We start from the raw sequence: 120,971 nt of genomic DNA, 5'->3' as shown, positions 1-120,971 counted from the left end.
CACAGTCCTTTGGTCAATATATTTTCGTAATTGATTCAGCATTAATGTCAAACTCCTTCCTATAAATCCAAAGTGAAGCATGTTATAGGAGAGATTCCCCTCCTTAAGCGGGTCTGCCATGCCTACAGCAGATCTCTCTACTTTTCTTTACCCTTTGAAAATTTATTTATTTATTTATTTTTTTGTTTACCCCAGTAATAAAATTCTCCTTGAAAATTATCAATTTTTTTTTTTTTAAATTTTATGTAATCACTTTTTTAAGGTACTACCACACCAAAACTATCGAAACGTTGAAATTACCATTCAAGCAAGGAATCAAATACACAGGTTTAATGCAACCCACAATTACCATAATACCTTATTGAAATCATGATTGAAGCAGTCAGATTTAAATAAATAATATGAAAGAAAGTGATGTGACATAATTTTAAGAGTCAGATTTAAATAAATGGAACACAGATGAATGTGTCGAGACAAAGTGTTACATTGTTACAGACGGGGAAACGAGAAACAGGTGCAAATACTGCAAACAATCTACATCTCTCATTATTTATGGCATCCAGAAGATGCAAAGGACATGGGCAGTTTGTGATATTCATGAACACCTCACTCAAAAGTCATATTTTCTGCCTTCTGCCTGATGGAATCAAAGAGCTCAGAAGACAGATAACGCTCTCCACAGCTGGGAAAAACCACCTGCATTACAAACAAAATGGATTAATGGGATTGGAATCAGCACATGCAGACAAGTAAAATTCTACGTCTTTAGTGAACTCAACATAACCTTTTGTCTAGACATGGCACTGGCAAAGCAGAAAACCAACGCGTGAAGGAAAAAAAAAATCAGGTTCGTTCCTGGCAAACAGATGACATACAGCTTTTTCTAGAGTCCACACTCATGCTGGACCTTGTTGAGTAATGTGGAGTCTGGTCCACACCGCTCGAGCGAAATCAGGCAGAGTCGAACGCTCGATGTCAGCTCGACAGTGAGCTCGAGCAGGAGGAGTTCGCTCGAGCAGAGGCATTGGCCGCTCGAGCGAAATCAGGCAGAGTTGAACGCTCGACGTCAGCTCGACAGTGAGCTCGAGCGGGATGCGGAAGGGAAGTTCGCTCGACGCGCGCTCGACACGCCGCTCGAGCGAATATGCGTTTTAGGGATTCCGCCGTTTGAACTATATATATGATTTTTGCCTCTTTTGTCTGTAACAGAGCAGCTACGAAAACACTGTGGATGAATAGTGTTGTGACCCATCTTGTAGTGTGATTCCTCAATAATAAAATCCTCTGCAGCTCCCGTGGACGTAGGCAATTTGCCGAACTACGTACATCTTGTGTCGTGTGTGATTGCGTGTGTGATCGTTTTTTCTCATTCGGTGTTATTTCAATTCATTGTCATCGTTTTTCACAACAATTGGTATCAAGAGCCAAGGTTCGGGTCTGAGGAGAAACGATGGCTGGAGATGAATTGAAGGTATCGGGGATCGAGAAGTTTGATGGCACGGATTTTGGATACTGGAGGATGCAGATAGAGGACTACCTCTATGGGAAGAAACTCCATCTTCCACTATTGGGGCAGCAACCGGAAAAGATGGATGATGCTAGTTGGAACCTGTTGGATCGACAGGTTCTGGGGGTTATTCGACTAACCCTGTCGAGATCCGTTGCACACAACGTCATCAAGGAGAAGACGACGGCGGATCTCATGGCGGCTTTGTCAGGTATGTATGAAAAGCCGTCAGCGAATAACAAGGTACATCTGATGAAAAAGTTATTCAATTTGAAAATGGCAGATAGTACGTCTGTTGCACAACATCTGAATGATTTTAATATTATCACAAATCAATTGTCGTATGTTGAAATTGAATTTGATGATGAGATACGTGCACTGATACTATTGGCTTCATTGCCAAATAGTTGGGAAGCCATGAGAATGGCTGTTAGTAATTCTGCTGGTAAAAATAAACTGAAATATGATGATATTCGTGATTTGATTTTGGCTAAGGAGGTGCGCAGGAAAGATTCAGGCGAGACCTCGGGTTTGAGTTCAGCCCTAAATGTTGACTCTCGAGGGAGATCACATGACAGGAATTCAAACAGAGGAAGATCAAAATCAAAGTATAGGGGCAAGAGCAAGTCGAGGCCTGGTCAGCAGGCAACTTGCTGGAACTGTGGCAAAGCTGGCCACATAAAGAAAAACTGCAAAAACCCCAAGAAGATGGAGAATGATAGTGCTAATGTGGTAACTGAAGAAGTACAGGATGCACTATTGCTTGCAGTTCATAGTCCAGTTGATGACTGGATACTGGATTCAGGGGCTTCCTTCCATACATCTTCCCACCGGGAACTAATGAGGAATTATGTTTCAGGTGATTTTGGGAAGGTATATTTGGCTGATGGTGAGGCTCTGAACGTAGTGGGGATGAGAGACATTGACATTGCACTCCCTGGCAAGAACAAATGGACCTTGCAAAAGGTCAGGCACATTCCTGAGTTGAAGAAGAACCTCATTTCTGTTGGGCAGCTTGATGAGTGTGGTCATTCAGTGGTGTTCTCAGATAGCACCTGGAAGGTCACAAAAGGGGCATTGGTACTAGCTCGGGGTAAGAAAACTGGTACACTTTATATGACTACTGGTTTAATTGACACTATTGCTACTACCGTTGCAGAGAGCACAGCAGATTTGTGGCATTGTAGGCTTGGCCATATGAGTCAGAAGGGCATGACGGAACTTCTGTCTAGAGGCAAGCTACCAGAACTGAAGACAGTTGATCTCGGTATGTGTGAGAGTTGCGTTATGGGGAAGCAAAAGAAGGTCAGCTTCTTGAAAAGTGGCAGGACGCCAAAGACAGGAAGACTTGATCTTGTGCACACAGATGTGTGGGGTCCTTCTCCAGTTGCATCTCTTGGAGGTTCTCGCTACTATGTTACGTTCATTGATGACCATAATAGAAAGGTATGGATTTATTTTTTGAAACATAAATCTGAAGTATTTAATGTTTTCAAAATTTGGAAAGCCATGGTTGAGACAGAGACAGGCTTGAAACTGAAGTGTTTGAGGTCTGACAATGGTGGTGAGTATGTTGATGGCGGGTTCAAGGAGTACTGTGCAACTCTGGGTATCAGAATGGAGAAGACCATTCCTGGGACACCACAGCAAAATGGAGTTGCTGAGCGTATGAACAGGACCATTAATGAGCGTGCTAGAAGCATGAGGTTGCACGCTGGACTACCACCCACTTTCTGGGCAGATGCAGTCAGCACTGCCGTTTATTTGATAAACAGAGGGCCATCAGTTCCACTGGATTGTGGATTGCCTGAGGAGGTTTGGAGCGGGAAAGAGGTTAAGTTTTCTCACCTTAAAACCTTTGGTTGTCTTTCTTATGTGCTTGTTGATTCTGATGCTCGCAGTAAGCTTGAGGCTAAGTCAAAGAAATGCTATTTCATTGGCTATGGAGACGAGGCATTTGGCTATCGTTTCTGGGATGATCAGGGTCGAAAAATCATAAGAAGCAGGAATGTGATTTTCAATGAGAAAATGATGTACAAGGATAAGTCGAGTACAGTTCCTGCAGTAGCTCCTCAGGAGTCCGAGTTTGTAGGATTGGATGACCTGTCAGAGGTCACAGTGCAGTGTAGAGATGAGAGTGACGGGGAGAGTGGGTCCAGTACACCCATTCCTATTATTCTGCAGGCAGTTTCAGAACCGTCTACTCCTACAGTTGCAGTTCGCAGGTCAGTTAGGACTATACGTCCCCCACAGCGCTTCTCACCTACTTTGAATTACATTCTGTTGACAGATGGTGGAGAACCGCAGAGTTATGAAGAAACCTTGCAAGATGAGAATTCTAGCAAGTGGGAGCTGGCCATGAAAGACGAGATGGATTCCTTGCTAGGGAATCAGACATGGGAGTTGACAGAACTTCCATCAGGGAAGAAGGCATTACACAACAAGTGGGTGTACCGGGTGAAAACTGAGCATGATGGCAGTAAGAGGTACAAGGCTAGACTTGTTGTAAAAGGCTTTCAGCAAAAACAGGGTATTGACTACTCTAAGATCTTTTCTCCTGTGGTAAAGATCACAACTATCAGGATGGTACTGGCTATGGTTGCCACTGAAGATCTATTTCTTGAGCAGTTAGATGTGAAGACAGCTTTTCTTCATGGAGACCTTGAAGAAGACATCTACATGCACCAGCCTGAGGGGTTTGTGGTACAGGGAAAGGAAGGTTCAGTTTGCAGACTGAAGAAGAGCTTGTATGGCCTGAAGCAAGCTCCTAGACAGTGGTACAAGAAATTTGACAACTTTATGCACAGTGCAGGGTATATTAGATGTCAGGCAGATCACTGTTGCTATGTCAGGCATTTTGGCAATTCTTACATTATTTTGCTGTTGTATGTGGATGACATGCTTATTGCAGGGGCTAGTATTGATGAGATCAATAATCTGAAGAAGCAGATGTCAGAGCACTTTGCAATGAAGGATTTGGGAGCTGCAAAGCAAATCCTTGGCATGAGAATTGTCAGAGACAGAGTCAGAGGTACGTTGAGACTCTCACAGGCTAAGTATGTGAAAAAGGTACTCAGCAGGTTCAACATGGACAAGGCCAAACCAGTTGGCACACCCTTGGGAAGTCACTTCAGACTCAGCAAGAATCAGTCACCAGAGTCAGAGGAGGAACGAGATTACATGAGTAAGGTTCCTTATGCCTCAGCCATTGGTTCACTTATGTATGCTATGGTTTGCACAAGACCGGACATTGCCCATGCAGTGGGAGTTGTGAGTAGATACATGAGTAACCCAGGAAAGCAACATTGGGAAGCAGTGAAGTGGATTTTGAGGTACCTAAAGGGTTCCTCAGAAACCTGTCTATGTTTCTCTGGAGAGAGCTTGGAGGTGCAGGGCTATGTTGATGCTGATTTAGCTGGAGATATTGACAGCAGAAAGAGTACCATGGGCTTTGTTTATACACTTGGTGGTACTGCAGTGTCATGGGGCTCTAATTTACAGAAAACAGTTTCTTTGTCTACAACAGAAGCTGAGTATATTGCAGTGTCAGAGGCTGCAAAGGAGATGGTATGGCTACAAGGCTTCTTGGAAGAATTGGATAAGAAGAATCAGAAAGGCACTCTCTACAGTGACAGTCAGAGTGCCATATTCCTTGCCAAGAATCCAGCATTCCATTCCAGGACCAAGCACATTCAGATCAGGTATCACTTCATACGGTCATTGTTAGATGACGGACAGTTGTTACTTGAGAAGATATGTGGAAGCAAGAACCCTGCTGATATGTTGACAAAGGGTGTTACGCTTGAGAAACTGAAGTTGTGCGCAACTTCAGTTGGTCTTCTAGAATGAAGACAGGAGCAGTGAGTTGCAGAGGTGGAGGATATCATGTTTGAGGAAGACGGTAATACAGCGAGTGTACCAGTCTCCAAGTGGGAGAATTGTTGAGTAATGTGGAGTCTGGTCCACACCGCTCGAGCGGAGGCATTGGCCGCTCGAGCGAAATCAGGCAGAGTCGAACGCTCGATGTCAGCTCGACAGTGAGCTCGAGCAGGAGGAGTTCGCTCGAGCGGAGGCATTGGCCGCTCGAGCGAAATCAGGCAGAGTCGAACGCTCGACGTCAGCTCGACAGTGAGCTCGAGCGGGATACGGAAGGGAAGTTCGCTCGACGCGCGCTCGACACGCCGCTCGAGCGAATATGCGTTTTAGGGATTCCGCCGTTTGAACTATATATATGATTTTTGCCTCTTTTGTCTGTAACAGAGCAGCTACGAAAACACTGTGGATGAACAGTGTTGTGACCCATCTTGCAGTGTGATTTCTCAATAATAAAATCCTCTGCAGCTCCCGTGGACGTAAGCAATTTGCCGAACCACGTACATCTTGTGTCGTGTGTGATTGCGTGTGTGATCGTTTTTTCTAATTCGGTGTTATTTCAATTCATTGTCATCGTTTTTCACAACAGACCTCACTCCATGCACGTTCAATAGAATTAAGTGCACCACACCATGGGCAGGAACTAAGTACAAAACCAAGTTGGCTAAAGAAGTCTGACTATTTATGCTACTCCTAGGAACACCACTGAAGTATAAGGAGTCAGTCAGCCAAATTCTTCTAAATTTTGTTAGAGATTATTCTGGTTATATTTAATATTGGACTTGAAGCTTTGGAATCCGTAGTTTTTTCTTATATTTCATTCAGATATTAATGACAAAAATGGAACTTCATTCCAAGACGAAACAACTTTGAGCTAGAGATCCATTTAGCACCGCCAATTCGGCACACAAGGCCATATCAAACATGACCCACTGAACCATTCATCAGAACTCATCACATTATCATAATGCATCAGTTATATGCCATACTGACTGCACTTAGCTCGAGGACACAACGAGAGAATTTATGTATCTCAAATGTTCAATCCATATGGAGTCCAAGTCATGTCTGAAAGATCTTCGGAGGGGTGCTGATATGAAGTCTGAATTAAATCAGCTTCGGCACACTATCATAATACAGACAAAATAGAGCAGCAGAGGTTCTATAGCAATTTGGACTAGGCAACTAGACTTACAACAAAGAGTTTTCCAGCATTTTCTGGCCTCCTTGCCAACTTTATTGCAGCAGCCGCTGCAGCACCAGATGAAATCCCCACCTGCAGAAAACATGCCCCCCACATTAAGCACAGAAGTGCAGTATTATAAGAATCTGCGCCTAATGACATCACATAAAATAGGAGTTTCTAACGGTGAGGGCCAGCGTTTCATAGCCCCTGACGAGACCATACAAAGTTTCTTTATCGTTGGATCAACAATGCAATCCTAACAATAGGAGTTTTCTTCTTTTTCTAATTTTTTATTAACTACTAAGATCTTTCGGCTTACTGCAAAATCTTACATTCCTAAATCTAGATGTACTTGAACTTCAGCTAAGTATTATCCATTTTTGCCAATTAAAATTGCTAAGCTTTCCATGTGATTTGTTTAAAATGAATGAATATTCACATCAATGGATAAATGCAACAAAACTACGTGCTTCATATGTTCTTTAAAAAGTCAAAAGCTCCAACAATATAAAGGCTTTGATCCCCAATTTCAATGGGTTGGATATTTTGAAAATTGAAGCGATCAAAACAATTTCTAAACTTCAATTAATTAAACTTTATTATTCACTGGATGCAATCATAAGAATATGGTTATATCAAGTGCAAAAAATCCGATTCCATTGACCATTATGCTCGATTTTGTTCAGCATGCAAATATTATGGTCAGTAGCCTTGGCATGGGCCTTCCTGATCACCTATTGACACCATCCAGGTGAGTAATAATAAAAACAACTAACTTACCAGCAATCCTTCTTTCAAGGCAAGTAGCTTGGCAGTTTCGATAGCTTCCTCACTTGATACCTGAAAAAAGTTACCAAAAACATCATGAGCCATTGAAAGGAAATCCCTGCCTGAATTTGTAACTAAAAGAGATAAGAAATATTGCACGCAAACAGTACCACGCACTTGTCACTATGCTCCAACAAGATTCACGAAGAAAATACTACACCTGAAAATATTATTAGAAAAGGTCTCCATTCATGAAAAAGTACACAGCACACATCATCAGTGACTATCACAAGGATTTGCAACTTTTTTCCACGCCTAGCATGGCATTTTGTCCAAGAAAATAGAACATCCTATTGTCTTCAAGATTCAGATAAAAATACACTCAAATGCAATTATGTTCATGGATACCAAAAATGCAAATAATGGATTTGGCGGTGAGAAAACAAAAATAACAATAACAAAAAAAAAACAACAATAGCAAAGATAAACAAGGCGTCACAAAGAATTTTCTGAACCTGAACCCAGCATGCTTGGATGTTTATTCAGATTTAAAATGTACCAGAAACTAGCAAGAAAGAACCAGTTCTTTAGAAAGAACTGTGATCTTGATTACATAAAGAAATAAGAATATTGCAAGCCCCTAAAACCGACTCAAATCTAGATAATATCCCTTGGACTAAGTACAAACTGAAATGAACTTCCCTAATATATAATGTTAAAAAAAATCTAATGTTAAAACAAACAAGTGCGAAAAATTCTACTTATCATCCCCACACACCACACACCATACATAATTTTTTATTATTTTATTTTTTTTCTCTTACCAAATATGTGGTGTATGGATGATGAGTAGAAGAACTCAATTAGTTTAGGAAGAATAAAACCAAAAATTAAAATTAAAAAATAATAATAATAATAATAATAATAAAAAGTGTGGTGTGTGGTGTGTGGGGATGATGAGTAGCAAAGCTCAACAAGTGCATAATAGACAATTGAACCAAACTGAAATGAACATTTGCCTATCCCCTTATTATGATGCAATCTGGCCATGCTTATTCTGGATTTTTCACTCAAGAAGTGACAAGTATAACCATATCACAAGCAAATTAGTTCACAGGAGAATCGAAGTGGAGGCCAATAAAATAATTTCCAGACTCACTTGAATAACTTCATCAAGCAGGTTGAGGTCCAGAACAACAGGCACAATACCAGCACCAATTCCTTGGATAAGATGCTTGCCTATAAGTTGTGCATGCATGTAATATGTATAGTTAGAGAACTTACTTTTGGAAATGAAAGAAGATGAAAGCAGACATCTATATAGAACTAAATATAACACATAATTAGACAATGAAGGTAACATCTATGCAACCCAAATTTGGCGGCATATTTGACTGTCCAAGCATGGGCGACTTCTATCTCCATTAAAGGAAAAGAATCTCATATTAAAAGTGATTTATATTGAAACATACCAGAGAAATTGTCAAATTATTTTCAAAGCACAGGTAAATTCTGACTTTACTAGGATTTGTACTTAAATGGATCTGATTTACAAAAGCATGACTTATGATTTTGTTTTCTTTTGATAAGTAAAACAAGCTTTGTTAATTAGCAAAATGGCACCATCAAAGTATACATCAGAAACACCCAAGTAGAACAAGCTTTACTGACCAGGCTTTCCTCCATTCAAGACTGCGCTTTCAACTGGTTCTACCCCATAAACCTATCACATAAACAAAAGAAACATAAAAAGTCACACCAAATAGAGACATGAGCTATTTCTCTTCCCCTCACATACACATACACAAGAGAACCTTGATCTTGGTGTTTTTCTCCTTGAGGAAACTCCCTGCACCAGCTACCGTACCCCCAGTCCCTATCCCTGCAACCAGGGCATCAACTTTCCCTCCCGAATCCCTCCATATCTCCGGGCCAGTGGTTTCATAATGGATCTAAAAAAGATTGACAGAACCATCGATTAAGGGTTTCAACAAGCTATCCGCATGACAATAAATCTAACAAAAAAGTACCTTTGGGTTAGCAGGATTTTCAAATTGCTGAAGCAGATAACTATTGGGTATTTGACTGAGTAGCTCATTGGCCTTCTCAAAAAGCCCATTAACACCCTTGGCAGGATCTGTAAGGTACAACTCTGCTCCAAAAGCTAGGGGCACAATTCTTCTCTCAAGACTCATTGAAGCCGGCATGGCAAGTATAAGTTTGTAACCCCTGACGGCGGCGATGAATGCCAACCCAATGCCAGTGTTACCACTAGTAGCCTCAATGAGGACGGTCTTTTGCCGTCATCCAAACATATCAACAATCATAGTATGTTAATCCCACCATTGCATAATAAGGCCAACATATGTAGCAAAATGACTATATCCTCATACAGTCAAATATGTTTTGGTTAAAGAAAAATGAAAGATGGGAAAAAAAATTTTACTCCAATATGAGCATCACCAAACTATCAAACACATCCCTGAAAAATACTCATGGTCTAACTTGTTGAGTCATAATAGAGGGTTAACGTAAGCACAAGTGTAACCAGATTGTATATGGGATAATTAGTGGAACTTGCATGGCAGGAAAAAGCCACATTGCTGCCCTTGTAAATAAATTTGACGTGGGAAATGGGTTTGGATTCAATTTTTTTCTAGAACAAGGCAGTCAAAAAGTGAAATCTGTATGACCAGTCTAAAAACACTCCAGATTTGGGGGATTTTCAATACTAACCTTTCCCGGAGTAATCAAACCCTTATCCTCTGCATCTGTAATCATGCTATACGCAATCCTACAAGCCAACATACAAAAATGAGTTAGTATCATTTAGTTGCTAGATCACTCTAGTATCATGCAAAAGACAATCAACACAAAGTAATAACATGATATGCCTGTCTTTAACACTAGAACAGGGTTCCATCAACTCAAGTTTGGCGGCAATACGAGCTACACAGCCATCTACAATATGGTTGAGATATACCATTGGGGTATTTCCAATCAACTGCACAAGAAAAATAATAACATTAGCAAGATTGAATTTGAGAAGAAGAGGAGTGAAAGAAAAAATAGTTCTATGACAAGGTAATACTTCAGTAACATCCTTTTTGATTACACACTTGTCCTCCATGTTGTCTTTTGAATGAAACTGCAAACTGATTAAATAAAATTGTAAAAGAGTCAGAAAAACTTTCAAGATACAAAGTTACGGTCCTAAAAAAATTACTGAGATGTCTAGGGCATATTTTAACAAAATCAAGACAAACTAAACTAGAGACAGATCACAAAACATAATCATAGCAAAGAATATTTAACCAGCCAACATATACTCTTCAGAAATCTCCATCTAGTCCTGGAAACAGTCCAGTTATGTCAGATTCTTTACACAGATTGTTTAAAGCTCCACTCAAAGAGCACAATTTTTATTTTTATTTTTTGAAGTCGGGGAACCTCTTCAAGGCAGGGCCCTTCGGACCCACCTCTGCAAAGTAAATTCCGGTCCCGTGCACCTCATCCTCAGAAGTTTCCATCCAGTCCTGGAAACAGTCCAGTTATCTGCAGATTCTTTACACAGATTGTTTAAAGCTCTACTCAAAGAGCACAATTTTTTTTTTTTTGGAAGTCGGGGAACCTCTTCAAGGCAGGACCGTTCAAACCCACCCCTGCAAAATAAACCCCAGTGCCATGCACCTCACCCTCGAAAGTTTCCATCTAGTCCTGCAAACAGTCCAGTTATCTGTAGATTCTTCACACAGATAGTTCCACTCAAAGAGCACAATTTTTTTTTTTTTTTTTTGAAGTCGGGGAACCCTCTTCAAGGTAGGGTCTTTTGGACCCACTCTTGCAAAGTAAACTCCAGTCCAATACACTTTACTTTCGGAAGTTTTCCTATACAAAACTCATTAAATCGCTGGCTTTTCATCATGGATGTGGCACTGTAGCCCCAAAAGATTGTTTGCACTCAAGAGATATTGAACCTTAGACGTTAAAGGGAGTGATACCCAAGACCAAGACCTTCACCACTTGGGTCAATCCCTTGGGGTTCAAAGAGCACAAATTAATAACCAAAAAGGTTCACAAAACAGAAAAAAGGAAAGAAGACTGACAATATTAATGTCAAAGTACTCTATATTCGAAATCCCCCAATAATGTGGATCTTCAAATGAATAGCCTAAAACTAAAAAGCCTTAACTTTAAATAAGAATAGTCTAAGAAGCAGTCCACAAAACAAGGCAGAAAACAGGGAAATAGCTAACACATTTTCAGTACTCAAACTTCTTCGTATAAGAAGTACAAGTACTAGTGCAGAAGTGTGTACTTAGGTAGCGCCGTTTTGTTCTGGAATGTAATAAGCTTGCTTATCAATGAGTATTGAGTAATGAGTAATGGTGCAGAACTTAGCGAAAGAATCGCCAGAACCTCAAAAGTTTAATATGACTTTCAATCACGAGCAAGTGTACACTCAATATAAATAGAGCACAGATGGGAGTCATAACCGAGAAATGTCGAAGAATCCAATTTCGGAAAGATTCCAATAATGCAGAACTTGAAGAAAAAACAAACCAAACCAAGATTCCAATATACGTCGTCGATATTCAACAACCAACAGATAAAAACAGAGCAACTGCCGAAAAGATGTAACACTGTATTAAACAATACGGAAAAAACAGCCTCGTAACTCATAAGGGGGAGAAAAACCAAAGCCAAAGCCTCAAATATACAATACAGCTCACTATCAACTGCCGGAGAGACAAACTGATCAATCCAAGACTGAAGATTTATATCGAAAGGAATCGCCAGCTGCCCAATAAGATTACAGTTAATGCCTAAAATTCGTATAAGAGATGGGTAGGCAGAAAAGAATAATCCGGAATAGCAAGTAAACAAATAAAAACGGAGATAGGGACATTTATGATTTGACATAAAAGTCTATGCATAGGGATTGCTCCGGAGGCGAAATCCATAATATTCGGTAAATTTATAATCTTTGATGTCTAGTTCAATACAATTAAAAAATTTAATAGAAATGAGTCATTATGTATAGTAGAGTTTAGCGCAAGGATCTTTTGTAAAAAACTGAAGTTTCTTTCTTATATAAATCTATTTCTTTAAAGTAATTAAATCTAATTTATCTTATAAAATCTTTTCCTTTCAAATATCTTCATCTCTCTTTAAAAATCTGAGTCTCTATTGCCGAGGAAAAAATAAATAAAAAATTTGAATCTCCTATCTTTTAATAATATCAATAAATTTATCTCTTCTTCCTTGATTTTCGTTGGCCAAGTTCGGGAGAGACGACATACGTAAACCCCACAAAATGGGCATTGATAAAAAGTTCAGAGATTTTTGATATATACAAGCATAGTCGCATACTAATCTATATATCAATACTGATTCATTTATACTTAAAATTTAAATTAATACTGTTTTCAATAAAATCTATTTTTTGACCAATCACATCATATTAATGTACAGATTAATATACAATTATGCTTACAACTATATTTTTCTAAATCCAGATGCTCCAGATAATATATATATATATATATCTTTCACCATTAATGATATATCTTTGATTATATATATATGAAATTAAGGTTGCGTGTCATGCCACTCTAACTCAGCTCCATTTCCGGTTTCCTCCATCCATTTCCATCCATATTTTAGCTCTCTCTTCCTTATCCATATATTTCCATCCATAATATATAATTTGTTGAATTATTGGGGCCAAAAACTAAGGATACAGTTGCTTGCTGCTTGCAACTCTTTAAACTTTCGTATGTTGCTACGTAATTCTTGCTGTTAGCGTGCACGTCTTTCAAGTACTACTTCGTATGGGATGACGTTTGGGTGGTCCACTACACCTCCTGCCAAAATAGAGCTTCACGCTTACACTCAATACTCAACACGGTTGATTACAACTCCCATTAAAAAGGAGGCTGGAGCTCCGTGCTCGCAACCAACGAGGTTGAGTATTTCTCTCGCCTATCTCTACAAGTTAAGCTCTTCGTCGTTTATCATAAAATAAACAGAAAACTAGAAACTAAACGGAAAATCAAAAACCAATTTTTCAAATTTATTTTACAGATTATTGACTTGAAGACTCTTAAGACCTTATTGTTCAGCAAATCGTCCTAAATAATAATGGGTATTTGTAGGGGTCAAATTAGCAGCCTATAATTTAGCTTTGTGATAATGTTGAAAATTAAGTTAAGAGATAAAATTAAAAAGAGATAAGACAAGTTAACTTAGACTCATAAAAGAAAAGAGATTTAGATTTTTAAAAAGAAATAGACTCAGATTCCTAAAAGGAAAATGTTTTGCAAAGTAAGTTGAACTCAATAAAAATAAATAAAAAATTAGATTCAATCACTCTAAAAAAATAAACCTCTATATAAGGAATAGACTCTCCAAAGGCTCTTCACAAAAGCTTTATAGGCCAAACTCCATCATACATAACAACTCTAAAGGATCTCCACGAAATTCCTCCATTGTATTGAACGATATATAAACCATGAAAAATTTTTGAAATCACTCATTATAGTGAATTTCACCTCAGCAACCCGTAGACATAGGCTTTTGTGCCAAACCACATAAATCCCATGTCTCCATTTTTATTTATATATTTGCTATTTATTTTATGGATAAATGCAAAGAGAATCATATCTCCGTTCGAACCGTTATCATGAGCCAGGGATGATTTTTTTCTCCATTCTGGTCTATTATGTGAATTTTAGATATTAAAGTAGGCACCGTTTGTGAAATCAATTTTTAATTCTTAGTTCTTAAGAATTAAAAATTATTAAAAAAATATATAATATTAACTTTATAGAAATACAAAAGTATGGATAATTTTGATAACGGAAAATAATTTGTAAAAACCTTAAATAGACAAATTTTTTTCTCGTAAAAAAGTTGATCCAATCATAAAAAGTGAAAAAAAAAAAAAAAATTCTATTTACTAGATCCATATTTTTACAAAAGACTTACGCTAGATTTATCCATTTATAACTTATACCACCTAGTGGATATGGTATCGGTAACATCTCAGTCATAAGTCATGTTTTCTACCTCACGCCTGATGGAGTCAAATAGCGGGGAAGACAGATAACGCTCACCGCAGCTAGGAAAAACCACCTGCATCGCAAACAAAATGGACTCAGATCAGTATATGCAGACGGGAAAAGTTCTAAGCCATCTAAGCACACTCAAAAATCTCAGTCTAGGCATAGCAACAGCAAAGCATAAATGAACCGAATGTGAACAATGGATCAGTTTTAGTCCTGACAGATAGAAAACATATAGCTTTTTCCCCATTTATAGTTCTCTCTTGTAACTAGGAGTTCTCATTGTATAACTTCTATGCCCTTTTCTTTTCAATAAAATTTTATTTTACCTATAAAAAAAACATATAGCCTTTTCCTAGGGTCCAAACTGAGGTACTGACCTGAACACCATGCACATTCTCAACCGTAGGCATGAATTAAGTACGATCCAGGTTGGCTAAACAAGTCTCAGATATTGATCCTCCTAGGAATGACATTGAAGGAATAGGACAATGCAGTTACCAAATTGTTGTGAATTCTTTTTTAAGTTCCTTTTTCAAAAGATTATGTTATTACTTCAGATTGGACTTGAGTCATTTGAAAGTCTCATTTTAAAGTACACCCCATTCAAGCACCAAATCAATATAGGCACACTATCATAATATGGAGAACGAAGGACAGAAGGGGTTGTAATTGTATAGCAATTTGAAGAAGGAAATTAGACCTACAACAATGAGCTTTCCAGCATTTTCTGGCCTCTTTGCCAACTTTATTGCAGCAGCTGCCGCCGCACCAGATGAAATCCCCACCTGCAAAAAAACAGTTCCCCCACGTTCAGCACAGAAGTGGATGCTCATAGGATAACTTTTTTGATAAGTTGGATGCTCATAGGATAACTGCAGCAAAAGGACTCACAATAGTTCTTGTTAACAAAATTGGACTCTAATAAATTCTTGGAGAACCATTAAAGCTGATCGTTATTAATTACCATACCAGCAAGCCTTCTTTCAACGCAAGCTGCTTAGCAGTTTCAATAGCTTCCTCACTTGATACCTGAAAAGTCACCCAAATATCAGGAGTCAGATAGGAGATTCACATCTGCATTTATACCTGACAAGAACTTACAATGTTTCACTTTTGAATCTTCTAAAACCGTAATAATGCAGGTGTCTGCTATTTTGTTTGGATGGCAATATCAGTTATCTGATATATCCTGTCCAAGTCTTGTTTAACAGAGACACTTAATAAAAAGAAGAAAAAAAGGTCTTGTTTAATAGAGACAGAATAACAAATATAAACAAGGTCTTCCAGATGTTTTTCTATTTTTGATAATTTCAAGATTGGCAGATAAACATTTTTTGGACCTGAAAAAAATACAAATCTCGATTTGCTCTCTTGTGGAATAGAGCTGATTCACACCCAAATGATATGCCTCTTCAACTTTTTTATCTAAACATTACCAAATCATTACAACTTTCCCAATCTTCCAAATAAAACACAAAAAACAATACAACTTTTTTAAATTTCAAAATAAAAATAATATTAAAAAATTATATTCAAATAATTTTTTAACTTTATAATATTTTTCTTCAACTTTTTTTCTCTCATTTTTCAAAACCCAATAAAACATCTTAACTCAAATCATTTCACTATTATTCACAAACCATTTCACTACTATTCATAAAATTCTCATCTCATCCCATTACCCAAACATGTCCTAAAGCACCAAAAAGATCATATTACACGTCAAATCAAATCGGATGCTAATAAAATGGTTTCCAGACTCACTTGAATAACTTCATCAAGCACATTGACATCCAGAACAGTAGGGATAATACCAGCACCGATTCCTTGGATCAAATGCATGCCTTTAACATGAATATGCATGCGGAGCATAGACTATAGTTAGAGAACTGTCATTTGAGAATAAATCCAAACCAAATAAGTTATATAGCATTACTAAATTCCAGATATGAAGCTGCAACTAATGACCAAATTAATGGCAGCCAAGTTCTACAAGAGATTTGACTGCTCATAAATGCACAACTTCTATCCCAATAAAAGAACTCTCAAAATAAAAACTTATATTAATTTAACTATAAATGGAAAATCTTCATTCTGGTTTTAAAAATTGGATAAATTTTGAGTTTACGAGAATTTTTTTATTGAAGTGCTCCCTGAAAGCATGACTTAATAGTCTTATCCATGATTGAGCTTAGTGGTGCTGGCTCTCAGAAAACAGGTACACTTATTAAATTCCCAAAATACACTATTCTGAACTGATTTCTGCAATATGTGCTACCGACACCCTGATCCTCAGTCATCCAAAAATAAGAAGTGGAATTTGTACCAGTGAATCTCAGAAATCTGGCACATCTTCCATGTGATAATGGACTGCTATTATGCTATATATATATATACACTAATAGACAAGAAACAACAGTAGCAAGAAAATAAGGAATACAGGGCATGCACACAATATAAACTGACCAGGCTGTCCTCCACTCAACACAGCACTTTCAACTGGTTCAACCCCATATACCTAAACATAAGCAAGATAAAACATACAATTAGCTTACAATAGTAGCAGGTGTGTTCTCTCTTTCAAACACAAACTCACACACACAAGTCAACCTTGATCTTTGGGTTTTTCTCCTTGAGAAAGTTTCCTGCACCAGTTGCCGTTCCACCAGTCCCTATCCCTGCAACCAGGGCGTCAACTTTGCCTCCTGAATTTCTCCATATCTCTGGGCCAGTAGTTTCGTAATGGATCTAAATGAAGAATAACAAAAAGATTTGTTAACTGTGTCAATCATGACATATTCCAAGATATTTGATGCAAAGAATACCTTTGGGTTGGCAGCATTTTCAAATTGCTGAAGCATATAACTATTGGGTATTTCACCAAGTAGCTCAATAGCCTTCCCCAGATTCCCGCTGAGTCCCTTAACAGGATCTGTTATATACAACTCAGATCCAAAAGCTAGGGGCACAATTCTTCTCTCAATACTCATTGAAGCTGGCATGGTAAGGATAAGTTTGTAACCCTTGATCGCTGCAATGAATGCCAACCCAATGCCAGTGTTACCACTGGTAGGCTCAATGAGGATGGTCTTTTCTCGTCATGGAAATAGATCCAGAATCAATGGAAAATATGGTATTTCCGTGTTACATAATATGATTACATATTACAGGTATCAATTCCATAATCAAACATGATAGATAACAGAAAAAGATAAATTGGAAAACATAATGATGTGAGCATCACTGATTGTGAACGAAAACCCCGAGCTGAGTCTAGCATGAACTAATAATGAGGTTAATATCAGCATATATTGTGACTATGTCAGATGCCTAACAGAACTTGTGAAACTGTCAAAAACCAAACAACCACCATCAAGGGCAGTGTTGAGGGTAGGCAACACTGGAGTCTAATTCTTATAACATCCAGAAGGGCAAAGTTGAAAGGTGCAGAATTTATGCGACCAACAGTAAAATAAATAGATAGTCATGAGACACTAACCTTCCCTTTTGTAATTAGACCCTTATCCTCTGCATCTTTAATCATACTATATGCAATCCTGCTTGTCAATAATCAATTCTATATATTAGAATAAATGCTAGAAAAATATGATCAATACCAACAAAATGAAAAAGATAAGTGAAAAGATTAAATGCCTGTCTTTAACACTAGAGCAGGGCTCCATCATCTCAAGCTTGGCAGCAATACGTGCTACACAGCCATCCACAATACGATTGAGATATACCATTGGAGTATTGCCTATCAACTACACGAGCCAAAAATAAAAAAAAAACATCGGCAAAATCGAAAAATGACCAAAAGCATCATGAAAAATGAAAAGCAGTAGTTATAATTAAAACATTATACTTCAGTAACATCTTTCTTGATCCCGCACTTCTCTTCCATATTTTTTTTTTCTGTAAAACTGCACACCGAGAAAGAAAATTGTGAAAGAGTGAAAGAAGACTCTGGAGACAAGAGTTGCTGCTGAGAAAGCTGGAGAAAATATTAAGAGCACATTTGGATTTGCCTGTAGATAATATCTTGCATTTCGAGATTCACAGAAGAACTTATCTCTTCTTATTGACAAGTAGACTTGAAATAACGAGAACTAAGAAAGAATACACATACACACACAATGCCATACAAATCAATCAGAGCACAAAACTATGTAATGGCCAAGATATTTAAAGTAGAATGCATGCTTAAAGGGGAAAAAGAGGAATGAGAAAAAGATAAACGTAAATAGCTGAGAAATCTCAAGCACGAATGCACTAATGGAAACAGTCCAATGAATAATCAAACGAGCGAAGGCCTTTATCTCATACTTAACAACCAATCTGTGCAGAAAAGACAGCCACAGCTGGGAAATTTGTGAGTGCTCAAAATTTCTTCGTATAAGAACTTCAAATGCCAGCCAAAAAAGCAGCCCAGTACCACAGAATTTTGAGAAAGAATCACAAACCCCCAAAATTATGTCTTAATCTCAACAACCAACTACAAGCAGAGCGAAAAAAGATAAAAGTAAATAGCTGAGAAATCTCAGGCACGAATGCACTAATGGAAACATTCCAATGAATAATCAAACGAGAGAGGGCCTTTATCGAACCAATCTGTGCAGAAAAGACAGTCACAGCTGTGAAATTTATGAGTGCTCAAAATTTCTTCGTACAAGAACTTCAGCTGCCAGCCAAAAAGGCATCCCAGTACCTCAGAATTTTGAGAGAGAATCACAAAGCCCCAAAATTATGCCTTAATCTCAACAACCAACAATAAGCAGAGCAGCAGCAGCATCATTAGAGAAACTCTAATCCATTTAACATGGCAAAGACTCCAATATTTCAAAATATGGATAGGCAACCGTGGAACTTTCCTACTGTTGAGATAGGCATCAGCCACCATGTCCGTAAAACAATAGCACGTGTTAAAAAAGTCTCCGATCAAGTTTTTTTTTTCTTTTTTTCTTTTTCTCTTTTTTTTTTTTTTTTTTTTGGCCTTTTTTAATCTTCCTGAGCAGATTACTTGTGCAGTTGTGCTATGGTAAGATGGAAATATTGGCTCCATAATACCACGTGTTGGGAGAGCAGCCTTCCTAAGTCCCACATGGATAAACTACAAACGAAAAGACCGGAGCAAGAAATATAAATAAGAAGCAAGGCAGACCGTTCAACATACTTACCTGGACGGGGTCGATGGGTGATCAAGAAGGCCCATGGCCTAGGCTAGTGACCTCCATTGCACACAGGAGGGGTGCTCGCCTAAGGTCTCCCCAAGTGGGAGAGCCTACGTCATAATTTGTGGTAGCGGGGGCCTGCGTTCGCGCGGCCCCTACCAATTTTAGACCCAAAATTTCCAAGGCGTGAGCTCTGTAGAGAAGAAATTTCAAGATTTCTAATTTCATACAATAATAACGCTTCAAGTGGTGTCATGCAGCACGATCTTTCTTGCGAGTTTCTATGGATGCCCTAACGAGATGACTTTCTAGAACGCCCTTAATTTTATTAATTTTTTATATTTGAAATAATTTATGCCCGGTTCGATCTGGTGCCGATCGAGTATGGAAGGTCATTTCCGGTTTTATAAGTTGTACTTCTGGACACTGTTTAAAAAATCTCGAAAGCCGAAACCCAAATTTCTTTTATTTGTAGTGTTCTATAATTCTATTGTTCGGGTCAGTCGGTCGTGAATTTTCAAACAAAAAATCGTAGGGATGGACGAGAGGTTTTGGGGACTTGGTTTGACATTTGGTGCCCATGCAGATTGCAGAAGATGACCATGTGGAAGTCATAGATTAAGCTTGGTGGTAGCTAACGATAAAAAAATGGAGAGTGAAGCGGTGCCCAGAAACGTGATTTTTGCACTATGTAAAAGTGGTACCATTTACTGAATTAACGCGAGGAAAAGCCAGTCCAGATCTTGATTTCGGCTTCTGTTTTTGTCGGGTTTCAAAACTATGCAAATGTCCCACATGGACTAAATGGAAAAGGAGGGAGGTGGGGGGATTGTATAAGAGAAAAACGATGAGGGCCTTAAAGACTTACATACCTGGACGGGGTCAATGGGTGATCAAGAAGGCCCATGGCCTAGGTGGGTGGCTTTCATTGCACTTGGGAGGTGCACCCGCCTAACATCTCCCTTTTGTGGAGAGTGTACGTCATAATTTGTGGTAGCGGGGGCTGTGTTCGCGCGGCCCCTGTTAACTCTAATTTCTAAACGTTTTTTAATTTTCTGGTAATTATTTATACTTTTATATTTATAAATATATTAGAATATAAATTTTCCTATTTATCTTATATATTAATATTCTTTTTCAACTAAATTAAAGATTTTTGTAAAATTATTAAAAAATAATTTTATTATTTATTTTATATCTTGATTTATATTAAAAAATATATAGTGATAAATTATTATTATTCGAAAACTTTTGTCTCCAACGTTAATAACTTAATATATGCTTGGGCTTAGAAAATTATGTACTGTAGGGATTCTATCCTATAGTTTCAGTAGCTTCACGTTTATCCTAATGTTTCGGTGTGCAGATACTACTCTGCGTAGATCAAATTAACATGCATTTTAATGATTGAAAAGGAAAATGAAGGCAAACCAAACCAAAAAAATAATAACCCAGAAAAAGATATGAGATGGTCCATAAAGGATTATAGGATACAAAGTTTGATGGGATGGTAGCCCTACAATCCTTCCCAAATTTAAAATTTTGGCTCTCACTATGCAAGCCATTTGAAGTGGTTTTTATATAGTTTGATAAATAAATTATAAAACTAGTGGTTTTTATATAGTTTGATAAATAAATTATAAAACTACGGCTAGAAGCTGCAGTGAAGATTTGTGTGCTGCATTTTGTTGGTCTGGATTGACTGAATGAGATTGTTATGATTACTTTAACTTGATCTTTAGTTAAAAAAAACCGAAACATAAGATAATAGCAACCGAAAACTGTGTTGAATTATTGGCAAAGGACCTTCACTAGTTATAGTGGTGCGTGCAGCTCACATGCCCACACTAGGAATGAGAGTATAGGTCAGATCTAGAAGATTAGGAGACGCTGGTCCCAAGGGAGCTGCGCATGGCGACATCAGGCTCTTCAAAGCGTGATGGTGCGTGAGTCTCATGTGCAGCATAACGCACCATACTTTCAAACTGTGTTCTTCTATCTTTTGATAGATTGACGGCTGAAGAATCTGATGGTGGGGTGCGTGTTGGTCGAAGGAGGCCGAAAGATTGCAGATTGACATATTTCGCTGCTATGGACGGAAAATTAAAGAAAAACAAAAAAATCAACCGTGGAACAAATCCGACAAAAAGCAGAGGAGGAGGGTGAGTGCTTGGGCCAGTGGACGGAAAAAAAAATACTTTACGGGTGGTGGGAGGCTTTAACGCCTGGGGGTAGCCCAAAGACTTTTACTTGAGCTGTGCCTTTAGGAAATCCAACCTAATTTACTATCAGCCCAATTATGGATGCCTTGAATTTAACACATCAATGAAGAGAGCATTAAAAAAAATTATTTACACAATTATGTTTTAAATTAAGAATATTTTTGTAAAATAATTTATAAGAATAACACCACTTTATAAAAATATTCTCATTTTAAAATATTATTGTTAAATATGTTATAAAATGTGATGTGTATCATTAATAATAATAATAATAAAGAGTAATGCTAGATATAAATCTTAAATAAATAATTATTATACAAATCTTTTGTAAAAAAAATAGATTTTACTGATAAATAATTTTTTTTAAACTTTTTTTAAGTAGAGTTTACTTTTTTATTAAAATTTATATGAAATTTGTCTATGAATTTTGTATAGATTATTATGTTATAGAATGCGACGCGTGGCATCCAAAAATTGCCACAGAAACGAACTCAATTTGCATAAAAAATTGAAAATTGCGCCGTCTGAAATATTGACAAACAGAGGCCTTGCATTGCAAAAGGCCGTATTCTATTTCTTGCAAGACGCATGGTGGCGGGCCCTCACGGCAAACTTAAGAAGTCCCATATCGAGAAGATATGAGAAGAAGAGAAGCTAAAACGGGTATAAAATAGAAGGTAGGTGCATCCTTCCAACATACTTACCTGGACGGGGTCGATGGGTGATCAAGAAGGCCCATGGCCTAGGCTAGTGACCTCCATTGCACACAGGAGGGGTGCTCGCCTAAGGTCTGTCCAAGTGGCAGAGCCTACGTCATAATTTGTGGCAGTGGGGGCCTGCGTTCGCGCGGCCCCTACCTAATCTTGAGTTCCTAAACTCGTTTTATCATTACGTCTCGGTTGGTCTCCTTCTATAAAGAACATTGTTGTAAAGTCGTTGGGTTGGATGAGAATTTTGTAAGGTGGTACGCAATACGTGTGCAATTAAGGTCTCTCCTAACGGAGTGAAAAACAAATGCGAAGAAACGTATGTTAGCGGAAAGGTGAAGTTGGGAAAAACTGAAAACGGGACATGGACAAGAACATTTAGGTCTCCTTAAGTGATAAGTCTTCACTTCATAATTTGTGCAATTGCTCCCAGAAAATCTCAGTAAAATCGTGTCCGGTTTACTGCACTATACCCCTCCCAGAATAGAAATTATCCAAAAGACAAAAAACCGTGGATAACTCAAGCCTTCACTTTGACAAGGCATTAATTACACTAGCTTAATCAGTACTATGAAGTCATTCTCCTTCAGATTACAACATTTTGGCATAGAATACTGATTTTGTTAAGGTCTAAACGCCAAATAAAACGATGGTCGAACAAACATTCATTCACCAAAGAAGAAAAACTTGGTGGTTCTAACAGAAAATGAATTTACCAAAACATCTCTTCTGCTTTAAATTCCATGAGTATTTAAATTCCACGTCTAGTTAATACACAAGCATTTAAAAGCTTCCATATATTTTCTTCCAAAGCAGAAAGCTCCCATATTATTCACAGCATTTATTCCCATCCAAACCAAAGTTAAAAATTGCAACTTGAAAACCATGTTCTCTGCCTCATACTTCAGATGCCACCGGCCTGAAAGTTGACTCCTTTTGAAACTAGGGTATTCAGGGCTCAAAAACCATGCTATCTGCCTCCCGCTTCACAGATTCGAACAGAACAGATGACAGATAACGCTCTCCAAAGCTTGGGAAGATCACCTGTTCATAACAAGGCTAGTAAGGACTTTTTACACTAGTCATTTCAAGAACGACTTTAGACTACGATTGAGTAAAAAATATACAACAAGAAGCAAACCATTCGTGTCATATCCTATCAATTGATAATCCGTATGGAGTTGTCAATATATAAAAAAATAAAAATTACAAATTAAAAAATAAATAAAATTACAAATTAAAAAAAAGAAAAAAAAAAAAACTGACCATATGTATCCTATACAGGCACCAGTTGAGAGTTGACAGCAGTAATTAATTACCGTGTTACAGCAAAACATTCATTCTTGTGCAGCCATACACACAAACGCATTGAAATTGGTTCTAAGCAGGATTTATGGTTTAACACAAAAATGAAATCGCTTGCTAGCAATAACAAGATCAAACTCACAACAATGAGTTTCCCAGCATTTTCTGGCCTCTTTGCTATCTTAATTGCAGCAGCAGCAGCACCACCAGATGATATCCCTACCTGCAATAAATGTTTGAACAGATGTCATAGAAGATCAAAAGAATAAAAGGCATCCCAGAACAGATATAATAATAATATAAAAGGCATCCCAGATCTCAGGTAGTACAGCAGTGGCGGTTTGCAGAGATTATACTGGGACCATTATAGGGTGTGTTGCAGAGTTTTCTAGTAATCGCAACCCAAATTGTGGAGAAGCGTTAGCAGCTTTTATTGGGATCAGATTAGACAACAACAATGGGTGGAAGAATATCAAAATTGAAGGGGACTCTCAAGTGGTAATATCAGCTTTGAACAACCCCCTTAATACTTCTGACTGGACAATAGACAATTTGATCAGTGATTCAAGAGTTCCCCTGAACAACTTTGAAAGCTGGGAAGCAGTTAAGATACACCGGGCTCAAAATCGGTACGTGCACTCTGTGCCGCAATGGGCGTCTTCAAATGCTGAATTTGGAGAAATACCCAGAATAAAGATTCCACAATGCTTGCTGAATTTTCACAATGGAAAAGATCTGCCCACTTCTGGTTTCTTTAATTTATAATGTCTAAGTTTGCTTGTTTTATAATAATAGGAGTAACTGAATGTTATGTATGAATTTCTTTTTAAGTAATGAAAGTGATCTATCGTTGGAAGAAAAAAATAATAATAATAATAATAACAATAACAATAACAACAACAACAATCACATGCTTTAAGATGGGCAGAGTAGTGAAAGATTTTGCAGGAAAAGAAAATGGAGAATGCATTGACGAAACATATTTTTTTACAGATGTAAGCATACCAGCAAACCTTCTTTCAATGCAAGAAGCTTAGCAGTTTCAATAGCTTCTTCACTTGATATCTGCAAGATTAGCATGAGGTCTGAGGGGCACAGGGAGAAAGGCAATAACAATTTAAAAATAAAAAAGAAAGAAAGAAAATCTATTGACTTTCTGGAACTTCTAAAGAAAAAGGAAAAGATATACAAAACATCATCATAAGAAAAGTCATATAACCGTCACAGTGATTAAAAACAATGAGATCAAGAAAAACGTTGAGGGTAGAAAGTCCCTTGTAATTGACAGGTTTAAGATTGTCTAAAACTTGCTTGCAAAATAGTTTGGAATCCCCACACATGCAAGCAAAAGAGTGAACCATGCGGTTCCCACATGGTAAGATTTCAAGATACTAGCCTTGAAAAAAAGTTCAAGAAACACTTTCATGCTTTGAATGTAACAATGTAACTTGATGGAACACATAAAAGGATGCACTCTGAATTATATACTTATACAGAGCGTTCAGAAATCATTATCAATCAAATAAGAAAATCTGAAGTTTGTCCGGACAAATGTATTTCCTCAGAAAAAGGTCAAGAGAATTATGATGTTGGAAACTACAAGTTCTCTTGGTTTACATGTCCACTTTTGTTTTTCCTTTTTTTTACCCCTTTTTTAGGTCAGTGTTTCTTCATTGTATGCCATCTTTCACATTTTTCTTTGGAGGCAGGATTTCGCAATTAACTTAACAGATAACTCCATAAGCTAATTATAAGATATACCAATTAGGAGTTTTGAGGCTTACTTGAATAACTTCATCAAGTAGATTGACATCCAAAACTCCAGGGATGAAGCCAGCACCAATTCCTTGGATCTTATGTGGGCCTTGAGATTGACAAGCATGCAGTTAATCATGTTACGCAAAAGACTAAGATATTGTTTGCTTCAAATAGGATAGATATGCAAAAAATATTGGTACAGTATACAAAGATTTAGGAAATGTTATCAAACACAAGAACATAGAGAAATGGTAGTGGCCATGACAAGTAACACAGAATTATCCTAGACAGTTTTAGGCATCACATGGAAAAACACTATAAAAAATCTGTTTTATTATCAATGGAATTGTATGAAAGAAGGGCAGGGAATTGAGGTGAATATAGGTACCTTACAAAGCATTCAACCTTTTAGCAAGTTTATTACCCAAAATACAATTATCTAGCTAATAACTTGCATGGATCAAATGATATTGATGCCAATATATCACTACACCAGCTAAATTGATTGATGAACTACATAAACATGTTAAGAGGCAAAGAAATTTGATACCAGTTTACTATGTAACCAATTAAAGGGTCATTGAACTACATAAGCACGTTCCAAAATAAAACTTCAGTTTGTTTCTCTTGATAAATTTCTTTTTCTTTTTAATGCCTCAATAACAGAAGGAATCATTTTGTGTTAAGGGACCCAACACAAAAACAGAAAGAAAATTATGCAACAACTAGGTTGTTGAGGGACCCATTTTGTGTTCCACAATAGGTAAAATACATGCGTGCATGTCCAGACAAGTTGAACAAAAAACTGAAACTCCTAGTGACGAAAGGGAAAAAAAAAAGCTTGACTGGATCGGTATCAGTAAAAAAGATAGCAAATAGCTAACCCATGAATAAATCAGTGTTGTTCTGACATTCATGCACCTGATGGGTTGACTATGATAGGACCCATTTTCACAGAGCAGTTCAACTACTAAGCATATGTATTACCAGGGCCAACAGAGTTTTCAGGCAGGATATCCACCCAGGCAGCCCAAGGTCCATGGTTTATCCGCATTAGCTTAGTCCTACATACAGATTGATTTCTTACCCAAAGGCTTAAAATCCCTTCCATGGAAATGCCTCTAGGAAAAAAAGTTTAAGCAGGAGCCATACACTTAAAATAGTAAAAAATTAAGATGCAAAGGAAAAAACAAATGGATATTCCTTTCTGTGGTGTGGAAAATGGTCCTGATTTGTATCATGTGGTGCCTATGGAAGGAGCGAAGTAACCGGACATTTGAAGACAAGGAGCGCTCACTAGAAGAACTTAGATTATTTTTTGTTAGCACTCTTTCTTTGGGACACAGCTGTAGATTAGATTTTCATGATTTTCTTGTTTCTATTAATTCTCTCTAACTAGGTGTGACCTTTTGTATACCATCTTGTGTACTTGGGCTATGCCTATTCATATCAATATAATTGTTTACTTATCAAAATAAATAAATTCCTTCCTGTCAGCAACGATACAAGTAAAAGCATGAGAATGTAAAGCGTTTAGGAAAGAAGAAGTGTAGGTGAAATCAACACCACTTTCTATAAAATATTAAGAATGCAAGTAAACCAGTCAAAAAGAAATTTTTTAATGGTACACCCTCCAAGTACCAAGAACAAATCATAAACATTTCATCCATGATGCTAAGCCAATAAAGTTAAAACAAAAAAAGCAAGCGAAATAGCAACTAAGGAATGATGAATACAAGGAAGAACACATGAATGAAGCATGCAAAACAGCATTGCTCACCAGGTTTCCCTCCAGACAGTATGGCACTTTCAACTGGTTCAACCCCATAAAGCTAAACACAAAACAGAGGTGTAAGAACATTATTAAGACAGAAAGCATCAATAGGCTCATGTCATCTTTTCTCTAAGCAAGCGAACCTTAACATCGGGGTTTTGCTCTTTGAGATACCTCCCTGCACCTGTTACTGTACCTCCAGTTCCTATCCCAGACACAAATGCATCAACTTTCCCACCAGAGCCTTTCCAGATCTCTGGTCCAGTGGTCTCATAATGGATCTAAACACAAAAGAATGTGATTGTAAATCTCTCCAGCCAGCTACTCAAGCATGCAGAAAACATTGATGCAAATTATACCTTTGGGTTTGCAGGGTTTTCAAATTGCTGAAGAATATAAGCATTGGGAGTCTTTGCGAGTATCTCTTCAGCCTTCTGAACAGCACCTTTCATGCCCCTGGCTGGATCTGTTAGAACCAGCTCAGCTCCAAAAGCTTTAAGAATGATTCTTCTTTCAAGAGACATTGAAGCAGGCATGGTAATTATGAGTTTGTACCGCTTGGCAGCTGCCATGAATGCCAACCCTATGCCAGTGTTGCCACTGGTAGGCTCAATCAAGACACTCTAGAGCATGAATAACAAAGAAATTTTGTCACTTCAAAAGTTCCCTAATTCACCTCATTGCCCACAGTTACAAAAACACTAATGGAGTATTGAGCAGCAATTAACTTATGACCATTCAATTATGTTCTTCTTGAGAAACTATATTCTTCCATCCTACTGTGAGGATATGTGTGTGTATGAGACAGAGAGAGTTGACATTTGAGTAGAACTTTAAAGTTAAAGATTCCCATGATGGAAAATCAAAATATGGGTGAACTTGGGACCTGAAGATTTAGCACTAGGCATAAGAAAATGCTTATAAGAGCGAGTCCAATTATGGCTTTCCTTCTCTAATTTAGCTATTTCTTCTCTATGCTTGGTTGGATTCTCACACAAGCTGCCAAGTCTCCATTCTTTTAGAGTTTAAGGAATTCTGCTCATTTTCTTCTTCTAGCTAGATGGGAGCATCCTTTTGTATACTTTCTATGTATTTGGGCTGGGTCCCTTAGCACTTTTTAATAAAATCTTTGCATTACTTATAAAGAGTTTTTAGCTATTTACAAAAAATCAATAATGATTTATATAACCTTCACAAGTTGGTACCTACATGTGTTCACAATGTGATGGGAGTCCAATTTGCAAAGCATCACATCATACTCAAACACAATTTGTGGCATTGAAGCAAACATAGCAGGGGCATTAACAGGAGAGCACAAACATGCATGATGTTTATAGGCCTTAAATCATGAGCTTGCAGTGCAATTAGTAAAAAGTGAAGGTCCAGAGTGATTTCAAGGTCCGAATCCCACTGGGTGCAAACAATCTCTAGGGCCATCGGGTCGGGGGGATTTTTCCCTTGAATTTCCCGGTGTGCACTTATGGGAAACTCCTTGCCGAGGGCATGCGCACCCTTGGGATTAGTCAGGACACCATTCCCAAACACCAGGTGCCAATAAATTTAAAAACAAAAAATAAAAAGAGTGATTTCAAGTGAAGGTATCCAACAATGGATTTAAGCATCTCTGCATGAGAACAATTTGATTACTAACCACACCCGGAGTAATGAGACCTTTCTCCTCTGCATCGGCAATCATGCTATATCCGATTCTGCAATGCAACAGAATTGGCATATTATTTATTTTTTTATAACTAATAAGAGATTTTATTACCATGAATAGGCACAGCCCAAGTACACAGGAAGTATACAAAGGAAATACCTACTACACTCTGGTAAGCAGAAAAAAAACTAGTATAGATTCAGTACATTATAGAATTGGCATATTATATAAGTGTAAAAAAAAAAAACAAATCAGTACAAATAATTTTAAGACTGCATCCAGCTGCATGGATTGGTACAAGAGAGTTCTCCAAGAGACCCTAACTAAAGCTATTAATGTCAAGTTCCTTGATTAAACGATGATCGGGAGTTTGCCAGTAAATTTCATAGAAAGGCCACTCCAAAAAAGCAATTGGCTAGAAAGCAAGATATTGAACACATGAAATTAAGATTCTAATCAAATCCAATTTCGTGCAAGCAAATGCAGCATAAGAAAAGCGAATATAACCAAGAAAATTAGACAGCTTTTAAGTAATTAGTAATTCCACTAAAATATCAAAAGAAACGTAGTTAATCACCTGTCCTTGACACTTGAGCAGGGTTCCATCATCTCTAGCTTAGCGGCAATTCGTGCTACACAACCATCTACAACATGGTTGAGAAATACCAGCGGTGTGTTACCAATCAACTGTGCATGTCCAAAATGAAAAGATTCGCAGAGTGAGCCAGTATCTTTAATATGATAACTGTATTGGTATTAAGATAGAGATGAACATGGCTTACTTCGGTAACATCTTTTGCTATCACAGACTTCTCCTCCACCATTTTATCAAACCTCTGCAGCACTGACAAAGGGATTAAGTGATCGGCAAAAACAACAAATATATATAATCAACATTAACTAGTATGGCACGTATAGTAATAGAAAAAGAAAAAGTATGCAACATGACCTTTTCATCATTGACAAAAAGATTTGATGGGGGTGGGAGTCTGTAGTTTTGAATCTCAGATTTTCATCGTTGAAAGTTTTAATGCAAGCAAATTTGCCGGGGTGGGGAGTATTATTCTTGTTAGAGAAAATCTATTTATAAACCTTATTTTTTACACACCCAGCACACCGCTGATGTGAAAGCTTTCTACATCAACTATGTTGTAAAATTATTGGCGTTTTGGTTTTTTAAAAGTTGCAGTAAGTCTTGTCACTCAAAGATCTATTATCTTTTCAACTCTTCTAATTTCTCAGTAACCAAACAAAGTGCGAGACTTTCATATCACCAACCACCGAGATCACCAACTCCATGTCCACAAAAAGGAACTAAAACTATGTAATAAGCGATACCAAAGAGAAAAATAAACAAAAAGGGTCAAAATTTCAGAAACAGAAGCAGTTTTTTCACTCCTGTACCATGAGAAGCCATCATATTCCCACACAACATCTGAAATTGACCCAGAGTATCACATACCACAAAGAGTTGGTTCGTATAAGAAGACTACAAAATAAGGGCTTCAAAAGTGTTCAGATTCCACTCAATTAATTAACAAAAAAAATACTAAACAAAATCATTAGCCTGCTTTTAGGAGGAGCATAACTTTGAGAAAATTTTCATGAACCTGGGAATTTATCAAACAATGCAGAGCTTTCCGGAGAAATCTTTGAAACAAAACAAGAAAATGATGTATATGAATGAAAGTGTACTCGGCTTGAAACTCTCACCAGGGAAAGCTTATCCGAGCAAGAACGAGACAAACTCGGACCAGAGATAGGCTTGAGAGACAGAGAGGCAGATAGACAATAGAGGAAATAGAAGGAAACCCCCGTTGTAATATAAAAAAAAGAATCTGTCAACGGCCGGCCAAGCTATGATTTGAGTTGCATTTGGTATTAGACGAAGAGTTTTGTTATATAAAAGGAAAATCGTATATTAATTTACATATTAATATTATTTTTTTATATTTAAAATTTAAATTAATATTATTTTTAATAAAATTTATTTTTTGATCAATAATATTTTAAATTTAAATTGACATTATTTTTAATAAAACTTACTTTTTGATCAATCACATTAAATTAGTGTACAGATTAATACATAATTATACTTATAACTAGATTTTTCTTTAGATTAATGCTATACTGAATACTTTCATTTTACTTTTATCTTATTAAGTAAAATATAGTACATTTATCAACATTAGATAATAAAAAAATATACAATAAATAATCATCTAACGTTAATAAATATGTCACATCTTACTTAATAAAATAAAAGTAAAATGGTAATATAATGTATATAATTTTTCTTTATATTAATAACTAATAACCACATTACCAAAATTATAAATAATAATTTATAATGATAGCTTTGTTATTGGTGAATTAAAAATTTTATATATAGTCATTTTTATTTATTTTTTATGCATTCTATTGATGTAATTAGTTGAATATTACAAAAAAAATTAACGCAGTCAATCACGTCAATAAAATGAGTAAAAAATACGTAAAAATAACTGTATATAGTATTATACAAAGAGCTTGAGGGTTTCGAATCTACATTTTATATTTAGAAAACCGGATCATATTATATTATGTCATCATACTATTGATCTTAATAATTTATTATTGGAATGCGTATCAATGCAATTAGTTCTAAATGCAAAATATGGTTTTTTAAATTATATAGTCAATTTTGCACAGAATGTCGATGGATTAAAGAATTATATCCAACTTTGTACTCAACGTGATCAGGTGATTTGTACTCTACTTTATTCATTCTGAGTTTCCTTAAAACTAAAATATGAATACAACTGACGTGGCAACTTTTTATTTTGTTATTTAAAACATAAATTTCGATACTATATAAGACTATATTATTGTAAATAATCAATCGTGCTAGAGAGGGTAGAAACGATGAAATCAAATAGCATGTGACTAAATACGATTTTGAAATTCGCTTAAATTATTAATTTTTATTTTAAAATATAAATAGAAAAAAATGTAATAATATAAGAGAGGAGCGGGGCATTCACGTATAATTATTTACTATTTTATTAAAATATTAAAAGAAGAAACTACAAATAATTAATTATTACTTTAGCCTTATTGGGATCAACTATTGATAACATGTGATATGATTGTTTGGTACACTAAAAACACTTGCTATGATTGTACAAGCTTTAAAAGCGAATGTTCAAGAAAAAGGGATAAGGTTCTCTTTTTATTATATAGATAAAATGAAATGAGATGAGATGAGATAAAAATTGAAAGTTTAATAAAATGTTTTTAGAATATTATTTTTATTTTAAGATATGAAAAAATTGAAATTTTTATTTTATTTTATATAAAAATTTAAAAAAATTATAATGAATGGAATAAAATGAAATAATTTGTATAATTAAACGAGATCTTACCCATTTGAATTTGAGGAAGACAAATCACTTAAAATTTCTTTATACAATTTTTTCAAAATAAAGAGTATTTTTATAAAATAATAGAGTAATGATTAATATAATTATGCAAATGTCGCATGTTTTTAATAAAATAATGATATTTAGTATTAAAATTTTAATTTTTTTTTATAGATATAATTTTTTTTTTTTTTTAATGAATACGCATCCTATACATTTATGATAACTAGGCATAGTCGAGGGCCGGTCCAAAGAGGAAGCAGCCGATCTCCAAACGGCTGTTCGGAGATGATTGGGTCATGGCAAGTGGGCCATAGGATAGTTGTTCTGGTCAACAAATCAATATGTCACCCATATTTGTTAGAGGGTCACGTCCCCTCTAAACTTCGAAAAGACATCATCCAATTAGCAAAGAAATTACCTGCGACTTTCCGTTTTCGAATGAGGATGGGAAAGGGAGTCTATATAGTGCAGAGATTATCGAGAAAATGCACAAATGAATTTGTGACGCCTCCTCTCCACTTGATTTGGTGGAGAGTCGAAACCTCGGGATGTGTACTTACAGAACATACTCATTGCATTGTCTGAAATTTTGTGGAGGATAATGTTTAGGTCTTGTTTGTTTAGTCAAAACTAAAAATCTCATTTCATTTCATCTCAATTCATCATTACACTTTTTTTAAATTTCAATACAAAATATAATAAACAATCTAACTTTTTCAAATCCCAATACAAAATTAATATTCAAAAATTATATTATAACAATATTTTATTTATTACTATTTAAAACATCTCATCTCATCTCATCTCATCTGTGTAACCAAGCGGGACCTTAGTCTATCAAGGATTCCTTTAGAGAAAAGTTCTATTTTTAATTTATTTTTTATTTTTATTTAATAATTAAACTGTTTATCCATTTGCCTAAATAAATTATTGTAAATGACCGTACATATGATTTCGTTATAAACATTGCTCGGCTTCGCACCCCGTTCTGCATCATAATGGGTTTTGCTATAAATAGGTAGACAATGGACACTAAGGCCCGGTTCAGATACCAAATGTCAAATAATTTTATCTTTTTTTATCTTATCTAATTATTATAATTTTATCAAATTTTTATACAAAATATAATAAACAATTCAATTTTTTTAAATTTTAAAATAAAATTAATATTAAAAAATTATATTATAACAATATTTTATTTAAATTTTAACAAAATATATCATCTCATATAAATTGTATAATCAAATCAAACCTAAGGAACCATTAAATTCTTAACATCGAGGAGCAATGGCATTCTAAAGAGAGATGTTCGCGCGTCTATAGCACCAAGTAACCTAGAAGGTACATGATGTTTTCTTCCTCCTCAATGGGGATAAATGTTGCAACTTGTAACGAAAGACTTGATTGGTAGATACACATATGTAATCTTCTACTAGGTAGGAGTAACGTACAAATCACGTTTACCTAGTTTTATCAAATGGTTATTTGTAAAAAATAATATATATATATTTTATAAAAAAAATTGATTTCACTTAATAATTTAAGGCATAGTGGATAAGATAAAAATATTAGTTCAAAATATTATATAATCCAATATATGTTTATAACATCCATAATTTTAGCAAAACTGCATGCGATAAGTTTAATACAAGTCTAACAAAAATGTTAGATCAAAATATGTGTCATTTGATTTTTGTACTATAATTCATTATTTTGTGTCATCTTGTACAAGATCAATAAAGACGATGTTGAAATTCTCGTGCTGCTATTGGTTAAGTTGGTTAGGGTCAACATAAAGTTGAATCATCCACTCTTTTTGTGAAGCTTATGCTACAATATTTTCTATATCTGGTAAATGTTCTTGTAAAATAACACAAATCTTGTAATGCAATGTTTTTAATGAAATTAGTATTCGTGATGTAAATAAAACTCAATTTTAATATAAAACTCAATTTACTTATAGATAATGTAGTAAATATGTCAAAAATTCTAAAATAGACTTTTTTACTCACATCAATAAAACAATGGAAAATAAGAAAACATACATCGCCAGTATAATCCATGAGCTCAACTACCAAACAACCGAATACTTATTCTACAACTTCACCAAACATAACATCAGACAATCTTCCTGTACCATCGTCGAGTTCGACATATGCTCAAGAACTATAAATTCGATTGAAATATAATTTTAAGTTAGAGTTAATAAAGATTATATATTAAATCTTTTACATAAATTATAAAAAAAAAATTATAAGATACATACCGCGGTTGGGAAATACTTTGGTTTTTGCAATGGTAACAAAGGAAGCTATCATTGTAATCATGCCCAATTCAGTTTTTACAGCCAATACATGACATGTCAAAAAATAACTGGCGCAACTCAACCACCATTATATATGCATTTTATCCAAAATTTTGTTTAATAGTTATGAATATATTAATAAAAACTAATATTTATGAGTAATTTAAAAAATGTATAAATAAATTTAAATCCCAAAATATATTTTAAAGTTGTTGGCCGAATTTTCTCTATAATCTTAAAAAAATAAAATATTTCTCTTAAAATATATTATTCTAATTAAGATTTATTTATTTTTCAATATATAGGAAATTTGGGATTTTTTATTCTAATTATAAATTAGAATATGATTCTATAACATATTTATTTTTCTATATTATTCTATATTTATTCTAATAATAACATATAATATTATTGTAATTATGATGTTTCAGGAGCAGTAATGATAAAGGGGATTAAAAAATAAAAAGGACGTTGACGCTACATCAGTTTTTCATGCTTTTTATTATTTATTGTTGATATGTCAAAGGCATTATTGGTGTTTGGTTAGCCGCTTAATTTCCTTTGTACAATTTAGATTAAATAATTTTTTTTTGAACTGACTAACCAAACTGTGTATTAATTAGTTTTTGAGTTTTTAAAATTTTAGATCATTTCGAAGAGACTGTTAGAAATAACATGCTTTTTATAGGAAAATTAATTTCAATCAATTATTTAATACACATACTGAAATTGATTGAAATATTTTATACATAATTTATCTTAAATTTATTTAAAGTAAAAAGTTTCGTATGTTAAAAGTCTATTTTTCCTTCTATTTATTTATTTTCTATCGGTTTCAAGACGTTATTTTAATTTTTACAAGTTGCGTGATCGTGATGTTGTGCCAGGGATATTTTTTTCAAATCAGTTTTACGCCACACAAATCCCTCTCTTATCCTCCCGAGCTTCCTCTCTGAACACAACTCAATTTCTCCTCTTCTCTTTGATGCTCCTTTCATTCTCCTTCCTCTCCCTCTCGAGCTTTCTCTCTCGATCTCTCTCTTTGAAAATCAACTCCATCTTTTATTTCAATTTCTTTCTTTCTTCCTCTATTTCAATCGTCTTGACGACAGACTCAATTTCTCTTCTCTTTATCCATTTTCAACCCTTTGTTTTTCATCCTGAGGAGGAGCTAAGACGCAATATAAAAAACTTAACTTGACTCCGTTGAAAGCTTTGTTGATATGGTTTAAAAAAAAAAAAAAAAAAAAAATTGTTTACGTCTCTTTCTTTCTCTTCAACTTGAAAGCTCTATTTTTTTTTCTTGTTGTTCACAAACAACACCAGATCTAGAAGTTTTAGTATAGAACCGAGAAAATCCAACACCTATGTTTTTTGTGTAATAACATATCTATATCTATTCATTTAGATCTTTTAGTTTTCACTTTATTTTTTAGATTTGTTCTTTGGACCATCAGGTCGATATGGGAGTTTGCTTCCGCACTTAATTTCTTGCATGTGAGCTTCGGAAGCCATGATTTTTGTTCTTTTTATTTTGTAAGTCTTTTTGTGCTTTATGTTTTATGTTTGATTTTGTGTTTTTGCTCGTTTAGGGCTCTTTTGAATATCTTCATGAAGTTCTCTGCCAAGGAGAAGCGCTGAAAGCCTGGTACAATGCAACTATTTCTAATTTTTACCTTCCTCGCCTTTACATTATCGTAGAGTTTTTTAATAAAAATTACAACTAGTCAAGTCTCATAATGACATTTCAATACCCTGTTGCTTAAGCGAATACCCTAAAAAGTTGATTTTTGGCCAAACAAATATGAAATGTAAATTTAATTTAAATTTTGTGCCTGAGTTTTGTGATAATGATTTAAGCACCTTGGAAGGAAGTATATATATATATTTTATAAGAGTAGAAATATAGTCTATATGCGTGGATGTATAATTTAGCTGATTAATATTAATGTGATCAATATATCATAAGCTATTTGTAACACTTCTCATAACCTATCATCCTTAAAAATTTATGGGTTTTATTTTTTTGATTTGTATGTCATTGTTGTATTCTCACTACAAGGAATATAGCCTTTTTCAGCACTTGATAATTGACGCAATAAGCAATTAAATCGTTGGAAATGATTTTTCCCGTCATTTTCCTGATCGCTGCAGAATGGTTGCCAAACATTGGATGGAAGCTCTTATTTCCAACGACTTGTCCATAACGTTGAAAATACTATTTTTCAACGATGTAGTTGTCAACGCAAATAAGGAAATCTGCTGTTACAAAAAAGGCTCCACCAGGCCACACAAACTGATGTAAATACTCTAATGCGGCTTTATTTCCTCCTTGCAAATACTCATATGCGGCTTTTATTTTCACCTTGCAAATACTCTTATGCAGCTTTATTTACTCCTTGCAAATACTTATATGCAGCTTTTATTTCCACCTTGCAAATACTCTTATGCGACTTTATTTCCTCCTTGCAAATAATGTTGGAGCCCTGGGATTTATAGGTTGTGATCAAGCAGGCAAAATAATTCCTCTTGCTCATTGAATAATCCCGACATTTTATATTCAACGCAATAGTCTATATAAGCGCTGCTAAAAGACTTTTCTGTCACAAGTTTGACCGCGCGCCCAGAACATCAATACACAAGATGCATCTATTAATGGCTGAATTTTTGCAACCAGGTTCCAAATTGCGTGGAATAAAAATGGTGAATAAGCACTTGTTGACCAAACTGATCATACACATTTATTTTTTTAGTTCAAAAATTCATATATATATACATTACTTTGGAATCATATATATGTATCGTCTAATATTGGATCTGAACATAATTGTTCATTAAGAAACCTTATATATATATATATATTCATCTCCATAACAAAAGTACAGAATTTATGCAATATTAGACCACTATATATCATGAATATATACATTCCTATATTATTGATGAACTGTTGTTAATGGTCAACAGAACTAAAATATCCTAAATGACATCCAGAATTCCCAAACAAACCCAAGTATATTCAGAAAGTTCATATGAAACCATGTGAACATTCATTCATAAACTGCTAAAAATCCTTGATCAGTTTTCCAGGAATTGATCAAGAATTTTAAACTATTACATACGAAATATTAGATTTACAAACTTCAAGTGGCAGGTCAATACATTCTGGAAATGTAATACAACTTTAACATTTACAACTGAATCCAAAATGATGCATAACACTTATAGGCAGCAACGAGACATGGCTTGGCAGGGCTAGGTGAGACAGGATCGAATGACTTTCCACACGCACAGCTAACTCAGGCTTCACAGTAAATCAGCAATACCACAAAACAGTTCATGTTGATTTGTATCCCAACAAAAAACTTCCAAGTGTGATCAAACAGAGTTAGGTCTAACATGCATCCAGCAGGTTCACTATCCCGGCCTGAACCTTCATCCAGTACTAGAAGACATCCTCACACATACATTTTGGTCCAGCCATGCATCAACCAAAACAAGCAACCAATGTACACTTAACAACCTATAATAATCATCCACCTAGTAGGAAGTGTGTTCATGAGTTAGTGCAATAAACCTGAAACATTAGCTTCCAACAGTTTAATGGCCCCTTGTGAATCCTTTAAATGCCATTCCAGAGAAAATTACAGCTACCATGAATGCCTTAACATACTGCAACTTAATTATAACTAAAATGCAAAAAGAAATGCCAAACTATGACATGCATTGCAAAATAGTCATGTACTAGAGAGCAAGAGGGAAACCAACCCCCCCAACTGCATCTGGTTAAAACCTTCAGAACTATCAGCAGCTGCAACCCATAATGATGGATTGCCAACTAAGTAAACCTTATCTCAACGTACATATGTGTTTCCTCAATTAATTAGGCTCGTACATATATAATATTCAAAGACCAAATCTCCCAACTTTAACTCATACTAGCTTCTCCCAATATAACCTTGCAAGTGTTAGTACAAATAGAAGAGGCTAATGATAATGCAGTATATATCATTGCAAAAATAAGCAAACATCCCCAAGAATTTTAAGAAACAACATTGGATGCAGGAAAATAGCATGTTAAATGGCCATACCAAGTGCATTTTCCTGTGTCCAGTATATGCCTATTCTGGAGCCCTTCCACATCAACACTATTTGGCTGCTTCAACCTATAATAAAGATACCAAACATGGACACAATGACCTTGAGAAGTAAGAGGTGCAGATTTTTATAATCAAAAGACAAGGATTAGATCAAGGTTATACAAGAGAAGTAATAAAGAGAATAGGGGGCATTTCTAAAAAACACGTTAGTGTTATCAAGGTAAGACAAATATAATAACTTTCCCATCTCCAACAAATAGAGAAATAATAAAGAGAATAGGCAGCAAGAAATACTTACAACAAAATCGGGATCTGAGTGTTCAGAAGAGGAATATCTTCACTTCCTGGGAAGCCAATGGACCGCGTACATAGTTGAGAGGGAAATCGAGGTCAACATACCCTGTCATCGCAAGAGAATACAGAGCCCATTGAAAAACTCTACCAAAAATCAACTAAAACAAATTAAATGCTTTTAAAGACTACACTCAGGCTACGAGACCTTAATCCCCAACATTCAAGTCCATATGATAGTTGAAGAAAACCTAAACCGCGCAGTGGAGGAAATGAAATTACCTACACCTAATCGGCAGTTTCAACGCAGCGAGATGGTGGTCCTTGCCTTCGGAGCTTCCCCTCACCGGCGTATTGTTTCAGACGAAAAGAAATCATCAATATACAAACTGTGAAATTCAGAAAGGGGAAAGGGGAAAGGGGAAATGGGATTCCTTGTAAGTGAACTATCACAATCACAGGAAGGGGGGTTTCGGGACGGGTTAGGCACAGAATCAGGACTTATTACAACGATTATTATAATATCGCTATAATAAGTATCTATTCCCGACGTAATAAAACGATGTAAAGGGAATATACATTTTTGCGGCGGCATTTTTCGACGTATTACAACAAAATTCCGCCACATTAGTTCACAGTCCTATTCCCCCCCGCGCCCATAAGAATTCCGCGCTGAGAACCAACGTCGATTTTGATGTCGCTGTAAATAAATGACATTAGCAGCGTATTTTGTTGCGGCGCACACAATAGTGCTGGTAAAGGCTATATTCCTTGTAGTGTCTCTTTTTCATTTTTTATTTCATCGATTTGATTTGTTGGTTTGTTTTTTGTAGGGACTTTGGACTAGGGTTTAATATTTTGTGCATGTTCTAACAGTTTAAATGATATGATTTGGTGTTTTTTTTTCAATGACTTTGGATTGTGGTTTGGTTTTTGTGCTTATTTTAATGTGATCGTTACTTCTCTACACGTCATAAACTATTTGTAATATTTCTCATGACTTTTCATCATTAAAGAATTTATTGTTTTTTTTTAGGTTTGCATGTCATTATTTTATTCTCTTTTTCCTTTTTTATTTAATTGATTTGATTTTGTGGTTTTTTTTTTTTTTCAGGGGCTTTGGACTATGGTTTGATTTTTGTGCATGGTCTAACAGTTTAATTGATCTAATTTGGTGCCTTGTTTTTTTTTTCAAGGACTTTGGATTATGGTTTGCTTTTTGTGCATTTTTTTATGTAATTGTTACTTATCTACAATTATTTTCATGGTTCTTACGTCTCTTTTTCATTTTTTTGAATCAATTGATATGATTTGGTGGTTATTTTCTTTTGCGGGGACTTTGGACAATGGTTTCATTTTTATGCATGTTTTAACAGTTTAATTGATCTGATTTGGTGCCTTGTTTTTTTTGCCAAAACAAAAGGTAAAAGTTTTAAATGAGGTGATTGTTACTCTACAATTGTTTTCATGGTTTTGACTTCTTTTATTTCTAAGTTCTAAATGTTTAGCTTGAGATCATATTATACCAAAAATTTAAAGGTTCTTATAATCGACAAATCTCTATAGATCTTTTTTTTTTATTAAAAAAATGTATTAAAGTTATGAAATTATTGAATACATAAATTTATTTATGTTCATTTATTTATATATGGTTTCTAAACAAAATCTATACAATTTGATTTACTTAAATTTCTATGTTCCTCTTCTTCTTCTCTTTTTTGAAACTTGTTGCTTTGTTTGGATACAGTCTATCACTATACAGTGGCCCTCTTTTCCAGGTACTTTCTGCCTTTTTTTTCTCTGTTTTTGAGATTGATTTTCTAATTATTTCTACTATATTTTTCTTCTTCTTATTATTGTTTGGCTATAGGGATTATGTTTTATTTGTTTTTGACTTTTCTTATAAGTTTTTTAATAAAATTTATGAATCTCTAAGTTTTATGGTATTAGTGGCTTCATTTATTAGAAATATGAACAAACATGTGTGATGCATAGATAGACTATGTATACTATAAACACATAAAAGGTAGTTAGACTCACATTTTCAATCTTCCTTCAAATTTTAGCACCACTCCACTGCTTGGCCACACCTAATTTGAGAGAAATAGAGCGTAAAAGAAACTAAAAGAAATAGAAGATAAAATGAATATACGCTTGGATGAATAAGTTTTTTGATAAGTTTTATGAATTTATAGGTTTTATGGCATCAGTTACTTCATTTCTTAGAAATATGAACAAACATATATAATGCATAAATAGACTATATATGTTATAAACATAAAAAATGCAGTTAGGCTCACATTTTCAATCTTCCTTGAAACCTTAGCACCACTATATTGCTTGGTCACACTTGATTTGAGAGATATAGAGGCACTTGATTTGAGAGATATAGAGCGTAATAGAAATTGAAATTAATAGAATGGTTTTCTTAAACATAGTTCAATGCCTCTTGGATTCCTATGAAATATGTATCTTGATATTTAAACTTTAAAACTGACTACTGCATGCTGGGCTATTCCCGTCTTCATGTTTTTGTTTTGGTTGCAACATTTTTCTAATTAATGGTTAGACTTTTATAAATATTAATCATGTTGTAATTTTAGGAGTAAAAAGGAGGCCCCATGCAGTAGTACCAATCTCCGTATATAGCTTTTTATAATCGATGGTTAGACTTTAAGGTCCACACGTAAAAGACTGTAGCATGGACAATATTCAGATTTTCAGTTCCTAATATATAATAGAATTTCTAATTTCTAATATAATATATTGTCTTTACGCTAGCATGCAATATAATATATTATCTAATTTCTAATATATTTTCTCTTTCTGTTTGCAGCTTCCATTCTAATGCATGAACAATATTCACATATTCAGTTGCTGGCACATAGATAAAAGGGAAAAAATGAGAGCACATGAAACTAACAGACAAAAGGGAAAAAAGGAGAGCAAATGGACCCGTATTTTTTTCCAAATTGTAACTTATTATAATGTTTTCCTATTGTAATGTATAAAAAAAACAATTGTATCCCTAGTCTGGACTTATTATAATGTGGCATTGTTTTTCTTGCAAATTTGAACTTATTATAATAGAATACAAACGGACACAAAAGGGGGCTTAATTGGGATTTAACGGGAAACAAGAAAACTAACAGAAAAACAAGAAAAAATCACTATTTACAATTAAATAGACATTTATTATAATATAATAGATATGAGAAGTCTTATCCGTGTTAAGTTTTTGGGATGTTTGGAGATTGGGATAAGATGAAAAATTTGTGAATAATAGTGAAATATTCTAAGTTAAAATGTTTTATTGTATTTTGAAAAAAGATAGAGAACAAGTTGAATAAAAATATTATAAAGTGAAAATATTATTAGAATATAATTTTTATTTTAGGATTTAAAAAATTTGAATTATTTTTTATATTTTATTTAAAAATCTGAAAAAGTTATAATGATTAGATGAAAAAGTTAAAAATTTGAAATTAAAAAATGTTTTGTGTCTATAGCGTTTGGATGATGAGTGAGATGGGATGAAATCAAAACGAAAAAATTTATTCATCATCCGCTCATTATCTCATGATGTAGTATTGTATGATAAGTTTACAAGTAAAATATAATAAATAGTCTCAAATTATCTAATGTCATATCATGAGATGATGAGTAACATTACTTAATAAAAATATCTTACAACCCAAATGGGGTCGTCTCTCGTGAATACAGCTTAACGACAACGATTCCAATTTTAAACTCTTTTGTATCAAGTGGGGTTTGATCTTGAAACCAATTGATTTGACCTAGCCCATATGCATTCTTGATGGAGAGATCACCACCGTTATATTGAGTCCATTTAATTGGTTTGAGATATGTGGAGTGGATTTTGAGAATATTATTAGTTAGAGTAATAATAGGTACAAGTTTTAAATAGACAAGTCCACAATCTCATTTTAATCCTAAACACTAAACATCAGACTTCATGGTTGATCGATAATTGGAATGAAGTTATCCAAACAATAGACTCCCACTCGTATGGACCACACTTAATTGCCCATAAGAACGAGAAGCACGTGCCACTCTTATGGATGCTAGAGAAGCAAACATCTAGGTTTATGTTTAAAAATAATTTCTATCTCATCTCATCTCAATTTATCTTATTTTTTTTCAAATATCATTTAAATAAAAATACTTTTAAACTAATCATTATAACTTTTTCATAATATTCATTACAATTTTTCCAAAGTTTCAAATAAAAAACAATTCAACTTTTTTAAATTCAAAAATAAAAATAATATTATAATAATATTTTAAATTTGTAATATTTTTTATTTAACTTTTTCTCAATAAATACTTAACTGAAACTATCTCATTAATATTCACAAACCATTTTACAACTATGTACAAAACTCTCATCTCATTCTCCAAACATCCCATTAGATAAACTAATTCTAGAAGTCATCACGCTATTTAAAACAAATTTTAACTTTGGATTGTATTTTCTCATCGATGATCAAGGATATTGTATGATTGCTTAAGCTTAAGGATAAGAATACTTGAAAACAATTATCTTGCCAAACAAATCCTAAAAGTGTTTATATTTTTGTAATGTTTGAGTAAAAAATAATAAGAAATTTTGAGTCTCAAACACGCCCTTTATTGGACATATAATCACTACATGAGCTACCTCCAATACCATCATTAAAGCATTCCCATAAAAACTATTAGATCCGAACTTCATTTTCAATTCGCCTTTTATCGCTTGTAACTTTGCCTAAGAAAAAAAATCGAAAAGCATTTATACTACATAATTCATACAGTATAATTTAATTTATAAGATTTAAATTTTAAAAATTTATTTTTTAAATTAAATTAGGTATGTAAATAGTCTTGATTATTATTTTTTTTTGGAAGAAAAAAAAAAGGTCTTGATATAATAACTTTTAAATACAATTAATTTTTTATTTAATTTATTTTTTAAGTGATTCTGCATATCAATATATACATCATTTAATGTGATTAATTAAAAAAATTAAATTTTAATAAAAATAATATTAATTTAAATTTTAAATATAAAATAAACAAAATGAGCAGATCGATACGCCAGTAGCAAAACTCGTACGGGTCGCTACCACCTACCATCCCAAGTTGATACCTAACTAGTCTACGCGCGTTACCGCAAAATTTCCATCCGTCCCCCACCAGTTCATGTAAATTCCCGCCTCCAAGCCAAAGCTATAATTCCCTTCGCACCCAAACACCACCCAAAGTTCCGTACACACTGGCGGATTCTGTTCGATCGCCAGCCCTCTCTCTCTCTCTCTCTCTAACTTCGGATCTTAGTAGAAATCGATCCGACCCGGACAACGATCCATGGGTGTTCCTGCTTTTTATCGGTGGCTGGCTGACCGGTACCCGCAGTCTATTGTTGAAGTGGTGGAGGAAGAGCCGGCCGGAAAGAATGGGGTCGATGTGTCGAAACCGAATCCTAATGGCATAGAGTTTGATAACTTGTATCTGGACATGAACGGGATCATTCACCCTTGCTTTCACCCCGAGGGCAAGGTATGCGACTATGCGTTTCAAAATCTCCATTTCAAATTTCTTGGACTTTTATTGCCTTTCGAATCTACTTATACAGATAAGCGAAGAGACGTGTAGAATTTGACTGAGTTTTTTTTCCGCTTCATTTTTTTTTAAGTTCAGTTAGAAATATTTCGATTGAATTTTTGTTTCAATTTCATACTTTGGGAAGTCCTTTATTCTGGTTTTATACATTAGTTTTTTTGTTTTATTGGCACCTGGTTTTATACTCTGTGCACCTCCGGGTAATTCAAGGGAAAGTACTCCAAGTCCGGGTCCCTAGAGATTGTTTGGACCTATAATGATTCGAACGTTAGACCTGGAGCGAGCATACCACCAAGACCAAGGCCTTACCACTTAGCCAGTCCAAGGGGTTTTATACATTAGTTTCTTAAATATATCTGTTAATTCAGAGAAAGAATGAAACTGACGTGATTCTGCAAATTTCAGCTATATGTATGTGTGTGGGGGTAGGAGTTCGGATGACACGAGGTGAAGGTTCCGTAATCCTGTTATCATATACGTGATAAATGCAGCTTAATCCCTAATCCTCAAATTTTGGCAAATAACATAACAGCTTGCCTAATGAAAATTGAACAACGTTAGCTTGGGTTAAACCCTTCAACGCTGGTTTCAGTTGAAACTGGTTAAAAACATTTATCATGAGGCTCAACTAAGCCTTAATGGAAACCATGTTGGATTTGGTGCATGAAACTTTTAATGCAGTAATAATGAAATTCCATATATGAGCGTCTGAAAATGAAAAATAATGGGCTGTAAGTTGCTTCATATATATGCTTTTGTTAAAACAATTACTGCTCGTGTTTTCTATTTGGAAAGATTTTTATTTTTTATTTTTTGGGGAGGTTGGGGGGTTGGGGTTGTTTTCGGAATTTTATTTTGGGCAGTACGTTAGATCATCCTGTGGTTGGAAATGAGAACATCAGTAAATAACTCACCTCCATGCACCAAAGGAATGTTCTGAGTTGTTGAAGTGTATCTCTTTATCATTGTTGTTCTACCAACTGTGGTTGTCCATGCAAGCAAATACTTAGATATAGGTACGTACATGTTTAAAACAGGCATGAAGAGCATTATTCTTGTGTGGAACTTTAAACATATTTTACAACACCACCGCGTTGAAAAATCAGTTGAGGATTATAACTTCTGAACATAGTTATACTCTGTTCATGCAGCCTTCACCTACCACCTACAATGATGTATTCAAATCAATATTTAATTACATTGATCATCTCTTCTCATTAGTTCGTCCAAGGAGGCTTCTTTATTTGGCAATTGGTGAGCTCTATTAACTATACATTATCTGTGTTCACTCGTTGCACTTTTCGTAAGTATATCCTCTTTCACTGCACTAAATTCAGATTTGGTAAATATGACTATTGTAGATGGGGTTGCACCAAGGGCTAAAATGAATCAACAACGTTCTCGGCGCTTCCGAGCTGCAAAAGATGCGGCTGAGGCAGTAAGATATTTCTCATGTTATATGAATGGCTCCTAGTAAATAAGTCATGAATTTCAAATTTTTTTTTTTAAAAGAAAAGTAAATGAGTCATGAATTTATTGTTTTAAATCTGAAATGCTAGGAAGCTGAGGAGGAAAGGCTAAGGAAAGAATATGAAGCTGAGGGGAGAAGTTTGACCGCTAAAGAAACGCCTGAAACTTCTGACTCAAATGTTATTACTCCTGGAACTCAATTCATGGCAGTGCTCTCAGTAGCACTTCAGTACTATATACAATCTAGATTGAATCACAACCCAGGGTGGCGATATACAAAGGTGTGATTGATCTTGTCCCACATGGTTCTAAATCTTCCTTGTCACCTCGAGATCGGATGATTCCTTGTCTGTGGAGTAATCCCTTCTGGATCTTGTTCTGCAAAAACTTCTGGGTTTCAGGATACTTTGTCTCTCTAAATTTATTTATGCGGCTGCATTGGATGATTATTTGAAGGTTATTCTTTCTGACTCAAATGTACCGGGTGAGGGGGAGCACAAAATCATGTCATACATCCGATTGCAACGTGACCTTCCTGGTTTCAATCCAAACACTCGCCATTGTCTATATGGTCTGGTGAGTATTTGGTCAATTCGTACCTTTCATCACTCTTAATCCTGCTGTATTTTTCATCTTTTCTAATTTTTACACTATTTTTGGTTCTTTAATCAGGATGCAGATCTGATTATGATATCATTAGCTACACATGAGGTTCATTTTTCTATTTTAAGAGAGGTCAGCTGCTTATGTCTTAGAACACTATTGAATCTCTTGATAACAATAACTAGTTTATTGATAATGGTTTATCTCGTATTTTCCTGAGTTTGCAGGTGGTTACGCTGCCTGGGCACCAGGAAAGATGTTTTCTCTGTGGTCAGGTTGGTCATCTGGCAGCTGAATGTCGTGGTAGGCCAGGTAATGAAGCTGAAAATCTGAATGCAGTGGATGATACTCCAATTCACAAGAAGAAATATCAGGTTACAGAGTTGACTGCCTGCCTTCAAATTTATACAATTTTAAGTTCTTCATATATGATTTATCTTTACATCTAAAGACTAAAACTCTGTACAGCCTTTATAAACTTTAATGGGATAGCTCTTCATGATTTTCTTGTTTTTTTCTTTTCTAGATAGGTGACTCTTGTATACATCTTGTGTAGTTGGATGTGTTTTTAACTAAGCTTATCAGAATTTATATCTAAAACCATTCTCTGTGTTGGCAGTTTCTCAATCTGTGGGTGTTACGAGAGTATTTGCAATATGATATGGAGATTCCCAACCCTCCATTTGAGATCAACTTTGAACGGGTTGTAGATGATTTTGTTTTTCTGTGCTTTTTTGTTGGCAATGACTTTCTTCCACATATGCCAACATTGGAGATCCGGGAGGTAAGTTGGTGTGAGGCAGTCTGATGTGATAATTTGTTGCATGCTAACAATTTTCTTAAGTTTGCAGATTTCTTCTTCTTAGTTTCTAAGGCTGTGTCTGTTTTGACGTAAAATGAGGAAAATAGGAAAATGTGTTCAGATGAAAATATTTTCTGGAAGAATTGCTGTTTTTCATATGTTTGGTTGACACCTTGAAAATGATACAAAAAAAACTGCTGGTGTTTGGTTGCATTGAAAACCTTGACTATATTTATATGAGATTATATATTAACAATTTTAATTTATAATATTAATATACCATAGAAAAAAAGAAACTCAATCTAATAATTTTTAAGCCTACTTATAAAAAAAATAATTTGTAAGACTATTTGTTCCCAACATTAAATTTTTTTAGATTTGCTTTAAATGCAGAGTGAAGGAACGTAGAGAGAGAGCATGCAAGGGGAAGAAAACAACAAATCTAATAATCTTTAAAATTATTTGCAACAATGAAATTTATCCAACAAAAGATTCTCTCTTTTATTTGAGTGAAAAACGTCTATTTATTGCCTGGATGAAGAAAAATGCGTAAAGCAGGGGTGGAAAATGGTTTACCCCTCTAGGAAAGTCATTTTCATGTACATGATTTTTCCATTGAACCACTATTTGTTTTCCGCTAAATGCTCTTTTCCGCCTTTTCAATCAAGCCAAGAGATGACAATATTTTCAGCTGAAACAAACACAGCCTAAGCTATAGATGTTTTCATCCATCAAGCAATGACCTTTCTTTGAGCATCTTAAATTTTTTTAACTAACACTCTTCCCCCACAACACAACAAAAAAAGAACCAGCTTCCCACCTTTTTTTTTTTTTTTGGCTTTCCAGTTTCCACCTTTTTATGTTCATGATTTTGTTTCTTTCCTTCAGGGTGCCATAAATTTACTGATGCATGTTTATAGAAGTGAGTTTGCTGCTATGGGTGGTTATCTTACTGATGCGGGTGAGGTAATTTATTTTCTTAAAATGATATATTTGTCTGTTGTTCACTTTGCCATGTGATTCCTGTTTTCTGTTGGGGCACGTGTGCTCATGAGAATCTTTTTATTCTTTATGTAATGACAACTGGATGTGTGTTTTGACCAATCTGAATAGCTTCAAGGACTGGCTGTTCATAGTTGCTATTGTCATTATTATTGTTAGCATTGTTGTTGTTGTTATTATTATTATGACTCTTGTAATTTATTATTAAATACCTTAGACACAAAGGGATCACATAAAAGTAAACCCATATAGTGACATGTCTTGATGTAGTATATTAGATTGTAAAGTAGATCTAACGGATCACATGAAACCACGTCACTTTGTATGTTTACTTTTGTGTAATCCTTTTGTGTCTGTTGCACTTATTTATTATTACCCATTAGGGTGCAACCTAGTAGTTGAATAGAGGGCTTGGGATGATTCCGCACTAAGAGTTTTATTGGATTACCTCATACACAGTTCTGGCAAGTGGGGTTGTGCCTTTGGGATTTACTTTTTTGTATAAGTAAAATATAAATTTTATTGATACGAATGAAGTAGGCGAAGCCCATATACACATGAAGTATACAAAAGAACACCTAAATACATTCTAGGAACCAGAAATTAAAAACAGAAAGTCATGAACACTAGTTCCATTAAGCACAATGGCTGAAAACCATAGTAATAAGGCGTGCATAAAAAAGTTCCGAAGTTCGTCCATTGTGCGCTCCCTATTGGGAGTGGGATCTCCACACCAAACGTCATTCCAAAATCTAATTCTAGAGCCCTCATCAACTACAAAACAAATATGAAGTGCAAAACTCTTCCAACCCATCCTAATAAATTTCCAGAAGCCCACACCAAACGCCCTCCTCACTTCATTAGAACACCAATGCCCCGAAGCACTTCTGTATCTATGATCAATAACCTCCTTCCAAAGCGAACCCCTCCTCCAATTGATACCTCCATAACCATTTCTCCAATAGGGCTTTATTGAATATCCTCAAGTTACGAACCCCCAAGCCTCCATTGGAAATTGGAGAACAAACTTTATTCCAATTAACAAGATGGAACTTTGTTTCCTCCCCCATTTCACCCCCACAAGAAAGCCCGAAATAACTTCTCAATCCTATTAGCCACACTTGTAGGCAAAGGGAATAAGAATAAAAAATTAGTGGGGAGGTTGGATAGAGTACTCTTAGGTTGTGTTTGGGTAATGAGGTGATCTCAAATATTCTGTGAATAGTATTAAAAAAGTAATGATAAAATATTGAATAGTAGTGAATAATAGTAAAAAGTAGGTGAAAAGTAATGATAAAATAATGAATAGTATTGAAGTATTCACACTTTACTGAACACTTGAGAACACTCCACTACCCAAACGAAACCTTAATTAAAGTGAGAGTAGCCCCTTTCAATAAACACATACATTTCCACCCAACTGACCTTTTCTCAACTTTCTCAACAACCCCATTGTGATGCCTCATATGATAAGGATAATGGTAGGTGGTGTTTGAGATCCTATATTGTTTGGGAAGAAGAAGTTCTTGCTCTTTATAAGGTTTCAATGGGGCTCCAATTGTACCATTGACTAGTTTTTTTGGAATATAGGTCATGTGGTTTGGGCCTTCCATTGGGGCGCTACACTCATCCCAAATGGCTTTAGCCTTAAAAGTTGCCCCCAACAGAAGACCCAGATATTTCATAGGCAAAGAAGCCACCTTACAACCCAAAAAATTCGGCAAGCTATTAATACTAGGCACCACACCCACTGGAACCATCTCGGACTTGCCAAAATTCACCTTGAGACTCAACACAGCTTCAAAGCATAACAAAAGTGCCCTTAGCTTGAATCTGGCCACGATCTGCCTCACAAAAAAGAAGAGTATCATCTGCAAAAAGAAGATGGGAAATTATGATAGAACCATTAATACCATTTCCCATTGAGAATCCGGATAAAAAACCTCCCCCAATGGTGGCCTTCACCATCCAACCAAGTGCCTCCGTAATAATAACAAAGAGAAAGGGAGACAACGGATCCTCTTGCCTCAGGCCATGAGAACGATTTTGTGCCATTGCCTATTAAAAAATCCTGCAGTGATAGAGACACAATGCCGAATCCACAAAATCCACCTTCCGCCAAAGCCACACCTCCGAAGCATATGAAAGAGGAATTTCCAATTCACATGGAGTTGGAAGAGCCTGCCTTAGTGAGGTCTCACACCATAAGACAAATATTGTTTGTGATATGTTTGTGTGTCATGATGCTACTCTTTTGTTTATGGAATTTGGAAAAATTCGTTTGAGGCATATGCTGTCAGGTTGGCAGCTACTGTATTTTTAGTTAACATGCTACTGTCAACCATTTATATCTCCAGGTTTTGTTAGATAAGGTAGAACATTTTATCCAGTCTGTTGCTGTTTATGAAGATCAAATCTTTCAGAAGCGGGCTAGAATTCAGCAGGTATTCTGCTTTCTCCACGTTTCAACTTTTATTACCAATAATAGAGATAATTAGAATTGGCTAAGACTTGATGTTGGTGATTTATTCCAGGCTTTTGAGAATAATGAAGAAATGAAACATAAATCAAGAAGAGTGACTTCTGAAGAGCTACAGGCTCCAGCGGTAGACAAGGTCTGTGATCTAACACGTTTAACAGAACCTTTGTATTTTTGTGAATCTGGATTCTCAATAACTGGACTCTTGAGTTTTCTGATACATTTAATAAAATCTCTTATTAATTATATTAAAAAAAAAAATTCTGGCACATTCAGTTGCTGAGGCTGTATTCGAACAAGTATCAGGTGCACGGTTATGTATGTCTATGTCAGCAATGGAACTTCCATCTAGATGTGTCTTCCAGTAATAGAAGGCTCCTTGAAAAAGGAAATTGATGCAGGAAGAATTTTGTCTAATTCACATAAGGAAACTGATTGAAAGTCCTTGGATCATAAGGGGCCTTGTCTTTTATATAAAACAATAATGTTGATGTTGTACATCTAATGATGATGTTGTTGCTTAGAAACTTTTGAAGATTACTCCTACAATTTTTCATTATTAATTTCAAGTCCTTTCATACCATTTGATTAATAAAATCTTATTTTACCTATAAAAATATCATCGATAATACTTAAACAAATTGAAGTGAACTTGTCCAGGTTAGTGGCTTTACCTTTCTCTGGAATGCATTTAAACTAAACATTTATCTGATTATTACTTGAAAAAAAAAGTGAACTGGTCAATTATTGATTTAATTTTTTATATGTAAATGTGAAATTAGTAAAAATCTCTTATCAATCTACTTGATTCAAAATTAATAAAATTCTCTATCAATCTACTAGCTTATGAGGTTATGAATAGATCCAGACATTGCCCTGTTGGCTGTTGAATACTCTGATATTGTCGATGATGAGCTACTTAAAGTTTGATCTTTTGACTAAATAATAGAATACATATGAAAACTATCAGTACAAGTAAGCCCTCGATCATCCTTTGCAAGCACTTCTTGAATTCTGAGGCCTATTTGTGTTGTTTTATCTCTCTACCATTGTCAATTCTGTGGAAAATTTTTGTGCTGTTCCTTATCTTGGATGATCTGGCTAATTTGAATGTTTTAACACTGTACTTTGTGAATCCAAGTTACCGTTAATGATAGTACAATGCCGGTTTCCTTCATTCAGTAGCATTTTATTTCCTTCCGTTGACTGTTGCAATTCCTTTAAATGTTGTTAGGTGTCCATATATGGTAAAGAATGGACTAAATAGTTTATATTTCTCCTTTGCTGTGCATTGGGTTTTGTTCTGTACATGGCCAGTTAACCAATTTTATTAATGGATCCCACTTTGACCATGGGTCTGCAAGGGAAAATAGCCAAGCAAAACTCAGAATACAGTGATTAAGAAAGTTCTTGCTGTGTCATTTGTTAAGTACTTTATTTATCCTCTGCTCTTTACTCAGATCAAGCTTGGGGAGCCCGGATACAAAGAAAGGTATTATGCTGAGAAGTTTAATGTATCAGATTTGGAGGAAATTGACAAAGTTAAAAAAGATTTAGTAAGTTCTATATTTTCTTATGATTAGCCATTACAATTAGATTTTCTTTGGTGGTGAATACAGGTTATTTTCCTTATTCAATATCCATGGTCCTTTAATTTTATTGCCTATGTTAAATAATCAACTGTTCCACCCCTTTACACTTTTTACTCTGATTTTGCCTTAAACAAAACTGCTGGTTCATTTAATGCTGAAAACTTGGACACAATGTGAAATGTGAATATTTGGTCCACTAACTGCACTGCCCCTATCATTTTCTGACCCAACCACACTTAATAATCATTAAAAAAATTACTACTGGAATAAGAACTGTTGTCAATTTAAAAAGCGATGCATAAGAGGAGCAGATGAACGTAACCATAATTCTGTAGGTCATTGAAAACATGTCAAATCTTGAAGGAAGGCCAAAAAGAAGAAAATCTTTGGTACCATGTGATCATGCTGAAAGCGAGGGCCTTGACTTATGATATTGTTTTTTTAAAGAAAGTATGGGGGTGGAGAGACACCAAACCCTACTCCAACAGTGTTATTTATATTGAATTAAATCATTCAGTTCTAAGGCATGTTCAATCTTATCGAAGTTGGGATTGCATATATTATTAGTAGTAATCTAGTTAAGCCTTTTCAATCAGGTTCCTATGTTAATGCTTTATAAATTGTTAATTAATTTGCTGATGGTTTTGGTAGAAAATATCTGGTCCAAAATGGCATTCCAAAGTTAATACTTCGTAATTTATCTCATAGTATTTGTAGTAGCTTATCCACTGTGGAGGGGTTTTTAAGTTTTATCTCATACCAATTTCTTTTCAGGTATTAAAGTATGTGGAAGGTTTATGTTGGGTCTGCCGGTATTACTACCAAGGCGTTTGCTCCTGGCAATGGTCAGTTCAGTTTTTCCCTGTTTCCTCTGATTGCTGAGTTATATACGCATTTATTAAGTTATTAATTTTGGGCCATAACTCTTTTCCAATTCTTATGGGAAGGGATGTGCAATTTGAGCTATAACTCATTGGCAGTTCAGTTTCTGTTGATGTGGAAATTTATGTTTCCTTTCACTATTATTTCTATGCTCAATAAAATAAAATAAATTTAGAATGAACAAACATAAATAAATACATTCCTGAAATCTGCCTATAGGTCATAAGGTTTCGGAATGAAAGCAATGTGATGTCATGATAGGAAGAAGAGAAAGTGGTCGACTTTGTTTAAGAAACTGATTTCTTTTTGTAAGAAAGAAAATTTATTGATCCACATAATTAGGCATAGCCCAAATACACGGGTAGTATACAAGAGAGAAACACCAAATTACAATCTAAGAGCTAGAAAAAGTAGCATAAAAATCATTCAAGTTAACCCCCTCCAATACAAAATCATAAAAATCATTTATAGGTAGTATATACACTCCCTAGGATTCTATTATGATGAAGGTTTTGGCCCAGATTAAAAAAAAAGGATCTGGTAAGGTGTGAAGCTATGTTAACTTTACAACATCTAAAGGGTCTCTCTCTCTCTCTCTCTCTCTCTCTCTCTCTCTCTCTCTCAGCCTCAGCCACTCTGTGAGAAAAAGGATGTTATCTCACCCCCTCCACTTTGTTATAGTTCTTCGTTATAGTTCTTTGTGACCATAACTTGCATTTATCTACTGCCTCTCTCAGGTTTTATCCCTACCATTATGCTCCTTTTGCTTCTGATCTCAAAGATCTTGTTGATTTGGAAATTACTTTTTTCTTGGGAGAGCCTTTTAAACCTTTTGATCAGCTCATGGGGACACTGCCAGCAGCAAGGTTTTTTTTTTTTTTTTTCCCCTCTTCTTTTGGGGGATTAATTTATTGAGTTATTTTTCTTTCTGCTGCCTGTGGTGGTGGGTAAGCCTGTTAGTTTCATGTTACAGTTCAAGTGCTCTGCCAGAAAAATACAGAAAATTGATGACTGACCCTACATCACCTATCCTTCAATTCTATCCATCTGGTAAGATTGACCGTTACACAGTTTAATGGGTTAATTCTATATCTCTTTCAATATTAATCAGGCTTCTTTTGGGACAGATTTTGAGGTTGACATGAATGGCAAGCGCTTTGCATGGCAGGTAGTTTCTTGCCTTTTACGATATGGAATTGATATTTTTTCTTTGTTCGACGAAGTGATGGAAGTTGTATTTGGTGTATTCTGTGGAAAACAGGGTGTTGTCAAGTTGCCGTTCATTGATGAGAAGAAGTTGCTTGCTGCAACAAAGAAGCTTGAAGGAACTTTAACGGTCTGCAATAGGGGTTTATTTGTATTTGTCTCTAAAAATATATTGTTATTTATGGCTTGTTTCATGGTAAACTAATTTATTGACCCGTCATTGAGCATCTTTAATTTCCTCCAAATACATAAATAAATCAATTCATTTTGCTAAATTCGGTATTTTGGGCCATATCCACCATACTTCTACTGGGTGTGAATTACTAGAAAATAGTGCAATTACTGTTCAATTTGGTTTGAAGGAAAAGGAAAGAAAAGGCAGGATAACATCTTTCTGTTTTTATTTAGTTATTTATTCATGTTTTTAATTTTTTTTTTTTTAAATTTTTGTGCATGTGAATGAGATAATAAGTTGCGAATACCCCAGCTTTATAATTTTCCTGCAACATGTACAGATTTCACCCCGTACTTTTGACAGGATAATTCATGGTGGGAAAGTGAAAAGTTTTCTACGAACTTCTTTTGTTGACCAAAGGGACGATGCAAATATATATATATTTATATATTTAAGCTTTTCCAATTTTCTGAAGATCCACTTTCCTGAAGAATGTAATTTATGTTACTTTTTGACGAGTTACTATTTCATTACCATGAAGCATAAGATTTTATTAAGTGAAGGGATTGAAGTGAGGATTCAGAGAAGAAACTGGTATATATAGATGAATCCACAAAATTTTCTATGGACACAAAAAATCTTTAATTTTTCAGTCCTATTGGTTTCTATGAAAATAGACTCTTGCCTAATCTGGTGGGAAACAAATTAATTAGTTCTGGTTTGATTTTAGTTTGTGGATGAGGAACTTTGTCCTATCAAAGACCCCTGTGAAGGTTATTTTGAGCACAGCCTAGAGTGCATCTAAACATGCCTTGAAAAGGAAAGGACAACTTTCTGTACCAGTAGTGGGTATAAAGTTGCGTCTTTATTGAAAACAAAAGTTGCTTGTTTATCTACTGGTTGTCTAAGTGATAGTTTAATCTGCTTGCTATTTTTTAGCTATTTTGGTGCTATTTTTTTTTTTCTATTTTATGAGGGCGTCTAAAGAAAATGACTCAGCATCCTTTTTCACTTTGTTAACTTGATTCTTCATATTCTTCCTGGTGATAAATTGATATTACTTTTAAACTTCTCATGATGCTACTGCTTTGCTGAACTGAAATTTAGGACCATATGGAAACCCTGTACGGGACATTCGGAAATGAGTTCATTAATGCATAAATTCAAATTAACAACTGCAAACTCCTTTACATGTTGTCTTTATTTCTGCTAGAGTTGTCAATTTAGAGTACCTTGCACTGATTGTAGTTTCAAGCACTATGGATGGATATAATTTATTGGGTTATTAGGGCCATTACCATCAATGAAAACCTTGACGAAGTTGGTATTTTATTTTTTAAGCTTTGAGTGCTCAAGTGTGCTCATCTTCAATTGGGTTTATGCAGGAGGAAGAGAAGGTTCGGAATAGCATGATGTTTGATTTACTTTATGTACATCCTGGTCATCCTATGGGTTCACAAATTATCCAGTATTATAGAATATATTTCCATTTACCCCCACATGAGAGATTTCTTTGGGAGATTGACACAAATGCTAGGTTGGTTAATCTCACCTTAAGTTAATTATCTATTTTGAAGAATTGTGATCGTTTGCCATTATACACATCCTGCAGCTTAACTACTTGTACCCGTTGTTGTCCTTTTGCAGTGGTGGAATGAATGGATACCTTTGGTTAACTGAGAGAAATAATATAAAAAGTATAGTCCCTTCCCCTGTCAGTGGATTGCAAGACATATATAACAACCAAATCTTGTAAGTTCCCCTCTTACCATTGCAGCCTAAGAATTTAAAGCGACATTAACTTTTATTTTCTCATTTGTGCATTTTTGCATGGCAGAAATATAACATACCTTAATCCTCGGAGCCACAAGCACATCCCAGAACCTTCAAAAGGTGTAGTCATGCCCAAAAAGGTTTGTGGACTCTTGCTACTAAAATTGCATTTCAATTGTTTCTGAGTAGAAAAGTAAAGGACCAATATTCCAGTCATCAAACCTTTGTATGGCCTTTCATCCTTCCATTGCATGAAAGAAAGTGGAGCATCTATTAGCCTTCAGGTAGATGCTAGTCCAGAGGCAAAGTGCTGTCTCTTCACAAATGTAACACCAAAACTGGGAACACTCAATGGAAGAACTTAGATGCTTCTTTTTCAATACCTTATTTCTTTGGGCCTCTGCTAGTGTTTTTAAGGGGGCTTGTTTTCATTATTTTCTTGCATCCTCTTTCCAGTTCCTAACTTGTAACTAGGTGTTCACTCGTCTACACTCCGTGTACTTGGTCTACCCCTCTTTACTTGATTCAATAAAATTTATTTTGCTTCTCAAAAAAGAAAGTGGAGCATAATGTTGCTGGATCATAGGAATTTATGACTGGGCTATGCCTGTTGTGTTTTGTAAAATCTTCAATTGCTGAAAAAATAGATAAAAAAGAATTTAGATCCTTTGAATCTATGTAACCTGAGATTGGAGCCTGATTATTAATTAAAAGATATTGTCAGCAGTTAGCTTGCTTTTCTTCCTGGTCGACAAAGTGATGGACACGTATTTGTTTGGGCCATTGTAGTTGTAGATTCCTTTGTTTGCTCCCTGCCAAAATGCTCTTAGCATGGTTATAGTAAGAGTTGTGTTTTGTTTCAGGTGCTGGGAGCACCATGTGTTTTTGATATATTTACTTATTATTTGTATTGCCTTCCATATCATTGGGAAAATTCTACATACCACACTTTCATCTCACTTTTATCTCATTATGATGAGGTGACTTTGCCCATCAACCTTTAAATTTTTCTTTTAAAAAAATGAAGGATGATCCACGGGTGATAAAAGTGCCACATTTTACCTAGTGGGATGAAAGTGAGATGGGATTATGATATGTAGCATTACTTATATCATAATGTATGTTACATTCGCAGGTTTTAACACCAATTGATGTTAAACCATTCCCTGTGTTATGGCATGAAGACAACACTGGTTTCCGGCGGCAGCATGGCAGAGAAAGGTGAGAATGTGATTCCTTAAGCCAGTCATGGTAAATTTGCATGGTCTTACTGTCTATATTTTTGTGGTGCTATTCATTCCCCCCCACATCGGGGGTTAGGTTGGGATAAGTATTGGAATAAAATAAATCCACTCCTTTGGACATGCACAGTTGCAAATAGAAAATAGAAAAGAGAATACCAGCTTCCTTTGCTACGATTTATTTTAAATTTTTATTGGGATCCAAGTGATTCATCTGCAGGTCCGCTTTTTTACTTTCAAGCAGTGCTGCCACAAATCCTTATTATGAACTTGCTTATGAAATCTTGGAAGAGCTTTGGTTTTTGTATGTAATGCATCTTTTGTGCAGGCCACAAGTCCCTGGAGCAATAGCAGGTCCATTACTGGGAGAGGCAGCTCATCGCCTTGTAAAGAACACACTTAACATCAAAACTAATGATCCATCTGCCAGATTTTGGGAGCAATCGTCTTATCAAAACTTCCCAGGCAACCATACAGTCAGCAGACCGAGGTCGAATGGATCCTCTGGGTACCAAAGGGGCTTTACTGAAGACCCAAATCATTACCACGGACACTACAATAATTTTCAAGGGATGACGGGTAGACCTAGGTTGCACCTCATATCAAATGGTGTGCAAGGTGACAGGCAGACTTATAGGACGCAAGATAGATCACAACATCAAGAACAGCTCCGCAACCTGAGGACTGGGGTTTCTGCTTTGACAATAGAAGAAAGTGCGAGAACCAGACCACCTGCAATGATGTCACCTAGGCCACCTGCAATGATGTTACCAAGGATGCCAAATTTAGGACACGCAACAAATCTACCCAACCAGCTTGTGCAGAATGTGGGGGCTCCTCCAACACCACCCCCCAATTGGATCAATAAAGTACCAACTGCAAATGGCCCAATATATACTAGGCAACAAGAGAATGAATCCTGGGGAACTTATGAGAAGCCGGTGAAGAAGGTTTACCAGGTTAAAACTTGTATTCCCCAGGATATGTCAGATTCTGGAAACTATTTCCAGAATACGTCAGGTACTGGACATTAGCAGTGATGGTTGTGGTTTGGGTTGATCTTGCCTGTTTTCCGTCTGAGGTTTCACCATGGCAATATTGTTCTCTCCATTCTTTCTATTATATCACAGAAAAAGTTTCGACCAGTTTCATTTCTAGAGTTTTACAGTACACGGCAATATGTGCCAGTCAATGTACATTTGTCCCCCCAAAGCTGCATGCTGCTACAGGTACTGAATATAAAACTTGAATGAGAAATGATATTTGCATTCGTGAGTACGCAAGTGCCGTGCAATCATTTTGAGAAAAATGAATAAATACGGAATCCACATGAGAAAAATTTAATTTTTTAATATGGATTCCATTTTTTTTTTTAAAATGATTGCACGACGTTTGCACACTTCACGACTATATGTACCATTACTCAACTTGAATACAAACCACAGAAAGTTTGGAACCAATGTGAGACATCTTTTTAGACTTGCTAGAGCTGTATTAGAGATTAACTTATTATTGGGTTGTTAGAGGACACTAGTTGGTCGTAGTTGATTTAGCATGGGAATTAGCGCTTGTCTGTCTTTCAATTTCGTCATTCTTTGTTCTCCCTTGGTGTAAGGGAGTAATCACCAAGTACGGAATTGTACATTTCAGTCGGCAGAGAGGCTGCTTTTGTGTTTGTGTACTTGAGATGTAATCAATGTGTAAGTTGTTCATTCTGTTCAATGTGTTCTGCTCAAAAGGAATGGCCATAAGAGAGCTTTAGAGGGTTGGATAATACAAGCGAATTTCCTCATCATTCATAACGACAGAATTTGTCTGGTTGATCACATGAGATAGATTGATCTGGAATTTTGAAGCTTAACACATGAAAGAAAACTTCAATTCTAGTTAAAAAGGAAATATTTTAGGAACAAAGAGCGTCTTACTCATCAGGGCTAATATGATCGATATATACTTCTTTCCATGAGCGTACTAAACATGAGGATATTGCAACTCATACACACTCGAGCTCACACGCACGCACACACAAAGGAAACGGAGTGATAAAATCAATATATACCCATTAGTTTATTGAATTCTTACATTGATATCTTCCTCTTCTTCTTCTTCTTCTTCTTCTTCCACCACAAGTTTTGTTCTAAAGATGGCAATGGTTCAGATTCTTGTTTTCAATCACTCAATCACAAACAAGTTACCTTGTATTAATTTGTCACGAAGTCGCACTCCAAGGAAAATCTAACATACTTTTTTAGCTAATTGGATAACAGTTCTTCAAATGCTACTTAGTTTATGTACCCACAATTCATTTGGACAGAAAACTCCATGAAACAAAATATACCTTTTGGAATTAATCAATTCCCCTGAATTATAACAATTCCCAATATCTGTAATACACATCCAATATACATGAACATAACCAATATTATTTATAATCGGTAAAAGAAAAAGGAAAAGAGAGTGGTACAAAATCTCTTAAACTATATCCCATTTTCCCCCTCCCCCAATTCCAACCCATTGCAGCCAGTACCCTGACAAGAACAAGACAGAGAAGGGCAACAAGCTCCCATATATAATCACAGCCTTCTGCCCAGAAGTCAGTGCATTCCCTCCAAGCCCATACTGTTGATTCTCCGCAAACCCCGCAATCTCGCTGCTCCACAAGTTGGGCACCTCCAATCCTCGGGCAGCTTATCAAACTGCAAACTTGGCGGTATTGGATATGAAGGGTCTCCCACAGCTTCATCATACTTATGGCCACAAGACCTGCACTCGTATATACCAGTGTTTAACACTGCAAACTTCTCTTCGAGTCCGCGCATGTCGAACTTCTCTTGAGATTCTTGCGGTTCATCAGGGTTTGAAGCAGGTTGTTGGCTGGAGGTGGGGTGTCTTCTTTGGAGATGTCAATGGAGAATGGGGTACCGAGTTTGTTGGGTTTGTGAAGAAATGAGAGTTTTGGGAGAAGCAAAGGAGGGGCGGTGGTGAAATGGGGTTTGAGTTTTGGAGGTGAAGATTGAGGGAAAGAGGTAGAAATGTGGAACGAGAACGTGGGTCTTGTTGTTGCACAAGCCATGACAGAAATGAATGATGATGAGTTTGTGTGTTCCTTTGATGTCTTTCTCCTTGTTTGTGAAGAAAGTGTTCTGGGGAGTTTCGGGTCAAGAAGTCTTTGTTTGATTCTTGGTTCTGGGTGGGTGGAAAACTAACCACAGGGATCCACGAAATGGTATATGCTGATTTTGAGAGGGACTGGCTTGTATCAGGTGGGAGCAGCGTCTGAGATTTTGCAAGATTTTTCTTCATTTTTTTCCTAGTAGGGGCAAATAAGTAGCGACTGGGTTCGGCCCAGATCCGCATCAATTATGGACCTATACTCTCATCCCGGCGGATCCAAACTTAAAGAACGAGTCTAATTTATGAACAAAACCATAATTTTAAAAACAAAAATTTTACCTACAAATTATTTTTGTGCACTTCATTTATATGATTGATTGCATATTAAAAAAAATTAATGCAATCAATTATATTAATAAGTGCATAAAAAATACGTAAAAATGACTATATATAACATTACTCAAAATGAAATATACTTAGGTCAGACACCTTCATAAGAGTAGAAAAAAAAAATTAATCTCACAACTGACGTTGCTTGATGTAATTTGTTAGATTGTACAGTTATTTTATTATAAAATAAATCTAACAAATCAAATGAAATTACATCAGTTTGTGAAATTGTTTTTATATATTCTTTTGTGGATATCACAGTACTCATTGTTTTATAGGAGCCAGTGGTGGAAATCACGCCTCTTCCTTACAATAAAATCGAAAAAAGAATGATAAAGATATCATCCATTAAATAATTTGGATGCAAACGTGGAAAGCAAGCACTTGTAAATAGAAAACAAACCACTAGAAGCAGTGTTGACACCAAAACATGAGCAAGTCCTCTTGTCATTTTCCTCGACAGAAAGTAGTTCTCAAAAGTTTATCCCGTTAATTAACGACAGGTCTCAGTTGGACAATGTTATTTTTAACAAGTCCAATACGTGAAAACTCCCAAGCCATCCTTCATTTCTTATATAACAATGCGTGTGATACAATCAGTAGATATCCCCATTGAAACTCCAAGACTGCCTGCCCGTGGGATCCATACAATTTTTTTCTTTTTTCTTTTAAAGTCAAATTCTGAATTCTTCTATGCTAAGCATCCGACCATGGAAAACAGACAAGGGGGGAGGGGTGTGGTGGTGTTGGCATGAACAAACTCCAGACCATGAATCTACATCAACCATTACTAGCTTCTACTACGATGAATCTACAGAGCATTTAATTGATATAAATGGAACACTATCACACACACAGAGGGAGGGAGGGAGGGAGGGAAGGGGGGGGGGGGGGGGGGGGGGGGGGGGGGGGGGGGGGGGGGGATGACCTGTTATTTCATGTTATAATTGAGAAAGGCTAACAAAAGTGAAGAATTATAAGAAAAAAATTAAGGGCATAAGAGAAAGATAAATCAGATTTTCAGTATGATCCACCTAAGTTCTTCCACCTTTTTTTTTTTTCATAAGTATTCTTTCACCCAAAATAAAACCCGACCAGACTAATGTTATACACCATACTGCCATGGTAATGATAAATGTGCCACATCTTATATAGTGGGATGAAAATGGGATTGGAGTGTTGTGTATAGAATTTCCTTTTGGCATATTATAGCTTTAGAGAACAGCTACTTCTGTTCACGTGCATATGCACAGAAAGAAAATTGAGGTTGATCTGCTTTAGGTTAAATAAGGTATCTTCATGTATGACAGAAGTAAACAAGTTCTCCTCTTTTGACATAAACTGAGATGGAATGGGTTTGAATATGACAGTTCTCCCATTTTTGACATATTTTGACAAATAAAGAAAACCACCAAATCCTTCATCTCAAAAATCCCAAATTTCACCTCCGAACCACCACAGTCTTGCCCAAAAACGTGCACGATTTGAGAAAATTACAATTTGCAACAATTTGGATGGGGACTGCAACAGATAAATTCTCTAAAATTAGTTAAGACAATGAAGCCGTAGAAGCCTACCAGTTCATTACAATCTAGGAAACCATTATCTACAAATATCTAAGGATTATGAACAAACTATCAAACCAAACGATTTCTTTTATAAGTAACTATCAAACTAAACAATTATAAATTATTATTCAACTGTTCTATCAAAATCAACAAAAATATAAAAACCCAAAAACAATACTCAGCTAAGCTACGAATAACACCAAGAAATATATATATTTTTTATGAATATAACACCAAGAAATATTCATCGACTAATAAAGAGAAAAACCGACCCACTTACGATAAAGCCCCACGGATTAGAATCAGTCAGTCAATCAACTCATCCGTTACCGTCGCACTGACCGTAACTCGCCCAATGCCTCTTGAATTTGATCCTGCACCAACTCCAACCGCTTCGAGTACACCTCTAGCTCCAATATCTGCTGCTTCCTCCACCTCTCATCCACCACCCCTTCCCCTCCTCCACCACCAAAACTCAAAGGCATTACATTCATCGCCATAGCATTCATTCCAAATCCCCCAAACCCAAGCCCAATCCCTCTCCCCCCAATCCCCATCGCATTGCTTAACAACTCCTTAAACAGCGGCGAAAAACAACTCCTCACCGTCTCCTCAATCAAACCCCCGAAATTAGAATTATTACTTGTATCATTGATGTTACTTTTGTTATCCGCCGGCGATGAAGTGCGCTTCTCTTCACTCTGAATCGCAGATTGCGACTGCGATCGGGGCCGCTTGCGAGGCCTAGGCGTGGAATTCGATTTCTTCTCAGCAAAATCTTCGTTATTGTTGAAGTTGAAATTATGGTTTTTGAGATTGGCGTCTTCGTCATCGAAGACTGAATCTTCGACGGCGAATCGGCCGGTGTTGTGGTCTTCGTTGCTCCAGATCTTGCGGGAGATTTCGAAGGTGGCTTTGTCGTGGGGGCTCTTGAAGGAGAAGTCTTTGCCGGCGCTGATTTTGCCGACGACGTTGCGGTACTTCTTCTTCAAACGGCGTAGCTTCTCGACGAGCTGGTTCTTGTTGAAGTCGAGCTGGAGCTTGGACTTGATCTGGTCGTAGAACAAAGCGGTGTCGTTGTGGTGAGTGGAGCCACGCGATGTCGTATAGTCGAGGAAGCCTTGGAGTAGCTCGATCTCGTCCTCATCCGTCCACAGCCGCTGGAATAGCCTGCGGGAGTCGTCGAGGGGCTGGGGCTTCTTATCTTCGCGATCGGCATGGTGTCGTTTAGGAGAAGGGGTAGAGGATGAGGCGACGATGGTGGTGGTGGTGGCGACCGAGGTTCCGCCGTTAGGGATCGACGAGGCGGGAAGGGCGACGGTAACGATAACAGCATCTGCCGGGGGAGAGGAGATGGAAGGGGAGGCGGAGTTTATGACGTCATCGTAACCGGGGTCGGGGATGACGTCATCTTCGTCTTCGTCGTCATCTTCTTCTTCGGATAATACTTCTTCTTCGTCGTCGTCGTCGTCGAGGAGGTCCTCTTCTGGGAAAACGGTGTCGTCTTGTTCGGAGGCCATTTAGCAAAGCTCGAGAGATGAGAGTCAGAGAGAGGGAGAGAAAGGGTTCGGGATTTGATGCTGGGAACTGGGTTGGGTGGAGTCAAAGGGTGAAAAGGGGATTCAGGAGAGATGGAGGGGGGAGCGGGGGGGTGTTCAGGGGAAGGGGACCCTAGCCATTTCACGCACCCCACGCGTACGCCGCATACAGTCTTCGCTGCTCCATACTGATTCTGTTTCCTCGACTAGACTTCTCCTTTGCTTGCAGTGTTTTTCAAAACTAGTTTACGTTTATACGTAACTTTACTCTTTAAAAAATTATCTTTATTTTTTTAAATATTTTAATATAATTATCTGTGCATATGATTACTAATGATCATATTAATGAACAGTAAAAAAATCTATATTGTATTAAAAGCATGATTTTCTTTTATTTTTTAATCAATCAAGATATTTTCATTCTAGAATGTCAAAAATAACAAATACAAAAACATTTGTGTTTAAACGAGTTTATGTAAATCCAATTGAATTTTATACAAATATAATTTTAATAATTATTTTGTATTTTTTAACGACTCATTAAATAAATTAAAAATTAAAACCAAAGTAATTAGTTCAATCTAGTCATTGTTTACCAAAAGGTCAAACAAAGCGGTCTCCAAAATCTTCTAAGATTTCAAACGATGAAGAAATTCATAAGAATGCCATTATTTATTTATTTTTTTAATTGGAGGATGCAATAGACTGGCTTTGACAATTTTGGGAGCAAAGGGTAAAAAATCTATTAGGGTGAAAATCATTGTTATATATCACCAGCAGCATGTTCATGCCCATTGGCCATTGTCTGTCCAGAAAGAGGACTGGATTTATGCCACCTCCCAAGTCATTTTAAGACAATTTTGAATCACAAAATGGAACAACCGGCATATATCCATCCCTATTCAAAGCATTTTATGTTAAAGTTCCTTTTAATTCCCAGAAATGTAAGAGATATAGCTTGCAGGTTTATATCAAATGACAGCAGGAAATTGATGAAAATACCTCAAATGTTCATACGCTTTGGGGTATTCGAGGTCCCCAATTCCTCCATGAAAACTACATAGAAGACAGGTAAAAAAAGCTCCAAGAATGAATCCTCCTCATTCCGGCGTGATACTTAACAAACTCCTCCTAGGAAATTACAAGCAAGTCCCTGGTTACTAGGTTCCAGATATAGTGCCCAAAGCCCACCGTTTTGTCTAACGGTTTATTACAATTAAACCCTCCCCATACTATAAGCTACGTCGTTTCCCTTAATAACTAAGTGATGTCGTATTGGCTCCTAAAGCCTGCTGGAGCTGCGTCGTTTTGGTGCCTCTGCTGAAGACACACTTAAGCCAAAGCCTCTTCACTTCACGAACTGACTCTGCTGTCTCATTTCTCCCGAAACCTAACTCTTCCATCTTCATCTTCTAGGTCTCTTCTTTGCAGCATCATAACACTCTCTCCCCCTTACAAAACCTTGTCCACAAGGTGTGGATACAAAGCCCTAAGCTTCCATAGATTTTCCCATGAGTTTTCCTCTTCCGACAACCCGACCCATTTAATTAGCACTTTAGTCAACGCCCTTCCCCCTTGCTGCTTCATACGTCGGTCACGCACCATTTCCGGTTCGGGTATCACTTCGCCGTCGCTGTTGGTGGGTGGGAGTGTTGCAAGCGGTTGAATCCGATCCCCAAGTTTCTTCTTCAAGCAAGAGACGTGAAAAACAGGGTGTATTTGAGAGGAGGACGGTAACTCCAGTCGGTAGGCTACGGATCCGAGTTTTTGGAGAACCTTGAACGGCCCATAGAAACGTGGGGCCAATTTCATGTTCCGGCGAAGCGCCACTGTCTTCTGACGGTACGGCTGTAGGCGAAGGTATACCCACTCTCCTTCATTAAACTGCCTTTCCATTCTTTTCTTGTCAGCATAATACTTCATTCTCTCTTGTGATGCCGTGAGGTTACTTTTTAGGAGGTGTAGAATTTGTGCTCTGTTATGTAAGAGTTGGTCGACGGTTGGATTGCTTGATGTACCTGGAATGTAGTTGAGTAGTTTAGGAGGGGGATTTCCGTACAGGGCCTCAAAAGGGGTCAATTTGGTTGAACTGTGGTAGGTACTGTTGTACCACCACTCGGCTAGCGGTAGCCACTGACTCCAACTGGCAGGTTTAGACCCCGCATAGCATCTCAGATACCCTTCCACCACCTTGTTCACTGCTTCCGTTTGACCGTCGCTTTGTGGGTGATAAGCTGAGCTATAGTTGAGGGACGTGCCCTGGAGGGCAAATAACTCCTTCCAGAAGGAACTCAGAAACACTGGGTCCCTGTCGAACACTATGGTTTTTGGAAAACCATTCAATTTGAACACTGATCCGAAAAATACCCTGGCCACTTCCTGAGCTGTGTAAGGGTGTGAGAGGGCCATGAAATGCCCATATTTAGTGAAACGGTCCACTACAACAAAACTTACAGAATATCCTTTAGACTTAGGCAGTCCTTCTACGAAGTCCATAGAAATGTCGACCCAAGCTTGTTGGGGTATGGGAAGAGGCTGTAGGAGACCCGCTAGAGCGAGCGTTTCATGCTTCGAAGTCTGACATACTTCACACTCCCGCACCCACTCTTTAATGTCTTTCTTCATCCCTGGCCAATAGAAGTCTCTTTTGGCCCTTTGATAGGTCTTCAGGTACCCTGAGTGTCCTGCCATAGGGTCGGTATGAATAAACTGGAGTATTTTCAGTTTGAAGGGTGAATCTGGAACTATGAAGATGCGCCCCTTCCTCAAAATTATTACCTGCTGCAATGTTGTCCCTTTAGGAACCTCTTGCTAACTCAATAATTTCTCCATTAACTCTGAAGTTTCTGTACTGTTCTTATAGCTGAGCTTCAGTTCTTCTACCCAATCTGAAGTGGGAAATGAAATCTGGGCGAGCATTCCAACCTCCTCATTGTTACCCTCCCCTTTTCTTGACAGTGCATCAGCCACAACATTTTCTCTTCCTCTTTTGTATTCAATCTTGAAATCATATCCCATAAGCTTGCTTACCCATTTGTGCTGAGCTTCCGTCCCAATTTTCTGCTCAAGCAGAAACTTCAGTGCTTGTTGGTCTGTTTTAATGATGAATAACTGCCCCAAAAGGTAGGGTCGCCATTTTTGCACTGCCGTCACAATAGCCAAAAATTCTTTCTCATATGTAGATAGCAGTAGGGCCCTCCCCTTTAACATTTTACTCAAAAAAGCAATAGGTTGCCCTGCTTGCATAAGGACAGCACCTATTCCCTTCCCACTAGCATCACTCTCTACTATGAAGGGCTTTGAGAAATCTGGTAGTGCAAGGACAGGTGGGTTCGTCACTGCTTCCTTTAACTTCTTGAAGGCCAGCTCTGCTTCTTGGGTCCATACAAACCCATTTTTTGTCAACAGCTGAGTAAGTGGGGCTGCTATCAGCCCATAATGTTTTATAAATTTTCTGTAGTAACCTGTCAACCCCAAGAACCCCCTCAAAGCTTTAGTTGTCTTCGGAATTGGCCAATCCAACATTGACTGAATTTTTGCTGGGTCTGCTTTCACTCCTTGCCTCGAAATAATGTGACCCAAATAATCTACCTCTGCCACCGCAAACCGACACTTAGATTTTTTTGCATACAAGCAATGTTGTTTCAGCATTTTCAAAACCTCTCTTAAGTGAATTTCGTGCTCCTCTTGGGACTTACTATAGATCAGTATGTCATAAAAAAAAAAAGAACAAATTTCCTCAAAAAAGGTTTGAATACATCATTCATTAACCCTTGGAAAGTGGCTGGAGCGTTGGTGAGGCCAAAAGACATCACCAAAAACTCGTAATGGCCCTCATGTGTCCGGAAAGCCGTCTTAGGGATGTCACTAGGCACCACTCTTACTTGGTGATAGCCCGACCGTAGGTCAAGTTTAGAGAAAATCACTGCTCCAAAGAGTTCATCCAATAATTCATCAATGACTGGAATAGGAAACTTAGCCTTCACGGTTTCCTTATTAAGTGCCTTATAATCCACACAAAGTCGCCAACTTCCATCGGCCTTACGAACCAGTAAAACAGGGGCTGAAAAAGGACTAGAACTAGGTCTAATCACTCCAGACCTCAATAACTCAGCCACCATTTTTTCAATTTCTGTTTTCCGGTAAAACGGGTATCGATATGGTGCAATTGCCACGGGTTGAGTGCCTTCTTTGAGGACTATTTGGTGGTCATGGGAACGAGGTGGTGGTAACCCTTGAGGTTCAGCAAATACCTCTTTAAACTCATCTAAAAATTCTGAAAAAGGTTCAGCCACCTTTCCATCTTCATGTTCCATCTCCCCCACACACATAATCTGTAAAAGAACTCCTTTCCCTTTTGCTATAGAGGCCTTACAAACCTTCTCACCCTCCTCTACAACCGAAGGGTTTAGTTTCAGCCCTTTTAATTCAATGGCTTTCCCTTCCCATACAAAACTCATTAGCAACTTTGCAAAGTCCCACGTGATGGGATCCAAGGTTTCTAACCATTGGACGCCTAATACAATATCGCAACCAGCAAGATCTAGTAAATGAAGAGGGGGTTGTAGTAAATTACCTTGTATCTTCAGCTGTACAGTTCTACACAACCCGTCACTGCTTACGCCTTGTCCATTAGCTACCCGCACCTTCAAATTAACTGAATAATCCACTGGCAGCTGCAACTTAGAGGCCAAGGCTGAATCGATAAAGTTATGCGAGCTGCCCGAGTCCACCAAAATCACCACTTGTGCCCCGTGGATACTTCCCATTAACCGCATAGTTCTGACAGTAGGGGTACCAGCTATAGCTGCCAAGGAAATTTCCAGCTCTTCCTTGTTGCTGGTAGGAGGGGCTGAAATTTCCAGTGTTGGTGTTTCTTCAATTTCTACCACCTGCAGTGTTTCTTCTTCCTCACTAAACTCCTCACTCACATCCAAGAGATAAATGCGAGGAATTTTACATTTGTGTAACGGGTTCCACTTCTCATCACAATTAAAACATAATCCTTTGCGACGCTTTTCATTGATTTGCTCGGAGGAAATGTGTTTAGCACCCCCCATAGGTCGCTTCCACTTGTTGGTAGCATCACTAGAAAAGGACCCTGCAAAAAAAGTCCCTCCTCCCGTGGTAATGGGCCTGTCCCCCATAGATTTCGCAACCCGCCTTATACTTGGGAGGTATTCCTCTTGCATCTTTGCCAACGCATATGCAGCATTTAAATTCACCGGGTTTAGCATCCTAACCGGAATGCGGATCTCATCCTTCAAACCGCTGAGAAAACAACTCAGCTTATGAGTATCTGACAGGCCTCTTAAACGGTTGGTTAATGTTTCAAACTGCGCCATGTAACCAGCCACTGAGGTGGTTTGCTTGATCCTAGTCAAAGCTTCCATAGGGTCGTCATAAGCTGTAGGGCCAAAACGGAGGATTAAGGATCTAGAAAAAGCATCCCAATCTCGGAATAAGCCTGCAGCAGCTGAATTGTCGAACCACACAAGCGCGTCTCCTTCCATGTGATAAGAGGCCATCAACAATCGGTGGGGTAGCTGTGTTTGGTGGAAGTCAAAGTAATGGTTGGCCTTAAAGAGCCATGCAGCAGGATTAACCCCTTGAAAGTGGGGAAAATCCAGTTTGACCCCCTGGGATTAAACCGTCTAGGATCTTGATTATCATGGTCTTGAGGAATGTCATGGTTAAGTGGAGGTAAAGGGGGGTTCTGATTCTGTGGTTGGGCAAAAAAAGTGCGTAACATGTCTTTAATCTCCTGTATATCCACTTTCACCGTGACCACATCCACTTTCAAAACACTAACATCTGCTTTTACTTCCAGGAGTTCATGTTGATGAAGGTCCACATGATGCTGTAAATGCTCGATCTGCTGTTGCTTGGATCTGGTGTTGTCCGCCATTGAAGATTGTGCTGTTTGGATGGTTACTGGGTTGGTAATGGTGCCGTTTTGCTGTGTATATGTCTGTTTTGGGTTAAAGTTTGGCCTGGAAATTATGTAGTGAAAACTGAATGGATGAATCTGTATTATGAAATTAAGCTGAACGGAATTGTGTGCTTGTAATGGCCGGTAAGTAAATGAGTAAGGAAATGAGTGAGGAAATGAGTGGGTCTGTGTGGATAGGATCGGTGGCTTGATACCAATTGTTAAAGTTCCTTTTAATTCCCAGAAATGTAAGAGATATAGCTTGCAGGTTTATATCGAATGACAGCAGGAAATTGATGAAAATACCTCAAATGTTCATACGCTTTGGGGTATTCGAGGTCCCCAATTCCTCCATGAAAACTACATAGAAAACAGGTAAAAAAAGCTCCAAGAATGAATCCTCCTCATTCCGGCGTGATACTTAACAAACTCCTCCCAGGAAATTACAAGCAAGTCCCTAGTTACTAGGTTCCAGATATAGTGCCCAAAGCCCACCGTTTTGTCTAACGGTTTATTACAATTAAACCCTCCCCATACTATAAGCTACGTCGTTTCCCTTAATAACTAAGTGATGTCGTATTGGCTCCTAAAGACTGCTGGAGCTGCGTCATTTTGGTGCCTCTGCTGAAGACACACTTAAGCCGAAGCCTCTTCACTTCACGAACTGACTCTGCTGTCTCATTTCTCCCGAAACCTAACTCTTCCATCTTCATCTTCTAGGTCTCTTCTTTGCAGCATCATAACATTTTATGGTTCAAATTTTCATCAGTCATATCAGCCACCAAATGGTACACTACCTTTGATTTTTCAGTCTATGATCTTCAAAGACCCAAAGTTCATGTAAACGAGCTTAGAGGCACTTCCACTTCCAGTTGACAATTCAACTATGTAACATTTGCAGAGGTCAAGAGAAAAAACCATTTCAGTAGGAATCATCAGACAGGAAAATTTTCCTTTTCCTTCATTTCTCGAAATGTAATTAGAAGAATGGGAAGTCTTTCACATTTGTTATTATAGTTTTTTGCAATGTGAAGGGAGATTGCAAATTTCAGTACATGGTGAACTTAGCTTTTGTCTTCTCAAATACTTGTTCTGCTATGACGGCTTCATTACCATCAGCCTTTTTGATCTCCAGGTGAGACTTCTGATAAAATCCTGTGCCCCTTAATGCATCTGCAATGAAATCATCGAACCCTATTGCGATAGCTGCTTCAGCTTTGGCTCCATAAACCAACCTCTGTTAGAATTAAATGAAACAAAGCAACACAATACATCAGAATTTTAGAGCGACATGCAACAGTGATTGTCACAAAAAAGAAAATAGAGCATCAAAAACTGGACCTTGATTCTTGAAAGATGGATGGCACCAAAGCACATTGGACAAGGCTCACAAGAAGTATATATCTCACAGTCCGAGAGCTCAATTTGATTCATCTTTTTACAGGCCTAAGGAGAATTCCGTTCCAAGTATGGGATCCATGTGCATGTCAAAGAAAAAAATAGGAGACTCAAAAGTTGATATAGAGTTTCAAAGTTTCAAAAGAAAAACTAGGGCACATTGGAAAAATCACGATTCCTATAGCCACAATGTTATGTCATATGTGAAGAGACCTGTTGAACCAGTTTAAAAGTTCCTTCATCTGGATCTATATGCATACCCATGTTTACAATTAAGTCATTATTTTGGCAATTCTTCAACAAAAATGCAAATAAATCAAATCTAAAGCTTCCTTATTTATATCTATTTCTTCCTAACGCCACCTATTATTTTATGGGTCACTCAAGTTTGGGATAATAGTCCCAAGAAACAGATGATAACAAGAGATTTTTTTTTTCTTCTCATTTTTATAAAGGTATAGTCAGTTCCCTTCACTCACCATCATTTTAAAATCAAAAAGGTTAAAGTGATTGTCTATGGTCCAGATCTTCACTTATCAAGATTTCTGTTAAGCTCCAGCATATAGATGATCAAATTATCTGCTAACAGAACTAATGCTGGCTCCAGCTTCACTGTTAAGTCTGGATTGAAACCAAAAGGATAATTTCTAGGTCTAACCTCTCTTATTGCAGTAACCTCAGCATGTGCAGTCGGATCAGTGTCTCTTAAAACCATGTTGTGACAGCTTACGACTATCTCATCATTGTGAACTACAACTGCACCAAATGGGCCTCCATCTCCACATTCAACCCCTTTATATGCTTCTTCAACTGCTTTGCTTAAGAACTTGTGGTCTCTATCCTGTACAGCTGGTTTAAAAATCACAAGGAAAGGAGGTCATGATAATTACAGAAGAATGGGTGTGACGTGGCAAATGACCACTTTATATGAGTATAGTACATGGAATATATGCAATCTATTCAGCTGGTAGACTATACAAAAGGCTGGTAACATGGGCTTCAAATTTATAAAATCTTCTGCAAAATCATTATTCAACAGATACACTGATCAAGAAAAAAGTTCACTCTTTTAATGATGATTATCAGCTGATAGATGCTAAAAAAGTGAGCTCAAGAAGGGTAAGAATACTTAACATCTGCACATAGAACGGTATAGCAACAAGTAAAAGTTGAGATCATAATAATAACAACAATGAAGATGACAGTAAAGCTGATGACAACAGGGACAAGACAACTTTGGAATTACCTTCTTGATAGCCAGTAAAAGCAGAAGCCACAGCAAGTGTTCCATCTTTAGCTTCCATCACTATGAACAGAATGAGGGCAAAAGAGAGTTAATAACATCAACAGGGTGTTTTACTAGAGACACATAACACACACACACACACACACAATATGCTAATCCATTTCCTATATACACACATAAATTGACATAGATGGATAAGCTAGCTTTCACACTACCGCGAAGGAAAGCAATAGCTAGGTAGAACATGAGGAATAAAGTTCACAAAACAAACATAACAACAATACTTGTATGCAATTTCTGAACATAGATCATGAAGGCATGTTTCAATAGAAGCCTCAAGAGATCTGATGGGCCTTCAGTTTCACATCTCTTACAACTGAGATAGTCCTCTGTTCTTGACTTCTCAGATCAGAAGCACTTTGTGATGCTTTGCATTTATATTAAGGTATCACTTATAATAGAAAGTAAGTTACTCAGTTGCTTCTTAAATAGCAGCTTTAACTAGTTCCTTTTTTATTATTTACCAGTAAAAAAAAAAAAAAAAAAACAGCTAAAGGATGGGACCACCATTCATATCACAGGAACCACAAGCCATCACCCCCAAATGATGGAAACTCATCAGCTTCAAGTTTCAATTATGACTAAATTTCCATTTTGTACCATTGACGGCATTTCTTGATGCCAATGACACCATTGTCAACAGGAAATTGATTTAAAACCCAAACCCAAAATTGGGGGAAATATTTTATAATAGTTGTCTCAATTGTTTCTGACATACTGGATAATCAATGGAGAAATTGAAGAAAGCATGCAGATCTCTTTGACATTTCTAACACTGCGCCATATTAAGCAAAGAAAATTGAAAAGCAGATATCAGAAATGAGCTTTAAAACGCAGTTGCCTAGTTTTTTTTCTTTCACTACTTGAAACAGAAAAAATTTGCATATAGAAAAACTAATTTTGGTATTCGTTAAGTAGCAATCAAGATGCACTTTTATTGCATTCTTGAGCTACATCAAGGAAAGATTTGTTCTCAATGCAAGAGAAGTCCTTCGAAAGAGATAACCAACAGATGCTTGAGTTTAATCTTTGCCTCTTTTCCTTCCATTATTTAATTTTTCTCTGCACTAAACCATAAAAATTTCTAAATATAAAAATTATTTCTCTTTCAAGCCTCGGACAAAAAAGTTTCTTAATTTATTTTAATTATTTGTTAAGGAACTAAAAATCTAGCCAAGTTATCCATCAACAACTTAAATTCTTTTCTCGTAAGAAAAAACCTTCTCTACAAGCAAAGAGGTAGAGACATGAATTTTTCTAATTCATGTGTGGAGAAAAGAAAATCACCAAACGCACATAAAAGTAAAAATAATTCCATGCATGCTCAAATCCGTTCGCTCCCAGAAAAGTATTTACAGGAAAAACATAGAACATACTTATCTTTCTAAGAAGAGCAGAAAACAGAACAATTCTAAACCAAAATGTTAACAGCTAATTTCCCAAAATCTAAAGAACCATAGCTTGTAATAAAAAAAATATATATATATATATATATATATAGTGTCATGGCATGTGATGATAATGGACCCATCTGGAAACTCCCGAAAAAGGAAAAAAGAAAACTCTAGACTATATATCAATATGGATAAGCGAGAATGACAACCAAGATGAATTGCAAAGCTTTAAAGGGAGCTCAGATACTTGACTACAGAACAAAAGAAAAGAAAACATAAAAAAGAAAAATAGTTGTAGAGAACCTTTACCATTAGCCTTCTCCATGGTTGGAGTTGTGAAGAATGACAGGGAAGAGGACGAATTAAGACAATGTGAAGAATGACAGGAAGGTCCAGGTGTTGTAATATTTACACCCATTTTTCCTGGGGGTGGGGGATGAGATTCTAGATATTATTTAATGTTATTCATGCGATACGTTACACCATTTTAAATCAGAGACACGTGCCAGCGACAGTTACAGCCAAAAGTTTAGGATTCAAACCGATTCGGTTGAGTGATTGGAAAATAATATTTAAATGTTCCAATAATAATTCATATTTCCTATGATCTTATATTCCAACATAATTGAAATATAAATTAACTATAAATAAAATAGACTATGAATCTGTTATGGTTAGTGTTCCAACACAGCTTGCGGTCTGAAATTAAAAACTTTGGTTCCATCCAACATACCAAATAATCCGCCCGAGAGTTGTCTAATATTCATTGTCTGAAATCAAGTAAATGATGAGATTCAATGTATAGCAATTAAGAAAAAAAACAATAAAAGAAATTTATTATTGCAGTAAAATGTTGTTACTTATTGTGCAAGCTGAGTATTTATGATACAAATACCTCAAAATATGCATTTAATTTTATAAAAATGCTAGTCTCTGATAGTTGGGTCCCGACACTTGCTTTTTCTTTTTTTACTTAGTAATTAAGAAAGTATTTTTTAGCGATGTTGTGAATTTTTTTTTAAAAAAATTCAAAAATCAAAAATATTTTTCTTTTATTCTTATAAGAACGGATCTCGTGCTACATCGTTGGTGGATATAGCACTACTTTTAGTTTTATTTCTCAATCAGAAGCATGAAACAGGTCAATTATACTCACATCTTAATATTTAAAAATAAAAAGTGACAAAATTGTTCTATAAACCATTGATTCTAGTTTATTAGGTGAGGTAAATGCATTGCTCTGTCTTTTTCTTAATCCTTTTATTTATTGATTTATTTATAAATGTATGGCTTAAAGTATAAATGCAACCCACCATAAATAAAATAATGCACATATTGATAACACAACTGGCATTTAATTGACACATTTGTTGATGTGTCGTTAAATCATTTAATTGAAACCAAAATAAAAAAAATGTTGTCTACTGAATTTTAATTTCATTTTTATTATTATGTATTTGATGTGACATTATTGATCAATTTTCGAATTTATATTTCTTGAGGAAAAAAAAAAAACAAAAGAAGAAGAGTTGGTAACAACTACATTTTGATGCATGTATGGCTGGGTGGGATCCAAAGTCCACGAGGAATTGCCACCGAAAGTAATACAAACCCCATAAGCAAGGACTGAAATTATTATGAAGGCTCGCTGTTGAAAAGATATAAGCCAAATTCCTTGCGTGGAAGTTTCAGTTTGGCATTTAAAGCTGTTCTCACCAAAAGGTGTGAAACGGTATATGGTCAAGTACCCTACCAAACGTGGAGAATAATTCGAGGGGTACAGTTATAGCTATTGGTCAAGGCATGCAAAGAACTTTCCAAGGTAGAATGCCTAATATGTCTTATATGGTCGAGCCAGCCTCATTTTCCTTGGGCATTGTTACCTCTCATTATCAATGGTTAAAAGCAACAAGAACTCAAAATGTACAAACAAACAAAGATACCATCCTCCTTTCACTTCCCATCCCATTTTCTCCTTTTGAGGTAGAAAAATTTTCCTTGGATTCTAGGAAATCAAAATCTTACAAATGCATACATATATGTATAGGACGAGGCTTTCCATTACACTTTTCATCCAATAATATTGCATTTTTCCATATAATTTAAATTTTATTTTATCAATTTTTTTTTGAAAATTTTTCCAATCGTCGTATTTTACTAAAGAGTGTTGACAAGACTGTTTCCAACCAAATAAATCATGGAACCGGCTCATTGTGCAAATCTTATGCACTCAGGCCGTGGTGAGTTTTGACGGCAATCCGATTTATACATATGTATATACGTATATTGCAATATTCAAGTATATGCCTTGCATGATGGAGATTTCCCAACAATTTCTCATACGCCAAACAACTGCTAGAATGTGCTTCCACGCAAAATTTCAAAATCGTGCTCCGCAAAATACTAAAAAGTCGTACACTGAACAGAATTTCAGGATCCACCAACATTTTAACTCTAGAACCAAAAAATTTCATTTTTCAAAAGATCTAATGAGAAAATATAGCTATTAAAGAAAAATCCATTGTGCAAATCAGCACAAAACCAATACAAACTCATTTCTTCTTCCCGCCCTTGGCGGCATCTGAAGCCTTGGTCTGCACAGAATTGGAACAAACAATAATGTAAGTGCAATACCATCAATAAACCATCAAAGTGCGAGCAAAAGGCTTACCTTCTTCACCCCACGGATTTTCTTAGCCCTGTTCTTCCTCTCCTTCAGCTGCTTCCTTGACTTCTCTACCTTGGTATCAAGTCCATTCTGCCTCGACCCAAAAAAATGAATGAGTTCATATGCACAAAATTTAAGTTATATGCCAAGAAAATATCAAGACACCATCAAACACCTGAAAATAGCTAAAATTAGTCAACATGCCATCATCAGCTTTAACAAGTCAACTTACCATAAGAAAGAGAAAGTGTGAGAAACTCAAAACTTCACATACTTATTTTTGTAATATTTTGGACATATTAGGTATGGTGATTGCGAGTCATAGTTTATAACAACATTTTGACACCTTTGTCTTTTGATGATACTTCCAAGTTTAGATACTCTGGATCGGTCCCCTTATGTATAGGAAACTCTTCCAATTATAAGGTTGCCAAATAAACAAGACCAAAGCTATTAAATCAAGTTGAGATCCGTGACTTAACATTTAAAAAAATCAAGTAAATTATAAGATGAGCACTACCAATTGCATCACCGAGTTAATGAATTATCATGAATTCTATAGAACTACACTAGGCCATGAAAGTGATACACCCAGACCAATGAGTACCTAAATAAAAATACTTGAAAATCTCTAATTTGACCACAGCATTATCAATAGCAAACACATGTTTATATAAAATACACTGACAATGACGACCATCCATCTTTTAACACATATTCATCACCATGCATCCTTCATTACAAACATTTGGTGTCCTTCCACAGATTCTAATAATTTGTTTAAGGATTACTAGAGGACCATTCAACATTAATATATCACAGATCTTAATCTTTTTTAGTAACTAATTGTATATATTCTGATTACATACATGACAACTCTTGAACCTACAATGTCACCATACATCCTATTTTTATAGGGAAGAGGTGCTATTTCAGATAGCACTCATTGCCCTTTGCCCAAAATTTTTCTGGACAGGTAAACAAAACATTAATACTAAATGAAAAAATGGACAGGTAAACAAAACATTAATACTAAATGAAAAAAAGGCCTAGCCCAAGTACGCATGACATATACAAGAGAAAGCACCTAGTTTCCCTTTGTCCAAACTCAACCCCCAAATGCTAACGACCACCGCTGCCACCTCCACTGAACAATAGTATTGAAATAAGACACATACATGCACTCGCATGAATTGGATACAACATTTTAAATAAGGTAAAACAAGAGACATGTACCAATAAAATATTTTACAAAAAAGAAGAGGTCAACATTACCCTGATGAGCCTGTACTTGGGTTCATATTTTTTTGCATTCTCAACAGAATCATAAATCAACCCAAAACCAGTTGATTTTCCACCTCCAAAGTGAGTTCGAAACTTGAAAACAAAGATTGAGTTTGGGTCTTTTACTTCGTACATCCTTGCCAGCTTCTCCTTTAGCTCAGTCTTCAAATAAAACGAAAAAAAAAAATTCATATGGTCAATTGATATAAATATGAGTTCCAAACATGCTTGAATGCTGAAAAAGTAGCACAAAATACGAATTCCAGTTCATATTTTTTTTATAAGTAGAAAGTCCTGTTCATTATGACATATACAATGGATGAAAGTGGCTGTAACCAAATTAGGAAATACCTTGGAAACATTGGGCCTTCCTGGATGAAGGACATCGATGACCTGCAACAAAAGGGTCACTATGTAAACAGGAACTTTCAATTTCTACATGATTTAAAATGAGAGAACAGAAAGTGAAAATAATTTAACTTTTTTTCTATTGAAAACTTCTCTTGTGTGTAATTCATCTTAAACGCTTCACTGACAAAACGCAAGGCTAATTGAAAATAATTTACTTCCGCTGATTTGCTGGATGACAGTTTCTCCTTTTCTAATTTCTACAACCTCACGCCAATAAGAACTAAAAACCTAAGTTGCAAACAGTAAAATTTAGGAACTGAGATAACACCATTGCTCTGTTACCTGCCTGCACTGTCAAAAGCCTATTGCTAACTGGGTAATGATATACTTACAATTTCTTTACAACTATTTTACAACTCATTTTCAATCAACCAGTACAATCATGCCACTCCATTAAAAATAAATTTCAAAATTACAAAATTACCCTCCATTTTATGCAGAGTTATAAAGTACTAGTAGTTGCAAGTGAATCATTTTCCTTGCTAACTAGGGCGGGGCTTTGACTCCAACGGAGTCGGAATAGTGAACTTTGACCTCCGACTCTGACTTGGGTCGGAGGCCATTTTCAGTTCTGACTCCGATTGGAGTTGCTGGAGTTGGAGTCGGAGGTCAATTCCAATTTGGAGTTGACCACTTACCTGTTTCGGGCTGGGCCACTTTGCTCGAAGGTAAAGATGAATGCAGTTCTCTGATGTCCTAATGCAGTGTGAATGAAGCAGTGGATAGCAAGGAGAACATAATTTTGGGCTTCCGTTTCACATAGCCAAAACACAAACAGAAAAAAGTTTTCTAGTGTGAAACAAAATAAGCAAATTGCATGAAAAATCGAAGCCCACAAGCAAGAAAGTGAAACGAAAAATCAGATTACAAAGAAGAAAAAAGACTTTATATAAAGAGTTGCGATAATCACCGCAAATCATTACAGGTCTGTATGGCTCATCTAGTTGCTCCATTATTCTCCCAAAGAAGGAGAGAAATGAGGGAGAGATTCTGAAAAACACAGCAACACAATAAATATTGCTTCAAGGGAACGAGTCACGAGGGAATTTGATCTAATCCACACTGACCAGATGATGAAGCGTTTCCAAAGAAAAAAAGGAAAGGACTTCAGCTAAGAAAAAACTTTGTTTCTGAAAACAGATTCGAGAAGCAGAGAGCCATAGACATGGTATTAAGAAAGAGATCCTAAATAACTGAAGGAAATAAAGAAACCTTAATTGCCGCTCAACCTGAGGGGAGAGGAGGTGAACTTGGTAGATGATCTGTCTTTCAGGGCAGTTGCTTTTATAGAGGGAAAGTGAGGAGGGATCGGGTGGCTGATATGTGTGCTCTCTGAATGAGCGGGATATTGCAAGACCTGTTGTATTTCCCTAGTTTTGCCTCATACTGATGGAATTGATGAAAATAGTCCCGGACATTTTGCCATCAAAAGTTTTATAAATGCAGTGATTTCACATTTTTATCAATCCGACTCAAACTCCGACATTTTTTCACCCCCACTCTGACTCCGACCGCTTCTCGCCCCAACTCCAACTCCAAACTCTGATTGAGATGGAGTTTGGAGTTACGGAATTTTTGACCAGCACTATCGCTAACATTACCCATAAAGTTTTAAAACCACAAAACTCACTAACGTTTTAGCCCCCTTTTGGATGCCCATAAAATGCAAGAAAAAAACCCATATCCCGGCTCGTATTCCCTGTACTTTCAACTCAAACCTAGCACACAAATTAAGATCCAACATTTTTCCCAATGTGTTTCTTCTCCATAATCTCATAACAAGAACCATATTGAAAATTGAGGAAAAACAATAAAAAATAGACATTAATTTGAACAAAGATCAAGAAAGATAACATTTAAGAACACACAAAAGCCACGGACCTAGTATATCCAACATTCTGTTTTTCTTACTTTCTTTACTTATATATGAAAAGGGTATTTGCTAAAATATCAAACCTATTATGTGGCAACCGGGAAGCAGAAGGAAAAGATAATAGGAAGTGAAAAGGGAAACTCACGAATTGCTTTCGAGAGAGGAGCCTGTTGGTCATGAACTTCCTAGTTCTTATGGTTACTGCCTTGTCCGCCATTTTGGTCGTTGAAGATCGGCAATCCGACTCTCGCGCAAAGGCTATAGAGGCACAAGCACAGTGACAACGGACAGCTCAGAGAGGGGCTCAAAAGCGATGACACAACAATGTTTATATAGCGCTAGGGTTTCAAGTGGTGCCCTAGAATGGCTTTTTGGGTTGGGGTTTGAGAAACAAAGACGGCCCATGGGCTTTTTGGAGCTATACAGATTGGGTTGGGTTTGAGTTTACATTCTTGGCACTTTTTGTAATGATAATGCTATTTATAGTTTTTTAGTGCAGACAATATGCATTTTTTTTTAAAAGGTATTGCTATATATAAATTTGAAGTGCAGTATTTACGTATTTTTCTTTAAAAAAAAATGGAGGTTACTTTTAAAAAAATAATATTTTTATATAGATTTTAGATTTATTCATTTTTTTAAAATAAGTACGTAGCTGCACATTTCAAGACTATAAATATCAATTTTCTTTTTACAAAAAATGAGATTTGCAATATTAAGATGTATAAATTTCATGCACTTATTTGAAAAAGTTGATAAATATAAGATTTATAAGAAATTTTTTTTAATAATAGATCTTACTTTTTTTTTTTCAAATAAAATACACGAGAGTTGCATACCTATATAGCATTATAAAAAAGATATTTAATATATAAAAGGAAATTATTTATATAGTAAGGGGCAAGTTTTGTACACTTTTCTAAAAAAATATAGAAAATTTAGGATTCATAAGAAAAAAAATAAAAAATATATTTATGTAATAATAAGCATCTATCTCACTGCTATAATAATAAATAGTAAATTCTCATTCCGTTTCATTTACTCTTTTTTTCAATTTTTGTGCATATTGTTTGTGCAAGTGTCTTTGAATTATGTTTATCATCTAAATATTTTAATCGATTGGCAGTCCAAATCAGTGAGTTGTTTTTATTTATACAATCCATTTGTGATAGTAAATGATTTCCGTCAGTTCACCTATATAGGGGTGTCAAATCGTGTTAACGGGTCGTGTTCGTGTCGTGTCAAATCATGTTAACGGGTCATATAGGTCAACCCTAACCCGACCCGTTAAGCTTATCGTGTCAAAATCTCAAATCCTAACACGACCCATTAACATAACGGGTCGTGTCGTGTCAACCCGTTTTGACCCATTAATAAATATTACGAAATATGTTTTTTTTTTAAGTAAACAAATAAATTAAGAAAATATTATGAAATAGGTTAATACGACACAATACAACTCATTTTAAACTATTTATATAAATAGGTTGAATAGGCCTGAAATTAACCTTTTTAACCTGATTAAATTTAGCATAATTTTATATAAATGTTAAAATTACAATATCTATAAAAATTATAAAACTAATTATAAGTCCAAAACTACAATCCAAATAATAAAAATATCGAAATTGAAATTCTAACAATTTTATTTTTAGATATAAGGGTATAATTGTAACTTTAACTTTCTTAACGTGTCATAACGGGTTATAACGGGTCAAAACGGGTTAACCCGTTAAGCAATCGTGTCTTAACGGGTCAATCCGTTTTGACCCGAATCCATTAAGGCTAAACCCTAACCCGCTATTATCGTGTCGTGTTCGTGTTGGGTTAACGGGTCGTGTGACATATTGCTACCCCTACACCTATATCCCTTCCCAGTGCATGATTTATCAGTTGTGTCAATACAACTTGTGTCCCTGGTCAGTGCATGTGTATAGGTAACATGTATAGGTGATATAAATATCAATCATGCTTACAAGCCGGTTTACATTTTAACGTTATCAAACATCACTGATGAAGATTAAAAAAAAAAAGAGAGGCAAAAATCATAAAAACCATGAATCTAACTAATTAAAAAATCAAAACCCCCTAAAAAAAAAAAAATCCTAAAATACATTAAAAAATTATCCTTGATAATTAGAAAGAAAAAACGTAGACATGCATGTCTCATCTAGTATATATACACATATATATGTTGCATGAAAAATCTATTTTTAATAGTGAGCGCCATTGTTTTCCAAGAATAATTGCTATTTATCTATCCGAAACTTATTGCTGACCCTCTTGACGTGGCAAACACAAAAGTAACAGAGGGAAAAATAATTTCAATCTTCTTTCTTTTTGTATTTTCAGAAGCATTTTTATTTGAAATATATTTTTAATTTTTCATTAAAAATTACATAGTATCACGTATTAGGACTAGTTTGGATTTAGAAATGAAATAAGATAGTTTTAGATGAAAGTTGAATAAAATATTTTTATAATATTAATATTATTTTATAATTTAAAAAATTTGAATTTTTTATTATGTTTTGTGTAAAAATTTAAAAAATTTATAATGATGTAATGAGATGAAATATTTTTCGAATTTAAATGGAATATAAGGTGATATTTAAATAATAAGTTGAAATGAGATGAGTTAAGATAGAAATTAAAGTTGAATAAATATTATTATAATATTATTTATTTATATTATAAGTTTTGCTATATACAAATACAATTACTCACTAATCTATATATTAATATTGATTTATTTATATTTATAATTTAAATTAACACTATTTTTAATAAAATTTATTTTTTAACTAATCATATTATATTAATATATAAATTAATACATAATTATAATTACAACTATAATTTTATTAATTGAAATCAACTAAACCATCTTTCCGAACCTGGCCCAACGAAAACGCATTCCCCCCGCCCCCACCCCGCGCTCGACGAAAACGACTCTTTGTTTCAGATGAGATGGGCCAAGCTTCGGTGGCCATAGCTCATCCATTTCAGAATCACCCAGATTTCCACTCCTCCATCACACTCTCGTCCTCACCAGAACCCGAAAATATCTCACTCCATTCTCTCTCTCTCTCTCTCTCTCCCCCCCCCCCCCCCTCTCCCTCCAAAATCGGTAATCCTGATCGTAACTGAATTCCATGGCCACTGCTTCTTTGCTTGAAGCGCCCCCATTGAAATGGAATCAAAATTTCCCAATTCGTCGGCCCCCTGCTCGTCTAGTCCTCGCCAATCGTAATTCCTTCACCAGACCGATTAAATTTAGCAGCGGAATCCTGAATGTAAAGCTTCAAGGCCACGCTAAATTCGGCGTTAAATGCTTCTTCCTCGCGAAGAAGAAGCATTTAGCAGACCCGGTATTGGATCGGTATGGGTCGATTAATGATGAAAGCTGTATGAACCCCTTTGAGATTGTTTCCAACGCTGTATATAAAGCCATAAAGGCATTGAGAAAACCGGCGATTGCCGCTGTGTTGTTGGGGTTGTTGTTGATGTATAGCCCCAATTCGGCTTTGGCTGCCTCGGGCGGCCGAATGGGTGGGAGGTCGTTTTCCTCCCAGTCCTCATCGTCTCCTTCGTCGAGGAGTTACTCAGTGCCGAGGACGTCGGGCCCGGGGTTTTCTTATTCGGTGCCATATTACGCACCTTCACCATTCGGGTTTAGCGGTGGCGGGTTTTATGTGGGGCCGGCAGTTGGATTCGGAGTGGGAGCCGGGTCGAGTTTCTTTTTTATTTTGATGGGTTTTGCAGCGTTTGTTTTGGTTTCGGGGTTTCTTTCGGATCGGTCGGAGGGTAGTGTTCTTACTGCTACAGAGAAAACGAGCGTGCTCAAGCTTCAGGTATTTTAGAAATTCGATTTTTCTCTTATAAGCAGTGGCTTTGCCTCAATTTGAGTAATTTGATGTTTCAATATTAGTGAGAACTACTAATTTATTATAACCTGTCTCTTTCAAAGCGATTGATACGGTAGTTTCACATTTTACTACTGTACCTAACGTTACTCTAAAAGAAAGTCAGTTCATTTGGTTGCTTAAGAAGTAGTTCTATGTTGTCAATCATGTCATGCTGAGAATGTCCTTTTCTTGAATTAAGTTCTGATGCACTTTTTAATATCTTTCTTGAATTTCAGGAAACAGTTATTCTGTATTTATTTCATTAGTGTACCTATGAAAAAAAGTTGATTTCATTAGTGTCTATTCTTAGGTCGGATTGTTGGGCATGGGGCGGTCCCTTCAAAGAGATCTTAATCGGATTGCTGAAACTGCAGATACATCTAGCTCTGCGGGTTTGAGCTATGTATTGACAGGTGGAGCTTCTAAATAATTATCTTTATTCTTCTTTTATAGGACTTTTATCCTTCGCCTGATCTGTGGTTCATTTCTTATTTATTTAACAAAAATTTTCTTATTCCTTAATCAGATATCTAGGGGATTTGAGTTATCTTATGCAAATTGATATAAGATGATTGATTCCTAAAAAATTGTCTAAATGAACTTTACTGGCTGTAATGTTGGTTATCATGTGTATAGTCCGTTTATCATTTTCTCTGATTATGTAATTGTAGCCTCTAATGAGTTGTGGCCAAAATGGGGCTTTCACTCCCATAAAATTAGGATTGTGAGTGAGGGGCTGCGGGTTCTAAACCTTCAGGGTGCATGTGCTAAATGGGGGGTGGGGGAAGAGGTAGAGAAAATTCTAATCCTACTCAGAAGTGAGCTGATGGAGAATGTTTTACTGTTCCTCTAAGGCAAATTATAAGCTGCAAGGTGTAGGTAAGATGATATCTAGAATCACGGAGCTCAATGCTATCGAACAGAGAGAAAAGAAATTGAGCTAAACTCGTTGAAAATAAATCGTTGAAACAAATTACATTTTAGACTAAAAATGTTAGAATGATTAGAATTTGTAAATTAAAGAAAAAAGTCACGAGAGTTTGAGTGCTGTAGAGACATAGCTTGCGTCTTTAGAACGTATACACACTTGTCTTGGTGATGCAGTGGTGTTGCATAAATGACATTATTTTATGTTGATTCACAGTAGTATGTTCATAAGGAATTTTCCAAAAGGCATCAAAATCATGAAAATCTTCCTTGTGATTCTGAAGTGGTCACCACCATATGTTGACTTGATCAGATTTGGTAGTGATTTGCTAATCATTCATAAAATCCCCTACAATACTTGATTTTGCAGCAAGCACGAATGATGTACATCTCTTATACTGCTTCTTACATTGTTGGCGATTGTCATATCATTAGCACATCTCATTCCATATGGAACATAGGACTGACATTTTTTATTACAGCACATACATTGGTCCTAATTTTAGCTTCAATCAATATCTTCACCTTAAACTTTTTATATGCAACATGACAAGCTAAGGGTTTCTTGTTATTTTTATGGTTAATTATCTTAGATTCTGACTAATTTATCTTTTTGATGCAGAGACGACGCTAGCTTTGCTTCGGCATCCTGATTATTGTATCTCAGGTTATTCATTTGTAAGTTGAATGCCATCTCCTCAAAGATCTTGATCTACTGAATTATAAAATTTTAGTTTGGTTCAATGTTGTTCAAGAGAGGAGAGAGAGAAGGGGGTTGAGGGGTGCTTGCACAAATGCATGTTATAATCACATATGGCAACCTTGTTTTTGTCAGTAACATACTAGTTGATACGCTGCTTTCCATCCACTTGAAGTTGAAACTTGAACTATTTGTACAAAATTGGTTGGCATCTCACTTTTGTAAACAACATCACTCAAGGACAACGGTAATTTTTTAGAGCTCTTGAGCGATTAACTTAAATTAGTCTCCTCCAGATTTACATATGTAAGAAGTTGCAATTTATCAATTTCATCTGATCATTTTGGATTAATCATAATCCTTTCTGCAATATAGTCCTTTCTGGAAAATATTGGCCTTCTTAAAAAAAAAAAAAAAAAAAAAAAAACTGAGAACTAAGTTTGATTAGATTTCAGAAATGAATAACTTGTGCCATTCTTGCAGGTGGAGTTAAAGAGGAGCATGGAGGATGGTGAGAAACGCTTCAATCAGCTCTCTATTGAAGAACGGGGGAAGTTTGATGAAGAAACACTCGTCAATGTGAACAACATTAAAAAGCAAAGCACAGGCAATCAGAGATCTAATGGATTCCGCAATGAGTACATTGTGGTAAGGGCAACTTTAGGCTGGATTTGTTAAAATGTATGTCAACACTTCATTTATGGGTTGACATGGGCTGTTTGGGTGTTCTTCTGCTGACATGGAAATCTTCCGTGCAAACACTTGTGTCATAGTCTGATGCATCACTCAATGCACCCCAAATAAATTTATCCCAAACGACTAAGATATTCTGGCCATATGACAACATTTTATTCACAACAATTTTTTCCCTTTTCCCAAATTATTAATTGTCAATGTTTTACCAAAAACAGTTGTCTGTCCAAAGAATGATACCGTTCTCAGCATTTCTGCGCTCTAAATATTCTTCGATGAAAAATCAATTGCTAAACAGCCTTATCGAAAGAACAATACTTAAACATTCTATTACAACATGCATGTTTTTTAAAAATATATTGCAATATATGTCTTTGGTAAGATATATAAGAACACAATCGCCAGTAAGTAATAGATTTTCCTTATAATAGCACCAAAATTGATCTAGTTTGGTGCATACTTTACTGACATTCGAAAGCCAGACCAAAGGCCCCATTGAACTGAACCAATTAAGTATGGATTAACTTCTGGCTGATAGCAACCACTTTTGTACTTCCTGTTGAGATGTTAGAAGATCATAAATGAATTTTCAATGTTGAGATATTTGTTTGTTTTTTTTTGTCTTTTCCAACTATCAATGAAACTTGACCATTGGGATTATGAGGACAGTGTAGAGTTTTACAAACGCTTAGTTCGTCATTTACAAAGGCAGGGAGGTTTCCACCATTTCTTTTACTCTTTTTAATTTTGTTGATGTTTTCACTAATCAAATTCTGTCAGGCCCTTTTGATCAGAAAGACCTCCTTGACAGCTTTTGATAATAAATGTTATAGGTTGCTTGACCCAAAAATCTGAGACCACAAAACTGGTTTGTCTCTGCTTCTCAACCAAAGGTGCTCCGAGGACCTCTTTTAGACTCATAAGAAATTAACCTAGATGTGGTATTGGTCATTTACTCTCATTTAACAAGTTGCAATCATATGGAAGTAAAGGCGTGCTATGCTCTTTTGGTGCATTTATTTCATCTCAATAATTTTATGCCTGTTGCATGAAGTGATTGACTACCATGACGTAGGAGTAACCTATTCCTACAGCGTGTGCTGAAAGAAAAATGTAGATAATATTTTCCCCGGTTTCCCTGACATTTTGAGGTTTTTGTAAGTCAGATAACAATATTGGTGGCTGCTGAAGGAGTCCATAAGCTGCCCACCATCAATGGCAGTGGGGACTTGAAAGAAGCCTTGCAAAAGCTTGGATCCATTCCCTCGAGCAAAATATTAGTAAGAATGTGAACATTGTTGTGATCATTACTTACGGAGTTTTTATTTTTTATGCCTGATATGTCTTCTGTTTTCATGCAGGCAGTTGAGGTACTGTGGACCCCTCAGAATGAAAATGACACTCTTTCAGAGCGGGAACTTCTTGAAGATTATCCTCTTTTGAGGCCTTTGTAAAAGTATTGCAATTGGCTACCTTTTGCCATGTGGTAAGAGGTATAAGCGAATTGCCTATTGGATCTAAAACGGCATTGGAGTAGGAAAATTGTCTATAGTTAACAGAAAGTAACCTTGTTGAAAATATGATTAGATGGTATGTTGCTGTCCTGCATTTGTGAGCTCTTAGGCTTTACTTCAGAACCTTAGCTTTGTTTCACTAATACTTCAATCTGCCACCCATGAGTTATAAAGGCGCACTATGGTAGAAAGTTCACTTTTGATAATATGTACCATGAATATTACAATTAGAATCAACAGATAGGCTTTATATTGCAGTTTTTACAATTGACCAATAACTGATTATTCATTTTCCTTCTCTCTCTCTCTCTCTCTCTCAATTTTGATTATTTATTTTCCTTTTTGTGAGATACAGACGTTGGGAACAATTGGTGGGCAGGAGTTTTTTTTCTATATACTTATAAATCAAGGCAACCATATACAACCACTGAAATTCTGAATCCTCCGTGAAAGTATTTTTCTGCATTAATTTTAAAATCCCTAGCATATGCATGTAATTCTATTCATTTAGGTAGTAAAATATTTGGGTGTAGTTGTAGCGAACTTGACTTGTGTGTTATGGTCTCCGTTAAATAGAGTTTGAAAACACGTTGTATTTTTTGGCAAGTTCCGGTGTACTTAAAAAGGGATGATCTTAGCCCAAAGTACTTTTGGCAACAGATGGAGATTGCATGTGCATCATTTCATTTGTTGTTTTCCTTTCCAATGCCCGGGGCTGGTAAAGAAACTAACTTAGTGCAGTTTCATGATGGATTTGAGTTTCTCTCCTTTGCGGGGCAAGCTTCTCAGCTTTTCTAGCTGTTGTTACGGTGCCTAGAGCTCATTTGCATCCGGGGTCCTCAATTTATATCCTGTGATATAGTCTACATGTGAAATTAGTTCTTTTCCTGAAGCCCATAACACAAACGGAGTTTTCATATGTTTTAATTTTATCTTCCTGAGGCAAGGGATTGAAAAGTAGTTCAATTCCCACGTATTAGGGCCATTGACACGTCAGTGACAGCTGAAGTACACTGGTTATTGGTGGGAGATACCTTTAAAACCAGTTTGTAGAAGGTGAGATGTGCAATTCCAGTGAAGGGTTGCTGTTTTTCCTACAGCTGTGGCAAACAATTCTTCTTGCGCATTCGTGACGGTAAATAACATTTCTGAGATGCTTTTTTGATATTTTTTTATTCTTAGGCGTGGATTCTGCCTACTTGCAAATGGTAATGTTTAGTGGGCAAGGGTTATATCGGAGTAGGAGATTGACAAGGACACGAGAAAGAGTTTTAAAGCCTTTAGACTTGTTCAATAATTGTGTACTTGAATGTGGACTTGCACCTAACATTCACTACTCCTAATTCACAGTGGGACATGCAATACACGTTGAACGTCAAATATCCATTTCTAGACATTATATTTTATCATTTTAAACTATACTCCACTTCTAGCAATCTCATGTTTATTTATTTATAACAAACACATATAGACGTATAATCGTACAAAATGCATTACATTTTTACAGTTTTACATCAAACTATAGTCAGACGATTTCGTAATATTTAAATATCCCCTCAGACCTTAGGTCAAGCTTGAGTTTGGAAATCGAAAAGTCCTACAGATAATAAGTAATCATACAAAAGTAAACTAACAAATTGACGTGTCATCATGTGATTTATTATATCTACTTTATAAGAAAAATAACTTTATAATTTCACGTACTACATCAACCTACACAGCAACGACATGGTCTATTGTTCTTTTTCTTCTAGATATATATATATATCTTGAAGATTATACAAAAAATAGTTTATATATTTTATTTTCTGAAACAATTAGCATTAAAAGAAATTCGACCACCAGATATAAAATATGGGATGAATGGAGGTGTCAGTGTCAGCATGAGAATGAGATGGATGCATCCTTAAAATAGAAACATAACAGAGAAATAAAACTAGTAATGGAATATTTTTCATGTAGATTATATTCCAATGCCAACTTTTTATGCCTTTTGATTCTCACAAAAGTATTAGAGAACTTTTGACTTGTTGGGTGCCGTAGTGCTTTTGTATGAGTGGAGCTCGAGATAAACGTTTCAAGGGACAACAGAGTTTAAAGTGGAAAGATAGTGAAATCTTTGCTTTATACTCGACATAACATGAAAGTGATGCTGTATGACTTGACTTCACCAACAGTCGCATTTATTTTTCATGCTTTTTCTTTGCCTTTAAAAGAATAATAATAATAATAAAAGAAATAATATTTACAGTTGTAAACTCGTAATTGTACAAGCGGCATGCAGTCGCTTTGAAAAAATAAATTAATATAGGATCCGCATGAAAAAAAATTAATTTTTTAATCGTAGACCCTATTATTTTTCAAAGCGATTGCACGGTATTTACAATTTTACAACTGTACGTATCATTGCTCTAATAATAATGATAAAAAAAATCAACAACTCAACATGGGGTGGCCTTACGAATCATGCCTCATTAGGATTTACATGTCATATGAATATGTCTACATCTGTATTAAATAAAAAATCACGACCTTTTCTTTAGACGATCTAATAAACAAAACTTCACATCATCATCATCGTCGTCATCACCGCATTATAATTAATATGAGAATGGCAAGAAAAAAAAAAAAAAAAAAGCCTATTGCTTTTCAATCATTCAAAAGTATACACCCTCTCTCTCTCTCATCGAACTCTATTGTACATTCATTATTTCACTTGATCTTATCTTCACCTAAATATAAATCACAAAAAGATTGTATAAAAATAAATCTGAATGTATCAAATTGTAAAATTATTTTTATAATAAAATATACTTAATGAATTCCTTGAAACCATATTAATTTATAAGTTTATTTTGTGTAATTTTTTTTTTTATATTCGTAACAGTTCTCTTAACTAAATCATACTGTATATTGTATATGAATTTTTCAAAAGTGGTTAAAATATAAGATTGGTTTTTAAAAAATAAAAGGGAAATTGGATTATTGGAGCCAAACAGATCAGAAATTACTATGCAAGCCTAAATCATTATGCATGTAGTATTATTTATATGACTCTTATGAAAGTGGTTGTTGTTTTATTTTTTTATTTAAAAAAAAAAATAGGATTCAATGAGCCCACAGATCACAAATTAATATGCAAGACAGCCTTTTCTGATTCCTTAAACAATCATCGTCTTCAGCAAGAACAAAATATGATCTTCGATGGATTAGTTTTGATCCTATCATATCTAATCATATTCCATACTTTTGATATTTGATGAAGAGAGTCATGTACGTTGTTCCTCAAAGAGTGTGACATTAAACCTACAATATTGTTTGGTAGAGAGAAGATGATACCCAAGAAAGGAACCTAGCTAGTTATTTCCATTTGAATTTGCACGGCAATGCATCCATATCACTTTCTGATTTTTTTTTTCCAAAGAGTTTGGCAAGCTTTTAGTCCAACAAGAAGTTAAAACAAATGAATAACAAGTTCTATGATGGCACCAAGATGAACCTAATCTTAAAAATCTGTTGTAAATATTAGATGGGCCAATTACAAAACTAAAAACTAAGAAAATTAAGGAGGCAATGCAATGATTGATGCAATCCACTTAGGATGAAGCTAGCAAGAGCCCAACACTCAAGATGGTTCTTGAAACGAGTTTTTAATAGGTTTAGATTTTCTACCCATTGACTTGATTTTAACTTTCTTGTGTGAGTTTTCAAATTGATTGTGTGTTCAAAAGATTCTAAATTCGCAGGTTCACATCATTCTCTCAACAAGTAGAGAGAAGATGATACCCAAAGAAAGGAACCTAGCTAGTTATTTCCATTTGAATTTGCATGGCAATGCATCCATATCACTTTCTGATTTTTTTCCAAAGAGTTTGGCAAGCTTTTAGTCCAACAAGAAGTTAAAACAAATGAATAACAAGTTCTATGATGGGCACAAGATGGATCTAGTCTTAAAGATCCGTTGCAAGTTCTAGATGAGTCAATTACAAGACTAAGAGTTAAGAAAATCAATGAGGCAATCCAATAATTGATACAATCCACTTAAGATGAAACTAGCAAGAGCCCAACACTCAATATGGTTCTTGAAATGAGTTCTCAACGAGTCTAGATTATCCACCTATTGACTTGATTTTAACTTTCTTGGATGAGTTTTTAAATTGATTGTGGGTTCAAGAATTTCTAATTTTATGGGTTCACATCATTCTATATGAACAACATTAGAAGCTTCATTATCTAAAGCTTGGCATGATCATGAACAATCAAATGGACACAGCACATAAAATTAATGTAAATACAAACCAGATTCTTGTAAAACATTCAACCCAAAAAATAAAACTAATAAGTGAAAAAGACTCTTTCATTTATATATATATTTTTTGAATGAAGACAATTCGAGTCAAAGAAAATCCTCACTTTGATTTTTGACCCAGAAAACCAGAACTCGAAAGGTACAATTTTGGTACAATCCATGGCAAAAATATGAGGTGGGTTGGGTTGCATTTTATTCCAATAATGTCAAACGTTTATCTCAAAGTCAGCCAGTGTGCGCTGAGTAGGTGGACCATTCCGTGTTGATGATGGAACACCATGTTGATCATGTTGATGTGGGCCATGTAGATGTGGCTAATCCAGATTACGAGCAGATCAACATTGCGATCATGATTCTCCGGTGCGGGGCCATGCGTTTTTTAACTCTCCTTTGAATCTTCCCCACCTGCATTATTGACTGGGAGTCTGGGGCCTACAACATGCAGAGCAGATATATGCCTTTGAGAAAACACTCTCATTGGCTAATCCATAGCCGACATTAACGAACGATTCCACGCGCGCACAAGCAAGAGAACCCCAATATTGCAGTATATATTAGTATTGGGTTGACATATAAAATGACAAAAAATAAAAAACACTGCATTTTGCACTCAATGGCTCGTGTTGTAATAGGGAGTTTCATTGTACGCGTTTGGACGGAATGTCTTGGAAAAAAATTCACCAGTTCGGCCAAGTTAGTGGACTTGGGAACCTTATACTCACTGTGTTTAGTAGTTAGAAGGTTAAATTCCTCAAAGTCAATGCATTTGAAGATCCTACAAGTAAAACAACATAAGTCTACTTGGAGATACTTCTCTTGGCGAGGACCTTTCACTCACTATGCTTATGGTTTCATTCTAGTTGTTTGGGACAAAGTTCACAGAGAGGAACTCAAACAAAACGTTCACGCTCGGAGATAGGTTCGATGAATCTGCTATTAACTGGCCAAAAAAGGGTGGATTTAATGATGTTACAGGCTCTCTGGGTGTGTATGGAATACATAAAAGAATCTTAAAGTGCCTTCCAGATTTATATATCAACAGCATCAACTGGGAGAGAAACTGTCCTGTGAAGAGATTGTGGAAGCAATAGCCCAGCGTGTAAACCCTTTGCAGTTACCATATCCTCCGGATTAGAGGAATTCTTCATCACCTTGCAATTTCGGGCCAACTGGGTTTCCGAATTGGGGCAGCTTTTATTGACATCAGCTCTGAAAATGGAAGAAAATTGACCATCATAAGCAGGAGATTTCCTGAGAACTCTATTGTCATCTGCTTGTAGTGTTTCTGATACAAAAGATGCCAAAAGCCTATCATCTATATTGTTTTCCCGATTCCCACAAGTTGAAGGTTTTGATGCAAGTCCTAACCTTTGATCCCGACGTCCCCTCAACTCCATTTGGTACTTCGCTTTGAGCCATCTCAATTCCTGCTCAATTTCTTTCCCAAAATTTTCTGACAAGTCACAATACAATGACGGCTTTAAGGAGGAAGATTGGGAACCAGATAAACTTAGAATTAAATTTCCTGCTTTCGATGCATTTTGATTCTTCACATTATCCTCCTTCTCATCCTCTGATAATGTAGATTGGTCCAATTTCTCATATTCTTCACAAGAGTGGCTCGGTCCAGAGCCAACTGAACCGAGTTCGGGGCTGTCACGCTGACCCTGGATTTCTTGATGATGCAAGCAGTCTGATTGGTTTGATACATTAGGAGCACCCACTGTCACATGATGCTCAGACTCCTCAGCTTGGAATGTAATCTCCTCAAAGCGGCCATGCATCGAAGCAGCACATCCATGTTTACAGCATTGAAGAACTTGCAAATTCTTGATGCCCTGATTATGTGAAAGGAAATCCATTAAGGAGCCACTAGAGGTATGGTTGGAAGCACAATTGTGACAGAAGCCTTGACTAGAAAAGCGGGGTGTTTCCTCTATTCCTGGACCAGGCCTCCATTCAGGTACCAAGGAAACTATTTCCCCATCGATCATGTCTGCTATTCTGGTCACATCCTGATCAGTAATATCCAGTTCTGCAACCATTTCAGTGGCCACACTCAGTGCTGTATCTGTCTCAATGTCAAATGGGAAATATATGTTCCGTATACGGCCTGCAAAGAGATAAATTACAGTTCCACATTTGATTTCCACTAGGAGGGACAAGTAAACAATCTGTCAAAATAATGTCAAAGGAAAGAAGTGAAAAGAGATTCCCACCTTCTTTATCTGAAATTCTAAGTCTTAAAAAGATGCCATCATCTTCTCTTTTTTTCCCTTTGATACTTATGTCAACATCTTCAGAATGGTCATCATCATGGTACTCGAAGAGTTCAATCCCATTTGCTTCCGTCTCAACCAGATGATAACCCCATTCATTTTCGGCTTCGACACCATAACCATTGGTGTACCCATTACTATATGTGCTATTACTGCAATCACGTTCAAGGAAAGGCAACCTTAGAAGGGAACCAGTCTCGTCGAGTTCTCTACCATAATCAACGGGTCTCAAATCATATTCACCATCATCTATCTGGAGAAAAGGATCATCCAGAAGCTCCCTTGCAGAAAGCCTCAGAGACACAGTTGCCAAGCATTTCTCCACAAATTGGCGCACTTCTGGATCCTTCACTTTGTACAATGCATCTGGTTTTTTGCCCTAAAGAATTAAAGGAAATTAAATCTAGACCTTTTTCTTTTGAAAAGCCAAATGAAAAAAAAAAAAAAAAAAAAAAAAAAATCTAGCCTTTTTTTCATTTGCTAAAAGAAATGGAAAGCATGATAGTGGAGAGAGAGAGAGAGAGAGAGAGAGAGAGAGAGAGAGAGGGAGAGAGTCCACTTACAGAAATAACTTTCTTGTAAATCTGGGCAGGATGGGTGCATTCACTATAGGGATATTCAAAAGTGACCATTTCCAAGATGCACATCCCAAATGAGTAAATGTCAACCAACTCGTTGTAAGCCTCCTCATAAACTTCCGGAGCCATGAACTCCGGAGTCCCTGTTAAAAAAAAAAAAATCCTTAAAACCGTATGAACTACACCCTTAGACATCTTCCCTTTAACAAAATCCACCATTTTACCCAGGAGGATCAAAATAGAAAGAGCATCTTAGAACAGTTATAGTTTCTAATTTCATTGTAAATTCGGTCGATCGAAGGTCTCAACCAACTTCCTTCGCAGCTCTAGTTTTAGGAAGTTTTAACTAGTTATAATGATCAAAAGCAAGCCAAAATCTTCGTAGGATTTGAAAAGGTCATATATACCAACACAGTGAGCCGCATGCGATTTACGGAGAATCGCAGCAAGGCCGAGATCACCGATCTTCACTTCCCCTTGGTTCCCATTAACGAAGATATTGTCACACTTGAGATCTCGGTGGATCACAGGAGGTTCATGGTCATGAAGATAGAGAAGACCTCTCAAGATCTGCCTACACCAGTGCTTTACTGCCCTAATGTTAACTCTCTTGTGCTTTAGTCTATACCTGTCAACCATACAAGCAAAAAGACAAGGGAACCCAAAAAAATGAATCAGAAATCCCAAAGATCGAAAGTAACGGAAAAAACAATCAATACACTAAAATAATCGTTATGATTTCTCAAACAGAATATAATGAAAAAAGGCTTACTGCCTCAGAGTCCCTGAAGTGAACATTTCGGTGACGAAATTGATGTTCCTATTTGCGGTATCAACCCAAGAAGTGTAAAATTTCATAATGTTGTTGTGCTTCAACGTCTTAAGGAGATGAATTTCACAGTATAGTCTTTCAAGATCTTCGGGGCTTTGCAGGAAATCATAAAGCTTGACCTGGTTCCAAGCAACTTCAATTCCTTCATACTCATCAAATGCCCTGTAACTGCAACGATCAAACATCAAGAACTGACAAATATATCAGATGCCCGTGTACAAGAACAAACAGAAAGACCCAAAAAGCTCAAATTTTGAAGAAATCCGAGATGGGTATGCTGCAAGCCGAATGAAGGACCAAAAAAATGTTCGAATTGAAGAAAAAAATAATCTCAAATTGGTGCTCATACACTGTCTTTGAAGCTCCTTTGCCGAGGATTTCATTGTACTGCAACAAAAAATAAAAAAGAGGCTAAAAATCAGGCTCAAAGCAGATAACAATAGAGAGAGAGAGAGAGAGAGAGAGAGAGAGAGAGAGAGGTGTACTCTGCCATATCTGCCAGTTGGATCAACTTCAACAAACTCGGAGTAATCTGGTTCAAGATGTGCAAGACCATTCATCCTCTAATTTTTTTTTTTTTTTGCCTACCCTTTTTGGGGGTCTCTGTTCTTTCCTATGATTATCCCCCAGCAACCCTTCTTCTTCTACAGTTCTGACGCAGGCACACACCAGAGAGATTTATCGTACAAAACTGAACAATGCTATCTAACCTCCTCATCTTCACACATCTTATTTTTAAAATTTTTAAATTCTTTTATATTTTCTTAATTTTTTTTTAAATTTATTTTTCTTAAATTAATTCAATTTTTTTATTTATTATTTATATATTAAATATTTGATTAAAAAACTAATAAAAATTAAAAAAATATAATGTGTAAAAATTGTATAAATAGTAAAAGATTATATAGATTTTTTTTTTTTTAAATATGACGTACTTCTCCAAAACTTTTTAGAGAGAGGGCTGCGGAAATGAACAATTATTTAGATGAGAGAGAGAAAGAGAGGCGTATCAGTAAAATAAAAAAAGTAATGCTACATATAATTGTAAAATTATAAACGTCGTATAATTATTTTGAATTTAATTTTTTTTTCATATAATTTCATATCAATTTATTTTTTTTAAGTGATTGCACGTCGTTTGTACAATCACGACGATAAATATTATTTTTTAATGAAAAAAAGTAATGAAAAAAGGTAAAAACTTGTAATTTGCGAGGATTAAGCCCTTTTCAGCGGGATACAATCATACAAGGTAACAAACAGACCCAACCACGACGAAACGCGACAAATTCAATTATACAGACGCGAGGCTGGGATTGTTTAATTTCCTTTTTTTTTTTTTTTTCCCTTAAATCAGATGAAGGGGTTGGCGGCCTGCAAGTGTGTGTAGAAATCTAAATCCCCACCATGTTCTTCAAAACATGCATAATTTTTGTGAAAAACAATATTTTCACCTCCAACCATCGATTTTTCCTATGTTTAAATGGATGAAACCACACAATTATTTACTGGCGATTGTGTTCTTATATATCTTATCCAAGACATATATTGCTATATATTTTTAAAAAATACACATGTTGTAATAGATTTTTCCTATGATTGCTGCCAAAATAAATCTAGATCTCCTTCAAAGATTAAAAAAAAAAAAAAAAAAAAAAAAAAAAATAATTGCTAAAACATGAAATCAGTGTTGAGATAATTGGTTTGAAAGGTTTGGGTTGTGACTTTCCAAACTGGTACCCCAGTTTTCGGAGTCAGATTTTTTTAAATAAGAACCGGTACCCACGTTAAAAATCGTATTCGGATCAGGCAAGTTTGGTTTTTGCAACGCTAGTATCCACTGAACTCGAAACTAGAAACCGGTTTTTCAAATTTTAGATTAGGTCAAGAAAAATCTAACCCAGATGAACAGTAATAAGAGATGTGGAGTAAAATTCTTGGTCTCCTTACTGTTACTCAAGCCGTCCTGTCCTGTCCATTTAGAAGCTCATACGGTCGTAGCTACTCATAAAATTGCAATAAATATATATAAGGATTCTATTAATTATTGTTTTAAAAAACGTTTGTAGTTGCCTTTGCTAATACGGTGTCGGGTGTTGTTTATTTAAGATAAGGATCAAGTATATATCATCGCTCTATTACCGTTTGATCTAATCTACTCTTGATCAAAACATTTCATTAAACTATTGTCCCAACTTAGTGGGAGAGAAAAACATTTGAAGTGAGTAATCTCATGATCTCTCTCCCTTTGAGACACTCAAATTCAAATAGCGTACAACTTAATGTAATATATTAAATTAGAAAATTATTTTTATTATAAAATATATTTAATATTTTATATAAAGTTATATGATCAATTTATAGATTTATTTTTATAATATAAGGACTTATCTTTCAAAATTAGATCATCATAGCTTGAAATTTTATCTTAGGATTAGTGTAGAATCTGAATTTTGAAGATGAATCGTTGAATAAAAGCCTGCTGCATCTATCGATGGAGTTGTTTTATTTCCACGCACCTATTACTTTATTACTATTTATTATTATTTATAAATAGTTTAGTATTAGTCACGAATTATTTATTAATATTATTCATAAATTATTTAAAATCATCTCATCACCTAAACATAGTCTAAATCTATTGTAATAATGTGTACTAAGTCAAGGTCCATACATCAATTAAGCACACTACTATATATTATACTTAAACGTTTTAATTAATAAAGTTTAATATATAATTATTGAATAATGCTATATACCGCATTTTCTGTAAGATGTGTTACATTTATTACTAATAAATGATCATCTAATAATAATAAATGTATCATATCTAACTGATCTTACATAGTAACATAAGTATGAGATAGATCAATGAAAATAAAATAGTAGCGTATTATATAAAATTTCTCATAATAATTATATTAATAAATATGCAAGTGTTTCCCCGGCCGAGTGATGTCCTAATTAAGCCAAGATAGTTAATATATATATACCTATGCATGTGTGTATATATGTGTATATATCAAATTGTGGGAAATAATCTTTTTAGTCACAAAAGCTCACTTTTCTTATAGTGTATGTGTGGGTATATGATCATGCATATTGATCTTTGATGATGCATTTGCATGTGTACGTACTGGCATGGGTGTACATTGATGATATGTTTTATTGGCATTAATTAAATCGTACCTTAATATCATCAATTGTACGGTTAATTTGTTCAGTTTAGGTAGAGTTGTTGGCGATGAAGGGCTAGCTTAATTGAACATCAATCTCTTTTCCTAGGCCTTGATAATACCAATTAATTAGGGTAAGTAGGATCGAATATCTATATTGCATGCATGCAGTACCATCACAATTAGCTAGCTAGCTAGGATATATTATGGTTACCACAACTTCATGAATAGCCGTTTCTACCGGTTAGTTAAATTACGTACCAACAATATCAGTACGACTCACAGCAACATGCAATTAATAATGATAACATTAATTTATTTATTTTTATATATTTTTCTTCAATTCATGAATATTAATATAAATTACTATCTTGACTTTTAGTTAGGATATGATGATCAACCTCTCAAAAAAAACGTTTCTGGCTAATTAATTATATAAAAATAAATTTATAAATTGACATGACTTTATATATATATATATGATATATGTGTTAACTTTTTTTTATAATAAAATTAATTTTACAATCTGATGTATCATCAAGTTATATTAATTTATGAGTTTATTTTTATAATTTTTTTAAAGAAATGATATTTATTGTCTTAGGGTTTGCAAATCACACGCTCTCCCTTTAAAAAAAGTGATTAAATATAAGATGTATATAAAAAAAATAATAATAATTTTAATAATAAATTTTATTATTTTTTAAAAAGAACGTATGAAACTCATACATCTTATAGTTATATCTAATACTAGATCAAACGATTTATCTTCGGAGAAGTGGTGGTTGATCAATATCATCAACTAAAGTTTGAACATATCCAAACGCCAACGTACGTAGTAGTCAAGGTTGTGAACGCCTCCTCGATCGCCATGTGAGTTTTGGCAAAGATTTTATACATAGATATATACCCATATAGTAATTATATATATTAATGTATATTGATATAAGGATTAGATGACCAAAATTACCGTGAAAATTAATTAATGACACTAACTCCAAGGACACGTCTTGGTTATACAATACAATATTAGTAATTGACAGCCCCAGTGAAACGGTTGATCGAAGAGAAAGGGAGCACGTGGAATGGCTAGCTATAGCTAGCTGCAATATCGTTTTCAATTTTCAACCTAACATCACATGATGATGAGAAAAGATCGTGGAAAGATCAGGTGTGCATGTTTGACTATGTAAGTTAATTAAGACATTAAGAAGAAACACTGGATTCTAATTTGGAAGCTGTGTAACTTCCTTCACCATTCACCATCAAATATTAATCGGCCAGCTGAAAGATCAAGATTTATATAATATAAGATTCAGCGATCGTATCGACTTATAAACAGTTAATTTACCATGCACGCTCGTACATGTATGCATGTATGCATGGGTGGGACTAGGCCAGGTACGTGTAGGCACACTCACTCACGTGTGTAGTACATCCATGCACTAGATTTATGCATGGCCGGTCGGTGCTAGCTTCACGAAACCTCGCGCGCGATGATCTGGTCGATCGATTTTTGCATGACTTCGATCCATGCGTTTGAACGATCAAGCGATGCTTCACGAAACCTCGTCCGGTCTTTGTGCTCCCTAGCTAGGGACCCTTTTATATAGTGGGTTACGTACGTACTCCGAAAACGCGTTTTGAATGTTTAAGCAATGATGATGATAGAAAACGACCAATAAAAGCATTTCTTTCAGATTCCGATTGTCAAATTAATATAATATTATATAAAATAATGCTATACATGCTGCTTTTTCATTTATATTTATTATTATTTGATGATAAATAAATATGTAATAAATAAATATGTAATAAATAATTATTTAATAATAATAAATATATCACGTCTTATTTAATAAGATATAAATAAGATAATAAGATAGTGTATAGAATTTTTTTATTATATATAATTTATATATATAACCTATAATAATCCTATTGATATTTGTGGCATGCATGAGTTTCGTTTTCGTTCTAGAAAACCTCTTTAAATATTTGAGCACTACCATAGCATGCTTTTCAATGGTCAGAATGAGAGAGTTTTCAACACGTCTTTTGTACGTAAAGAAAATTGATTCAGAAGCTTTGATCCCAGGTTTAATTTCCATGACTGCTAGCTATTTGCTATTGGTCAATTTGGGATCTTATAATAATTAAGTAATTGCTAATTAAATATTCCTCCGGCCTGCAGTTTGCTTTGGATGCCATCGATCCTTCATACGTTTAAATATTTGTTTTATCTTACTATATTTTTCTTAATTTTGGGCTGTTTATTTCTAATTTCACTGTATATATACATATATATTTTAATGCGATTTCTTTATTATTATTAATTTAATTAATTACCTGCTGCATGTTCTTTTTCTAGCTTTGCTTAAAATAAAACAAAACTAGCTACATCTACGCACGCACGCACAGCTAGAAAATGAGACAGATCAGGATTCAACATCTCACCGTCCTTTCCAAAATTCAAAGATTGACTAGTTGCCGTTGATTCCGTAAAATTCCGTACACAGATGGTCAGAAATATACAAAAGCAATAATTACAAACATCGAGCCAAGCTAAACGTCACAGTAGTACTTAACGTACGTACTCCCTTTTATTGGGACTTGGGACACTGACGCGGACAGTTTACGCTCCGTTTGGACGAGTTAATTGGAAAGAGCTTCTTATAAATAATAATAAATTAAGATGAAAAAATTTGTATATTAATTACAAGAAATTAAAATAGATTATGAATTTTGTATGTAAAATAAAATTAAAAAAAAATTATGAATCTTACGTATAAAGAAATTTTAAGTTAAGATAAATTTAATAATTTAAAAATTAAATATTTAAATATTAAATTTAATTTAAAATTAAATTAAATTAATTTCACTTGAATTTTAATTTACAAACGGGCCTAAATCTTGCTTTAGGCTTCGGGGGCCCGAAGCAAATGAATTAATAGCTAGCTAGCTGCTTGTTTTATTGGTCTGTATGCATGTGGTCAATTAGGAATCATATATAGCCAAGCTTCATGTCTATAAAATTAAGATAAATATATACCTCGAAAGGATATTATTGATCATCCAGAATCATGTTTGTTATTAGAATTAAAAAGTTTGAAAAATTACAAAATATAATCACGCCATAATTATTCTTGAATACTCACCCGTATATAAAAGATAATAAGTCAAGATTGTATGTCCTCTTTAATGAATGGATGTGATCTGTTATTAAAAAAAAAATCGAGACATCAAAGGAAGGATAAATGATCATGATGTTCCACTTCACTTATAAAAGAAATAATCTTATATATAGTTGTTACCTGCAAGTGGATCAGGTAATTAAATAAGAGTTTTGTTACATATAAGTAAAGTTGCGTATTAGTCTGCGTACCAATACTGATTTATTTATATTTAAAATTTAAATTAATATTATTTTTAATAAAATCTACTTTTTAACTAATCACATTAGATTAATACACTTATTAGTGCACAATTTATGTCTCAAATTATAGATTTTTCTATTAAATAATGAATGGCGTGCTAGTTCGGTCGACCTCATGATGTGATATTATGTCATATGCATGCTTTTGTGTGCAACTTGTAGCCACACACATATATGTGCGTGTGCAAAGCCATATATACACGCGTGCATGCAACACCATATACAATATTGTATCTTTAATTCACTGATCTATTAATTAAAAGGCTATATATATATATACATGGTTAGAAGAATGCATGCAGTCGTTTGTCCATCAGTCATTCTCAACGTGATCTTTCATAAAGAAAGAAATCACAAGTACTATAGGATCGAAGACGATCGATAGAGATTATTAGTATCCTTGACAAGATGAAATAACTACAATTATTATATATACAGCACTACAAGAAAATACGCTTTTTGCAGCGCCATAAGTAGTCGGAAAAAAGGCACAAAATCGCTAGAAATAATCATAATCAGCGATTCCTTAACCGCTGCAAGTTAGTCGCATTTGTATACTCACTTATAAATTACTCTAGCGAGAGAAAAAAATCGCTGCGAATAGTCCAGTATTTCCAGCGTGTTTTGCCGCTGGGAGAAAAATTATTTTCGCCGCTGTTATGGCTCAGATTTGAGACTTAATCGCTGAGAATAAATTTTCCAGCGTAATATAATAGTCGAGAATAACCAACAAGTCGCTGAAAGTAATGGTTAATAATTGTAGCGTATTTGTAAAACGCTGAAATATTCCAGTATTATTCCCAGCGCTTTGAAATGGCGCTGAGAATATTTCAATTTCCAGCGGTACTAAACGCCGAGAATAATCAATATATGCAGCGTTTAAACACTGCGCTGAGAATAGCATTAATTTCCAGCAGTTTATAACGCTGGAAATAATCTTCCAGCATTGTCTTAATTGTTACTTGCAGCAGTGATACATCGCTGAGTTTAGTTTTCCAGCAGTAAGGGATCGCTGGTAATAAATTTTCTGTGAAAATTTTATTCCCAGCGAATTGTATAGCGCCGAGAATAGTCCTATTTTACACCCACCCAGTTGGTAATTGGAATTACTTTTGGGTACCTAATTGACATCCAACTCAGATCACAACATATATTTCCGAAATATATGTACAAACATTCCATTTAGATCCAAATACCATACCATTTAACAACCATACCAATGAATTTAATATAAATTCATTGTTGTGAAAACAATATTGTGCTGATTCTTTTAGTCATGATGTAATACATTGGCTTGGTGCATTAATGGAAGGGAATTTTAAGTACTATAAACCTGAGCTAAAAATCTGTTACACAAAATACATATGAAACTTGTTTTACAAATGTTCTTCTCTCAATAAAGACACAGCTGCACCCATGCGAGTAATGGTAATGGTTAATCCTGAAGCTTTAACACCTTGTTGGCTGGAACATGTTTGGCACAGCTGCACCCATGCGACTCTACAAACAGTTCTGTACCCCTTTGATCAATCGCTGGTCCAAACAAATGCAAGAGCAGGTAGGGACAAAAACATTTATATTGCAAAACGATCAACATTATGAATCATAGCCTCTAGATATTATATACATGCACTTGAAAATGTTGGGATACCCAAATCAGCATTACACCAAAATGCTTTCTACGTGGGTTACACAGTTGTCTACTTATCTGCATATAATATATATATAAAACATCATACGAAGTTTTTCCTTATAAGATCTTATATCAGATTATGCTAACAACTCTATATAGACACATGAAAACTTATTACCTTAGCATAAACAGATTTCAACGTCTTCTAACTGTACTGTACTTAGAGATTAAGGCCTTTACTCTATATAATAACATATATGGGGTAATTAATTAAACAAACTAACTGTGTGCTTGTTTAGAAAACCCATAACAACACTTACTGCAAACGATAAAGACCAAATTCTATATCTGCTGGTAAAATTTGTGACTTTCATGGAGTTGTGGTAGCTGGATTTAAGGAATTGTATGGGAAGGATAAAGCAGACAGTTTTCAGTCTCCTGCAATATGGCCCACAGATGCAGCTCAAACTGAATATACTAGAGCTAAAATGTTTTAGTATAAAGCCCAAGACTCAAACTTATTCGAACCAATTAAAGTGTGAGAAATGTATGCCAAGGTTGAGATAGAAAATCTTCAAGCATGATTTGCAGACTTGTAAGATGCTATGACTGGAAAAACTGAGAAAGTATACAAGCTCCAGTGCACTGCATTCATATCAAGTTGTAGGCAAGTACAAAAATGCACTTAAGATGATAAAAGTGCTATGATGAGCACTTTGCTACATGTAGCAAAGAGCAAACAAATGTTACTTGGAAATTATGTGAGCATTTCTGTGTGCACTTCCAAGGAAAAGCATGTACAGACTTTTAAATAGTCATGATAGTCAAATGGAGTATGGTAGGCTACTGGATTTTATAATTCTTAACTTTGTGCATGCCAGTTAGGGAATCAACATGTTTTGTGTGTGGACTTGTGTGGTGTGCTTGCTATATTTTGCATTAATTTGTATGGTTCAAAATTTGGCTTGTGACGTATTTTAGATTAAAAATGCAGAGTGTCTTGCATTTTGTGAAGATACCTTTTTGCCAATTCCAATAGTTGCCCAGTTTTTGGCTTTATTATAGAAATGGGCAACTACACAATATCAGGAAATAAATAATACAACAAGATGTTTATGTTAAGATAGTAAAAGTAGCAGCATATAATAAATTCTGCTACTTGAAAAATTATACAATTTGAAGAAAATTTGTTATTTGGGTTGAGAACAACTTATAAATAGAGTGAATCTGGTAAGGAGGGTTATTACAGTTGTTTTAGCTCTAACAACTGTATATATTTAACATAAAGATGTTACATATGATGCCCTATATATCATGTTAAAGTTATATGGCTCCAATCAATTTAATTTGTGTTAATGAAATAACTTACATGACCATAAGGGATTAATGCTGTGCCTACCCTTTACATTGGATTTGTTGGACCAGTTTGTGAAACTAGTCTGCCTCCAAACTTTTTTGATCATACCAACAGAAGTATACTGTTAATGCAATCTGAAATTGGATTTCAAATTCCTTTCCATTACATGTAGCAACAAGTGTTTTAACTTCCTAGTGCGCTTGGGGTGGCATGAACTTTGTCAGAATCAAAGTACATGCGGATATTAGGCCTCCAACATTCCCAAACAGCAACATGTATATAAAGTTAGGGAGTTTTTTGAGTTTTTTTCTTATGCCTCCACACTATTCTCCCGCATACCAATGTTAACATTTAACATTTTTCACAGACTATAAATTTGTTTAAATGGCTATGTCTAGTTCGGATATTTACCAGCGTAATCATCGTCATGATACAGCAGCTGCCCCAGCAAAGAAAGCCATTCTTTTCATGTCGACCGTGGGCTCTAGAGTCCTATAAGCAAAATATGAGCAAGATTACATTTTGCGAAATTGTAGCATGTGGTATTCCCCAAGTAGGATCATAAAACCCCATTGCGATTAATTACCACAAATTAAGAATAAGATATTGAAATCAAGATGAGTATGATACAAGACCACACCATATATATCACCCTATAATTCATTGAAACTACCTATTCTAATATGAAATGAAACAAGTTCAACCCCTTTCATGCTTGCTCCAGGTCAAGAAAAAAGAAGTGATGATGACATCACCTGTGAGTGAAAGTCACAGGTCTGAATTTCTGCACCATCACTATACAAGCATCCTTGGATATTATCCCTAACACTTCAGCCAAGGTGACCCGCTGCCTATCATACCATGTACATACATTGTATTACTTATCCTGTACATAAGTACACAGGTCCGTAAGTTTACCATTAGTACGATGAGAATACAACAAGTAGTCAAGTCCTCAATCATATATAATCAAATATGCTTTAGATAATAAGATAGTGGTTGGCAAATAAATGGTAAAATATTTACCTGTTTTGATATTACCACATAGCTTAACATCGGCCCAAACTTCCACCATATATAATTAAGGATATCTCAAAGGGCCCAAAAATTCATCGTTACCCAACCCCATCAGCCTTCTCCCACAAAACATATACATATAGCCTTCCATTGGGTAAACTATAGTCTACCCACCATTGGAACAACAAAATATGCACCCAAAACAGCCACAAAAAACAGATTCATATTTTCTCACAAAAACCAGCTCACTGAGTCTCTGGAACAGACTCAGTCTCTCTAACAGACTCACTAAGGGACGGGTTAGCAGCAAAGAAAGCCCTCAAAAGGCGGTCGGTCTGCTCTTGTCTTTCCAATAGCTTCTGCATGTTTGCCTTCATTGCCTCCATCTCACTCTTGGAAGATTCAGCCTCTTTCTTATGTTTTTCAATCAAGGCTATGTACTCTCTCTCTCGTTCCAATGAGCGTTGTCTCGTAGACTCTGGGATTACCATCTCCCCTAATCCTCTTGCATAGCCAGGTCTCGAACCGAGTACCTCTCTGAAGACACCCGCTGCTGCTTCATCAGTTCGTTGCTCTGGTTCTAGAGTATCCAGCTTTCCAACCATATCCTTCTGAAATACGACATTATTAATCGAGTAACTATAAAGCTGGAGGGGTAATGCTCCATTTTTAATTAATTAGATAAATGTACACTAGCATTGCGATTCCCAAATAATCACAGTTGAGTGGAATATACTCACATATTTATCTTCGGTTGCAGCTGTTATAAATTTTGAATTCTTCTTGGACCAGTGGGTTTCCTTGAAGAAGTCTACCAAATTTGCCGATTCAGCCCTCTACATGTGTGTGGAATGTGTATATATAACACATAGTTAGGAATGTGTTATATTTCAAAAAATTTGGCTTGCATTGGTAGCTTAATCCTGGTATTTAATCTTTGCAACCAATTATGTTCATTAGTTATGAAAATGAAAATGTGATGTATAAGCTATATTGCACAAAATAATGCATAAAACTTATACCTTTTCTTCAAGAATCCGCACAAACGATTTGCGACCTGCTGTGTGGTTAATAACTAGCTTCTTCCTATTCTCCCGATTTTTGTCAGATATTTTCTGTCATGTCCAACCCAAACAAGTATTAAGAAACATATACAAAATATGAAGGATGTTCCAAGTAGGCCCTGACTTATTAACCACCAGAATCTTGGTTTGTATGAATTGAAAATATTGCATACCTTGAAGGCCTCGCTACCCCATCTTGTACATAGCTTAACCCAAACAAGGGGGCTGACCCGCTCAGTCCCACTAGCTAATGCTTCCTCGTGGCTCCCATAGGATAAATATATGCTATGCAATTCATGGTGGAATGCATTAAATCTCTTCCGAAGCTGTTTAGTTACTGTTAATCGATGGTTCTCCAACTCCCAATCAAGTTCAAAATCACCCTACATATATAATCAAAAATACTCGATGTCATCAATACGTACTACGTAAGCTATTGTGGTCCCAAACATTAAAGTGGAAAGTCTTACCCGAACACGATCGATCAGCTCATCCTTATGCGCTTGGGGTACATCACTCCATCTTGCATAACTCATGTCACAATGATGTTTGACTATCCACGTAACTCGTGTTGTGAACATGTTGGCGTTTGAACAGCATGGTGCGGTTTCCCCGGTATTTATCTTCAAAAGCACCTTTCCATACTTCCGCATTTTTTCAAATTCAGTGCATTTGGCTGGCCCACGTCCTCGTCTCTTTTGTGCCTGGTTTTGTACATTCCCCGTGGGGGTTTCCTCACCTGTATGACATAACATGAATAATGTCTAGTGATTTGGTCTAATCGAATTTAGTTGTTTAATGATTTCACCATCATCAAACAACTCATTTTGTGTTAAAAACTCCCGTAGATATGAACTATACCGATTTGGACTCCAATAGACTCTAGCTCTACATGAAATGATGTCACGATGTTAGGCTCCGTGGGGGCATCCACACCTGTATGACATAGTAAAAATAATTCAAAATCAGCCTCATTTAATTATCATACAAATATATTTTAACAGCATGATATGTAAATTTTGAACCAAGATACAACTTCCACATATGTGAACTATACCAACACGGTCTACAGGAGGCTCTGGTGGCATTGATTGACCGGTCACTCTGTTAGCCTCCGTGTGGGCATCCACTACTGTAATTTGTAATAATAATTGCTAATTATCAGAGTTTGATCGAACTATCTCGAACTATCTTACAACAAATGTCAGAACACCAATCAATTTGTTTAAAAATAATATTAAACCCATCCCTTGCAGGTATACATACTTTCATGATCTCTATGAAGCTCTGGTAATGGACTGGGTGAGCTGACTTGGCATGGCTCGGGCTCCAGTGGTGTGGTCGCACATGGTGGCTCCCAAGGATGGCTTGGGGGCTGGGTAGAGTCATCTGAGCTAGCCTCGTCCACATCTCCTGGACTATGGTATGAACTAATCCGAACACCGCGTGGCCGGCGAGCTCGGCATGAATAAGGGACAAGTCTTCTACCACGGAATCCTCGGCCTCTGGCCCGACCTCGGACACTGGCTCCCATTGGGTCACCTACATTTCAACCACATATCATTTGTGTTAGGATCATATCTAACAACCAATTCATGAGGCGAGGAAAGTTAGCTAGAATATCTACCTGGGCCGTTCATGCTCCTCGTGCTCAGCATACCATTAGATAGGATTGCAATGGATTTTTTAAGAACACGACATCAAAATTTCTCTTCCTTTGAACCCAACCTAAGATGGATTAATATTGTGTCATCAATGTGTATCAAGAGACGTGGAATACCATCAAACTGCAAATTATTCTAATAAGAGAATGCATTAAATTAATAAGACTGGTCGAGTATTAATTATTTATATGCAGTACCCAAATATTTGGCTTATCAGTATTCTAGTATAGTTATATCGGCTAATCAAGTCATTGGCAAGTTGATGCTCGTCCACAATTTATGTTGCAAATTATTCAAACGTTAGCGTTTAAACCACATAGATTTGCATATTCTTTGGGTATGAGAATTATTAGTTACTGATAAAATGTCAAAAGTTACCTATTCTGAGGAGGACTCAGAGTCGGTTGACTTGTCCTCATCATCTGAATACTCCCAATCACCATATGCATCTCCAGAACCCGATGGAACCATGCTATCATCAATAAAATCTGGTGAATTTCTGTGTGCACCACCCGACTCCATGTGGTCTCGTGCATCAATGTGTGTAGGTTCTATATCAGTCCTACTAAGTGGAGTTGACACAGGACATGCATCACAATGCAAAAGTGGATAATCATCTGATGACTCAATCTCTTGATAGGCATCATCATCACTTGATTCGCCATCATTACCGTCTAAAACCCTGTGCACTGGTGGAATGTCATACACATTCCTATTATTGTACTTCTGCACAACAAACCAGTTCCCTTTCGCCCTTATATCCCTAATGTAAAAACACTGGGAAGCCTGACATGCCAGCACATATGGTTCGTCCTTATACCAGGTCCTATTCATATTGACACTAGTTAAATGATCGTCTACCCGTATCCCTCGCCTTTTATCACCAACATCAAACCAATCACAATTGAACAAGTACACTCTCCGACCTCCCATGTAGTGTAACTCTACAACATCATTTATAAGACCATAAAAATCTACATTATCAGTTTCTTGATCACCAGTTACCAACACTCCGGAATTTTGGCTTCGCCGGCGAAGTTCACGGCTCTTCGTATGGAACCGTTTACCATTTATAATGCAGGCAGCATATGTTGCGACCCAACGGTCAGGACCACAAGCTAACGCATACAAATCTGGGGACACATCAAGTGGGTTGTTGTTACGCTGGTCCACCACCTACATGAATATCGGGGTAAATGGTGAACTTAAATAGTCGATATACATTGTCATATGCTGGTCGGGTATATTCTAAGTAGATAACTAGCAAACTAACTTGCACGTTGCTTGAACCAATTTGGAAACTCAGTTTGTTGCATGCGATCAATAGAATTTGGGTTTGACACCTTGCATTTGTCGTAGTGTTCCCTGCATTTGTAGCAAAGAAATGGGGGAAACAAATTTAGTGAGTGTCCCAAATTAAATGGTGAGGTAGTTTGTTGAAACATCGAAAGCACGAGTTAGGTAATGATTGCTTACTCTAAATAGGGTCCAATCTCAATGCAGTTGTTAAGCACATACCAAATGGCTGCTGTATGGAGTTTATCGTGTAATTGCACACTATTAGCTATACCCAAGGGACGAAGTTTCTGGTTGAAAATTGTGAACCCATCTAGAGTCTCATCTTCTACACCATCAATGTTACGGTCCGGTCGATTAAACTTCGTCTCAACATCTTTGAGATACATTGAGCAAAATGTCAAACACTCAATGTGAACCCAGGCTTCCGCTATTGAACCTTCTGGATGTGCTTTGTTCTTAACATACCGCTTGAACTTGCCGAGATACCTCTCAAACGGGTACATCCACCGATATTGAACTGGACCGCCAAGAATAGCCTCACGGGGTAAATGGACAGCTAGGTGGACCATTACATCGAAAAAAGATGGAGGGAAAATCATCTCCAGTTTGCATAGAATGGTGACGATATCAAGCTGGAGCTTTGATAGGCGATTCACATCTACTGTTCGGGCGCACAACTCTTTGAAGAAACTACTAAGTTCAGTCAAAGCCAATGCAATATCCCTCCTTAAGAACCCCCCCACAGCAATAGGAAGTAGAGTTTGCAAGAAAACATGATGGTCATGGCTTTTGAGCCCAGAGATCTTGGAATCACGTACAGATACACAGTGCGTGATATTAGAAGCAAACCCATCAGGAAATTTCACCTCAGCAAGCCACTCACAGAATTTATTCCTTTCATCTCCATGTAATGTGTATGATGCATGTGGCATAATAGTTCGTTCACCTTCACGTTTCAGATGTAATTCCTTTCTAAACCCCAGGATCTCTAGGTCACGCCGTGAATTAGTGTTATCTTTTGTCTTGCCCGGGATGTTCATTAAAGTGCCCAAAATGTTCTCGGAAATATTCTTCTCAATATGCATAACATCTAGATTATGTCTAAGCCGCATTGTTGACCAATAAGGTAGTTTGAAGAATATGCTTTTCTTTGTCCAGTTCAACTCTTCTGTTGTACGTTTTCTCTTCCTACAAGATTTTCCAAATTGAATATCTCCAAGCATTTGTAACTGAGTTATTAGATCATGTCCTTCAACCAATGCTGGTGGCATGCGAAGATCTTCTTTACCGTTGAACAACCCTTTTCTCGTTCGCCAGGTGTGATCGCTGGGTAAGAGACGTCGATGTCCCATATAACAATGTTTTCTACCATACTTCAACCAGTTGGAATCTGTACTGGCATTGCAAGATGGACATGCCAATTTCCCTTTTGTTGACCACCCAGACAGATTTCCATAAGCGGGAAAGTCATTAATTGTCCACAACAATGCAGCATGTAACATGAACATTTCTTTAGTGGATGCATCATATGTAGGTACCCCATGTGCCCAAAGTTCAAGTAACTCATCAATTAATGGTTGCAAATACACATCAATGTCATTCCCTGGTGATTTTGGGCCAGGGATAATGAGGGATGTCATAAAGAATGAATCCTTCATGCATAACCATGGCGGTAAGTTATACGGGACAAGAATCACTGGCCAAATGCTATAAGGTTTTGCCAGATTGTTGAAGGGATTGAACCCGTCACTTGCCAAACCAAGCCTGACATTGCGAGCATCCCTTGCAAACCAACTATGAGCTTGATCAAATGTCTTCCAAGACTCAGAGTCAGCAGGATGTCTCATACTACTCTCATCGATGACCCGCTGCTCCTTATGCCATCTCATGTCACCCGCTATCTTGGTTGACACAAAGAGACGCTGCAATCTTGGCTTCAAGGGAAAATGACGAAGCACTTTTTGAGGGATCACTCGTGACCCGTGTGTATATGGCTTCCATCGCGACGCCTTACAGATAGGACACTCAGACAGATTAGCATTTTCTTTCCAGAATAAGATGCAGTCATTAGGGCATGCATGTATTTTGTGGTACGTGAAACCCAAACCACGCTCCAATGTCCTCGCCTCCTCATATGATTGTGGCAATTCAGCATTAGGAAAGGCTGACCCCAAAAGGCTTAGCAGCATATCAAAAGACTTGATTGACCACCCACCAAGTGTTTTAATATGTAACAACTTCACTACGAAAGAGAGCTTTGAGAAATTTGTGCAACCCTCGAAAAGAGGCCGTCGGGCATCCTCTAATAGTTGGTCAAAAGTTGAGTTTGGGGAGGATTGAGGTATTGCTGAGTGAGTTGGTGATGTAGTGTTGTCTTGAGGAGCATCTCGTAATGTGGCTGCCCGTATGTCATGTAGCATACCATCTATGTCATCAATGTACACATCTCCACTTTCAACCTCGGGATCGCCATCATCGTCAATGGTGGGGAGTGTTTCCTCCTCCCCATGAAATATCCAGTGCGTGTAATTTGGATCTATCCCTTTTATAAACAAGTGAGACTCCACCTCAAGTATAGGCAAGAAGAGATTATTACAGCATATACGGCATGGACACCGAATGCGATCACTTCCCATGGAATGGTTTTGTGCCATTGTAAGGAAATTGCGTACCCCATCAGCGTAAGCAGGTGATAAAAGTCTATCACCCAAAGTCATCCAGCTTTTGTCCATCTAATAAAAAGAATAATGAATGAGTGTGTATGATAGTGAAGTTATAATTATCATAAGGTAGGGCGGAGAAGTAACTAGCATGTGGAGAATAACTGGTTAGGGGGATAATAAGACAATAGCATGAACTCTGTGAAAAAACTTTTCACAGAACTACATGTGTAACTCTTAGCATGAGCAGAATATATACTTTCTCAAAGAGCATCAGTTATAAGGTAACTAAAGAAGTTAGAAATTAATAGGATCATGATGCAAAATGGGTGAAGTAACGAATTTGTGAATGACCAACCACAGATAGATAAAATGCTTGCATGGGGGAATTGTGAGCTTCTATTAATGTTCATTGTATGTGTAGAAGGGGTAAGGGATTGAGTGACTGGCAAGGGTGCTCTTACTTGTTTCTACAAACAGTAATGGAAGAACCCCAAAAGCTTTCCAATACTTTTCTGGAATGATCAGCGTCATTAGAGTTTTCTACAAACATTATAATGATTATTACCATCAATGGTAATGTTTGTTGTCAAAAATATATTTCAGCTGTTATATATTTAATCTTTTGTTGCAGCAAGCTGTGTTCGATTTAAAATTACACACTGCCTAAGACCAAACAGAAGGCCCTATAATCTGTTTCCAGATTATAGGTATAGACATATTAACAGATTTCCAAGTCCTGTGTTGTGTTAATGAAAAAGACAATGAAACATATCGGGGAGGAGGCATCTCTGCTTCAAGCTTGGTCGCTAAAGATTTGCATCTTTAGCAACACTTTGTGACATTAAATTTGTTAACTACGAGTACTTACTTATGCAAACATTCTGCTCCCAATTGACAGGCTAGTAATCCATGAAGATGTTGCGTTTTTTAAACTAGGAGATTAGATCAATTAAAAATTCTTTGATATGAAGACTACATACCATGTACCTGGTGCACTTTGAATATATTCTGTACTTGGTAAAATTTGCTAAGCATAACACAAATAAAGCTGCGAATCTATTTGCAGCAATTATAAAGACGCTGAGAAAAGCAAATATTGGACCAGTGAGTTAGATCAGTCATCCAATTCCGTAAAGAGAGGTATTAGAACAAAGGCTATCGGTTACCTATAAGAATTAGATACCCAATGAGGAGAGTAAAGAATATGAGTGACACATTTAATAGCTAGATTTCACCACTTAGAAAAATTTATGGGAGAACCTCCTAATTGACTCCACGTGATATTGCAAATTATGTACTATTTATGTGAGCAACGGGCCGGTATGAACCCTTTGAAATCCTAACAAGGGATATTTTGAGGAACGAATATTTCCAATCGTCGCATTAATCGATATGCCATAGAAGCAATCAACCGAGAAAATCATGAAGTATTTTTCTTTCAAACTTCAAAGGTTACAAGTCCCGCAATTTATAAACTAGCTAGCTAGCTAGCGAGTCACCACCAAATTGACAGAAGTACTGTAAATCTTTCAAATTGCTGGCCACTACTATGATTTTCACTATCTGCATGTTTTCTTCTTCTCTAGATCGACATATGATCTCCTATATATATCAAGTGTCATTTTGCTGTCAATACTTCACTGGTAAGATGTTTAGTGCTAGCAAGGCGCTATTGCAGCCTTTTAACAACACCTGATCATGTATGGTAGCGAGGCCTCCAAAAATAATATCTTATTTTTAGGTATTTGGCACTGGGGTATATATAATATGCCACGTACTCATAACTGCTATCTATGTCGAATCAGGAAATCGAACCCAAAAACTTTTCAACTGGATCCGGGTCGACGGCCTGATTTATGCACCATTGGACTACCACACTTTATATTACTACATGCAGTACGTACCTATTAATGGCAGAAGAAAATTCATTTCGTTCAGAATACCAAGAAGATAAGGTCTGGAATGGTCAGGGAAAAAGGTCTGCGACTCCAATACTACACGGGTGGAAATGATGATGTCCATAATAGCAATACTTTCTTCTTTCTTTCTGTCACTAGCACAGTCTAGCTAGATATGCTGACTAAATTATACTCATTTTTCGCTTGCAGACTGAAATGTTTGGGAAGGGATTGTGGTCTAGGAAAGAGATCGAACTCAACAATTGACCATGATACCATATTAAATAGTAAACTGATAGAAAGAATGAATTCAATCATTTGAAATTTCCTAATCAGTGATATACATGACACTAGAAATTTAAATCATATTTTCAAGAGCACATGATCATTTGGAACAAGTACGCGCGCATGCAATTGACCAACACTTTTTTTAGCTTAATCTTCCTCATGATGTGCAGGCTGATCATCTGGAGCCATATATTTCCAGTAGCTGATATATAATAGCTAGTAATAAGAAGAACAACGTACAAATTAATTCAAAGAGGCTACAATTATAGTAGCTGATAATAGTCGATGATGATGATCTTCTCATGAGTTAATTAATAAGAAGATAAGAACAAACGACTTTCATGCATATACATTATATATATGCACATGATATATACGGGATAATGTGCATGCAATTAGAGGCTAGCTGGAGCAGCTAAGTTCAGCGAATGGTCGTGAGATAACCAAGTTGTTTCCCCGATAGCCACATGATGATGATGGATATTGATGATGGATGATGATGATGCATGCGCGCAGGTCTTAGTATAGTTAATTTGCTGACATCAATAATAAAATTGGTTGCACTAGTCAATGAAGGGGGCTTAAAAGGACAGTAGAGGTTGCCGGGGATTTCCTCCTAACCTGACCGCATGATTTATCCATTTTCACAAGCTAGCTCTAGCTAGCCATCTACCCACTTTATTAATTTCTTTCTTTAACAAAATATACACATATATAAATACACATAATTAATTAATCTCTAAAGTCATGAGGGATGATTTTCCTTGTATAGGTTGCATATATGGAATGCTAACAACTTAATAAAAACTGTTGGGTCGTTTAGAAACGAATTATTAAGAGTTGGTACCGATTAAAAAAATATTGCTTTTTACTGTGAAGACATAATCTGAAGTAACAAGAAAATGATTAGTTGAAAAGGCTGGCTGCTGATCAGACGTACATAGTATAAAACTATATATATAGCTCTCTCTCTCTCTCTCTCTCTCTCTCTCTATATATATATATAGGTTCGATCGATCGAGGAAGAAGATTAACATATATTCAAATGGCCGTTCAAAAACAGTTGAGTTTGGTAGATCAAGAGTTTACAAATAATTCATAAATAACTACTACTCACTCCGGCCGCCAGGGAATTACGCACCCAAGAAGAAAATTGTTAAAAAAACATTAAAGAGATCGTACGTACGTCATGCAGGGATTTCACAACTGAAACTCAAACATTCAATATATAGAGCTGGGTGAAGTGAGGGTAGCCACTCTAGCTAGGACCACCAATTGATAATCTTAAATGACTTGTTACCAATGAAGATAGAACACACTGATGCATGCATGTAAGGGGTCGCATCTAAAAGAGCATCTACCGAAAATATCCCAACATTTTTACCTGGAAATGATCCCATTCTGACAGCTAGCTCGGTGGCTTTTGGAGCATACAAAAGCATATAACAAAAAAATAAAGACACAATTCAAATTCAGAGCACATGATCATCATCTTAATTTGACTATCTAATATGTTGGCAAAGTTCTGTTTGCTTTGAGTTTTCGTATATAAATTAGATTTGAATGCATATATGGGGTTAGACAGCAATGCATTCAAATGATTTATTCCCAGCAATTAAAAAAAACGCTGATTATCACTACATTTTCTTGTAGTGATAAGAGAAAAAATAAAGAAAAAACAGAATTAATGACACACGACACACAAAATATATGTGGTTTGACAATGAGTCTATGTCCACAAAATTGCCGAAAAATTTATTTTAGATGATAGTCAAATATACAATACGATAGTACAATAGCCATACAAAATAATACAATGTATATATATATATAGTAAAACCTTGATTAGCAGATTAGATTGGTTTTAAGAGCTAAAAACAGTCCAAGCCTCGTTGAAACTCCTTTAACAAATCGCAACAAATTCTTGTCAAATCATGTCACTAAGTTAGGGAAAATCAAGCACCACACAAACAAGCCCAACTTCTATTACTCAAAACTAACACGTGCAACGACACCTTTCCTATCGTATTTGACACTTTGCAAACAATTTTAGGAAGTATTTAAACTTCATCCATCTTCGAAACAACAAAATATGATCCTTGGGGTAATTTTTTTTTTCTTTTTTAAGAAAAAGAATGAAATGAAAGGTTCCCCCCGCCCCCCTCTTAGCTAGAGCCAAAAAAGTAAATTAAAGTGGATTCCCCCCACTTAGCTAGAGCCAAACAAGCAAATTAAAGTGGATTCCCCCCCCCCCCCCCCCCCTTTAGCTAGAGCCAAAAAAGCAAATTAAAGTGGATTTGGACACCGCTGGGAGAAGTACTGACCTTCTCACGTGCTAAGGTCTGGAGGATGGTTCCACTCTTATGCAAATCATGATGTCTATCCTTGACTGAAATTTTAGCATAAAGACACGTAAGTTGGCACCTAGTCTGGAATTTCAACCTGAAGATAGAACACACTGATGCATGCATGTAAGGGGTCGCATCTAAAAGAGCATCTACCGAAAAGATCCCAACATTTTTAACTGGAAATTATCCCATTCTGACAGTTAGCTCGGTGGCTTTTGGAGCAGACAAAAGCATATAACGAAAAAATAAAGACACAATTCAAATTCAGAGCACATGATCATCATCTTAATTTGACTATCTAATATGTTGGCAAAGTTCTGTTTGCTTTGAGTTTTCGTATATAAATTAGATATCATGCATATATGGGGTTAGACAGCAATGCATTCAAATGATTTTTTTGACAGATATTGCATGCACCACCCATCACGATCTGATATCAAGAAACCAGTGATGACCTTGGTTATCAATGGCTGAGATGACTTGTTAGCTAGGAAGTAATGGTGATGCTAAGCACTAGATTGAATTTTCTCCTAATTTCAAGTACTATTGGTACTTTATACACAAATCAAGTAACTACATATAACAGCATTAACGGAAATGTATGCCATGCTTGTTTAGAAAATGCTCTGTTTTTCCAAACATAGGTCACACAAATGGGTTAGTGTTATGATACTACCTCCAAACTTAGAACAACCCGTACAGGAAAATCATATAAATTCGTGCGAAAGGAAGAAGATGGGGGAGCATGGAAAAAAATGTAGTGTGCAAACAAACATGCAAGCTGTGAAAAACAACAATTAAGGCATGAAGGGGGAGCGAGACTCAAAATTAAAGGGAGAAGAAACCATACTTCAACCAGCTCAAACAAAGCCTGCCCTGAAAATAATCGGTCGATTCTCCAAAATGAACCCAACACAGTGGTACACAGGCTGAATATAGACTGGATTTCTCTTCCAAACTCGCCGATGGGTCTGAACTACTTGAAGGCAAACCGAGAAACCCACCGACAAACACTAACCAGGGTGAGAAGGGGGTGGAATAAGAGACTCCGAAAAAGAAAATCGCTTCGTGTACGTGTGTGCGACAGGAAATCTTCAAGCCGAGTGGTTAAACCAAGGAAAATGTAGGGGATTTGCAGAAGGTAATTACCGAAGCACCTGCAGATGCTGGGTAGGGAGTATGGTTTCGCCGAAGAGGAGTCGGGGGAATGATTTGGGAACTCTGGTAGTGTTTTGGGTAAAAGTGTTGGGGGGAAATTAATAAAACTTAGCTCATTTTGGCGCCTGACTTAATTTCGACGTATCATGTAGCGCTGTAATAAGTTTTTGTAATTTGCAGCGCTATTAGTTGCCGAGAATATAGCATAAATCGCTGCAATAAAAGTTCAAATCACTGCCCGTTTAATTAGCGTTGAATATTTGTAGCGATGACAAAATCGCTGTAAATAATAATAATAAGCAGCGAATTTATTCCCAGCAATTAAAAAAACGCTGAGAAAAGCACATTTTCTTGTAGTGCAGCTAGCATGCATATATACATGTACGTCTATCTCCTGGCGGATTAATAAGATATCCCACTTGCTGAAACAGGAGATGTATAATCTCTTGGTGGATTAAGATATTCCACGTCTTTATTAATTACATACATCGATCATATTACTAACAAATTAAAAGGCAGTAATTAATTAAATAAGATCGATCATATGATCTCTAGCTTCGTTACTTTTTTCATCTTCTCTTAATTTCTAATTTCCATATTATCAAGGATATATACTTGCTCCGGGCAGCTGTATTAGCAAGAATATCAGACAAATTAACCTGCATAATTGATTGAAATGTCAGAAGCTGGTGATCTGCTGCCAAGTACTCCAACCAAAAATATCCAACGGTCCACATGTATGCATAAGTCAAAAACATAAAAAAAACACCGTACGTTGTGGTTCCATGTTGGTACTGATAATAGGGCAGTACTGTTCTAGCACTTGGCTACATATATATATAGGTTGATTTTTCCATCTTCCTTGTTTGTACGCGGAGTAATTGAAATTTAAGGGCATATGATCATCTCATGCTGTATGTTTGGGGGTTAGGGCACATTGATGCCAGAAAGAAGCACTGCTTCACATGCGTACACATGGAATATTGACAGTACACACACACACACATTTACAGGTTGTCTTTACATTTATATATTGACAGTACACACACACATATCAGTACTGAGGTGAAAAACTTTTATTAGTTAGCAGAAAAAGTATTGAAATGTTAAGTACTTCTTATATTATATGACTATATTAATTGAAAGATCATAGTTTGTTTTGCACTAAAATGAATACCATTTATTTCAAGTGAAACAAAAATAACTAAACTAGATAAGTGCATGACGCGCTTGCACCCGGCCACAAACAACTATATATTGGACCTACATGTCGATAAATCATGTTGTGGAAGTTTGTCGTGTTTAATTGTGAAAGCTTGACTCGTATAGTGTATAGTAGTAGTACTACTCTTGATAACATGCTGCATGCATGTCGTGCACGCCAATTTAGATACATCAATTTCATG

General features: G+C 36.0%; 10 protein-coding genes, 1 long non-coding RNA gene and 3 other non-coding genes across 29 annotated transcripts; 6 read left to right on the top strand and 8 right to left on the bottom strand.

The window, feature by feature from the left end:
- Positions 1 to 417: 417 nt before the first annotated feature.
- On the bottom strand, positions 418 to 12,323 carry LOC122315299 (cysteine synthase-like). 6 transcript variants are annotated; one of them, XM_043131135.1, is made up of 11 exons: positions 12,014 to 12,323; positions 10,426 to 10,489; positions 10,220 to 10,338; positions 10,071 to 10,128; positions 9,365 to 9,628; positions 9,149 to 9,286; positions 9,006 to 9,057; positions 8,494 to 8,573; positions 7,347 to 7,406; positions 6,576 to 6,656; positions 418 to 696 (listed from the first exon to the last, which is right to left on the bottom strand). In XM_043131135.1, the coding sequence occupies exons 2-11, from the start codon at positions 10,462 to 10,464 to the stop codon at positions 607 to 609; spliced, it is 981 nt and encodes a 326-aa protein (XP_042987069.1). In that variant the 5' UTR covers positions 10,465 to 10,489; positions 12,014 to 12,323; the 3' UTR covers positions 418 to 606. The 6 variants fall into 6 exon arrangements, with proteins under 6 accessions (XP_042987069.1, XP_042987070.1, XP_042987071.1 ...); XM_043131136.1 differs by lacking the exon at positions 12,014 to 12,323 and adding an exon at positions 11,831 to 12,006; XM_043131137.1 differs by lacking the exon at positions 12,014 to 12,323 and adding an exon at positions 11,653 to 11,819.
- Positions 10,454 to 20,346, bottom strand: LOC122315300 (cysteine synthase-like). Of its 5 annotated transcripts, XR_006244000.1 has the most exons (12): positions 19,582 to 20,338; positions 18,270 to 18,327; positions 18,059 to 18,168; positions 17,904 to 17,961; positions 17,230 to 17,493; positions 17,015 to 17,152; positions 16,871 to 16,922; positions 16,169 to 16,248; positions 15,374 to 15,433; positions 15,105 to 15,189; positions 14,406 to 14,471; positions 10,454 to 10,489 (listed from the first exon to the last, which is right to left on the bottom strand). XR_006244000.1 is itself a non-coding variant. In XM_043131139.1 (11 exons), the coding sequence occupies exons 1-11, from the start codon at positions 19,614 to 19,616 to the stop codon at positions 14,458 to 14,460; spliced, it is 954 nt and encodes a 317-aa protein (XP_042987073.1). In that variant the 5' UTR covers positions 19,617 to 20,338; the 3' UTR covers positions 14,264 to 14,457. The 5 variants fall into 5 exon arrangements, 3 of the variants coding, with proteins under 3 accessions (XP_042987073.1, XP_042987072.1, XP_042987074.1); XM_043131139.1 differs by lacking the exon at positions 10,454 to 10,489 and having other exon boundaries at positions 14,264 to 14,471; XM_043131138.1 differs by lacking the exon at positions 10,454 to 10,489 and having other exon boundaries at positions 14,264 to 14,471; positions 15,109 to 15,189; positions 19,582 to 20,326.
- Positions 19,574 to 19,734, top strand: LOC122317707. The gene has a single exon (XR_006244623.1). It is a non-coding gene; the product is annotated as a U1 spliceosomal RNA (small nuclear RNA).
- Positions 20,347 to 20,439: 93 nt separating the features above from the next.
- On the top strand, positions 20,440 to 20,598 carry LOC122317614. The gene has a single exon (XR_006244541.1). It is a non-coding gene; the product is annotated as a U1 spliceosomal RNA (small nuclear RNA).
- A 1,895-nt stretch (positions 20,599 to 22,493) lies between these two features.
- Positions 22,494 to 22,654, top strand: LOC122317602. Its single transcript, XR_006244530.1, has one exon. It is a non-coding gene; the product is annotated as a U1 spliceosomal RNA (small nuclear RNA).
- A 561-nt stretch (positions 22,655 to 23,215) lies between these two features.
- Positions 23,216 to 30,875, bottom strand: LOC122315849 (cysteine synthase). Of its 3 annotated transcripts, none has more exons than XM_043132088.1 (11): positions 30,715 to 30,875; positions 29,784 to 29,837; positions 29,579 to 29,688; positions 28,993 to 29,050; positions 27,701 to 27,964; positions 27,485 to 27,622; positions 27,348 to 27,399; positions 25,594 to 25,673; positions 24,815 to 24,874; positions 23,952 to 24,032; positions 23,216 to 23,548 (listed from the first exon to the last, which is right to left on the bottom strand). In XM_043132088.1, the coding sequence occupies exons 2-11, from the start codon at positions 29,823 to 29,825 to the stop codon at positions 23,456 to 23,458; spliced, it is 978 nt and encodes a 325-aa protein (XP_042988022.1). In that variant the 5' UTR covers positions 29,826 to 29,837; positions 30,715 to 30,875; the 3' UTR covers positions 23,216 to 23,455. The 3 variants fall into 3 exon arrangements, with proteins under 3 accessions (XP_042988022.1, XP_042988023.1, XP_042988024.1); XM_043132089.1 differs by having other exon boundaries at positions 29,784 to 29,845; positions 30,715 to 30,866; XM_043132090.1 differs by lacking the exon at positions 30,715 to 30,875 and adding an exon at positions 30,612 to 30,689.
- Positions 30,876 to 35,625: 4,750 nt separating this feature from the next.
- Positions 35,626 to 37,373, top strand: LOC122316946. The gene is made up of 3 exons (XR_006244324.1): positions 35,626 to 36,207; positions 36,303 to 36,358; positions 36,865 to 37,373. It is a non-coding gene; the product is annotated as an uncharacterized LOC122316946 (long non-coding RNA).
- Positions 37,374 to 44,209: 6,836 nt separating this feature from the next.
- On the top strand, positions 44,210 to 59,670 carry LOC122315581 (5'-3' exoribonuclease 4). 3 transcript variants are annotated; one of them, XM_043131576.1, is made up of 22 exons: positions 44,210 to 44,660; positions 45,875 to 45,977; positions 46,085 to 46,161; positions 46,283 to 46,474; positions 46,650 to 46,769; positions 46,866 to 46,928; positions 47,024 to 47,170; positions 47,416 to 47,580; positions 48,487 to 48,564; positions 50,958 to 51,044; positions 51,135 to 51,215; positions 52,540 to 52,635; positions 53,455 to 53,516; positions 54,291 to 54,419; positions 54,527 to 54,603; positions 54,681 to 54,721; positions 54,815 to 54,889; positions 56,320 to 56,471; positions 56,582 to 56,686; positions 56,772 to 56,847; positions 57,843 to 57,928; positions 58,277 to 59,670. In XM_043131576.1, exons 1-22 carry the CDS (start codon positions 44,469 to 44,471, stop codon positions 58,980 to 58,982), a joined length of 2,910 nt encoding a protein of 969 aa, XP_042987510.1. In that variant the 5' UTR covers positions 44,210 to 44,468; the 3' UTR covers positions 58,983 to 59,670. The 3 variants fall into 3 exon arrangements, with proteins under 3 accessions (XP_042987510.1, XP_042987508.1, XP_042987511.1); XM_043131574.1 differs by having other exon boundaries at positions 53,446 to 53,516; XM_043131577.1 differs by lacking the exon at positions 45,875 to 45,977 and having other exon boundaries at positions 44,537 to 44,660; positions 53,446 to 53,516.
- A 3,421-nt stretch (positions 59,671 to 63,091) lies between these two features.
- Positions 63,092 to 64,789, bottom strand: LOC122317154 (probable transcription factor At3g04930). The gene has a single exon (XM_043134098.1). The coding sequence runs from the start codon at positions 64,538 to 64,540 to the stop codon at positions 63,347 to 63,349; it is 1,194 nt and encodes a 397-aa protein (XP_042990032.1). The 5' UTR covers positions 64,541 to 64,789; the 3' UTR covers positions 63,092 to 63,346.
- A 6,638-nt stretch (positions 64,790 to 71,427) lies between these two features.
- LOC122315056 (guanosine deaminase-like) lies at positions 71,428 to 75,046 on the bottom strand. 2 transcript variants are annotated; one of them, XM_043130755.1, is made up of 5 exons: positions 74,898 to 75,046; positions 73,135 to 73,194; positions 72,547 to 72,737; positions 71,832 to 71,936; positions 71,428 to 71,727 (listed from the first exon to the last, which is right to left on the bottom strand). In XM_043130755.1, the coding sequence occupies exons 1-5, from the start codon at positions 75,004 to 75,006 to the stop codon at positions 71,539 to 71,541; spliced, it is 654 nt and encodes a 217-aa protein (XP_042986689.1). In that variant the 5' UTR covers positions 75,007 to 75,046; the 3' UTR covers positions 71,428 to 71,538. The 2 variants fall into 2 exon arrangements, with proteins under 2 accessions (XP_042986689.1, XP_042986688.1); XM_043130754.1 differs by having other exon boundaries at positions 74,892 to 74,979.
- A 1,895-nt stretch (positions 75,047 to 76,941) lies between these two features.
- On the bottom strand, positions 76,942 to 81,138 carry LOC122317003 (40S ribosomal protein S24-1). The gene is made up of 5 exons (XM_043133884.1): positions 80,970 to 81,138; positions 78,892 to 78,933; positions 78,532 to 78,702; positions 77,260 to 77,346; positions 76,942 to 77,182 (listed from the first exon to the last, which is right to left on the bottom strand). The coding sequence occupies exons 1-5, from the start codon at positions 81,039 to 81,041 to the stop codon at positions 77,141 to 77,143; spliced, it is 414 nt and encodes a 137-aa protein (XP_042989818.1). The 5' UTR covers positions 81,042 to 81,138; the 3' UTR covers positions 76,942 to 77,140.
- Positions 81,139 to 83,822: 2,684 nt separating this feature from the next.
- Positions 83,823 to 88,855, top strand: LOC122315515. Its single transcript, XM_043131456.1, has 6 exons — positions 83,823 to 84,678; positions 85,043 to 85,145; positions 86,282 to 86,337; positions 86,843 to 87,007; positions 88,219 to 88,332; positions 88,414 to 88,855. Exons 1-6 carry the CDS (start codon positions 83,980 to 83,982, stop codon positions 88,504 to 88,506), a joined length of 1,230 nt encoding a protein of 409 aa, XP_042987390.1. The 5' UTR covers positions 83,823 to 83,979; the 3' UTR covers positions 88,507 to 88,855.
- Positions 88,856 to 93,601: 4,746 nt separating this feature from the next.
- Positions 93,602 to 97,274, bottom strand: LOC122315514 (probable serine/threonine-protein kinase WNK9). 2 transcript variants are annotated; one of them, XM_043131455.1, is made up of 8 exons: positions 97,050 to 97,274; positions 96,914 to 96,951; positions 96,505 to 96,732; positions 96,140 to 96,360; positions 95,718 to 95,875; positions 95,095 to 95,533; positions 94,244 to 94,988; positions 93,602 to 94,084 (listed from the first exon to the last, which is right to left on the bottom strand). In XM_043131455.1, the coding sequence occupies exons 1-8, from the start codon at positions 97,122 to 97,124 to the stop codon at positions 93,904 to 93,906; spliced, it is 2,085 nt and encodes a 694-aa protein (XP_042987389.1). In that variant the 5' UTR covers positions 97,125 to 97,274; the 3' UTR covers positions 93,602 to 93,903. The 2 variants fall into 2 exon arrangements, with proteins under 2 accessions (XP_042987389.1, XP_042987388.1); XM_043131454.1 differs by having other exon boundaries at positions 93,602 to 94,988; positions 97,050 to 97,273.
- A 13,015-nt stretch (positions 97,275 to 110,289) lies between these two features.
- On the bottom strand, positions 110,290 to 113,942 carry LOC122315394. Its single transcript, XM_043131269.1, has 3 exons — positions 111,430 to 113,942; positions 111,189 to 111,276; positions 110,290 to 111,087 (listed from the first exon to the last, which is right to left on the bottom strand). Exons 1-3 carry the CDS (start codon positions 113,940 to 113,942, stop codon positions 110,290 to 110,292), a joined length of 3,399 nt encoding a protein of 1,132 aa, XP_042987203.1.
- Between the last annotated feature and the right edge of the window lie 7,029 nt (positions 113,943 to 120,971).

This window comes from Carya illinoinensis, chromosome 7, assembly GCF_018687715.1.
Source record: "Carya illinoinensis cultivar Pawnee chromosome 7, C.illinoinensisPawnee_v1, whole genome shotgun sequence".
Classification (NCBI taxonomy): domain Eukaryota; kingdom Viridiplantae; phylum Streptophyta; class Magnoliopsida; order Fagales; family Juglandaceae; genus Carya; species Carya illinoinensis.
Note: the sequence above shows the minus strand (reverse complement) of the source record. Positions and strands in the feature narration are given on the sequence as shown.

Excerpts from the sequence above, each read along its gene's own strand:
- LOC122315394 (XM_043131269.1), bottom strand. The coding sequence starts at position 113,942 with ATGGACAAAAGCTGGATGACTTTGGGTGATAGACTTTTATCACCTGCT. Across the intron at positions 111,277-111,429 it reads CTCCATACAGCAGCCATTTG|GGAACACTACGACAAATGCA; the intron begins GTATGTGCTTAA and ends CTACAAATGCAG. Across the intron at positions 111,088-111,188 it reads CAAATTGGTTCAAGCAACGT|GTGGTGGACCAGCGTAACAA; the intron begins GCAAGTTAGTTT and ends ATATTCATGTAG.
- LOC122315849 (XM_043132088.1), bottom strand. The coding sequence starts at position 29,825 with ATGGTGGAGGAGAAGTCTGTGATAGCAAAAGATGTTACCGAA. Across the intron at positions 25,674-27,347 it reads ACTGTCTGGAGGGAAACCTG|GCCCACATAAGATCCAAGGA; the intron begins GTGAGCAATGCT and ends GTCAATCTCAAG. Across the intron at positions 24,033-24,814 it reads CATTGAAAGAAGGTTTGCTG|GTAGGGATATCATCTGGTGG; the intron begins GTATGCTTACAT and ends CATTTATTGCAG.
- LOC122315581 (XM_043131574.1), top strand. The coding sequence starts at position 44,469 with ATGGGTGTTCCTGCTTTTTATCGGTGGCTGGCTGACCGGTACCCGCAG. Across the intron at positions 47,171-47,415 it reads TTCACAAGAAGAAATATCAG|TTTCTCAATCTGTGGGTGTT; the intron begins GTTACAGAGTTG and ends CTGTGTTGGCAG. Across the intron at positions 54,420-54,526 it reads GGGACACTGCCAGCAGCAAG|TTCAAGTGCTCTGCCAGAAA; the intron begins GTTTTTTTTTTT and ends TTCATGTTACAG.
- LOC122317154 (XM_043134098.1), bottom strand. The coding sequence starts at position 64,540 with ATGGCCTCCGAACAAGACGACACCGTTTTCCCAGAAGAGGACCTCCTC.
- LOC122315300 (XM_043131138.1), bottom strand. The coding sequence starts at position 19,616 with ATGGGCCTTCTTGATCACCCATCGACCCCGTCCAG. Across the intron at positions 17,494-17,903 it reads GTCTAATTACAAAAGGGAAG|ACCATCCTCATTGAGCCTAC; the intron begins GTTAGTGTCTCA and ends TGACGAGAAAAG. Across the intron at positions 17,153-17,229 it reads AAAATGCTGCCAACCCAAAG|ATCCATTACGAAACTACTGG; the intron begins GTATTCTTTGCA and ends TTCTTCATTTAG.
- LOC122315056 (XM_043130755.1), bottom strand. The coding sequence starts at position 75,006 with ATGGGTGTAAATATTACAACACCTGGACCTTCCTGTCATTCTTCACAT. Across the intron at positions 72,738-73,134 it reads TTTTACTGGCTATCAAGAAG|CTGTACAGGATAGAGACCAC; the intron begins GTAATTCCAAAG and ends TTTTTAAACCAG. Across the intron at positions 71,728-71,831 it reads TCCATCTTTCAAGAATCAAG|AGGTTGGTTTATGGAGCCAA; the intron begins GTCCAGTTTTTG and ends TAATTCTAACAG.
- LOC122315299 (XM_043131134.1), bottom strand. The coding sequence starts at position 10,848 with ATGAGGTGCACGGGACCGGAATTTACTTTGCAGAG. Across the intron at positions 9,058-9,148 it reads AGAAAAACACCAAGATCAAG|GTTTATGGGGTAGAACCAGT; the intron begins GTTCTCTTGTGT and ends TTTATGTGATAG. Across the intron at positions 697-6,575 it reads ATGCTGGAAAACTCTTTGTT|GTGGTTTTTCCCAGCTGTGG; the intron begins GTAAGTCTAGTT and ends TTTGTAATGCAG.
- LOC122317003 (XM_043133884.1), bottom strand. The coding sequence starts at position 81,041 with ATGGCGGACAAGGCAGTAACCATAAGAACTAGGAAGTTCATGACCAAC. Across the intron at positions 78,934-80,969 it reads TCCTCTCTCGAAAGCAATTC|GTCATCGATGTCCTTCATCC; the intron begins GTGAGTTTCCCT and ends CTTTTGTTGCAG. Across the intron at positions 77,347-78,531 it reads CCAAGTACAGGCTCATCAGG|AATGGACTTGATACCAAGGT; the intron begins GTAATGTTGACC and ends GGGTCGAGGCAG.
- LOC122315515 (XM_043131456.1), top strand. The coding sequence starts at position 83,980 with ATGGCCACTGCTTCTTTGCTTGAAGCGCCCCCATTGAAATGGAATCAA. Across the intron at positions 85,146-86,281 it reads TTTGAGCTATGTATTGACAG|AGACGACGCTAGCTTTGCTT; the intron begins GTGGAGCTTCTA and ends TTTTTGATGCAG. Across the intron at positions 87,008-88,218 it reads TCCGCAATGAGTACATTGTG|ATAACAATATTGGTGGCTGC; the intron begins GTAAGGGCAACT and ends TTTGTAAGTCAG.
- LOC122315514 (XM_043131454.1), bottom strand. The coding sequence starts at position 97,124 with ATGAATGGTCTTGCACATCTTGAACCAGATTACTCCGAGTTTGTTGAA. Across the intron at positions 96,733-96,913 it reads AAAGGAGCTTCAAAGACAGT|TTACAGGGCATTTGATGAGT; the intron begins GTATGAGCACCA and ends TGATCGTTGCAG. Across the intron at positions 94,989-95,094 it reads TAGAATTTCAGATAAAGAAG|GCCGTATACGGAACATATAT; the intron begins GTGGGAATCTCT and ends ATCTCTTTGCAG.